The sequence below is a fragment of the Neopelma chrysocephalum genome, unplaced genomic scaffold (assembly GCF_003984885.1).
Source record: "Neopelma chrysocephalum unplaced genomic scaffold, ASM398488v2 Primary Assembly neopelma1_97390, whole genome shotgun sequence".
In the NCBI taxonomy this organism is placed as follows: Eukaryota; Metazoa; Chordata; class Aves; order Passeriformes; family Pipridae; genus Neopelma; species Neopelma chrysocephalum.
This window is the reverse complement of record NW_020926031.1, coordinates 6,791,466-6,903,779: the sequence shown is the minus strand read 5'-3', so window position 1 is coordinate 6,903,779 and position 112,314 is coordinate 6,791,466. Positions and strand designations below refer to the sequence as shown.

At 41.5% G+C, this 112,314-nt stretch overlaps 1 protein-coding gene across 5 annotated transcripts; it reads right to left on the bottom strand.

Annotated features, from left to right (window-relative positions):
* Positions 1–7,955: 7,955 nt before the first annotated feature.
* On the bottom strand, positions 7,956–104,587 carry MARCH8 (membrane associated ring-CH-type finger 8). Of its 5 annotated transcripts, XM_027672434.1 has the most exons (9): positions 102,465–102,501; positions 82,063–82,241; positions 61,850–61,982; positions 32,085–32,135; positions 22,120–22,199; positions 20,970–21,419; positions 19,043–19,223; positions 15,288–15,435; positions 7,956–12,880 (listed from the first exon to the last, which is right to left on the bottom strand). In XM_027672434.1, exons 2-9 carry the CDS (start codon positions 82,113–82,115, stop codon positions 12,576–12,578), a joined length of 1,401 nt encoding a protein of 466 aa, XP_027528235.1. In that variant the 5' UTR covers positions 82,116–82,241; positions 102,465–102,501; the 3' UTR covers positions 7,956–12,575. The 5 variants fall into 5 exon arrangements, with proteins under 5 accessions (XP_027528235.1, XP_027528232.1, XP_027528233.1 ...); XM_027672431.1 differs by lacking the exons at positions 61,850–61,982; positions 102,465–102,501 and adding an exon at positions 104,446–104,583 and having other exon boundaries at positions 20,970–21,815; XM_027672432.1 differs by lacking the exons at positions 61,850–61,982; positions 102,465–102,501 and adding an exon at positions 104,014–104,121 and having other exon boundaries at positions 20,970–21,815.
* Positions 104,588–112,314: the final 7,727 nt, after the last annotated feature.

The window sequence follows — 112,314 nt, the reverse complement described above, 5'->3', positions numbered from 1 at the left end:
GTGTGCCTCACCACCTCGACACGTACAGCATTTCATTCAAACTGCTCTGCACTCTGTAACCTCACCTCTGAACCACCCCAGTTTGCAGGCAAACCTGCTCTTCTACGTGCTTCTTACACGCATACTACACTGACCCAACACACTACACAGATCTACCCCCACAAGCACACTGTATACATCCCACTCTCTTCATCATCCAAAGTTATTCACTCTATCATAGAACCTTTAAGGTTGGAAATGACCTTTAAAATCACCAAGTTCAACCAAGTTCACCATTAAACCATGTCTGTAAGTGCCATATCCACGGGTTTTTTGATGGGACAGTGATTCACACCATACTGCACCCTCGTTATATACACTAAATCTGCAAATCTGTGTACAACTAATCCTTTCCTCAGGGCTAGACATCCATATGTACCCATGCTTTATCTTCTGTGTTGCTCTAAGCTTCTCAAACTCCCTGTTGTCTTTGCACTACTGTATGAACACCCACTGCCAGCATATCTACACATCAAAACTGTACATACGCAACCATACACAGCATACACTCTCCATTTGCACACAGCCCTCTACAAATCCCACAATTTCACAGTCCTACCTTGAATACACCAAGCACTTGCTATAATTAAGATGCCATCATTAGGAACAGAAGAGCTGTCTCTGCTTCTTCCAGACTCCAGCTTACCCCAGAGAAATAAACCCATAGCAGTGACACTGCACACTTGGCACTTCGACACCAAGACTACTAATACTGTTGTCTTGTATATTCATCAAGCAAACAAATATCACATGCTGTCACCCCTGTTACCTCACTGATAATCTTCCTTCATGCTGCTGCCAGCAGCAGCTGCATGATACCGTGCTAAGAGGAGCCAGGCTGGGGCTTTTGCAGATCGCAGTGTCCTTCCACCATTGCTCTGTGATCAAACCAAGCTCCTCATTGCCTTGCTGTCAGGCACTTCGTCTAGCTGGTCTCTGGGCTCTTGTGAATTTCTAGTGATAGATATGCAGAACAACCTAAATTAAAACCACCTCAGAAGTGCCTTACTCGTGGTACTTTTAGACCTGAGGTGCTGTGCTGGATTAATTGGTGTATGAGAGTAACTAGTCAAATCATACTTTGTTAGCACTTTCAGTATGAGGCCCTCTGCCCAGAGGGGAGACTATGTGGGCATTATGAGCCACCAACCTTAAAATACAGAGGAAGCAAGCAATAAAATCAACAGTTGGAAGTTATTGCTGCCTGTGCCCACTTGTGTTCTGGCAAGTCCAGCTGCAAAGTGCTTCGTGCCTCACCAGCATGGCTGCTGCATCTTGGACTGCTGAACAACATTGCAAAATATGCTTATGGATTCTTTGCTTCAGCTTCTAAAACTGCAGCTACCCAAGATGTGTTTTACTTGTAAGTTACTTACGTGTAGTGGCTACGCAGCAATGGGGACAGCCTGTGCTGCTCTTGAAAGGATCCTGTTCTTCTTTCACAGAAGCACAATGGTACTGGGCTATGCTCACCCAGACAAGTCAGAGAAGGTCTCCTACATCTCTTCTGGTCAAGTAGAAACTCAACCATTTGCTATATTGTGACTTAGATTTCAAGGCTCTCCCATGCTGAGGACATGCATTTACATATAGACATAGAAAAAAATCAGAACTACTCAGCATTAATTTCTAGTCTACTGCTACTTTCTAAATAACACCTAGAAGTGCAAAATTGCCAACTGTCACATGGCACACCTGAGGTAGCTGCAGAATCCCAGCCCAGATATCTGAGATTTAAGCAAGGGATCTTTGCTGCTGAACTGCAATCCTCTCCATGGACAATGTGATCACATCGAAGTGCACCATAAACTCACTAAGATCTTCTTTGTTTTCATCTTTCCTTTACATAAGATTTCAAAAAACTCTCACATCAGTTTCATTTTTGCACAAGTACTGTCAGCCCTAAAGTTCCTAAATTTAGGTTCACAGCCTTCATTGAAAGATATGTCTGAAACCCTTTTAACATGCCAAGTGCTTCAGAAACAGATTTGTCAGACACAAGGCTACCTTCTGGGCACCTTCATTTTCACTGCAAATATGGAGCAAAGTGGTGTTCGAACCTTCATAGGTGGGTTTCCACGTTTCATTTCAGCTCTGATGCAGCATTTGAACCCAGGTCCATTTCCCTGAGTCATGAGTTCTGTTTTCACACAGCTGGGGTCTCTTCTGTACAAAGATGTGACTGGGAGTCTCCCTATAGTGTTATATCTTCTCTTACAAACTCATTAAAAAATACTAGATGAACTCAGTCCTGTACATGAAGTTTGTAGGAATTCATTTGTTACCTCTCACCATCCTTTTCAGAGCTATGTCTCTTTTTAGTCTTTTAGCACCTCTTGCTTTTACCATGAGGTCCACCTTCAAAATGGTGGACTACCAAACATTTAGTTTTGGTAGAATTTCTAATGCTTCATGAAAATCCTGTCAGACGAAATGGCAAGATATGCAAAAACCAAACCCAACCATTTTATCCAGGAACTACATTACTTCACCACTGAGGAGACCCACGCTCTATGAGACTCCGGCATTGTTCTCGTCCTTGTTATATGTGATGTCTGTTTGATGTCCAGCAAGGAAACCACTCTTGGAAATGGCACTCTTGGATCCCATAGCTGGATCTGAGGCACGTGTCCTAAAGTTTAGTCTATGGGATCAGACATAGGCTTGCATTGCAGGGCTTCCCCTACTCTCCCAACATCACCCTGGATCCCTCTTGGCACGGTGGCTGAGATGCAGGGAGAAGATCGTGCTGCCTCCCTGCACATGTCACATCTCCAAGGGATGGAAAGGGGGCGCTTGAACTGCTCGAGCTAAGGCGGATCCTGACCCCGGGTTTCCAGCTTTCTTTTTGACACCACCAACCCACTTCAGGGCTGTGACCATCCTCACAACTTCTGGCTGTTCTTCCAGTTGGTGCATTTTAAAGCATACTATGGAGCCCTTTGGTGAGGGCACAGAACCCAGGGGGCTTCCTAGCCAAGGTTCCAGCCCATACCCCCGCTCCGGACACTGAGGACACGAGCCTGGGCACGGGCCAGGGGCTCGGTCACCACTGCCACACCCCTGGGGGCTTCGGGCCAGCGCGGGACTGGCCCCGTAGCTGCAGTTCCCTCTGACCTTCGGCCAGCTCAAAACCCCGTCGCGCCGGAGCCTGCACAGGATCTGTGAGTGCCGTGCCAGGACACCCCGGTCCCGCAGCGCGGGGCTCGCTTTGGGAGGAAAACATCCCGAAACAGGGAACGCGGGCGTGGCTGCGCGGCTCTGCCATGGGGATGGGGATGATCTTAGAGGTAGAGTGCAAAGTTACCGCCTTTGCTAGTGCGAGAATAGAATAAAAATAGATAAATTTTTACTGTTTTAAGCTGGGGCTGCTGTTGTTGGGGGGCGGTAGCACCTGCTCTGCCAGCGTGAGCAGAGGCGAAGGCGTCAGAGCAATCGCTCTGTAATGGCCCTCGGTCCCTGCTGCGGACCGGGCAGTGCCCGTGTGTTCGGGCACAGTGGCAGCGCCGGCTCCGGGCACCCGCTCACACCCGACAGCCCCGCCCGCCATCGGGCCGGGACCGGCACCCAACCCCGGCTTATTCCTCCCCAGGTCCCTTTCCTGGGGAGGCAGGAACCATTCCTACATCACACTGTGCACTCCAGCCCCCGTGAATCTCACTCACCTCGCTCCTCTCGTGAAGATGGTTTCACTAGGCAGTGGTGAGATCTGTGCACTCCCATGCAGGCAGCTAGGAAACTGGGCTCTTAAAATATGAGCAGCTGCTATTCCTGATCCGGCCGAGTGCTGGTGGGGGGCTAGGACAGCTCCCTGCCAGGGGCAACACCTACTCTGCCCTGGATTTTGCTGCTTGTTACTCGCAGCTCCCCTTCACCTGAGCATCCCTCAGATTGGAAACTCACAGCAATAGCCAGCTGCTTTTCTATCTTTGTGCAATGCCAGTGAAAAACAAGGTTGTTTTGTGAAGACGTCACATATCTTACAGCCCTCCTGAGGCTACAGGCATTTTGGGTGGGCAGATGGCCCTCCTGAAATATGCTAATATGGGAGCAGGGAGGAATGATACAACATGGTAATTAACAAATAACAGAGGAGAGCAGCAGAGCCTACAGAAATTTCCGATCTACATAACTAATCTAAGGGGCATGGGGTAATAGCTGAGAACATATGGGTTCTAATGCTAATTGCATATTGCTCCACCAGAACGGGGACAAAAACCCCTCAATGTTCATAGAATTGCCTCTGTCCCATCTCAGTGTCCAGAAATGTACTTTAGAACTGCAAAGCTCAGCACAGAGCGCCCTTGCTCTGCCATCCAGGAAGTGGCAATTCTGACACCAGCTAAATCTCTCACAGGGTTTCACAGGGTTATATAAGCACCTACTACAGTATCTTTATACCTTTTGTTCAAGGGATCATCCAGATCACAAGGGGCTGAGAGTCTCTCTATACCCTCTTTTTGAGGTGGTGTTCCTGGGATCCTTCATCCCATTTAACGTGATAGGATATTTTCCTCAGCCCTGAGGACCATGGGATCCGGGATTGCCTGACCTCATCACTTCCCCTAAATGTGCAGATCCTCTCACTGCCTCCGGAGGCGTAGCAGTGCTACTCTGGCACTTAAGGGGAGGAGGGAGATAGAGAGAAAGCAGCGTGCTTTCAGGCTTCCCCTCCCCAAATCATTGCTGGGAGGCTGCAAGAGAGGAGGGGAGAGCAGAGGCATGGGACATGTAAGCCACAAACAAGGCAAGCACAAGGAATACAGCTGCATTAGTGGCTACTCTTTTGGCATCATTTGGTTCTGCACACATTTGACAATTGCAAAACTAGAATAGCAGTGGGAGACTGAAGATTGCTGCAGAAGGCCTAAACCCCAGCAGCAAAGGCCTCCTGACAGAGGCTTGTGCAACATCAGGCAGGCCCAAATTCATCCCTGAAATAATACCTCTAACTTCTACCACAGCTTAGTTTGCTCAATGGAATAGTTTGATTTAATTTACATCTGATTTCTCTGGTGTGTATCAACTGCCTACATGTGACCAAGAATGTAATATGGTCCTTAAAATAAACCATCATCTTGCTGGCATGAGAAACACTGGTTTAGCTAATCCCATTATCAGAATCATTTCTCTTTTAACACAGTACTTTGAAAAGCAAGAAGGTAAACACAAGAGCAAGATAAGTGGCAAGCCAGGCTTTAGAGACCTCGGTTTATCCACAGGAAGGGAACAATGGTACTTGGTGAGTCATTTTGGGATGCTTAGGGGTAAAGCAGATATGAAGTACTACATAAACTCTCCAAGACAGCTGTGCTCTCTCAGCTGGGATCAAGTCATCAGCCTGACACATTTCCTATTCCCTCCCAACCCCAAGGATAACTGTTTCCTGTGACAAAGGAAGCTGCTGTCCCAGCATCAGACTCTACAGCTCTAATAGTGATGAATTCTCCTAAGCTGCTTGGCCAGCCTTGTTTGCAGGTGGCCTTTGAGACAGCGTCAGAACAAACCAGCACAGCAAGGCACTCCCAGCAAAAGTGACTGGGAGGTTAATTTTAGTGAAGTCTTAAAATGTTAGGAATTGCAAGCCTGATTCTGTGAAGCTTCAGGATTTAACAAGCACACCCTGAGTGGTGATCTCCACCCCCTCTGCTCTGTGCAGCCTTCTGGTGTTTTATTCAGTTATTTCAAACCCTCCTCTGATGTTAAAGCCTTTGAGACAACTTCATTTATCTCCCTCACTTTCAAGCAAGGTCTACTCTCTATTTTCAGATTTCAGATCCTCTGACACTTTTCCTAGAATACACTTTAAAAGAATATTCTTAAAGTTTACCATTGTTTGAACCTGACTGAGCAATATTACATGTTCAATTATTCCAGCCTGTGTAATGCATTGAACTTGCTCCCCATTTCCTTTGTCCAGGGCTCTTATGATTTCTGGTTTTTTGTTTGTTTGTTTGTTTTGGTTTTGTTTTTTTGTTGTTGTTGTTGTTTTTGTTTTTTGTTTTGTTTGGTTTGGTTTTTGTTTTGTTGTTTGTTTGTTTGTTGTTGGGTTTTTTGATTGGTTTTTTTTTTTAAAAAAAGCCGCCCCTGCCTCCTCTCTCCATTTAGCCAAGATCTTATTCTATAATGAGATATTCTTGCCTGGTTTTCCCACATCATACATCCATCTCAAGACTGTGAAAAAACATCCTCTTCTGTCAGTATTGTGGTAACACAATACAATGCCAACATGTCAGAGAGCATCTCATACATCAGAGACCAGAGCCTAGAGGATTGACAGGAAAAATGGGATCACAGGTGGACGTTCACCCTTAATTTGGATAGTGCCACTTTTGGGTGCTTCCATGGTCATTCCTATCAACCACACGACTGCTTCATCCTAGCACAACCCACTTGTCCAGAGGCAAGTTGAAAGACTGAGGAAGGGGGAAGAGGAAGGAAATTTGGGTTGCATGAGGAGACTGAAAGGAAAAGGACAAGCACATCATGATATGGGTAAACAGGCTGGGGATAGTGAAATCTGAAACAGAGGCGTGGGTGACAGGAGAGGGGTCCATAGGGTGGCTGTGGAAGTGGAACTGGAGGAGGATGAACAGTCCCTGCAGCAGTGGAGGAGGCTGAGCAGCAGTGCAGGCACAAGCATGGCTCTTGAGAGAGGGCTTGGTTTTCAGAGTCAGCAGCTGCAGTTGCATCTTTTGACACCTCCACAGCCTCCACAGGGCACTCATGGATCTTCCCAACTGCCTCCTTCTGTCCTGCTCTGAGAGGCGAGTCATGCTGGTCCTGCCAGCCAGACACCAGTAACTACTCACCGGACAGTTTGTTCCTCGGCACCAGCTAAAAAATCCTGTTCCTGGAGCTGCAGCCGTGCCATGTGCTGCTGAGCCAATGCTCTGCTCTGCCTCAGAGGGACACACTTCACACAGTGACAGCAATGCTCTTTCAGATGAAATAAGGTTTGCAAGAGGAAATAAGTTATTTTATAATTAACTTGAGATGCCTGAACCCAAGACAAGGAACACTTTTTAACCAGGAGCCAGATGGTTTCTGTTCCTTAAACCATTTATCAGCTTTTAATCTCAGAGACTGCCAGTCAAACAGCAGGCCCTGGAAATTATCCTGCCATCTCTCCAGAAAGGTATTTTTGTATAAAGGTCTTGTTGGGTTCCAAACTTTATATAAGTAGCTTCATTTACTAGAGCCAGACTTCCTTTACCAAGGGAATATAGGACAGAGACTTTTGTTTTGCATGGGGACACCTCTCTAGGGTTGCAGATTTAAGATTTCCTTTGTTACCTAAAAGAAAATGAAAAACTAATTATTAGTTAAAAAGAAACAGAAATGAAAAGCTTTTCTTTGAGCCCCCTTGTGTCTGTTACAGACACAATGCTCCAGATCTTCTTTGCTCTACGGCATGTATGCTTTTGTTATGAGCTCTCTCACAGCAATGCAGTTTCCTCGACCTACTGGGGTTAGAAATGTATTTTAGAGAAACTGCTGAGGACTTCCTCTTCTGTATACAAAACTATTTTTCTTCTTCTTTTCAGACATGAAGCATTTGTAGCATCACTCAGTGTTGATTCCAGAAGGTCTAGATTTTAAGGCCCATGGCAATCTTCTCTCCTCACCTCCTTCATGGCAGAAGTCAGAAAATTCTCCCCATGATTCCTGCATTTGAGGCCAAAGCACCTGCATTGAAGGAGTTGCCCAATTATTCTTGTGGTTACTACGCCTTTATCATTATGAGTCATTTAACATCAAGTTTTCATGGGATGCTAGTCTGTGTTGGTCTGCTACACTGAAGAGTCACCAAGTTCCATGTTTACTCCAGTGAAAGAACTCACTTTGATCATCTACTACTGCAGAGCTCAATTTTTCTCTCTATGCTTTTTCAAACAAAATGGATACTATAATGGTTTTGTTTTGTTCTGTTTTTTATAGAAACACTTTATTGCTGCAGTCAATAACCCTGTGTATCACACACCAATAACCAATTACAGTTTAAGAAACTAAAAATAACTCTGCAAGTGGCAATACTGAGAAAACAAACATACATGAAAGGGTACAAAACTATACATTTAAGTTACTAGAAATTTACTAACTAAAAAATTCTGCAGAAGTGTGAAGTGTCTTGTATAAACTATACAACACATGCCAGTGTAAAGTTGTTCAACATTATACAATTACCTATCTACAAATGTTTTACCTAAATACAAGATTAGCTGCAATTTTAAAACAGTTATCTTCTATACAAAGACAAGTGCTTTCAGTACTTCATTGGAATATACAGACACCGCAATATCTCAAAACTAAAAAAAAATCACAAAATAAAAGGTCCTGCTTAGAAGTTTTCTTTGCATATCTAATATAATGTTATGGAAATCCAGCCAGTAATATACTTGCTTTTTTATTTGCCCATTTTCATCCATATTTGAGACCCAACCCAGGGTCACCGACCTCCTTTTGATTACTGGCCACAATCTCCACAGCCGACTACACCAGAAATCTGTATCTTAACACACTTCAGCTTTAGAAGAAATTTGGACCTGGGTCCCACTTTGCAATAGATATTCACCCTGCCTCCCACAGGGCAGAAGCAACCAGCTCCTGTGCATGGCCACATCCATGCACCACTTCAGAGGTTTCTGATGAGTGGCACACCAAGCAGCCCCCTCCTTACAGCACCCCAAGTGGTACTGTTCTGATCAGTACAGGGGGTTGGCAGAGGTGGGCTTGGACAGAGAATTACTATTGTTTCTTAGGATTTCCCAGGTACAGCACAGATACCCAGTATTTCTCTAACCCCTTGCAGGCTCGTTCAACCTTCACTGAATGCCTCCTGCTGAAGCAAAGCCAATCTCAATGACCTTTAACCAGAGGAAGTCATTCCCAGGTCTGGCCATCTTTTCAGAACATGGGAACGTTTCAAATACCTGCTCTCTAAATACAGGCTTACAGTTGAAGAAAGTCCTGAGAATTCATAGGATTTTAACATCTCATGATCTCTTAAATGGGATCAACCTTCTGCAGCACACACCTGTATTTCTAACATAATGCATGTTCATAACCTGGTAGATAGATCAAATGTGACACAGTGGGGAAATTTACTCGACCCAGATGGTGCTTTTTTGGATAGGAGTTACACCAATAGAATGGGAGTCTGGTCAGATGTCTAGGGCAGTGGACATATCACCAAAGGCTCTGGCAACCTAGGGAAGGGATTGGGGTAGATGGTATTAAGCCTATTTTCCCTCCTACTTAAATTCTGGGCTCCGAAAAGTCCCAAGGTAACCCACATGAACTTTGGCCAAGGTGCAAGGACCAGACTTCTATTTCAGTCATTTCAAAAGCTACCAGAAGGAACTACTGGAAAGCCTGATCTGACAGAGGTTGGTTGTTCTCCTTATTAACACCTGGGCAGGAAGGACAGCGCTCACCTGAGCTAGCATCAGTGCCTCACAGCTGGGAGCTGAAAAAAAGTCAACGGTATCTTCTTGAGGAGAAAGAAGAAAAAAAGCACCATTCAGCCTTCTCAAACATTTGATGGCACCATGCAGAAGCAGAGAACTGCAGCTTCAGAAGCCCACCATTAACACCAAGCAAGAATCAGCATAGGAAATATGAACAGCATAAATGAACCCCCCTGAGAGATGGATCTCTTCTTCAGCCTTTCCTGGTATGAGCATTCCTAAGCAATATAAAGATTTTAAATATTAGGCCTTAATTTTCACTTAGAAAAGACCTGCTGGGAGAGGGAATGGTTAGCAGCAACACTGGCTAAAACACTTTCATTCGCAAATATTTTTCCCTAGATGATTTTGCCAGAGATGATTTTTCATTCCAAGTTAAGATACTCAAGGGCACAGCAAAAATCTTCAGTACCCTGAATACACTGAACACTACCTGGCATGTTCCACATGGAGCTTCCAAAACACCAAATGAGATTTCACAACGTTTCACCAAAAATCATGTATGACAGTGACAGCAACAGGACCAGCGAGTTACAGTCTGATATCAGCACTTGTCAGAACATCACTCTCACACCAGTGCCTCTTGGATGTGAGCTGGTGAACAACCAGGTTTCATACCAGAACTTGTCCATCTTCATTTCACCCACTGGTCACAGATGGGACGAGAATGCGCTGAGCATTGGTCGGCAGATGATTCCGTGCATCTTGCAGCTGTAACGTGAGTGTCTTGCAGACGGGTAAGTCTTGTGCACTTGGGCATTTCAGAAGAACTTGAGGAAGGTGTGCAAGACCTGATATTTAACCCACCTGAGTTTATTTAGTGAATCTTTCACAGAACAAAATAGAAAACAGAACAAGACAGTGCATTGTCTGGGTTCTCATAACAGAAGAGGATCACCCACAGCAGAGTTCAGGAAAGGGCCCGAGTAATTGCACTTTAAATTATGGCAGGCACAGGCAACAAACTTTACATGTGTATTGTCATGAAGACTGCTGCCCCGATACTAGCAGGGTATGCAGGGTTTGTCTGCCTGTATCACTTAAGCACGGGACATCCTGACACCTAGTACAGTACACAGACCCATGCCAGTGCAGCTTTACTAAGATTGCCCAGAGGTCTGGATGTTTTAACACATCTCAAGAACAAGGTACCATGTTGTTCAAGATCACAGACAGTAAGCTTCAAGCCTGAAGTGACAGAGGCACATGTGCACACATAATACTTTCCCTCTAACAGCTCTTAGAAATCAATGGTATGTGTTCTCTTACCATAGTCCCTTCTGCGTTCCATTAAAATATTGATTCAGAAATAAAGTAATATTAGATTTTAAGCAAAAAAAAATCACTGATATCTTACTGTCGTTGCTTGAGAAGTCTTAAAATAACTACTTTTACTATGAAAATAATGTATTCAAAGCTGTACTTGAAAAATACTAAGTGAAACTTGAACAAGCTCAGAATTTAGTTCAGTATCTCAACAAGTAAACAAAAACTTTTACCTGAGAAGTCCAGGCAACTCCTACTAAAACCAACCAGATTATTATCATTGACTTTACAGAGATTCAGATCAGGCTCAGGCAGGGAAGGTCAGCTTTCAAATGCAGAGACCTTGTGTGCTGACTTTTCATGGGGCTTCGTTTCTGCTCCAGTCACACTGAGACTTTGGTTAAATGAGGGCTTGGAGTTGGACAGTGGTGCAGTGAAGCAGACTGGACAAATGAATCAACAGCAGACACCCCAGGCTTTGAGTACCTCTGTCTAAAGCCAGGCAAACAGATTTTAAAGATGTCCCTCTCCTTGCATGAAAGCTGACTGATTAAAAAGCCAGTCTCAAATTCAAAAGCACAGACAAAACTATTCTCTGACCACATAGTGCATCACATCAGGACTAAAACCAGGCAGGTACTTTTAAATTCATCCACTTAATATGATATTCACTTCCTAAACTTTAATCTCAGCATCTCTTCTGACAACATCAAATTCTTGGGTAGTTCACACGTGACACAACACTAAAGAAGCAAAACCAGTTTCAGCTGTATTGACAAAGCTTCCTTTTTTCCATAACAGCTCACATTTTTACCAACAAAGCCTTTGCTAATGGTTTGGAATGAAAGTCACATCAGGTATATATGTGCAAGTGTGTTTATGGTCTGACCTGTTGGGGAAAAAAAAAAAGCAAAACCAATCCTCAAAACAGAGCACTGAAACCATCATGTATTGAAAATGAACACTAAACACGTCTACTACTCCCCATACACAAGTCACAAGTGCAATATCCTTTGAAGAAAATTGCTCCTCAAAGGAAACTCAAACAGGCAATGTTTTTTAGTGTTATGTTTAGTAAGATAATGTGGGCATGTGTTGGAAATCACAGGCTGGAATTTTTTAAATTTTTTTTTATAAGGCAAGAGGTTTATGTTCCAGAAAAATAGATGGGGTAAAGAACAAAGAAATGTTTCAAAAATGACACATTCTTTCAAGTTTCATTCTCATTTGACATACATATTACAAAATAAAGATTTTAAAAAGTGCTATATGCTTTGTAAGTCTCATCACAATATGTAAAGCAAAATTTTACACCTGCTGCCTACGACAAAATGTTAGTGGCAGTGTTAGTGGTAGATTAGACTCTAGCGCTCTCATTTCCCTCAGTGTCTGGGACAACCTCCTTCATCATGCATAAAGAACAGACAAACCAACCAACCAACCAAACCCACTCTACACATACTCCAGAATCAGTCATCTTTAAAGTAACAGACTCCATGAAGTTTATGACAGCTCACTAGCGGCTTGCTTGATACCAAACCCAAGGCTCACTCTACCCAATATCCTGTGACTCTCTGATCAGCCAGTACAAGACACAAAATGTTGAGAGGTATGCAACCATGATGACATTGACAGATATGCCTAAGGGATTTTAAAAAATTCCAACAAAAAAACAAATGTAAAAAAATTCATCCGCCAGCCCTCAGCTATTAGCTGATTTTAAAAAGGTAGAGCAGTTTGCAGTAAACAATGATATTCAAATCTTCAAGGACATACAGAAACACCCCTCCTACCCAGCAATCAGACATGAAGAATTTCTGCAGCACAGTCTTCTGGCTCTGTGTAATGTGAAGAGTTTGTGTCTGAATGGTGAACCCCAAACATTTCTTTACTTTCAAAGTTTGGCTCCATTAGTGCAGGTTTTTCAAAAATATTCTTTTTGCTAGTTTCTGGGCAGTTTTGTACATATATTACTCGGTTATAAGCTTTAAGTCTCTTCCACAGCTGTACGTACACTTTGCATTGTACATACATGAACAGAAGTCCTCCAGTGAAACCAATGGCCACAACTACCAGTTTAGTCCAAAATGGCCACTCTAGAATCCCTGGAAGAAAGAAAATAAAAACAAAGAATTAAAAACAGGACCTGGTCAATATTAGCTGGACTGCACTGGATGTCTCAAAAATGTCCTGTAATGAAACTGTCAGACTTTGGGTCATGCAAACTATTCTTGTGTTGCCATTTTTCTTGTTTGGGCTTTTTTTTAATTCCCCTTCAAGTCAAACACACACAGACTTCTACTTCACATATCACATTTATTCTCCCCCACCAGCGAAAAACAAAACAATTCCTTTTCTGTGTCAGCAATTGTGCAACACAATCACAGAGTCAAGGCAACCATCAGGAGTACATTTAGGTCCTTTTCCACCTGTTTTTAAACAAAAACTGAATCAAATTATGAAAGGGATTCTATGGCATGGTTTCCTCTTTATAGCAGGAGACTCAACTTAGTGACCCAACGAGTCTGTTCCACTCTGTGATCACATGGTATATGGATACATAAGGGAATAGCTTGACATGTTTGTTATGCAGATCAGACAATTTTATCTGCATCAGACCCAGTAACTTGTATCTGAACTACAGCATCTCTTCTGATACAAAACTGAAAGTGTTGGAGATGCTGAAGCATTCCAAGCTTATCCTCTGTCATAAAAACTACCACCACTGCTTTTCCTAAATTTGTCTATCTTGATCTTTTAGACATTTCTATCAACTACTTTTAAATGAAAGCCTATTTATTCATTTTATACATATTCTGCTTACATAGGTCCTGTATTCATCCAGTCTCTTTCCTCTTTAAAGATAAGCACCATCACAAGATGGATATGAAACCATGCTGAATCACACACTGTCAGGTTTTTCAGGGAGTAAAATCATGTCCTTCCAACTCCTTAAAGTTTTAACCAAGATACAGGCCAGTATTGTTTTGGAAATGTATGGTAGTGTGGGAAGAATGAAAATATTTTAGTCCCAAAATACGAAGGGCACTTCAGCCTTATTACTGATGAAATCCCACCCATGATTAATATCTGAGCCTCTGATTTGCAGGTGATCTGGTGCCATCTGTAGGCAGTGACAGTATATGCTTGGCCCTGTGTGGATATAAATCCACACACACTGCTCGGTACAGCACTCCCCAGATTTAGAATCCAAAGGAAGGGAGGAAAGAAGGCACTATAACGTACTAAATAATCACACTATTCCTCCTATTCATGTTCATCTAATATATTTACTGGTTAAAATAACCTGGAGATGATGAATCTTTGAAAGCATGTTATCCTTTTCATTACCAAACGGAAACCTTGCAATGAAAGGCCAATAATTTTCACTTTACATGGAAGAGATGGGGTTGGATGGAACAGATACTAAGAGGTTTCATTCAAAGCAACTTCCTGACTGAAGTAATGAACAATTAAACTATAGCCCAAATGAGAAATGAGAGGAAAACTTTTTAATTTCAATTGATTCTGTTCTGGAACTGCTCCATGGATCTGCAGGTTTATTAATGCTCACCTACCTCCTCGGATGACCCTGTTCAATCACCAGCAAAATATTTTCCACCTCCATGTCTAGTTGGCATCAGTGCTCTGTAAGCAAGGACAGCTTGCCTTCTAGCAGCTCCCAGCCTTGGTAGGTACCCTGTCCCTTCTGTATCAACCTTTGGGCACAGCTCAGTTGCCTTGAGAAACAGTTCTGGGACAGCTTCAAATCCACACCCCAGCATACCCAGGTAAACACATTTCAGTGTGGTAAGTTTACTGCTGACATGCTAAAGAAAACCTACTATACAAGAACTTAAGACATCCATGCAATGGGGTGGCAGCCACTACAGGAACTGCAGTGCACCTCCTCTCAGTTGCGTGAACTGGAGTCTTAAGAATTAACCTGAATTTCTTCTGCTTCAGAAGAAGTTTTTATCACTCATAAAAATTTCTCCAGTCTAACAGGGCTTTCATTGGAAACTTGTGCTAACCCACCTCACAGATGACTGAATAGAAAGAAAACCCTGTTGATTTACCTCAAAGATTTGGATTTAGATTCCTCTTACTTCTTCTCTTTTTTAAAACTGTTCTGGTTTTGCCCAGTTTAAAGGTAGCCATAGCAGCAAACAAATGCTTACATGCTTATCTGCTCAGTAAGTGTTCCAATTTAAGCCTAAATTTACTGAGGCAGGGCAACTTTGTATCTGGCTACACTGGATTAGCTCTCATATCTGTGCATTTCACAAGTGCAAACTAAATTGATCTGAAATAGATTTTAAAAGCATCCACAGATTAATTTATACTGATTTAATCAAGTCACTTTAGAACTGTGCTTTTAAACCAACCCAACCTCAGGGTAAACCTGACAAGTATAAACATTACTGGCACACTTATGTTCTGCATCTTCTCTGAATTCAGGATAAATAATTATTCCAAAAGAATAAGTGGGAAGATAAGGAAGTAACATACCAGTAGTTTGTCCCTGTTTAATCTCTTCAGCAGTCCTGTCTATCAGGACGTAGAGGGACCACACAACGCAGGTGATGGCAATGATATGGAATGTTACAGAGCACATGATCTTCCTCCTTTCGCTGGCTGTCATCTGCAGCTTCTCCCACTGGCAAGAAACCCGGAACCAGAGCAAGAAATTAGGTGTTTATTGTAGTTACTAGAGAGTATGAAAAGAGAACATTGATAAGAATGAAAACCAGGCAGGAGACCAGTTTCCTCCTAACAAGGATTTTAGAAGTCAGATGGCATTACTGCTCTGGCCCCAGCACTGGTGTGACGGCTGGCAGCTTAGCCCGCTGTGACGGGAGCCATCCTGGTGTTGGAGGGGACCTACAGCACTCAGCTCCCATCTGGAGCCTCAGCACAATGTTATCACTCTGTGGTGACCCACAAGGGGCAGCTCCAGCACACAGGGACCCTCATGTGAGGCCTTGCACAGCACAAGCAATGCTGCTCCTTCCTCTGTTCTCCACTCAAGGCTGTTTAGCTCTCACCTCCTGCCTCGGGGGGTTTCATTCAATCTTCACGTATATTTAACATCACTCAACAGCAGTGACGCTCTCGTAGTTTATTTTCAGTGTTTCAAGTGCACTTAAATACATATGCCCTAAGAATATACAGTAGAACTGGGATGACAGCTTTAGAAGTGAGAGGACACAGCAATTTAAATCCCCAGACCTGCCTCTATCAATAATGCTTATATAGCCCAAAACAAAACCACAAAATCAGGTCAGTGTCATTTAGGAAAGATGGAAAGAAACTTGACAGCTATTATAGATGCTTCTAATATTCAAGACATAGACCCAAGACACCCAGAAGCTGTGTTTTTAAATTTTTTTTTTTTCAATTTCCCCTATGTATATGATGAAAGTTTTTGTATGTGGGATACACATCCCTCCGCATATCTGCTTGGAACAGATTGTTATGATGGGCTTTTCTCACACTTTCACAAAATATATGCTGGGGCACATAAACTTCTCGTGCACAGAGATGCGCATTTGATGTCTCCAAAAATAATTTGCAAAAAAAAGAGGACTTTGAAAAGTAGGAATAATGTGGAAGAGGGTGAGGATGACCTGAATGGTATGATTGAAATCACCCATTATGCTGAATTATTGTTTCCACTGCTACAAATACAAGAATGGTTGAACGATGAGACAGAGACTTTGTGATCCTCTCTGTGTTGCCAACAAACAATCTCTTTGGCCAGTCCGAGACACATTTCCAGTTGTGTGGGCATCCAAACCTCATCATGGCACAAGAATTGAATACTTCCAGCAGTGACATGCTAGACTCATGTCATACTAGAAACCTATATTCTTTCAATCTTCTTAGAAAAAGATTGGACAAACATTTCCTTTTCATGTTGTATTTTAAACAGAAAATTGCTTTTGCATCTAAACAAAGGTGTTGACTTTTGATAGAAAGTATAAATTAATCAAGTTATTTTGCCAAAAAGTAACCATGTTAAATCTATTTGCAAATGCTTTTACAGAGTCCTGAGGACCTGTGTTTTGAATAATTTATAGTTCTCTTTTCTGTTCCACAGCTTGAGCTCCTCTGCTGGACAATACCTCCTGTGAACTGCTGGCTTTAGAGCCACCAAAACAACTTGCACTGCCTCACCTCTTCAAGAGAAATGACTGCAAAGCAAAAGAGAAGGTATCCTGCAAACCGCCCACTAGCCCAGAGAGGAAACTCACATCTGTAGGTCACTGCTGCATTATTCCGACGACACAGCACGTGGCATTTCCTACTTAAAATAGTCAGCAGTTCTGGATTTTTGAAGTGGTGTTTAAACAAAAAAAAAATCAGCAGAAAATTTAGATTTAATGTTTTTGAAATTTTAAAATGGCGCATCTCTCTTTTGTCTCCCCTCGTCTTCATTTGAGACATGACACATTTTGTTTCTCATCCTCTTCCCTTAGTAACTTAGTGTTTAAACAGCCCAATGCTGCAAAATAACTTTAAGATGCCAAGGAAGTTTAATTCCATTTCTACTCTACAGAAAAGCACAAGCCCAATTACTTGTCCCATCCCGTTCATAATCACCAGTTCCAGATTGTTTGATCCTGACTGAAAGGACACCATAAAGGTTGAGTTGAAGCTACAGAGGCACCTTATCTTCTTTCTGCAGCTGAACTTCTAAAAGGGCTCTTTAGATGTATTTGAGAGGTGAACTCCTGTTTATGGCTCTGTCCCTACCTTCTGGCATCTTGTCTGTTTCCCATAGATGACCCGTTCAGATATAACTAATGATGCTGAGTGACTCATTTCTGAAAGTGCCCCACATTTTTTTCTCACAGGGCACAAATATTGAGTAAATGTTTCCCACCCACTTCAGACAGAGTGAACACAGAAAAAACAGCAGTCAACTGAGAACTATAGCAACTCTTCTTACTTTGGATTCTCTAGAATAATTTCTTTACTGTCCTAGGGTTGGACTGTGCAAAGTGTTGCCTGCACAGACAACAGAGCCTATGATGGTCAGTACTGCAGCTCAATAGAACCTCAGCAGGAGGTTCTATACTCTGTGCCAACGGGCTACCAAGGAAAAAACTGTGGTTCTTAGAAGGCAATGATCCACCACAGTCATAAGCAGAGGACATCCTCTTGGCCAGACACACTCAGCTTTGCAGACTGTACATCTCTCTAAAAAAATAAGAGGTGTTTGAAATCTGCTCTATTTTCTGTTAGGAGTCACTTTTAGGAATTGGACAAGTTCTCGTAACAGTTTTTAGATGGCTGCAGTCCAGAATTTCCACCCTTATGATTTAAGCCCATCATAACTGAATCTAATGTTTCTCATTTATTCTAGTTCCAGACTGAGGTTATTGTTATTAACCTCATCCACTTTGGTAGATACGGCAAGATTTCTCTGTGCTAAGAATAGCAGTGACTTCCATCTCAGAATCCTGATGGTAAGGACAACTGAAATTGAAAGCTCAGAGGATGTGGGAGAACCAAAAAAGGATACAAGCACAAAACTAGCTTTATAATAAAAGGACATTTAAGTACCTCTACTTTAGGTCACCACATTTATGAAAGGTAATTTTCTATAAAACAAAAATACAGGTTCTAGCAACCTGAAGTACTAAAACGTGGTTATTCACAGCCTAAGAAAAGGTAAAAATGACAACACATTCACCAGGGAACCCTCTTCTAGTTACAATTAATATTTTCACTAAATAAGTTGGATCCTTTAAAAAGAAAAAAAAAAGCTACAAATTTTAACTAAATTACACTCAGAAAGTGTGATTTAAAGTAAGTTTAATGTGAAATACTCATATCTTCAAGAGAACAGGTGGATCTTGGAGCTGCATACTAAAGCAGGTAAGAGTAATACAAAACTCCATATTAAAAAAAAATGTGGATAACTGTAAATACTTTTGTGCTCTAAAATCTGACCGTAAAGAAAAAAATAAGGTTGCTGCATGCATACATATAGGTATGTGTGTGTATGTATGCACATTTACACACAGAGAGATGCTGGGCTATAATAGCTAACTATCAGAGCTGGATTCCACTGATGTTGAGTTTGCCAGGCTGAGGGTTAATTTAAATCCTTTTGTACCAATACAGCTGACCAGTCTTACTAAAGAGCCACAAAAACTAATTAACATGTAGGGAGTACTGCAGGCTCATGGGCAAGGACAGTCTCCTTCCAGAGTGGATCTGTGTTTAATAAAGCATATCCTTGGTCTTGTGCCTACCTTTCGCAAAGGTTTCAGTTTTGTCTCCATGATGAACTCGTACTTGCACAGTTCACAGCATCGTGTATCTGAGCTCTTGATCCATTGCTGCAGGCAGGCTTGGTGCACAAAATGAAGACTTCCCGTACAGTGACAGGGGGTAATCAAAGGGCTCTCATCATCTCCTTCACAGTGACATATCCTGAATCAGAAGCAAAGCTGCTCATTAAGGAGAAGAGAAAGCAGAAAGGATGTGGAAGGGGCATGTAATATCTGTGATCACACATGGTTGTTCACTGAGGATCCTGAGACATATATATCAAAGGAATGTGTTCCGTAAAGGAGCTAAAACTAAAGAACTCCATTGCTGGGCAAGCACATACACAGGCACAAAATAATTGAGCACAGACACGGCTAACTAGACAGCTGCTTTCTAACAGATGAGGCAGACACACAGAGCCTGACAGAAATGCAGCATCAAAAAGAAAAAACAAGAAATGACAGCATTTCATCCAGACCAATAGCACTTAACTGAAAATAGCATTTAAACAGATCAGATAGCACTTTTCAAGACAAAATATGCACAGAGAGGTACAGCTACACATGTATTATGGTCCAAAACAGAAGATAAAGCAAAATACCCAAACCAATAGTGAAACAGCCCACCCCAGTATCATAGCCCAGATTTTGCACAAGTGATTAATTCCAGTGCAAATTTGCTAAGAGACAGATTAACACTGCTGAACTGCAGCACTGAATCTGAACCTCAAAACACACCTACTCTAAATGGACTAACGGTTTTGCTTCTCCAATTCTTACTTTGCAAGAGCTGCTAAAGAAGCATCAGCTCTGCAAATTCCCCATTTTCCTCACAGCCTAGCTGCGGAAACAGCAAGGACATCCAATATAGTGTTACTACCAGCTGCTGACATTTGATTTCCAGATTCAATTTATACACAACCCTTGGGTTGCATCAAGCATTGTGAAGTCCTTCTAACCATGTGGAAGAGGTCATGAATCGAAAGGGGAATGGTGGGGAGCTCAGGGACTGAATACAAGTTACTAAGCATATGTGAAGTACGTCCTGGCATGCTGCCATCCCTGTCTCATTACTGAAATCTCTTACTGATGTGTAGCATCTTGCCTCTCGCAACCTTGCTGATAGCTGGCAAGTAGAAATGAAGCAGTGAGTGGATTACAACAGCATCTTGTTGATGACAAGCCAGTACGGAACTAGATTTTGGTGGTAATGAGGGGGAAAATCAGATTAATATTGGCAAGTACTAACAAAGCCAGCTTTAGAAAGTGCTGTCAGGGAGGAAAAAGACTAGGATAGTAAAATGCCAGGTAGAGGGATTGGACATTTGCTCCTGTACTTGATGACTCCTGCTCTCAGCCAGCACTCAGATGCCCCTTTTGACCAAGACATCCAGAAAGCCCTTTACAAATATAAAAGTATTGTGGGATAGAAACTGAAGGGAAAAAAATTTAAGCTATATTGACCTGATCTCAGAAGCAATTTTCAAGCAGTCTGTTTTCCTTCCAACTCCCACCCTCTGACCAACCCAGTAGTGCTGTCAGGACAACACATTGCTCATTCAAATCTAAGACATGTTCAACTTGGCCTTTATTATGCATAGTTGAGTCTCTCATAATATTCTCAGCTTGGGCACTGATAAGAGAAGAACACCACCTCAGAACCTCAAACCTGAAACAAATTGTAAGAGAATTTATTTGACTCCAAAAGAAATTATTTTGCTTAGTAGTCTTGTTAAGTGCATCAGAGGAGTGCAAGACAGCAGATAGAAGGCTGCATGCTTCAAATCACACATATTATAGCAAGGTGACAGGGTGAAGAGACAGAAACAGCACAAAGGCAGGGGAAAGCAGAACGGTCACCACCGCACATGGGAGGGTTCAAAGGTAGGTGGTTCTCTGGTAAACCAACCTGCAGGTATCCCCCGATGTGGACACAGGGGAGAGAGGGGGGAACTTTTCTGAGAGGGGGGAAGGGCAGTCAAGGTCACTGTCCTTCTCAACTGAACAGAGTGGTGCCCGCTGCTCTTTTGTTTTCAGTTTCACTGAGGTGCTGTCTTCAAAGACGTCATCGTCTCCCATATCGTCTGAGCAGAAGTCCGTGCTTTCCACCAGCATGCTGGAGGATTTCTCTGCTTGGAAGTGACTGGAATAGCTCTCCAGTTCATGAAATTTATGCAGGCTGCTGATGCTGGACGTGTGGGAGAAGGAAAAAAGGTAACGCAACAGTTTTTTGCTCCTTGAGGTGTCATGGTCCACTTTGTCCTCCAGCAAGGGGATATGTACAGCGCTGTGGTTCTCTGTTCCTCCTGATGCACTCGAGTAGTTGGAAAGGGAAGGGATATAGGAGTGCTTAGAATTGCTAAAAGAAAGAGGCCTGAGATTCAGTGGTTTCCTCTCTTTAAGATGAAATTTGTTAATCCTTAAACACTGCTCTTGAGTTGGGGTCAATTTGCCTTCTGACCGTGTTCGCTCCACATAGTCAAAGCACTCGCTGGTGCTCTGTGCCTTCTGGTCCACGTCATTGAGGGACTTGGAGAATTTCAGAGTGCGGGTGGGCTTTACATTCTTAGCAGATCTGAGTGCCTGGCCCCGATCCTGCCCATGGGAGTTTCTCTTTGCTGCATGTAACGTGTCCTGACAGATTACTGTCACAGTGACCCCTTGTGTCAGAGGGCTCTGGCAGTGCGGATTTTTCAAGACAACAGCAGACTGCACTGGACTGTGATGACAACACTCAGAAAACACTGCACTGGAACTGCATGCAGAACAGTGGAATAAAAGCACAGAAAGTAAAAAACAATTACAAAAGAGAACACATATAATTAAAAGTGAAGAAATGAGAATTACGGCTAGTGTGGCAATGGCAAACATAGCAGGGCCAAACAGTCAGTAAGATTCAACGAAGCAGTGTTAGACAGCAGTCGAGTCAAACAAATGGGATGCTTCGTGTGGGAACCCCACATTGCTTACTTCCCTGTAAACGTGCTTTTTCAGTTTTTTTTTCCTTAATTTGAACCTTGCATGAGCCTCGCTGTAGCCACGCAAACGACACACTTTACCTGCAGATGTCCTGGTTGGATGGTGTAACAGAAGTCCGAGAGAAGCTATGAGGGGCAGAGATAGACGTTGGACTTCCAGCCTGCAGTGAAATTAAAACAAACAAACAAACAAAAAAACCCCAAGTCACAAGTCAGTATGCACAGCAATCACCTTCAGGGTGAAACACAGCAGATGGAGTCAGATATCCTCTACATCAGATATTCAAGGGCTAGTTGCAAGAAAGTAGCTTCATTATTGAATGTGAGAAGGAGAGGTCACACAGCTTCATCCTTGGAGAAGTAGGATCATAACATAAATGTTTTACCCCAAAGTCAAATGCAGACATCTCTGGAGTGGAACCTGCCAGCTGTCAAACGTTGCACAGGACAATAGCTCAGGAAATGAGCAATGCTATAGTAATTAGAATAATTAGATGAAAGTGTGTATATAGACTAGTTGGAATTTAGCTACCATGTAATAGCTAATCCTTCCTCTTATAATGATTACAACAGATTAGAGGCTTGGGGTTTTCCTCATAAGACAGAATTGTCAGTAGTTCAGTATCTCAAACACTACTTGGGGACTTATATTCTGTACTAGCATATGCACACAAGCACCATCTGCCAACCCAGACCATTCCCTGAAGTACTTTTTGTACTTTGTGAGGCCTTTCATCCTGCTCTTACTCAAAAAGGGTCTTCTATCTACCTGGAGGTGTGGCAGCAGTCATGTTTATAAGTTGCAACAAGAGCACAGTGAGAACAGAGTAACTGAAGAATTCAGAATTCAGCTGAACTAACTCAAAAAACTAAAGCTAAGCTCTTGGCATATTTTACACTTAATAGACAAGCCTCTAAAATCAATATGGTAAGAATAAGCATTGTCTCAGAGCTGGGACTCCATTGGCTATTATTTAAGACCTTTTCTGCTGCTGTGTTCTGTGAGTCACTTCAACAAACTTCTCAACTCTTCCAAGAGGTTTTGGTGAGGAGGAGACCTGGGTTAATAACTTTGTAACAGAGAATCTTTAAACCTGGTTCTCCCATGTTTCACAGCTGCTGGATAGGCTGTGCTGCTCACCCACCACTGCAAAACATTGCTTGCATTTCAAATTCAAACAAAGGTTTACAGTTCTTTTGATCAGCAAAGCAAAGCCTGAAACCCAGGAAGGAACAATGCAATTAGGAGAACAACAGAAGTGTCATCACCACGCTGGGCTTCACAGAAACCAGCACAGACAGCAGAGACCTGGGCCAAGCAAGTGCACTAAGCCAGACCACAGGAGACCTCAGGTGGCAAAAGCTGTGTTGCCACAGAAGCACCTTGGGCCCAGCCCTGTGCTTCAGCTTCAGACACCAGATTAGCTCAGTCATCAATGAGCTCTGGTCGCAGTGCAACACACAGACACTATATGTCTCAGAACTCTTCAATTTTACACTTAATTTATTAAAAGCCCTTATTGTATATTTAAACAAGGCTGCTGCAGGCTTTTACACCCTTGCAGCAAAAGCAAGGTTCCTTGTCACACATTATACTCTTCTTTCTTTGCGAGAGAAGATACAAGGATACACATGCTAGTTTATAAATACAGATACAACCATGATCTTCCATGTCACAGAACTCATCTGTTGGGGTTTTATTTCTCTAGCCAACAGTACTACAGACAGCAATGTACCTGCCCTCACATTGGGATGCCTCAGGTTCACTGAGACTGAAAAAACAGATATCCATTTACAGCTAGGTCTGCAGGAACTGAAAGCAAGACTCAACCAAGCCTCAAACACACACCTCCTGACCCTTAGTAAGATGCTGTAACTTATTTCCCATCCTACCCAGCTACGTTCATGTATAGAATAAAACCCAAGAGAATAACCTTGGGCCAGAAAGCTGTGACAAAACAAATTAAAGACAAATATCAATTATTGGCTTCATCCTGGAAACTATGATTCTTTACATTTTACACTACTTACACATACATGCACTGTATGATCAGGATCCTGATCATACGGTGAGGGGAATTCAGGTATTACTTGGAAAATTGGTCTCTATTTGATGCTTAACCTCTCCTAAAAGCAGGTACATCTCTGACTTCAAACCCTATCTTTTAAAAAGTGTTTGTGCAGTAATTACTTTTGTTCAACTGAAAGTCTGACAATGTAGTGAAGGATGTGACACTATAATCTCTTTCATTATGCGAATGAAAATTAACAAAACTTAAATAACAGATTAGTTAAAAAGACATAATTAGCAATCTTCTAAAAACAAAACATTAAACCAGTAAAACAGCATGTTGCATTCTACCATGGAAACAGAGCCATATATTGTTGGAAACGAAGTCGCAAATCAATTAATAAATCAGTCTCAGGTTTTATGTTATGATCAAATCACAGAAGGTAACCTGCTGAGAATGAATCCAGTCTCTCAACTCGTTTTCCAAAAAAAGACAGCAGAATATATGATGTAACAGTCTAAAGGCAGATGATTAGATTCATAGATCCAAAATTTCCCTTCCCAAACGATGTTTACTGGTTTTGTCATCCAATTGTCTGGTACCAAGACAGTGTCAAAGTTTTGTCACTTGGGAAATCGAAAGGCTGTGACAAACAAGAAATTGTGGAATTTCATTTGCATTTCAAGCTTATTATTCTGTTTCTAGACGCCAGCACTGTTCAGGACGGCTTGCAAACTCCCCCCCACATCTTAGGCACATTTCCTTTCCCCTCTACCTTTCTGCTTCAGAACAAAAGGTCTTTTTCTCAATTTTCATACAAAATGAAAATGCAACCAAAATATGGACAGAAATTAACACACTTGGATAGGCACCACAAAGAGGAACAACAAAACATTGGAGGAAGTTATGCCCCACCCTTGGTGTAAGCTAATGCAAGCTGTGGCTGCCACCAAAAGCCATGGTTCAACGAGCCTCCAGTCAGTCTGTCCTCCTTTCATCCCATGCTTTTTGCTCATAAAACTATTTACACAGCTGCACTGCAACTCAGAGTAGGATAGCGAGGTGAGGTAAAACTAATCATTGCTTTAATGCCAGTCACTTCCTTAGCTACAGCTGCCAGAGGAACATCAGTCAGTGAGAGCACCGAGTAACGGTAAGGCACAACTCCCTGACAAGAGCATAGTAAAATGCAAGCTGCTGCCAAAAGCCTAAGTAGTAAGTTCTGCCAGTTCTAGAAGCAGGGCTACATGCAGCTGATGCTGGCCAGTCCACTCAGCTCACCTGGGTTTACTAACTCAGACACAGGTGCCACAGAAAAGACGAAGCATGGGCAAAGAGGAGGCAGTGATGGGTGAATGAAACAGTGAGGTGGATCCAGCTAGCCTGGAGCTCTGATGTTGCTCCCACATAGGGCTCAGCTCTGAAGAGGCTGGGAAAACAAGCAATCAAAGCCCTCTCCACTCTGTAGTTTCTGGCACACACACCACCCTTACTGCCCCAGCAGCACCCGCCCAAGTAGCAGCACTTTTGTCCAAACTGGCTACCTGTGATGATGACAGCAGCAGTAGGTTTTAAAGCACTCCTTCTCATAGGAGGTTTCTGCCATGCTCATATATGTCAGGTAGCTTAAGCCTTGAGAGCCTGAATTTGACCCCTCTAACTCCATAATTGCTTGCTGAATCTCTGTGGACTTCCATGTTCTCCACGTGGTGGAATATCACCTCCAACGACGACCTATGTACTAGTGAGTTACTCCACACAGACCAACTGGTTGCCTAAAATAGCTCAGGACTAAAGGTCAATAGTTAGTTAATTGTGTATATTGACATTCCCATCTAATGCAATTCAGTGAGGTCACAGCATGGCCTTCTGCACTGCTGTTTGGACAACCACAGCAATTCTGAAGGTAACAATTCCTGGAAGCCTGTAGCTCTCTGGAGGGTTGCCAGCAGGAACACATACATTTTTTATATACATATACGTGTGTGTGCGTGCATATATACAATACATACACGTATAATGTGTGTGCTGCCATAGCTGGTTGTTCTCACTGTGCCCCCATTTCATGAACAGTGTTATCTGTTGGTGACAGAACTCAGCCAAGATTACCTATTTGTGATTACATGCTGCACACCAAAAATCAACACCCCCCCCCGCCTAAGAAAATAAAGTCATCTTTGCAGTGAGCCATAGTGAGCATGCCAACAGCTTGGGAATATTTCAAGATAACCTGCTTATCTGAGGTGGCACTGTTGCTGTTGTCCCACTCTGGGCTGCACTTCAGTACTAGCAGTTATATCTAATTTTAAAGAACAGAGCCTGTCACATTCTAAAAAAGGTAAAAAGGTAAAAAATTAGAAACAACTTAACTCTAGTAGAATTCCTCAAGTGACTGGAAGTCTAAAGGAAGCAAAGAAAGGCTTTCCCCCGCACCTGCGATTTGTCATTTCTAGGTGCCACATGAATAGGAACAATACTGTGACCCTACTATTTGTGCTACAAAAACATCTAGAAGTCTCAGCTAAGGATCTGGAACTAACATTGTAAGAACTATGCACATTTAATAACAGAGCACACTTCTCCTTTGGACAGACAAAGAGTTGGAAAATAGAAGCACAATTTAAGTCTTTTACTCAGGAGGAACTGCAGCACAAGGAGCTTCAGGCAGATATAAATTTAGCAATAGAGTAAGAAGCCAAACACTCTGCAACCCAAATTTCAATCTGGCGTTTTGATTACGGGCTTGCCTTTATTTTACACTCTCCTGACAGAGAGTTATTTTCTGTTTATCATATAGACCCTACTCAAACACGTAGTAAGAAAGTAAAGCTGCTGCTGGACATGGCACTTTACTTGCATGCGACATCTCCAGAGGCAGCAAAAGCCCCAGGCTCTGCTCCTCTCTTAGTTTACACTTAGAGAAACCAAGACCATCTATGAAGAGACCCAGGGAATCTGACTCTGTCTATGCTACCACTGCCCCCATTCACCTCCCCTCCCTTTGGCAAAGGCAGCTCCAACCCTGTCTCATCCACAGCAGAGCCAACTGTATTAACCTGACACTTGAGAGGCAGAACAGGCCACCTATGGACAGAGTGGATGTTGTGACAGGCAGACAGCCCTGCTGACAGGCTGGTTTTGAAAGCTTTTACTAAATACCAACATGGCAGGATCAAGCATCAACATCAGCAACTTCTGATCTTCTCCAGTAAGTTCTCTCTACCACACTCATGTCATTTTGACTTCCAGTGCATATTAAAATCAAATGTCTTTAAGTGGGATAAGATGAATTATTAGAATGAAGAGTCATTAAAAAATCAGGGGGAGGGAGGGAGCCAGTGGGAGAGATATTGTAAAGAGGCATCTGGAAATTTCAGGATGATCAACTCTACCATTTTGGCAACAATTTGATAGGAACCAGGAGTCAGCTATTGGGAGAACGTCCATATTTTATATATGACTGTAATTAAAATTATGTCTAGCAGCTAGGAGGAAAGCTGAAGTCAGCTTTTCTTTGTTGTTCCTAAAGAAATCTGAAGGAGGATTCTGGCAGGAACTTTCTCTAGAGATTCTGGGCTAAAGAAACTAGAAAAAGAAGGCTATCTATCCCTTCAAAGTCTCCACAAGTGTAATACAACCTGGCTATAGCTCAGGATTAATGTTGACTAAAACCAGTAACAACTGCACAGGTTATGAAGGGAGAAGAAGAAATAAAAAATATATATGACCCTTGTCTTTAAAATCTTCCTCAAAATACTTTGAATGGACTGAGGGAACAAAAGAGGAAAGGAAACTCCTGTGGATTCCTCCTTCATGGAGGGCCTTTATACATGAAGTATATATATGAAGTAAGAATCCAGCCCCAGGAGAGAGGATTTATCACAGCACAGGGAGGCTATCACACTCCTTATGAACATGACTGCACTGTGCCCCAGCATAATATTACTTGCTCTTATGCTTGGGGAAAAGAGCATACCTTCACCTCCACAGTAAACAATTTTTCCTGTCTTCCTTTCCCCAATAGTTCAGTGGAAGGATTTAAAAAAAAATTTTTAAAGCAACTTCTCTTTCCCTTTCCTCCAGGCTCACATACCTGAACAGAGCACCTCTGAGCAGCAGTTCTTTTCAGTAAGCCTTGGTCATCTGATAGACTACAGGATAGTGAAGCTCTGACTGAAAACCCTAGACTGGTTTTCTACAGACAAATGCTCACTGAATCCATCAAAGCTTCAGGCAATAGTGGACGTGTGTATTCATATGCTTTTCTAAATCTGTTCCAAGCTGATGAACAGCCGAAATGGATTTTAAATTTCATAGCAAGCTTAGGCTACCACTTTGTGTCTGCACTCACTGCTATTCAGCCTAAGAATAATCTAATACTTTACAGTGTGCTTCTGCTCAAAAGATAAAACTATACAGGCCTTCAGAAAAGACAAAGCATTTACATTTTTTAAAGGAGTGCACTTTTGATTCCTTTACTGTGATCCGAGTATTAGCATTTTCAAAGTTTACCCCTTAAAGGGCCATGAAAAAATAAGCCTACAAGGTGCTTCCCCATTACAGTAAAATCAGCCTTCCAGAGCAATCAGATGACAGGAACAGCACACAGATGACCTGAAGATATTTCCATACATCACGTTATCAATTCCAGGATATATCAGACACTTTGACGCTAAACAGTACCACTAATTTGAGGGTAACTCTTTACAGACCAGCTTTTTTAGTGACCTCATTTCATCTGCTTGTAAGCACAATTCCTTTCTCTATAAGCAGAGGGCATGAATTACCACCACTGTGAAAATCCTTTTTTTAGCTGCTCCCAGTGACTAGCTGTGTTTTAGGGTCAATTTCTTCTATATTTAGAGGACAAAGCTTCTATAAAGTTTAATTATTTCTCTGTGTGGCTTGTATGATGAAGGCACTTTGCAGCAATCAGTGGCTTCTTGGCAAAAATGCTGGCTTAGGGAAACAGCAGAGATGTGGATCTGGGCTGTATTCCCCTGTGTCAATTGGGGCCATTTCAGTCAGCATCACTGTGCTTGAACAGGGCTAGTGGGGAATCCGGCTGTGTTTAAGTCCCCTGACTAAATAAATTCAAGCTTCCTTCAACAACATTTTTTTAAATTTCAAAACAAACATAAAAGACCCCAGAAATTCAAACATTTCACGTGGAGCAGATTTAAAAGGAGCATTTGAAATATATGCACCAAAAAAAGCAAAGAAGGGCCTGGAGGAATGCCACATCCCCCAGCGTGCAACATACTGCACAAAACCTAATGGCACCATATGAAGATCCTCCTACATCTTATTCCCTGCTCCTTTTTCTGCTGTTTCTGGCCTCCATCCCTAGCCAAGTATCCAGGTGATTGCTTTTTCTTGGCCTGGCCACATGTACTAGCATCTCTTCTGCCTCTCCTAGCATCTGCCTCTTGGAGAACTGCCTTTTTGCCCCTTTCTCCTGAGAGACAGCTCCACCTGGCCCTGACACTGGGGGTCTATATTCAGAGAGGTCCTGCTACCTCTACCAGCTGATTTCATTTTCAGTGGCACCATCTGTCTGCCTCACTCCTTGATCACGTTTAGCCCTAGGGCATTGCTTTCCTTGGTCACATCAAGTAACACAGCATCCTTTCTTGGCTAAAGGCTGAGTTCTGACTCAATCTTTTCCACTCAAATTGCACTGTGCAAGTGAGAGCAGTGGAAAGATACACAGTAATAATCACAGCAGGTTTGTAATGACATATCAGCACCAGAAAAGCTTTGAATCAAGTGTCAGTGCCAAGCATTTGTAGCAGATTTGCTAGGTTGCTGTGCTGTAAGCTAGATTTGGGTGGCAAAACAATGGCTGAAACAGTCATTCGCAGGAAGCACGATTATTTCTGTACGCACACACGCACATCAACGTATCTGGAAATGCAGCATGTAAGATTTAACTCAATTTTGGTTAAAAAGCTCCTCTTAAAATGGTATAGTATCAACAAGTTCTGGGGATTTCAGAAAAGGCTATACAGGTAGCCAAGCATTTCCATACTTATTCCTTTACATGTATTCAGTCTGCCTTATTGGCCAGGTTGCTATTCTAAACAATAAAAAAAAGCACTTTCCTATTAAACCTCAGAACTGAAGAAAAATTTTCCACGTACTTAACCTTCCATGCAGCATCCCACTACTATACTCTTACCTGATTTGTAATATAAATTGCTTGCAACAGACAAACCACCTGTAGACCACAAAATAATTGTTGCAGCTTAGCACTGAACTGTCTGGATGCACAAGGCAGTGTTCAGATGTAGAAGGCAAATCAGGGAGTGGGACTTCTACCCTCTGCCCTTGTTCAAATTTCTCTCCAGAGTGGAGCAGGTGCACTGAACAGATCAGACACAGAGGTGACAGAGGAGAAGAACATCAACACCTCTGGGAAGCTCATTTTGCAATCAAAAACTCTCCCCCATTACACTGGCAAAGCTGACTTTTGATCCCCTTGAGAACTTTAGCTTTTGCAATACACAGCAATCATGTTGGATGTTTCAGTGCTTCAAGATGAATGTAAATATTGATGTCTCACTTGCCAGCACTCCCAGGGAGAGCTTTGCCAGAGTGCAAGGTCCTTTCCACTGCACTGCCACACTACCAGTCTTTGATGAATTAAGAATGAACTGTGCAGATTTGTATGGATACCAAACTGCCGGTGCCAAAAGGCTTGTGCTGATTTCAGACACTCTGGGAAAAGTACGACAACACTTAATGGCAAAACTACTATCTCTGCTGAATAAAACCTGACAATCCAATTAAGGATCCCTTAGAAGATAAGAGCCAGGGAAAGAAGGAACAGGCATAGTCCCATTTTAGAAAAGCTCAGATGAGAAGTTATAGTCACACAGTATTTATTGCAGAACCCTTTATGTGAATGCACGTTTTCTAATGCCAAATGAAAAACACAATCCCGCATCAATCCATAACAACACTTTCAGCTTGGTCAATACCTTGTGCACTGGACAGCTGCCCTGCTCATTATTTAGGACATCCAGTAATTCTGTCTTTAGGCTCAAAAGTTAAAGTTGTTTGTGCCCATATAAACCGTGAATTAATGCAGACACTGTTTCCTCTGCTGGAGATAGTTGTGAATAGCTCCCTAGATCCAGAAGCACCCAGAACAGAAAAAAGGCACTTGAGCTTGTCACAGCCATGATGACTCATTCTTTCATTAGAAGTCACTACCATCAGTGACATAAACTGTGGCAATGAAGGGTTGAAGCTTATGCATGCCATGAAAAATACTGGTCAACCAGCACAGCCTTGCTTTCATGAAGGCTTTAAGCAATTGTACTTGTTTAAGCAATAAGTTGTCAGGCTTACAGATAATTAGAAGTCTTATCTGCAATGCAGAAGTAGGAGTAGGGTACGTCTTGCAATAATTATCTTGGACAGAAGATACTTTTTTCCTAATGGCATAATAAAACAATTGTGGGTTTGATGTGTCCATTGGCTATACTGGAGTGTGACTAGAAAGGGTGGAGCATCTTCTCTTATACGATCGAGGTCTGTAAAAGCAAACATTTTAAAATACTTACATAGTCATGCCCTGATAAGAATGTCATGGTGCTGAAAATAATTCAGTGTGGAAGTAACAATAAAATAATGTTTAATCACATATCCTATTCATATTATGGGATGCACAGCTATACATACCTTATGTAACTTTATCTCATAAAACAACATACTTGAGCGATGTTTTTGGAGCCATTTTCCCTCCAAGGTAAGATCTCAGGCATCTGTCATCTATCTTGCTCCTACCAAGCTAAGGAGGCTGACAGTGTGAAAGAGAAAACCCACTGTAGCTTCCATTTCATTTGACCTGTAAAGACAGTCTGCAAAACACCAGAGTTCTAATGTTCCAGGAGTGACTATCAATGACAGACAGGCATAAAAAGAATTTTCTACTGGTCACATTGTCACATACATCACCCCAGTTTGAAATGAGAGAAACCCCAGTATTCCCAAGTTTAGCAAAGACAGTTATATCGAGGAACATACCTTTGAGATGTTACTAGAGCGGCTCACGGAATGCCCCAAAGCCTTCTCATTCTGAAAGAAGAACAGGATCATTGCAGCAACAAGTCACAGTTATGAAAATATTTTAAAGCTGGCATTAGAAACCAAATTCCATGAAGAAAGTCTTACAGCTGTGGCTTTTAAGGATGTTCCTTCTATTGACATCAGCCTGATTTATGATAATCACTAAATTGCTTTGTTTGCTAACAAGATATTACCTTGCAGAAAATCACACAGGCAAGACAAATACAAACATGAGAAATACTAAAAGAATTATTTCTTCTCTTTGTCAATACTGTAAAGCTCTTTACTCAGATGGCATCTATTTTGGAAAGGATACTTCTCAGTATCATGAAGACCTGCTTCATCTACATTTAAAGGCAAACATCCAACCACTTAAACTGAAAGCTCTTGCGAGTATCACAGTGTTGACTGGAAACAATTGTGAATAAACATATGCATGTCACTGCAGGAGACAAAACAGAATTATTGAGGAACTTCCTATCTACTACAGAACTCAGAATTAAACTGGAAATATCATACAAGATGGTAACACAGAAGCTGCAATTCTAAAAACTGAAATCAGTGATGACTGTATCTGTTACTCACTTTTCAGCGTGCAGACCCTGACTGATACGCTTGACAACCTTATCTCCTATGACAATAAACTGTAGGCTTCACCAAGGTATTTCATCCTTTAAGGATACCCAGTTTCTGAACATCAATTCAGTATAACTGGACAAAATTGCTCCACTGGGAAGAGCCTAGAAATTGCTGTAAAAAATCCTTTCTGAATAAAATCCAATAAAAAATATTTTTCGCCTAAACAAATACTACAAACAGGGCAAGTCATAACATTTGGTTACAGATCAGTACCTATGTTCCTCTAAGTCTGTGAAGTTGGGATGTATAGTATGGCCAGTCTTCGCGAACAAAGATTTTGGGAAAGGTCTTTTACCTTTCAAGCCTGCGCAATGGATTTTTTAGGTGAGACACAGCATGTGCTGAACTGAGCCCACCCTTTAATCCTAAGATTCATCTGCCGGGGCCAAGCGAGCTTGGACAATGGCAGTGAGGTCCTCAGGACGTAGGTTTTGTTTAGAGTGACCTTCTCTTAGATGGATGGCCTTATAGGGTTGACGAGCTCCATCTGCCCGGGGGAGTATCCTTGACCGGGAATCAAACCCGGGCCACGGCGGTAAGAGCGCTGGGATGTAACTGGTTTGAGATTTAAACTCTCTGAAAAAAGAGTGAATTTACTACTTTCTCCTATGGGCTCTATGCTAGGTAAGAGTTTCTAGGAGTGCATCTTTTTGTCTGGGATTTTAAGAAACAAACTCTTTCACCTTTATTCCTGAAGATAATTTAACCTAACAGAGACACTTTGATTGAGAGCACTCTCTTCCAGTTCTTCTTGGCACTGACAGATCAGACAGAGATTGAGATCAGAAGTCCTGCCTATATAATGAACAGAGATATAAAAAATTCCCCACCAAACAGTCAACTGCTGTTATTCCTAGATCAGTTTGGGTATAGCACACTAGTCTCAGACCTCGTGCCTATGGTTTGCTACAATTCAAGTGACTCTTCAGTGATTAAAGCCCATACGAAGCCAGCCTGGTTGGCTTGGGCACTCAGATGCTCAGACTTATACTTTGAGATCCCTGTGCTCCCAGATATTTCTTCCTACAGCACATCCACAGAGCAAATTCAAAACTTTGTGACGAGAAAAGAGAAGGCAAGGCATAAAATATCAGCATATGCTTACAAAAGTAGGGTGCCCCTTCCTTACAGCACCAGTTGCCTCTCAACAGCCCTGGGCACTGCATCAGTTGACAGATAAGAGTTGCATTTCCTTCCTTAGAAACATGAGTAAGCAAATACAGTGTTCTGAAATCCTCTGTATGTCCAAGTATCCAGAAGACAGTAAAACAATGTTTCAAAAGAACAGGGGGAAAGTGACCAGGGAACACCACATGCCGGATTTGACTGATGGCCAAAATAAAAACCGCAAGGATCAGTTTAAGGTCTGGAATAGTTTTGGACCAAATTTGAATGCCAGATTTGTATGCTGCAAGGCTGAGTTTGCTTTTCAAGATGACTATGAACTTCTGTTACATAGATAACAGTATTCCTGGAACAGAAACAAACACATAAAGACTCCCAAAAACATGGACATAATGCTTATGTGAAGACTAACATTGGATGGGATTACTGCCAGAACCCATACAGCTAAGAATTGCCTCCAATCATAAGGGAAAGACCTGGCTGATTTCTATAGAAACAGAAAAAAAAAAAGTTCATTCAAGCTACAGAAGACAGGAGAAAGAAAAAAGGGGGCAGGAACATGTTCTCAAGCTATGATGAAAAGAGACTTACACAAGCTGGCAAACACAAATACTTGTCACTGCATTTGTGCGAGGCGTGGGGGAAGCAGGCTGTGCTTGGCGGCCTTCTAGGGATGTGTGGGAGGTAAACAGAGCAAGGCTACGTGGGACAAGAGAAAATTATAGTGAAGAGCAGGATTCATGGGCAAGAAGTCTCCTTGAAGCAACACATACAGCTGCACACCGATGACAGTCTCAAATCCAGCTCTAGGTGTCAAAGACTTCTGGGTGAATTTCCTAAGGACAAAATTATACAGAACAGAGGTTTCTTCACATTAACTCAACGGCTCCCCAATACTGCTCTCTAGCTGAAGAAGATGCCTGCAAGGGACCATGACTGAACTTACACAGGCACCTGTGTTGAAAAGGATGTGCTAAAATTCAATGAGCACGAACAAGTAGGAGGACAAGACCTGTATCTGCACAACATGGCAGGTGATGCAAAATCAACAGACTTTTAGCCATTGCCACAGAAACTAGTCTTTCTACCTCTGCTCCCAGAACTGATTTTATGTGACAGACGCCAGGAGCCTCTAAGACACAGATGTGCATACTTATCTTTATTCATCTACTGTTGGAAGCACACCTATCAGAGATTTCAGTCAGTAGATGACTGCAAACAGTTGTTTTTTATTGAAAGAGTGACTATTTTAAAACAAAAAAGCAGTGTTGAAAAAATATTTGCTTAGGGGCTACAGAGTGCCTGCACACATATATTTAGGTATCTGTGATATCCCTAATGGACTCCTAGGCACCTAAGTGCTTTTTAACATCTCCGTTTCTTTACCACACAAAGCTGGTACATCCACATAACACCAACAGGAAATTCACTACAGTCTTAGCCCAGGCTGGCTAAAACCTGTACTCAGTAAGAGCTACTTATCCCGACATGGAGGAAAAGCACCAACTCATCTGTATTTTTGAGGAGTGACAACTGCTCCAATAGCCACTACCAGATCCAACACAGACTTGCAAATAATATGCACATTTTTCAGTCTGGTTGACCTGTCAACTACCAAGCAGCCTCATTACCCAGATAAAACTGCATCAGCCTTTGGACACCAACTGACCCTGCCTTAGCCTGTCATCTAATCAGGCATAGTTTTTGAAGTGTCTCATAGTTTACATACACACAGACTTTAAAATGTGTTGGGCTGAAAAACTGAGATAAACAACTGAGTTTTGCTGGGCAACAGCAATTTCCAGTTCACTGTGACCACTCAAGTAGCACTCCTGCTGAAGGAACGTGTTGTGCTTTCTTGTCAGCTTCTACGAAGGACCAAAACCATTTATTTTTATTTTTTTAAATCATTAAACAGCAACAGAAACACCTCTAAGTAATACAGTTGATGAAGCATAGCTGTGCTGTTTAATTCTCTCCTAGAAATAAAATAATAAACATCTACCCTTCAGGATGAAGCACTGCAGAAGCCATTAAATAGAGCCAGAACTTGATGGTGTTCCCCACGCTGCAATACATTAATACATCATATGTTTTCCAGTCATTAAGACAGAAAAGAGCTGTAAAGCCATGGAAGGAGTTCCTGGAACAGGTAGATTTTAATAGCAGGCACAACTACTAAGTGAGTAATAGAAATGTTAAACAGGTAAAAATTATTTTAAAGGCAAACACACAAAAGCTCACTTTTCACACTATATCTTACATTCATCCTGGGATCTTTTACCAATTACTCACAAACTAACACTGACATGGGAGTGGCAAGGCTAAGCTTCTATTATGGTACTATCACTGTCCAACAAATAAAAATCTTCTATTTCTAGTATGTTCCCACTGCACAGTGAGACATACTCTGGTCTGGTAATTACAGTTCCAAACAAGCTCTCCTTCCCTCTTGCAAAAGCATTAGTCTCTGCACTTGAATGAAAGGTCAAGACAAATGCAACATCTGCCAGCATGGACCATACAATTATGACCAATTAAAGCAAGCGTCACTCTACTTGGGCAGTTCAGTCTTTCTGTATGGCATAATGGAAATCCTGCCTTTCAAAATCATCCTACTCAACTAGAACCACCTTGCAGGCATTAAAAAACCCCAAACACAAAACAATAAAAAAACCACCTCGATAGGAAAAAATTACCAGTGCAACTTGTCACTTCTCCCGAGCCATTCACTGCCAGTTACTGTTATGAGGTCCCCATCAGAGCCTGGCTCTAGGGAAATGACTGAAAACCAGAAAAATTGCTACCCATTCCTACAGTGACATGATACTCCAACATCTTAATGCACTTGTTTGCAATTGCCAGAATCCCCCTCCCAACTTTCCTTTCTTTTTCTGTCTTCCCCTTGAATTTGCTCCGGACTGTGAGTGACAGAGCTGCTTCCTTCCTTCAGCAGTTGTTTCAGCTCACCTCTGCTTTCCTGCAGGGCTCTTCACCTTGCCTTCTCCATCTTGCTGGCTCATTTTCCCTTCTGCCACCATTCCTTGGTTACTCTTGCATGACACCTCTCCCTTTTCAGTTCAGAGATCCAGAAGCTGATAACTCCCCTTCCATCCTTCCTTTTACCTCAGTCTTGCATATATTCAGCACTTCAAGTTATTTTACCCTTGCTTCCCTACCATAACATACTTACTTTCCACTAATAACATCAGCTACATAACTCACACAGCCAAACCCAGAAGCCTTGTGAGTGCCAGCACACCAGTTCCTACCACCTGAGCCAGAGCAGCCACAGCTGCTCTTGTGCACTTACAATACCAATGTAACATGCTGACCTTTCTCCAAACTTAGCTGTAGACTTAATGCAGCCTCAGCAAGGGGGCACCCTAAAGAAATACAACTTAGATGTCCTTGTCAGGATGGAAGGTAAAAAATGTATCGGTAAAATAATTTGGTTTTGTGTTTCCAGCACTTTGGTTTCCAGTCATTAAGGCAGGTAAACAAAGGACGACAGTGGAAGCAGTTTCATAGCTTGTGCAGCCTTCTTGCTACATCCCTGACTACCTAAGTTTAGTCCTAAATACAGTTAATGCTAAACCCATCTTCATCTCTGCTCATAGACCTGAGGAACAAACTGCAAGCCAGAAGCCAATGAGTTAGCAAGATGGCTTTTACTCTCTTTCCATCTGGGAAAGGAGAACAGAGGGCACCAGAAAAGGGTACTCCTCTACAATCAAGGCACCAATGGCTATGTGTGAACCCAACATATGCTTGCTTCCTGAAGTCTTAGTTATTTAGCACATCAGTGACCTGACAGGGCACTATATTCTCCATGTTGCAATACAACTTCTATATTACGCTATATTACGTGACAGCATGGGTTAAGAGCCTCATCTAATGATAGGCATTCTCCAACTAAAATCTCAGTAACAAAGAGCAGAGACCTTGTTTTGAGGATGGTGTTACTGCAGTGCCCCAGACACAGATCCCCACAAGGCAAGTACCAATGTCTCAGCCCAATAGGAGACACAGTTAAACACGCCAGGTCTGACTGGCTAGAGCACTGCCAACTTGTGGTTTTCTAGGTGGACCCTGAAAGGCATTTTAATCTCATTTTGTGCATTACAATTGCATTTTACAATGACAGATTATGCACAAGATCGGTATCTAGCAAAATCACTTATCAGTGAGTGTCATGGGCACTACTTCCAACAGAGTCTTCTGGATAAACAACTGCTTTCCTTAATAAAAAACTTTGTAGGAGAGAATGAATAAGTAATAAATGCTTCCATTCATACAGCAATTCTCATTCTTAGATCTGATGAAAATTACAGAATGGGACACAGAATGTCATTGCTTGAAATGATGAGGTCCTGAAGAACTGAGTAGCTGAACAATCCTTGCATGGCAAAGCAGCAAGTCAGAAGTGAAACTTAGTTCTTCCATCTAATCCTATGACCTGAGCACAAATGCATTGTTGTTCTACAAACACACAGTCGTACACACCCAGGTATTGTTTCAGGTTTCATCACTGTGTCACACTTCCTAACAACTTCTTCCCAGAATTCCTGCAAATCTTGCACTGCAACCCTATACCTGAACAGTAGATATTAAAAAGAATGTACACTTTTAGTCTGGGGAGAGGAGTCATTGCTGAAAATATTGACAAGTGCACTTAATTGTCTCAAGTGGATAGAATGAGAGGAAAGAAATGGGAGAACACTTTGTAATTATTTCTTTCATTTGTCAAAACCAATGAATTGTTGAATTACAAAAGCTTTGTCTGCACTAGATCTTGTGACTGACAGAACTCGACATTTAATTACTCGTGTAGGAATCAGTATTTTGCATTGTATCAACTAAACATGGCCTTTATTTCATTGGCGGTCACCAGGTCATTGTGGAAGAGCAAAAAATATCATCAAGGTTCATCAATGATTTCTGCGTGCAGCTAGAAGAGCAATGAAAGGAAGAATAATGCTATCTAATCAAATTAATTAATGGCATTAATGGCATCTGTGCTTTGCATCTCTGCTCTTGTGCAGTATTTATTCCTGGACACTTGAAACCAAGCAGGGTGATGGAAATCACACCACTCTTTCTTTTTTTGCCTTTCTGAAGACACAGTATAAATACTGAAATAGGAACCCAAACCATGCCCCTTTCATCTAGTCTAGTATCTTCTATTCTTGGATAATTCCTCTTGATTCTCTGGGACCAGCAATCCATGAATAAGTGCAGAAAACCAATATAAGATTTCAGATCTATCATAGTGGAAAATCTATAGGAAGTTCACTGTGGATTTCTCAGACAGCTTTCTAACTTGTTTATTCACATTCACATCAAGCCACTTCACACATAGTGGGAGACAAACTCGTAAAAACAACCTCAAAGCAAAAATAAGGCTGACAGTAAAACAGGAGAATTAACAAGCTGTATTCCAGGTGTTGAACTTACAGCTGTGCCTGAAAACATCAGCACCAGATATAAAATAATGAGATCATATGGCTTTGACAGAAAAGACTGACCGACAAAAGGAAAAGACAACAAGACCAAATGGCTTCAATGGCAAGGCTCAAGAACTTAGGAATTCAAAGAACAGGCCAGGCCCTTGGGGACTTGGGAAGGCAAATCAAGGAGGCTAACAGATCACAAACAAGAAATATAACTGAGAGGAAATTCAAAGGTGAAGGCAAACAACACAGCAGAATGCTGAAGTTAAATAAGATTCTCTTGCCAAAGTCTGCACCACAGTGTGGTCAGAAACACAACGTGCTCCATCTCGTCTGCCCTGTGAACAGCTCTTAAAACTCAGATGGATGTGCCCGATACTGCACAAATTGACAGGCACTGCATGTTCCAGATTTGGTCCACCTGTGTATAGACCTGTACTCATTGTGCATTGCTCTGTGCTCAGCCTTGCCTGTTTAGTCCTAGGACTACATGAGATACAATGCTTGGATCCTTTCTTGAATCCAGCCATACACTGCATAAGGTAAGGAGCACATTCTCTTCAAGAAGGCCCTTTTCTCCATGGCTTTGTTCTCCACACTTTATTCAACACACCATTTTGCTGGTTCTTTGCACTGCTTTGCTTTTCTTCCAAAGCCTGCACAAAGTGCATCTGATTATGGACAATCTGCATCCCCAGCTGCCATTTCGAAATGGACATCTGATCTCCATCTTCCTTCTTTATGAGCTAGAAGACGATATAAAAGCTTTCCTCTTGATGACCTAAGGCTGCCTCACCTTGAAGAGCAAATTTTTATTTATGTATCAAATCTGGTACACTTCACCAAAATTATATTCATTTGCACACTTCCTACATTCACATGCCATGTGCCCAGTTTCTAACAAAGAAAGTAGACTGCAAAGTTTGGCACCCAACATGTTTTACGGTTGTTCTTATCTTGCTGTTGCCAGACAACCTGCCTAAAATGGATGCACATCTTCATGTGATGCAACACATAAAAATTAATCCTTCCCTCAGGGAACAAATTATATGAACTACAAAAGACATGATCCAAAAATATACACCTTTCTTGATAATGGAAGCAGTATGCATTAAGCTTACAGTGAAAATGCCATTTCAAACAATTTTGTGTATTTAAGAGCAGAAATAGAGAGACAAATGCTGAGGAAGACTGCAATTATAAACACATTAAAAGGAATAACATGCTATCTTTTGTGAAGTAATTGCATTTAATGCAACTGCTGGAATTCTCATGGCACACTAAACATATCAATATGCCAAAGCAATTGACTATTTTAAACATTCACAGATTAAAAAGCCTCTAGGCAACTGGCAATGTGGAATTTCTCCAGCTGCCAGCAGACACAGGAAGCCTGCAGCCTAGAGGACTTCTGTGAAGAGCTGGCCTTCCTCAGTGTCTGCAGGACTTTGCAGGTGCAGTCACTTGCTGCAGGAGCAGGTCGTGTTCCAGCCCCTGCTCCTGGGGCAGGGTGGTGGCTGCTGCGCGGTCTGCACGTCGTGTGCAACTCAGACACAACACGTGCCTGGATCACTGCCTCTGCTCATCCAAGGTGGCCCACAAAGCCACTCTCACTTTCAACTCATATCATCAAATTATACTGCTAGAACAGTGAATTACCAATTCATCTCCTAGCGGAGTTACAAAGCCCTCCTGAATCTAAAACCAGATTCAGAACAAAACTAGAAAACTGGGTATTTCCCAAAGCCCCCTTGATGCTTCAAGTAGCTTCTATTTTGCTCAAAGATTTGACTTCTTTTCCTCCTTTTACATTTTAAGATATGAAGGCTTATTAACCTATTTCTGACGGCATGGACCATAAGGGCAAACAATGTTCCCTACAGAAAATGGAGAACTCACCTCCCAAACGATGCTAGGAAGGTGTTCAGGATATTTTTGTAAACATTTAACATGATATGGCCAAAAGCACATGACAAAAGAACTCTCGAAAGAGCACTTTTAGATATCAGACCTGTTTAGCAATACCTAGTCAGTACAGAGCAGCTTGCTTTTGCCTGAAATTTTATCTTCACATTTTTATCAGTACAGTTTGCAAAATATTTGACCCTGCAACATTCCAAACTCAATGTTAAAGGATCACAGAAATTTAGGTAAATGATGAACTGGGGCCTACAGATGCCATTAAAGTTACTGAACCAAACACTGGCTGGAGTGAGATCCTTGTGAGAATCTAACCTGTGGTGTTCCAGAGAGCTGTAAGCATGTTACATTTCTAACAGCATTTGTTGGTAAGGTCAGGGAACTCACAAAGAACAGTGACTATGAAAAACAACACATTCAGCTATCCTTAAAGAAAACACTGCTCTTGGAAAAAAGATGATTCACAGCTAAGAGAAAAGGTACTATTCTTTTAAAAGGTAGTGAATTTAAACTGCAGAATGAGAATCTTTTAAAGATTAAATGTGTTAATAAAAAATTATATTAAATGACTGTTCAGAGTTCCTGACTAATTATCTAGGAAATTCAGGTGTCGACTGACTGTCGCCCAAATTATTTAAATAACATGCCTGTGTGAATGCCAACATTTACATTCTTTAAGTTTTTTAAATTAACCCCACACCCCCACCCCTACCCCCAAACTACCGAAAGCACATACACAGCCAACTATGCTCTCTTTTCCCAAAACTCAAACTCTAATACCAGAAACAAAGGCAAAAAACTGTTTAGATGTAGCAGGCTACTCTAGCCAGTAACCCAAGAACATGTTATGCCATTTTGTCTGAAAAGCACAGCTGGTCTCACATGGGGCCTCACCTGATGCTATGGGATGCAGCCAACCAGTGTGAGTCCAGAGAGGGCTACATGGGACGAGGCAGAAGATCACTGCTGGGCACAACGTCCTTCATGGGCACGCACTGGTGCTATCCCTGTTCTGCACTGTCTGGTGATGTGAACATTTAGAGTCATTACACCATTACAGTACCAGTGCATGGCAAGAACCTGGTAAGGCAGTGATTTGAAACACCTGGCTACATCCCCAGCCTCCTATGCCATTGCTAACCACTCCCTCCTGCAGCGTGGCCCAGCCAGGACAGTTTTTGCAATTGCATATTTCAGGGCTTCCTGCAAAATGCAGAGCCCAAGAAGCCAAAGTATCATGTCTCCTGCTTTCACACATCTGTCTGTCATGCTCACAGTTTGCCATTTGCTCACAGTTCTCTGTGAACAACAGTGATTCAAGATGGCCAATTCTCACTGACCAAGAAATTCCATGATTTGCACAGTGCTAGAAGCTGCAAAAGCCTCTTCTCTTAAACACACAGGATTTAACACATTCTAAATGTACTTCTTTTTTTACCCTAAAAACCTGAAGTCATTAACTTCATTTCCACATTTGGGGTGCTGCACTTGAAATGTCAAGGTATTCAGTAATGGTAAAGGAACTTAGGGTGCAGGTTCCCAAGAGCCACAGATAAACAAGTTTCAGAAACCAGCACACAAAGGGTATGCTGAGAAATACCACATTTTTCAGTCATAAGCAGATACTCCGGCCCTCTCTCAGAGGATGTTTAGAATCTGTTACTCATAGGAGAAAATTCTGCTGGTTCTGGTTCCCTTCCAACCATACAGCAGGAATAGAGAAAGCAAAGCAAAGCACCCTACCTCACAGATATCATGGGAAGAAAAATGAAAATGCAGGGAAAGTGAAGGACAGAAGCAGAATTTTAATGTGCTCCATTAGTCTTTCCTGTATATCACTCATTAATTGGTCCCTGATACAGGCATAGGATAAGAATTCAGCATCTATCTGCAAGGCAGTTACCACCACCTAAATCCATGCCTGCAGAAATGCAAAGAGTTCAGAAGCAGACAGATGGGGTGATCAATAATAAGACAAGCCATAGAATGGTCTTTACAGGAATGCACCTGAAGCAACGAATTATTAAAACAGGAAGTAAATAAGATGAAAAAAAAAGACAGCTAAATATCAAGACTTCACAGTTGTCCTCCACACCTTCACAACACCAGGAAGCAGGTGACTCAAACCAGCTATTGCAGGCTAAGACACGTACAATTAGATGAATTATTTCCTGGAGGAAGCAAAAAAACAGCACTCCATGAGAACATAGTGGTCCCACCAAAACCAAGAAGAAAAGCCTGTCGTCTCAGGAATCACAGAAGCAATTAGGTTGGAAAAGACCTCTGAGATCGAGTCCAACCTGTGACCGAACACCACCATGTCAGCTAGACCACTGCACTAAGTGCCACGTCCAGTCTTTCCTTACAGACCTCCTGGGACAGTGACTCCACCACCTCCCTGGGCAGTTCACTCCAATATCCAATTGTCCTTTCTGTGAAAAATTTCTTTCTCATGTCCAACCAAACTTCCTTTGGCACAGCTTAAGAATATGTCCTCTTTCTTGTCCTACTGCTGGTTGCCTGTGAGAAGAGACTGACCCCCACCTGGCTACAGCGTTCTTTCAGGTAGCTGTAGAGTGTGATGAGGTCACCCCTGAGGCTCCTCTTCTCCAGGCTAAACACCCCCAGCTCCCTCAGCCACTCTGCATAGGACTCGTGCTCCAGCCCTTTCACCAGCTTCATTGCCCTTCTCTGGACACCCTCCAGCACTTCAATGTCCTTTTTAAAGCAAAGGGGCCCAAAACCAAACACAGAACTCGAGGTGCAGCCTCACCAGTGCTGAATACAGGGGAAGAATCACTGCCCTGGTCCTGCTGGCCACACTATTCCTGATACACGCTAGGATGCCATCGGCCTTCTTGGCCACCTGGGCACACTGCTGGCTCAAAGATCCTGACTGAGCCGCTATCAACATCCTGATCTGAACAAAGTATTTCAGTAACTACAACTGGTAGTAGGTACACTTTAGCAGACCTAATGATGTAATGTAGTTTTAAAAATACTGAATTACCTTAAAGCACCATAAGAAGCAAAGATGAAAAAATTGCACCAGGAGTCAGCTAGGAAAACATGTGTTTGCCTTTGCACATGGAAATCTACATATACTTTATGTTCAGCTGGGAGAAGCAGGAGCACATCTTCAAGAACTCTGTGCAGTCCTTACACTGAGCAACACTGAAGCCAATGAAGTTGTGCTGGCTAAATTAAACAGGGATCACCCAGCACAGCAGGGCAGTCAACCTGAAGGCCAACATACGGTAAAAGAAAAAAATAAAGTGTTTTTTTGAGCAGGTAGTGTGAATAGAGAATATGGTGCTCAGAGCACTCCTAACTACCAGTCCTGGTCAGGACATCAGTCGCTGAAAAGGGGATACTCCGTGTGGGCAGACTCATTTCCCATCACTGAAAACCTAAAAACCTAAAAGACAGCAGAAAATTGTCTGAGGCAATCAGATGGGAGACTTAACAAAACTTACCAGGTGAAGAGAAGAAGCCTTCTAGAAGAGCACTGCTCTTCACCTAGATGGGAAACTTCAGCATGCACGCTGTCTAATAAGGAGTGTCGAGGTTTTTGTGCGTCTGAATGAGCTGAATGCCAGCAGCTGCGTAAGAACTAAATTTACCACCGCAGTCCCAGGAACGCCTGCATTTTCTGCTAAAATAAAATCTCTGGGCCATTAGCCTATTGGAATAGAAGTTTTTCCACTTAACTGAAGACATTTACTCATTCTCTTTCTGCAACTCTCATGCTCCAGTTCCAGTAAAATCCTGCTTGGCCTCTGAATTATTCTATGGAAACACATGCATCTGCTCAAAAGTACTGATATTATGCAAATAGTATTAAGCAATTCACTTCTCTGGGTTCCTCTGCCTCACTCTTTTATTCCTAGGAAAATGAAGCGCAGCTGTGAAGTGTGCTGGCTGACCTACTAGGGACAGTGCTGCATTCCTGCATTCACGCTGACATAGCATTTTGTAAAGTTTATTTCCCAAGGGGAAAGGGTTATAAATAAGTCTCATATTCACAGTAAATCTCCTGCCCTTCATTCCCTAAAGCTTTCAGTGAGGGTGTTTTTTTGTCACAGGAAATTGCATCAAAGTTTTCAGGAAAAGTATATTAGCTTATACAATTTGACTTCTGTCAAATTGCCTTTAAATTGACCCCCACCAAAGATAGATTTTAAAAGCTCAATTTCAATCTTTTCTATGCTCACTGCTCTACACTCTCATTATCTGCAGAAATCAGACTGGATATCTGTAAAACCTGCAGCTGTTTTAGAAGATAATGGATATTATTAAAATACATAATTGTGTGGTTTTTAAGTAACTTTTAAAACACCACAAAGTGTGCCTTTTTTAAAGGCATTTCTGCATACCTCCTGAAAATATATACAGTCAGACCTCTAGGGAGATCATTTTCTCTTAAGGTATACACCTGTAATTGAGTGAAAAACTGAAGAAATAAAAGAAGGGCTTCACCACCATGTCTAGAATCCAGTAGAGAAGATTCACTTAGGGGGTAGGATCCTCAGTTTGCAAGCATTTACACCTGGAGCATCACACTGACCATATGCTTGCAGATCTCTTTACAACATGGTTCTGGATCCAGAACTGAAACTTCCCAGTCCACACACCCCCTCCTCCAAATCTATTTCTGATTCCTCTTAGTTTTGAAAATACAAAAGACAAAATTATCCCCAAACCTAAGTACCATACTTCCCGTTTGAAATGACCACTGAAGTACTTTCCTAGAGATTGAAGAAAAGTAACTACTGCTTTGGAAATCCATTTTCCTTAAAAGCCAAAACCCAGGCAAGCAATATTGCTTATCTGAACATTACAAAACGTCAAAAAGTTTTAAAGGGGCTCTTCAGAAGGTATCCAGAAAAAAAACCCAAAAAACCCAGATAATGTGCAAAGCATTCTCTAAAAGATGAAACAGATGATTTGGCACGATAAGCACTCTGGGGAAAGGCGGGAGTACAGGGGGAAGGATTAGATGCTGCTGAGCTGCATCTTGCAGTGCAGGCAGTGGGACTGATCAAAGAGTACCATGGGATAAGGATGCAACCTGCATGAACAACTGGACTGTGCTCTGAAACAGACTTAAAAGCATGAAGACTCAAACCAGAACATCATGGTCCACATTCAGAGATCATATTTTTGGGTTTCAATACAGACATTTACCAAAGATGAGAGAGATCGATGCATATTTGCCAGGAAAATCTAAGGTTTAGATATAGTTTACATGTCTTTTGCATTTTAACCCTTTGCTTCCCTGTCACCATTCCATACATAAATACTTTGCTTTAAGGAAATCACAAATGTCACTGTGTTTCCACAGGCATCCAGAAGGAAATTCATTGATGGGATTAAATAATTTCTTAGGTCAGGCAAGACCTGAGGCTGGTGAACAGGGATTCCTGCAACAAAACAAGCATCATGAACAATGGGAATCGACCCAGAGAAAAATACATGAAGAACTGGTGCTCAGAAAGGGTAAGCACTTATAACATCAAAAGAAGGACATAAAATTGGCAGAAGCTCTCTTAATACAAACATGCATTTAGGTAACACTCAAATTGTCACTGAAAATTAGGCTGTGCTACAGGATTGAAACTTTGGTGCACAATGCGTGTGTTTCTTGTGTAGCACCTTTCCTCCAAAACAGTATTCCCTTTCCAAAGGGAAATACTGAAGTTGTTCAGTGCTGAACAGCAGTAGGAGCAGCTCAAAATAAGAGCTGAACAAGATGATACCTGTAAAAGAGACATGATGAGGCCAGTTTGCAAAATACACACTTGGAGTTTGACATCAGTGTTCTAAAGTAGGCAAATGTGGCTGTCACTTGGCAGAGGAGAAACCTGAGGCACGTGGAAATTAAGCTTCCCTGAGTGAAATTCACCCCTGCTTGTACTACTCTTGTATGCAGTGTTGTTTTGTGTCACAGCCAGCAGCTGTGTCCTGTTACAGATACACAGCTGAACAGTGTTTGCACAGAACGAATTTCATGTACAGCAAAGCCAGGTCAAAGCCAGGAGAATATGACTGAGAGCTCTCCCTTCCATTCTTCCTCATTGCAGAATGTAAATCTACAGCCTGGATCTTGTCAGGGCATTGATTTTCACATAGACTATCAGACTTTGATATCTGGTTTAAGAGCTGCCTCACGGAGCCCACCACCTGGCAAAGCACTAACCACTCCTTAGGAACTGCTTCCTCCAAGGCAGGAGAACAATCTAATTCACTCCACACTTGAAACTGTTCTATTTGTCACCACCACTGTAAATGTGATCCCAAATTGTCCTTGCACTTCCTTGGCTGTATAATGACCTTTAGTTCTCTGAGCATCTAGGTCCATTAGCATGCACAACATGCTCCACAATGTCCTCATTCCCGTGCAGGTAGGCAAGCAAACAGAGGACAATAGAAACAACTGATTAATGTTCAAAGATGCCTCACTTTTTGTTTGTTTGGGTTTGGTTGTTTTTTTTTATTACAAGTGAGACACCACAGCATAAGGAATACACAGGCTTTTCCAAGAAGTTAGGATTTGGGATTTTGGGAGGTGTTGGGATTTGGGGATGCAAGATTGAGAAATACTACTTTGGACAACAGTTGTGTAGGGACTCCTTATCTAGGTACTTGGATATTTAAATTTTTCCAACCTTTGGCACACTCAGAAACCCTGCTGCCTGTGCTCCCAAGCACATGGGCATAACTGGAGCATGGCAGTGTAACTAAAGTAAGAGGATTACATTTCAGGAGGGACATGTTTTGGTGCAAGACTAGAGGCTTATGGGGATTAAAAGATAGGAGCTGCTTCCCAGAGAGACAGAGTGAAAACCAGCAAAGCCCACACATAACCAGTGCTTCATATCCTTCAGCAGCAGAGAGATACAGTGAGCAGAACAGGAAATGAGCCAGTGATGACATCAATTACATCTTCAGTCGCTGCCACTGTCCCCAGCACCATCTTAGCTCGCATCACACCTGCATTTTCTGTCTCCTTCTACCTTTTATCACCCTTGATTCTTCTTAGATACTGCTCTTCCCACATGAACCAGCCCTTTTCTCCTGCCTTTCTGCTGGTATCTATATTGTCTTTCTTTGTATCCTTCACCATCAAGGCAACAATTTGAAAATACTTTTTAATTCAACACAAGAAATAGAATTTGGGATGCTACACAAAGGAGGGTGACTTTCATATGAAGAAGCTAGATTGGATAGAAATATAGCCATCTTCATAAGATCTAATCCTGGGTACAAAGGGGAACTCCTGTAAGCTTTAGAAAAAAGGATTGCAATCATTTTTCAATCCAAAAGGATTTTATTTCTCTGCTAGCTAACACTCCTCAAAGGTGGAGCATTACTTCTGGCTTCCAGCTCAATATACCCTTCTAACAAATACTTATAGAAATGGTGGTTTTATTCTCTGAAAGAGATTGAGTTAAACTCACTATACAAGAATTACGAATGCTGAAGGGCCTAGCATGACTGGAACATCCTGTCTGGATGTAACTCAGAAATCAGAAAACTGCCAAATTCAATGCATGCTTTCAAGAAGAAGAGAATTCAGGAGCAGGACTGTGTATGCTAAGCATTACAACATGTGGCAAAAGGCTGGAATTGCTTCAGAAATCTTATAACCCAATTCAAGAAAATTTAAAGATGACTAGAGCATAACAGACACTAGGAGGGATGGATACTGGCATAAACACTGGAGTTTTTACTGGAGTAAAATCTGCCAGTTATATTTATGTCAAATGTATTAAAATACAAACATACATATATATATATATATGTATATATAAACCCCTAAAACTACATTTTGCTTTCATTTAATAGCAAGACTCTGCACCAGACAGGGCCAAATCAAAGGCTACAGTAAACTAAGACAAAGAAACTCTCTCAATAGAGAAATCCTGCAAGTGTCACCTCAGTTTTAATGACAAGGTAGTTGATTTCATTAGTATCACAGACAACAGCAAAGAAGAAGAACAAAGGTTAGGATGACCACTGAGCAAGGGCTGGGGAACTAGGAAGTCCACCTTCTGTAGTGAGACCTTTATGGCCTTAGACACTAAACCTTCCCAAAGCTCAGTTGAAAAGAATGGGAGAGGAAGTCAGAGATCACCTCTGAAAAGCACTGACAGGTAAAACTGGTTCACATCTATAAATGGTAAAGAATAAGACAACTTGCAAAAACGCTCACATTACAATGAGCATACTCAGATTGTCTTCCCACTGCTGATCAGGAGCTCATGTTTCCTCCTTGTTAAATTTACACTTCTTGTTATTGCAGATGCTCTGTCTTCATTTCAAATATATCTGTGTACACCCTTCTTTTCCTTTCAGTGAAAAGCATGTTAACATCTTCCCTGGAGTCAGACATGTGACAAGGCTTCTACTTATGCTTCCACAAATCAAATGCAGCTGCTACACGGTATAGCACAAAAGAAGTGAAAACTCTTTTAAATAAAAAGCAGAAGAGCAAAAAGGGGAAAGAAGGATAGACCAAGTAGTAAGCAATATAATCTGCAATACAACTGAGGAAGAGAAACACAAATAATCCTCCTCTACTCTTGGAAAAAGTTTTTTTTTAATGGCAGGACGACTCTTACATCTCTTTGTTGAATTTGGGATGAGAAATGTAGGTCTTCTGATAAGAGACAATTTGCAGAAACCATTAATGGTTTGAAGTGTCAAGAAAAAGTAGACTGAAGAGCCTGATCCACATGCTTCTTCATGGGCTAGGGGAAAACTAATGGCAAAGGAGAATGCAGAATTCCCTTTCCAACTGTATCTACCCAAGGAATGTCCTTGACTCTGATGTACCTTACCCAATTATAAGATAATGGGCTGCAGAAATGATACTTTAAACATCCATCCTACAACTGTTTCATTTCAGAAATCCTTTCACAGAAGAATCTCAGCTGACACTAGTAAGTGTCTTCGAGTTGTCATCTGCCACAATATTACAGAGAATTTGTAGAATACACAGTTTCTTGATCAAAAGACTAAAATAAGAGCCAAAAATCTGCTTTTGGGTCAGATTACACCAGCATTTACCTAGCTTTTCAATGGCGTTATATGAATTTGGTCTTTGTTCTGTTTGTTTTTTAAAAAGGCTACCTTTCTTGAATTATCACATACATTGCTCTGTGTTCCTCTCCCCACTGGACAGCTAGTGACACTGTATGCTAGGTAACCTGGAGATAGTATCAATCTTATCTCTAAAAGGGCTTTGCTCTAGTATAGCTGAGGGAAACAGAGAAGAAAAAGAAAGGTTTATAGAAATGGTTTATTCTGCATGTATTGAGCTACATTTCTCATCCATAACACTGGTGCTTACAGTTTATTAGGAGAAGTGATGTCCTCTTATTTTTAAACCACATTGTGTGGGTTAAGGAGACCTTACTTAGAAATTGGCCTGGTCCTGGTACCATTCTTCAACTCCCTTTTACATTTAACTCAGTAGCTCAGATAGGGTTGTAATTTGTTTGAATGTCACAGGTATGTAGTGAAAAACCATGATGCAAAAGCAACTCATACCCACACAAAACTCCCTGCTTTGCAAAGCCAGTGCTAGTTTACCAATCAAAATAAGCTTTATGGACAGATCTTTTTTTATTTTTTCTTTTGCCTGTCTACAGTGTATTTGCCATTTGAGTACAGGCATTGTGGTAAATTGTGAGCCTTCAAAGTACAGCTCAGGGTTTTAGCTCTCCTACCCTTGCTGCCATTAAGAAAAAAAGTGAGAAAATGTCTTTTCAGCATGAAAATGCCTTCAGTTAAATACACGGCAGCCTGAAACAGCTGGTCAAGTGGGGGCATGCCATTCAGTTGAAACGCTGATGTGGCAATGATGAAGTGTAGTCACAACAGCTTGTCACCCAAGTTCATTACTTTAAGGTTGATGAAAAACAACAGGGACAGCTATAAACCATTGCTCCTTAGAAACCAGCAGCTCTCAAGCTCTCCCATACACAAATCCATTTCATGCTGACTGGAGCCAAGCTCACCATTTCTTAATTTAAGAGCTTCTGTCTGAACTGTAATAACTATAACAGACTACGGCACAGATGATCACTTAAGTCAACTCCTACTCTGATCCTCGCTTGTAACCTGGGAAATGGGAAGGCAACAGAAGTCAGGAGACTAACTCGACTTGAAACAAGGGATATTTTTAGGAAGAACAACGCACAGTCAGTACTCTCATGAAGACCAGAGGGGTGCAGGCCCATAATTATGGGAGAGGAAAGTACTAAAAAAAAAAAAAATAGCAGAAGCATAGTTCCTGAATAATGCAGACAGAAAACACAGGGATTATTACTCTAACCAGGATGGCCCAGCCTGGATTTGAAAGAAGAGCTGGTGCCTCAAATAGCCTAAGGTATTACATCTGGTTCTTTAAACTAATCTGACCCCTCTGAGACAGACAAATACTTCCTTGGGGAAGAGTGTTGTTACATTTCAAAGTCCTAATGTTAACCACTGACTGTCAATTGAGATAAAATAAGCACCCCAACGAGTCATAAAACACTAATTCTCCATTAGACAGCAAGAGAGAAACTGATGACAAGTAACAACAACAAAATTAGCTGTTAACAGAAACCAGATGGAATGGTAAAAACTGTTCAACTATTAACTTTGATATCAAGAGAAAAAAATAACAGTGTGTTGTAGTAACCACAAAATGTCTCAATATAGAGACCAACCAACCATCACGGTCAACATAAGGGAGCATAAATTGATTGGTTTTGAGATTGCTTCCTGTTACACTAGGCTAAGCTGGGAACTTGACATTAAACTAGAAAAAAGGAAAAAAAGATCCCCAGACAAGAGAAACACAAACAGCCATGCTGACAGTAATTCAGCTGCCCATTAGAAGGTGCAAAAACCAGTCTCTGGAAGAATTCAGATTCCCTTTCAACAACAACAGCAAAAAAAAAAGGTTCATGCGTCTCCACAGTCTTTGCTAGGACCTTTTATAAGGACAGTCTAGAAATGTGCCAATTCAAGTCAGCAAATTAATTGCCACTGAAGCATTACTGGCTCTAATATTCAGAACCCAAACTGTTCACCATCTTTTAAACAACTAAAATTCAATTTCATCTATCTCTGATACACAAAAACACCCATGACTCAAGTTTCAAGATCATGAAAATAGCTTAAAATTCATAAAACAAGCGCACACATCCCCAGTCACAGAGGCTGAGTACACCAAAATACACATGATAAAAATAAGTCAGCAACACAGCCTGGTAACTGCAAAAGAGAGGAAGCAAATCTTAAAAATACATGTTTCGAGCATTACTTTAAAAAAAATGAATAAGATTAAAAAAACGAGGAACTTTTATCTTCATAACCTCTCAGTTATGTGCAGGACAGATGCATGGGTATTTTGCTTCCATGCTCAATTAAGAGATGACAAAATTACCATTTCTTTTAACATACTCATCTCACTATTTCAGTACTGCTGTTAACATTTTGCTTTTGAAAGTGTTTCATCTCAGAAAGAATGAAGAGCATTTTTTTAGCTGGAGGGTGGGGACAATGATTTTGGTATGAGGGGTTTTTTTTGTTTGCTTGTTTTGTTTTGTGGTTTTTGTTTTGTTCTGTGGGGGCTTTTTGTGGGTTTGGTTTTTTTTTAGTTTTTTTCTTAACTGTGACTGAAATTTAAGGTTGCCATTCACAGAGGCAAGGCTGTCTGAGGTTATCACCTAGCCAATAGTTTGAAGTCATTGTGTCCTTTGCCAGAAGGCAAAATAGATAAACAAGGAATGACTCTAGGGGAAGGGGGGGGAAATAATCTACCTAGTCATTCAGCCCTGAATTGCTTAACTGAAGAAATGGGAAAATCACCTTCTTGCAATGCTTTTCTACATTACCTCACCTTCCCCAAGCCAATAAGCTCTTTGGAGCACATCCTATGTCTTTAGGCACTTCTGGACACCTTTACAGGACCCTTCTGGTGTCTGCAGATAACCTTAAAATAAGACAACTTGGAAGAAACATCAGCAGTGGATATACTTTGTCCAGCCATAAGATGAAAGGCTTGAGTTGAGCCCTTCTGATGTCCTCACAGTCTCATAAAGAAAGCACTCAAACAAATGAAAAATTCCTGCCAAGTTTGAGACAGAGTTCAGGGCAAGGGTATTTTAATTCATTTCAAGAAGGGCAGCTCCCAATCAGACTTCACAAAGCCTGTGAAGTGATATCGGCAGAGACAACTGTTACTTCCTTCAAGCCCATTGTGGAACTACTCTTGTGAGAAGCTAAATCACTTCAGTGAGTGTAAAAGGTAACATGAACCTCACAGGTTTTGCTCCTAAGGAAGATACAGGAACTTTACAACATACAGGTCTTCAGAGACCTACTTTTCTTCAGCCAACCTGACTTGTTAAAGCCTAGTTTCTGAGATGACTGGCAGAGGCACTGATTGCTTGGCTGTTCTTGATCATCTTGGTTTAAGCCACAGAAGGTTCCCACACACCATGTAACAGCCACCAAGCAAATACTTTAGCAGCCCTAGTTACTGGGTGAGCTTGAAGTCAAGATAATAGAGTAGCACCAGGAAAGCCCCAAATCATTGCCTTTGTCTCTCATCCACATATGACAGACAGATCTTAGAATTACAGAATCATCAAGGTTGGAAAATCATCCACCTAGCACTTCCACTGTAACTCCTAAACCACTAAATCACACCACTCAGCGCCAGATCCAGACTCCTCTTGAACACCTCCAGGGATGGTGACTCCACCTCCTCCCTGGGCAACCTATTCCAGTGCCTGACCACCCTAACAGTGAAAAAATTTTCTAATATCTGATTGGAATCTCTCCTGACTCAGCTTTAGGTCATTTTCTCTAATCCTTTCACTGCAGGCACAGTAGAAGAGACCAGTCCCCACCTCACTACAACCTCCTTTCCGATAGCTGTAGAGTGATGACGTCCCCGCTGAGCTTCCTCTTCTTGAGACTAAACAAACCCAGCTCCCTCAGCCATTCATCACAAGACACATTTTCCAGTCCTTTCAGGAGCCTTGTTGCTCTTTGCTGGACATACTTCAGCAGCTCAATGTCCTTTTCAAAGTGAGGGCCCAGCAGGGAATGCAGTACTTGAGGTGTGGCCTCACCAGGGCTGAGTACAGGGGGATGATCACTTCCCTAGTCCTGCTGGCCACACTATTCTTGATACAGACCAATATGCCATTGGCCTTCTTGGCCACATGGGCCCACTGCTGGCTCATACTGAGTCAGCTGTCAACCAGCACCCCAAGTCCCTTTCTGCCAAACAGCTCTCAAGGTACTCCTCCCCAAGCCTGTAGCATTACATGGGAAAGGGGCATTACTAACAAAGAAATATGGATTCCAAGACGCATTACAAAAGAGTATTTTTAGGAAATGCAACCATAAGAAACACATAGCTTTAGCAACACGTGAAAAGAATCTGTAAGCAAAAACAACATACCCAGATCAAGTGATGTTTAAAAAAATTAAATCCCAATGTCAAAAACATATCAAGAAGAGACATGAAAGGGAAGGAGATCAAGTCACAAAAAGACATCAAAAAGCAGAGGAGGTGGGAAGAACAGCAAAATGTGAAATTCTCTCTGTTCTTTACAGATTTATGAATGTTAAAAGATGCAGACAGAAAAGATTGCTTTTTTTTTTAATGCACGTCTTGTTTTTCTCAGTAAGTCAATGCAATAGTAACTTAGCACAGTTTAGCTCTGCTTTATAGGTTTGACTGAATCGTCTATCGACAGTTGCCTGTTTCTGCCCTTCTCCAAATGCTCTTCTAACGTGGTTGTGCAGGGGCAGGGTTTCCCCACTGAGGCTGACTCATTGCTATTGCAGATGACAGGACTCCTGCCCCTCCAAAACCTTTGTAGTCCTTTGACATGGCTCAGAGTGAAGGAGTCCATGTGGCATGCAAAGCTTTACTAACAAATACAAAAGATATCAAATCACTCTTAATACAAAAGCTTTATCTATTTGCACCATCACACCAAAAATTTACCACAATCATATTAGGGAGATTTTCTATTCTCCTTTTTGGAGATAAGTGAACTAATTCTAAAATAACTGTCAGACATGTAATTTTAGCCCTAAGTGAATACAAGATTGTAATATCTATCTTCACATGGATGTCTGGTCAAGAAGATATTTCTAAAATCAATAGTATCTGGTTTTGAAATCCTAAATTCTATTACATTCTGAAAGTAGTCTGGTCACAAAGATAAGGATTGATGGAATATAGTTCAGTTAATCACATGGAGCACCTCTTGCTTAGAGCTGCTTTAGTAACAGGGGGCTGGAAGATGAGTAATGAAACAGCAGTTTCTAGCAAAGGTGCCAGGAAATATTAATGAAACTACATAGCTGGAATGCCAGCCTCTATACTGGGCAAGTTTAATGAATCGTTCATTAACAGACTAGTGAATAAATCTTTATATTGCAGCTTTTGTAAAGGAAAGGTATTTCGCAAATTAAAGAGTTTGGGATTTTTTTCTCCTCTTCACTTGAAAGCATCAAAAAGAGCACAGACTCTAAGATATTTTTGGATGGGATTTTGTCAAATTCTTTCTGTAGGGTGACTGGTTCTGTTTCCCAAGCTACCATACACGAAGAGAAGGAAAGGCTATCTGATTCATGACTAGGAGAGGAAGGTTTGGGGTGTTTCGTTTTTGTTTAAGTATTTAAATAAAACCAGTTTTCACAGCAGAAGAAGTCTGACACCATTGGGGTGTCACAGGGAGAGAGTTAATACAAAACAGCCTGAAAAGCAAGATTAATAACAAGGTAACAGAGTCTACTTCCTGTACAGCTTCCTGTTATTAGCCAAGGCAAGGTGCAGAACTACCTACCTGTACCAGCAGTAAAATAGTAAAAAAAAAAAAAAAAAAAGTAAAATAGCAGATGACATATGCAGGCTGCATAAATGTCAAACAGTCTCAATTTTACATATTCAAAGCTGAGGTCCAGGTACTTAAGCATACAGTCTTCAGATTATAATTTTACAGAAACATCAGCTCAGTGCCTGATAGTGGAATATCAAGTGTTTGCAATTATTAAAGAAAACAAACCAGCAAACCACTATCTTCTACAAATCCAGAAATGCTATTTGCAGTTCTCATCACATAGAAATCAAACAAGAGTTAGTAAGACTGAAAAAGATACAAGAAAGGGTAATGGGGTAACTGAATGAATGAGTGGTCTCCATACAAGAAGTGACTAAAGAGGCTGAGGCTCTTCAACTTGGGAAGAGATCACGAAATCACAATGGTTACAAAAAAAGTAACTAGGAAACAATATCCCACCTCTCCAGTAAAAGAAACACGAAACATTCAATGAAACAAGCATTTCAGAACAAAAAAAGACACTATTTTTTGAACAGTCCAGAGTCATGGTGGGATTCTCTGCTTCAGGTGGTTTGGGATGCTCAAAGTTTTTTCTGGATTCAGAGAAAACTATTGGAGAGATTAGTGGAAAAGGAATCTATTGAGAACTATTAAATACAAACACAGAAGAGTCCTTGAGCTATAAATCAGTGAGGGCTGGGAAAGCTTTTTGGGGAGGCACCACTGTGTGGTTGATGACGTGCTACTTTTGACATATTACATAATTACATGCCTGTTTTTTCACTAGTCCCTAAGCATCTCCTGTTGCACACTGCCACAAAGTGCTTTGGTCCATCCTGGTACAGCAGTTCTTATGTTCTCAATTCCATCTATGCTCTTGACTTCATTGACAACTTCAGCATTCCTGTTAGCATGAGCATGAGGGGCTGTTTGGGTCTCTGTGTCAGTTCTCTGGAATAATCAACATTCATGAGATATGCATTTAGTGCTGAAAGATTCAAGAAACCATTGTTTCCTATTCCTGTAGAGGAGATGATTTGCTCCAGAAATTGAATTTAGACCATAATAAAAAATAAGTAAATCAGAGAAACAATATATGACAGGAAGGGAGAATTAAAAAAAAAAAAAAGATGTCATTAATGCCACAAATAGTGCAGAGATGCAGTCATACAAAAGTACCCTAGGATGACACTATAAAGATGACAAAACAAAAACGAATTTCCCAAATCCCAGGCTGCAATTGTTGCTGTCGGTTCTTTCCTGTCCTCCATTTTCTCAATGCTTTTAGGGTGCCAGCCTTCACTACCTTTACACAAACTCCTCCAGAAGCACAGGAAAGACAATGGCTAAAGCTCTGTGCAGAGTCCAACATACAGGTGGTCTGACTTGGGAGAGGCCTAACTGGCGTATCCGTATTCATGATTTTGTATCTCAGCCCAAGGTCACAAACATCTGTACACCAACATTTACAAACTGTGTTGAAATGTCTTTCTGTTAGCTTTAAGCTCGGATGTTGTTTGTGTCTGCAATCATCTCACTTCAAGACTGTTCTCTAAACATTGCTGAAAGGCAAATACACAAATAGTGAGCTCCAAAGCACACCTGCAATGCCTATCATTTATTGTACACAAAACCTTGCAAAACATCAAAACGATACTTTACCTCCAATCTGTTCATTTGCTGTTACTTCAATATGAATGTACAAATAAACCAGACCAAACCTGAGCTGTATAGCCAAGGACAGAACATCACTGAGCCCTTTGCCCAAGAGTTGCTGAGAGAAGCAGTGTGCACGTTGGCACAACTCTGCACTAATGTGCTCACACAGCTTTTGGACTGGCCTTGTCTGTATCAACAATCAAGTCCTGACTCACTTGAGTTGCAGTCAAATCATGGAGATGCACATGGGTGCCTAATATCCCTCTGTCTCCACCAAATCTTACACAGGGTCACATCCCTACTGGAAGCTTTGTGTTTCTGCCTGTCATGCAGTCATTCCCAGGAGGGAGGAAACAATGAACAACACCATTTCAGTCATTTCTGCTCAGATGTCAGCACATCCTGTGCCTTTTGGACAATGAGACACTGAGGTATGGGGAGGTGTGGTTGGGGGAAACAGTCTCTGTCCCTCCTCCTCACTTGTCACGAGAGGCCAAAACATGCTCATGATGATGTAGTCAAATTCATCACAGTGTTGAGGCTGAAGCACAAGGAGGTGATGGCACCCCTTTGCCCTCCTCCACCAGACCCAGGTGCAGAGGTCTCCAGCCTCAATGCTGCCCTTCCTCAAGGAGGTGCAGAGGATCCTCCCTCCTGCAGCCCCACTATTGTTTCTCCTCCCAGCTACATCCATGGCAGGAAGGCAGTCACTGTCCTCCCTTCTGCTGGCAAAGGAGGGAGGCAGAGGGTCACCAGCCCCAGGGGAAAGAAACAGTGGCAAAACCATAAGGAAGCTGGCTGACACTGAGAAAAGGCTAGCTGGCCTAAGGGCAGGCTACAAAACTGATGTCATGAATGCACAGCAATATATGCTCCAAATCAATTGTACATCACTTGTCATCACAAGCAATTTGATTGCGGCCCCACCGTGGCACCAGAACACTGCCCACCGTTTTACTTCCTGGGAAGCAGCCCAGTGGCAGAAGGCCACAGAGTGAAAATATGTTTGTTCTGCACTACTGAAAAATTGATTTTCAACCAAAATTTATTCCTTGGCTATTTTTTTTAAATTAAAAAAAAAAAAACACGAATGCAAACTTACATCTGTTCTCACCACAGACCCACCTTTAGAATTCCTCGTTAGCTGAGAAACAAAAAGCCCCAAAGTTTCTCCACTGCTTGACAGGTCCTACAAAGAGGCCACTATGCTCAGTCTTCCCTGTTTTTTACTACTTTTCCCACAGATATCAGAGATGCAACTACTTAAACGTTGTTGCAATATGCTGGCTTTATATCACAGAACTAGTTAATAACTCCTCTTCCAATCACTTCTTTAATATAAGCATACTCTTCAGTTTGTGACATTTCTTGTTGCTACTAAATAGGCAATATTTTAATTGTATTTCTGACTCTGCCATTGGAAACCTTTATATTCCATTATAAAGGGACACTGAAATAGGAGATAAAACTGGTAAGGAGTCCCAGTCCTGCTCCCCACCACAATCTGAACACAGAGTATGTTTCCTTTTCTGGTTTGATTCCAGCTCTTCACAGTGATCTACAGAAAAATAACAAAAAATTGGACTTCTGCCCTTTTCTTCCTTATTCGTTAGCTGGTTTTTTTATGTTCAGTATAAGCTCTCACCTTCCTGGATCTGTAAGTAATGCTGAGGTGTTCTGTTCAGTCCAAATATTTTTCTCACTCTTAGCTGATGGAGCAAATCTTTGGCAACTTTTGTAGACATTTTGATCTAGAACATTTCCCAGATGTGAAAGTTCATTATCATCATAACAATGTCCGAATTTCAAAAAATTGTAAAAATCAGAACAAAACTCCTCTCTCCAAGACTGAGATTTTATAATCAACAGTGTCATAGTCCATCCAGGTCCCTCAAGCTTCAGCTGCTTGAGGATTTTGAGGAATTTCTGAAGCCTAGGCATAAACCCGAGCACTTTCATATGACACATCAAATATGACACTCTTATCTGGTTTAAGCTGGGGGTGAACATGTTTGCATCCTCTCTATGCAAATAAGGCTGTAACTGCTGTTTTGTGCTACAGTGATAGTATTAAATCGTATTTGACTAATTAAAAAACTAATAAAATCAGCTGAGTCAGTGGCAGGGGGCTGAGTACAGACAAAATCTGCATGTAGTTGAAAAAGAAAAACATGGAGATGCTTTTAGAAAACTTCATTTCAAACTATCAACACATCTACTCAGTACATTAAACATGCAAGTGAGAGAAATAACTCTTCCTTCCCTATTCCCTGATGACTAGACAACACAACTCTGGATTCCATGTGTAACTGAGTAGTAGAGAAGTAAAATACATTTTAATGTTTAAAAAAGAAAACCTTAAAGTTTAAATCACATAATCCCAAATATGTCTCTTAATTCCACTGACTTCAATCAAGCAACTGAATGCACAGGACCTCTCAAGTCTAGTAAAATCAGGTAAAGAATCCTGCTAGTGAGTTTCCATGAAAAAAGGATCTTATGCATTGAAAGGTCATACATTCAATTCTAAGAGAATATTAGATTGTCAGCTCTCTATCTCATGGCGAATATTGAAGCATCTGCAAAATTCAAATAGAAGATCAATTCTCAATGTATGCACAGCATACAAATTTCAAGAACTTTAACACATAAAGTCGAAAGGGGCTTTTAAAGTTTTAAAGTCAACATTTCAAGTTATTTAGGACTACCAAAACTATTCCTGTGCCTTCCCTCCAAAACCACAGACCGACAATGTGTGGAACAAAATCTTGTCACTCACAACTGTTAACAAGAGGCGAAAAAGAAATTTCATTAAATATCATATTCGTGTGTACATGCAAATTCTATTTGGGTGATCAAGTCATCTTGGACAACAACATATTGGCAGGCATCATACATTTAAGCTCCACTAAAATCATAAGAGCATTAATGTGCTCCTGGAGGATTTCACATAAAGCTGACAATTTCTGCTTCCACCAGAAATGCTTATTTAGTAAACCCTGGACTGTACTTCAAGCTATCGTTTTGAAAAAGAAAACAACTTGTCTGCACATCAAAGCACTGTTCTGTCCTGGTTGTCTAGCAGGGACTCTTGGTTTTTGCACTTCTGAGTTCGGAGGTTTTAGCAGCCCAAAAAAATAAATAAATAAATAACCAAACGCCATCTGCCCCAAACCGCAACAAGACCCCACCGGGGCGGGCAGGACACGCACAAGCACCGACATCTGCAGCCAGAAGCGGCGCGCGCGCACACACACACACACACACACACACACACACACACACACACACACACTCTTCAGACACACAAAGCAAATAACATTTGAATATTCTTGCCAAATGAGATTACGTTTTTGTGTACCTCCCTCTCACACACGCACAAACCCACACATTACACAGCAAATATTGCTCACAGAACAGAACAAAGATCCTTTGTTACTGTTCCATAAGGTTTTGCAACATCCCCTTTGTCTAAAACTGAATTAATAGTATTGCTGGAGCCCTGATGATCTAAACACACAAAGCTTGCAGAAACAGAATATAGATTTCTTTTAGAGCAACTGATAACATTAGAAAATACAGACATGCTTTTGAGAACAGAAGCCCCAGTTTGCAAGCATCTTTATTCAGCAAATTTAAAAAAAGGAGGAAATATTGCAGCCATTCAAATGCAGACACTCTGAAAAAACACAATTGGAGCTTAAGGCTTATCACACCCAGCTGTGTTTTAACAGAATCTCTTATGGTTACCTTCCCCCTAAATAAAAGTGCTAATACCAATACAATTAAAAAGCCAGCTTAAATAAAAACAAGTGAAAAAATCTCCAAAAACCAGCAAGTTGTCTCCCTGCTTTAGAAGAATGTCAGCATGAATGAAGGAAACATGCTAAAAGAAAAAAAAAAGGCATCTTCACGATTAGAACTGAGCAAAGTAACATAGTAAAAGGGATCTTCCTCTAATGAGGAGCCTCTATAGCATCCTCTCTTGACAGGCTGCCCTGACACATATTTATTTTACAGGGCTCAACAGCATCCCTCTGCTGACAAGACATTCTCCTACCTGAAGCTTCATTTTCCAGCATGAATGCATGAGTGTTTCCTCAGTGTGGCTTTCCCTGGTTGCATGACTCCTGTTATCCAGACTAAAGAGGCAGAGCTGTGTGTGAGCAGAGCTGCTGCCTGTCCTACATTTGGCTGCAGATGAAGAGAAAGAGTTGGTGCAGTACTTGCCTGGGCTTGTTTAAGTCCCCTAAATATAAATACTAGTGTAGCTCAAACTAGACTAACTACTTCCTCCAGCTGATTCCAGTGAAAAGAGCTTGTGATGAATAATGCATGAGAGTTCCTATGAACACGCTCCATTCCTTGCGGCAGCTGATGTCCACCTCTCCCCGCTTCCTGAAAGCAATCCCTAGCAATTTTTGTGCTATGAAGCATAAAAATTCTCCAAATGTCCAAAGAACAAGGAGGATCACACTCCCAGATCCATTTTCTTTCCTCATTAGTCAAACCAATAGAGCTAGTGATTTTCTTTTTCTTTCTCTCTCCTTTTTCTTTTTAAATAAAAATGTATGCAGCTAGAAGTCAAAGAAAGCTCGATAAGCACAGAACCATATCTATGGGACTACACAACACTAGTAAATTCAGTTGCTTAACAATTAATTGTTCTTAAGGGCTGTGATGCAAGAGAAGCTGTATAAAGATGAACACTGAAGACACAGAAAGAATGTGACAGACCAGAAAATAATACAGCATAAAGAAGGTGGAAAAAAATCTTACTGCAGCTGGCAAGTTCAGTTGACTGTTTACAGAGAAAAATATTGTTCAGGAGAACTTAGCGGGTGGATCATTACGGGGGATAAATTCACATGCTGCTTCTCTTAAGCAATAAATTCTGCGATGTCAGTACAACTTTTCAACCTAACTACAAAAATCACTTACTTTCAGGTATTCTTCCCAAGAGTGAATGAACACAGGACTAATTTGCAAGTAATTTATTTTCAAGTGCAATTACTGCAATAGGCAAATGTCAATACATGTCACTTATGGATTCAGGTCTATTTCTCAGAATTGTTTTGCTTTTTGTTGTTAGATATACATCAAGTTATTTGGCATCTCTGTATCAGTTACCTGCTGCAATCCAATTGACACTGCCATCCAAGCACAACCGACAAGGCTCTCAAAAGCCATTAGTTTCCCGTAAAGGAAATGTGGCTTGTCAGTCTCATCTCCTGAGCAACAAGAGTTAGGACCAGAGGAAATGGCCTCAAATTGCACCGCAGAAGGTTTAGATTGGCTATTAGGAAAAATTTCTTCACCAAAAGGGTTGTCCAGGTTGGAACAGGCTGCCCAGGGATTGAGTTCCCATCCCTGGAAGTATTTAAAAGATCCAGTTGTGGTGCTTACGGTTTAGTGGTAGACTTGGCAGGGTTAGGTGAATGGCTAGACTCAATGATACTAAGGTCTTTTCCAACCTAAATGATTCTATGATTTACAGTGTGAGAGGTCATGCAGCTTCCTAAATCCTGAACTGTGACTTCAGTTTGACATAACTTAACTCTGCAGACATCTCTGAAATCACATTTCTCAGGTCACATCAAAACTCAAGAGACAGCTCCTGCTTTCTATCTCTGATTCATACAGAAGATGAGAGATAAAAGGTGAAGATACCAGAGAGATCAAAGAGAAAGAGATATTAAACATACTGTATTAGCATATATCTAATGCTCAGTTATGACTGGTTGCTCCTTTGCAAGGACTTCTCCTTCACGTTTGCTAAAGGGTGATCCTCCTCCAAGGATCAAAGCTAACCTTAGGATAAATTAGGATAATTAGATAAAATTATCCAGACAGTTGCATTTATTGTCATGCTTTCCCTGTGATACCCTTTGACCTTGGGAATGTGATACACACAACACAAAGCAGAGAAGAGGATTTCCTTTCCCATCAACTGCACCCTTTTTCCAGACCAACTCCATCTTTTCACCCTCATCAGTTCCTTGTCACATCCACTTTTAAACTGAGATTTTCAGATAAATGCACCACAGTCAAAATTCAGTTTTACCGCAAAGTTACATGGTATGAATCTGGTGGCAAGAATCACTCTGTACTTACTGTGTTTCTCATATTCTCTCTCTCACTCAAGGTCAAGGACAATAACCTGAGCTACAGAGACTTCTAGTCTCATCCAACACAGCTGGTACCATATCCTGTGTACTCTGAATATCTCAGTGTTTCTCCCTCACCCACCGAATGCTCCTTTTAAAAAAGAAAAACTCCAATGCAAAATCAAATTCACACAAGCATTATCAGAGCCATAACAAAGCCTACGGAAATACTTCACTTATCAATATCCTGTGAATAAACCTCAAGGAGGTGAAGGTCCTTAACATTTAAAAAATTAGGCCTTAATGTCTTCCTTCAGGCACCTCCATCCTGATTTTAAAAATGGGAACCAAGAAGCTTCCAGAAAATTAGCAGGGCTGCCCACAGTGAGAAGGCAGGGGCTCTGCATAAATTCAGCCTTGTACACCATGAACTCCAAGGTAAGCAATCAGGCTGAACATGACAGATGCAGGAGAACTACTTTACAGGGAGAGCTTCTGTTTCTGCAAAGGAAGCCAAAACAACTGAACCTTGTTAGAGGATGCATACTCATAGGGCACACTCAGATTTTGCAGTAGGAACAAACGCAACACATAACAGTTTTGAAACAAGGTATGTTCATTTATATACAATTGACCTTACTTCAGAAACCCCAGGAAACAGTAAATAATAAGCGGCAAGATTAGCTCTCTTAATGGCAGGATTCAAAATTCATATCAGTATTTTCATACCAGATGAGCTTCAGTTAAACAACAGAATACTCCTCCCTCTCAGTGTCATCCTTGCCAGCTCTTGTGCACCCTGAGAGTGGTGCAGGGTTTTCATCCATACCAGGCTACTGCAAACAAGCACTTTGCAAACAAAATTTCTGCCTTAGCTCAACTTGGGCTGCCATGGAGTCCCCAGATGGTTTCTTTTATATGTGGAAGATAGTGCTGAATTCTGAGATTTTTTTCCTTCCAGAGGCTATAACTCTGAGGCTAATGGAGATGAATCGCTGGAGGGGAATAATATGGCACAGACAAACATTTCTAAGGTTTTATATACAGGGAAGTATGTTATCTAAGCTCAGTTAAAAATTTCACATAGCCCTTTGGATATTTACCCCCTTCCTCTTAGTACTTCAGGAGGTTGAGTCAAAGGTTATGAAGGTTGGTTTCTAAATTCAATGGGTGTATTACTACCATTACAAAGAATTATGCAAACACTGCAAGTTGGAAGAGAAATCCAGTTTAATTACACTCTGCATCAGTGTTACGCCAATGAACTCTCAGCAGAACTATGTGTGCACGTGGCCCAGGGTACTACCCCCGTGACACCAGGTGTTATGAGTAAGTTTCTGGGAGAAGCAAACCAGAAAACAAACAGATGAGCATGACAATAATTAAACACATTTTATTATTTCAGATCGTTTCTCAGACCATTCTCTCCATTGCATATTCAACTTAAAACATAACAAGAGAGAATTAAAGCCTATCTGCCTTCTAAAAAGGGTGCTTCACAAGGATTTAACTAAAAAAAAAAAATAGTGTTTTCCTAACTTTTTAAAGAATGATGAGCTCAATTGCTTTTTGAATCCATCCATTCATTTGAAATAATGGGATTTGCAATAAAAAACTGCTTGTCCACTTAAAAACACCTACTCATATATAGATCCTCCAATTTCTGTGTATCATAGCATCAGAAAATAACCCCACATTGGAAATGTGGATATTAAAAGTCTAAAGCCACGAGGCAAACAACTCTGAAGTGACTTGAGTTCACAGATTTTTTAAAGGGATATGTGACATTTGACTGTTTCACAGTTAACATAATCTTCAGTCTTGCATCCCCAAAATAAAGCAATTTGCTGCTTGGGTGTTTTTCCCCCTCAAATATTGAATATTTGAATATTTAATAAAATACTGCAATTTAACCAATCTATTAAATCTTATGTTTGTGAAGCTAAAAGGAGCAGTTTAAAAATTAAAGGCATTCAGCTGAATAGTTTTATATTTCATTTAAAATGAGCAGCATTCTGTAGCATTCTCCTGCATGCCTGAACAATCCTGTTGCCACTGTGAAAGGAAGAGATGCAGGAGAGGGTTCAACATGGCAGGAATGGTGCTTAACAAAACCATCTTTCATTCATGTCCACTTACTAGGTGAAAACTGAAATAGTGTGTGTGGAGTCAATTCATAGACACATCATTTCATTACATGCTTCTGCTAGGGGCCAAGCTGAATCATTTTGGTTAAGTATTTAGCTACTGGCTGGCCAGTTAATTTTACAGTCAAATTTTGTACAGTCTATTTAGTTTCTCCCATTTCTAAATAACTGCAACCTCCCGGGGAAATTCTCTAGTAGACCATCTGCTCGTTTCCTACAAATCCTCCTTTCAGACCTTACGCAAATTTCTGAGCTGCCACTCAGAACTTCTTTGATGTCTGGGTGAACAAAACCCCAACTATTCTGAACTAAAACCTGCAGTACAAATAGATTAGTTAACCCCTGATCAGTAAAATAACAACAGCAACGAGGCTCGTTTCTCTGCAGCGCATCTCAAGCTACAGATACACTCTCAGTGGGATGAGCACTTAACGGTCCTTCCCTGGTCACAGGATGGTCACAAGCCAGGGACAATTTACTTCACAATTTTAGCTTGTTATTCTCTTTGAAGTTTCTGCATGTCCAAGCATCTTGTTTGCAACCATCTCAGTTGGTGTGCCCTGGGAACAGCCGATAGACGTTTCCCAGGTCTAAGCCCAAAGGAAGGTTGAGGGAAAGAAGAACCAATTTGAATAGCAAAAGTGTAATGGGGAAAGATGGCATAAGGAGATGTCAAATACCAAGCAGTGTTTCCTATCTGTGAATTCACATAATCAGGCTTGTGCAAGCGCTGAACTGTTCTCTGGCTTGTGAAACGCTGCAGGCTGTGCAGATCCAATGACACAACAGACTTTTTCCAAACAAACAAGGTTGGAGGGAGTTTCAGCAATCAGGAACACACTGAATGAGCTAACGGACTTTGATCCAGCAGATGTTTCTCCGAGCCTATGTGAACTTCACAGTGGAAAAGAGAAGTGAAGATTTTATAATCTATTTTTAATGAAATTAGCACCAGTATCCAAATTCTGCACCAAGTGTTAACAAACACCACATAACCCATGCTTTAGAGAACAGGCAAAAAGCAGTACTTGTGGGTAGGAGCTCACACAGTTGATGCCTGTGTCTAATTCAAATACTTGTCGTGGAACAGTCAATCCACAATGATGCAATGCAATATAAAGGTGCTTACCCAAGTCACTAATGCACCTATAAAACAAGAGTGGGGTATAACAATACGGCCTGAAGAATTTTTCCAAAAAGCATTAGAGGAATGATTGCAGAAAAAACCAAAATCCATCAACAACCCAAATCCACAGAAACCAATTCAGACTGTTGAAAATTGGGTGACTAAATAAGAAACGAAATGGCCACGCAACTAAGGGGCATATGGAGCTTTGCAATGTTTTTATTTCCCCTCACATCTACGTTTTTGGCTCTTTGTTTTGCTTTCTGGTCTCAGAAAATAGAGCTGAGTTCAGAATAGCAGATTGCATACTAGTTTTTCCCAAAGAAAACTGCACAGGCAGAAACTAGTTAAGACACTTTCATAAACATTTGAGAAATCTAAGAGAAAAAAAGCAAAAAACAGAACTTTGTTATAAAGAGGAACTGTAAGAGCTTCCTCAGAAGTCTATCCAAAAAAACAACCCCAAAACAACCAACCAAATAAAGAAAAAAACCCCAACCCCCAAAAAACCAAAAAGCAACACATCGGATTCAAAACTCACAACAGCTAAAACCCACCTAAATACTGTGCAGAATTCACCAGAAGGGATGCAATGGCATAGAGTCAGGGGGGTGCATTAAACACCCCCAAAATTCTGGTTATAAACCAGAACTACAAATTTAGTTATTTCTGTCCTAATGGCTGCACTGAAAAACAGCAGGGCTACAAAAATGGGTTGATCTCATCTGCCTTCCTTCACTCTGCAGTCCAGAGACTTGGGTGTGCCTCAGTTAGGTTTATTACAGGTAGCCAGACAGAAGTCAGTGTTAAAGAAGGTCTTTAACAATCTACTTCTTGTGTTCCAGTTGGGTACCCCCACATCGTTCCTGGGAACAGATGGCATGGGAGCACCAGAGCCTGCCACTGAGTTGCCAGTGGCGGATGTGTGAGCAGTGAGACCACAGAGGACATTTTCTCGAAGAGGATAAACCATGGGAATATATGTCAGAAGGTGCCAGAGAAAAGACACCTTGGTTTTACTGAATGAGGTGCTGGGGGACAGCACTTTTAAGGTAGTTCCCTTAAATGAGTAGCAGTAGCACCAGCAGCAGAGAGAGGTCAAAGAGAAGCTTTTAAGGAATTGCTGGGCTCTAGTAGTTATTATTTATCTGCTAGATGCTTTACAGGTGGGCTTGTGTTGCAAAGGTCTGACTGAAACTAATCAACCTGCTAAAACATTTAGACCCAGATATCAGAAGTCCTGAAAGCAAATATTTGGATCTGGAGATGATGTCTAGCACAATCTATACCTGTCCCCAGTCTCTCCTGGGGGCACTGTGGCAGTTTGGAGACAGAGCAGCAGGGCTGGGCAGAGGCTAAAACTAGGAACGCTTTCAGGAGATAAGCAGCTGCCACCAGTCGTACTCAGTATGAGATTGGGTGAACTGGGGGGAGTTCAAAATGCTCATAAATCTAGGAACAACAGCAGTGCTCTCTGTTTTATCTACATCCAAAAAGAAACAGAGGTTTACAGATGATAAGGAGGAAAAAAGAACAGAACGAAACAGCATGTAGTGAACACAATACAACTGGAACTGAAGCTCTGAAGGGACAACACAGCTTAGCCACACAGGTTGTCTCTCTCTCCCTAGCTGCATTCATGGAAAAGGCTGGGTTTCCCATGGAAACTGCAAGCTGCTATACTTCAGTCAGTTCATTCTAGTAATCATTTTTAAAAAGCATCTTTCAGAACGGCATTATTTATTCAGGCTCCAAAACACAGAGAACAAACACTGTAAATGTGAGCCCTCATACCAGGGTGTGTTACCCACTCCTGAAATTCTCCCTACTAACTCTTGCAGAAGAAACATCCCTCACAGCAGCTGTGCTCTGGATTCAACTGCGAAAAAGTGGTGTCTTGCTGCAATCATGCTCACCCCATTTTTTGGGTGGGGCTTTTTTGCCAGTCTATTGTCTCCTGTTAACATTTCCCTGGTAGTCTGTTTTAGCTCACTAAAACTCCCACCTTTACTATGTCTGATATAGTGGAGTGTTTCCCTTTATTTCTTTTCCCAAATATTTCTATCTAAAAATGGAACAAACGATAGCAATATAAAACACATTCCATGGTGAAGATCTGACTCCTGACAGATCTGATGTTGGCCTTGTCAACAGTGAATAAAAGATGTTACTGCTAGTTTCACAAGATCAGTGCTAAGCCAGGCATTAGTCAATATTTTCAATAATAATCTGGAAATTAATTTAAAACACATAGGAAAGCCTCTGACAGTTACATTTACAGGTGACACAAAGCTTAGCAGGCTGACCAGGCTCACAGACACTTCACAGATACTGAGCATCTGCAATGGACTTGGGGAAAAAAAAAATCACAGTACTAAAACTGTGTTTTATTTTCACCAAAGTGACACGGGTTGTAACTGCAAGTTACACAGGTTTCAGCTTATAAAGCAGGAGTACAGTAAAGGATTAGATTTAGAACTTTCACTGCAGTGAAGTGACAATTGGAGGTGAGAACCTGAATGGGGATTGAGGACAGGATCAATGCCATTCACCCCTACATTACAGCTAACAGAGTTTTCAGTTTTCCCTCTGAACTGCCAAGGTACTGTGGGAGAACTGAGGAAGGACAACAGCTGGAAATCCACCCAGACCCTGCCAGTAAGAGAAGCACAGCTTGCCTTGTAATTAAGACATTTGCACCTCCAGTGTCCCAACCTTTCAATTCAAATAGGATGAGAGAGGCCTGAAAAGGATGTCTTTCCATCCCTCATTCCACCCTTCTGCATTTTCAAGGCTGAAGGAAACACCCTATTGGGAGAGATTCCAGAATTTTATCTGTAAGTTTATTTAAAAAGTGAATGACCTTGCTTGTTTGTAACACACTGATAGGTCCAAAAGCACAATTTAAGAGCCTGTTTCAATTAATCAAGGGTCACCAGCAACTAGCAGCTCAAGCCAGAAAAAAAAAATCAAAATTTAAAAAAACAAAAACAAAGTTACATGTGGTTTTCCATGCATTGTGATGGTGGCTGGCACGGAAACAAACCATCAAGTAAAACAGAAGCTTTACTCTTCACCTTCAAGTCAAGGCTGGAAGCTGAAGTGTCTTTTCCAAATACCATGAGTTATGGGTTCAATGCACATACAACGTAACACAGGTCATTACAAGTCAGATGTGGCAATCCCTGCTGGCCTTCAGCATCACAAACTTCAAAAGAGTCACTAAAATTAAACAAGCCATTTTCAACCAGACTGATAGGAAAGGGTTTTGGGGGGGGGAGGTGCTACTTTTTTAACTGCTGACTTCAGTTAGGAATCAAGACAATTGGCCCCTTATTACCAGTGTCTAGAAGTACTTTAATATATATATATATATATATATTTAGATAGGTACATTCTTGCATATTAAAAACATACAAAATAGCTGCTTTTTCTAAAACTTAAATCTGTATTCCAACATGCCTGTCCCGTTTCTGCATGAACTTCATCACTGTACAGTGATACCAATTTTTTTGCTTGGCAATTTGAAGCAATTGTAAGTCCAGTAGTGAAGGTTTTCTTATTGATGACAGAAAAGAACCAGCTCAGTTCTATTTCTAGCTGTAAGGGGAGAGAGTATCTTGTATGATATTAAGCACAAATTAACACTGGCAGTACCCAGTGGCCCTAATTTGCTAATGTTTCCCTTAAGTACCCTAGTGCTTCCCTTTTTACTGCTTAAAATAGCTATGGTTTAAAGTTTTACAGGTAATCAGTAGCTGTGCTTCCCTTTTCCCAAACATCCCAACCTTGGTGTCTGAAAACAGCAACATCCTATTTAGAGGTCACTTCCACATTTCTGCCTGTGGATTTTTCAGTAACTCCAGTATCTCTGGAGTACCTGATGCTCGTCAGAAGCCAAAGAGGAAGTCACACTCCAGTATTTCATGTGGAATGAAGCTGCTTAACTGTTGTTACATTAACCAGCTCAGAGAAATTAGGATGCAAAAATTAGCAAATGTTTCACTTTATTGCATACAAGCAATAAAAAGCATTATTTTTACCCAAATAATATGCCTTCAGCCACCTGAATAGCAGTAAACATATTTAAAGAGGACTGCAGGGCAAAAAAAGCTCAAACAACTCCTTCCCATTCCCTGGGATCAATCAAATGTTTTCACTGTTGTTATGCACAAAAACTGAAGCAAAAAAGTACGACACAAGCCACTTGCTGAGGCAAATGCACGTCGTTTCGACCTGAACAATCCAGAAATCACTTCCTCTTGCATTTACTGCTTGGGATGAATTACTAGAAATAGGCAGGCAGATGATAGCCAAGAAAAATTTTACAACTGACGTGGGGTTCGTGCATCTCGTCAGAGCTGACAAATATTTCCTGTTCTGCAATTTTCCATTCAGGAAAAGCTACTGATATGCATTACAAGGCTGTTCCTTGACCACTTTACAGGAAAAATAAGTCAATTGATTAGTTGATATTAGCCAAGAGCAGCCTCTACAACTTCAAACCATCTTTTTTAGGCTCCTCTCTCTAAATCCTAGGAAAAGAATAATCTCATTCTTCTTTTAAGAATTTGATGCTAATCCACGATTCTGATCCACATATTGTAGTGGGATTTAAATACAGTATAGGAAAAGAAAAGATAAGAAGAACAAAAAAAAATTTGTATACTTGTGCCTTTAATGGGCTGTATAGTAAAGTCTGGCATCAACACACACCGCAGAGGTGACAGGACACAACTGCTCTAGTGTGACATGTATCTCTGGAGAGCTGCAGAGGACTTACAGACATGCCTGCTTTTATCTACCCTGGAAGGACAGTATTGAACTATGGAACTACAGTTTTCCATTACAAGAAAGAGAGGTTAACATGCCACACACAGGGAAGCACAAATACAGCATAGGAGATGCTTCACAGCAACTCAAACTTGATAGTCACCTCTGAGATGAATCCTGGTACTGGCTGAAAAGCTATCCTGAAACAGCATGAAAATAAGAACAGACAGCATGGGATGCCATTCTTCTAACTCAATTATTGTCCCCCTCATGACAAAGTAAAGAAGAAAACCCTTGTTCAAAGAATAACCTGCCTTCTGCACATATGTGCAATATAACATGGGCAACCTTTTAATGTCCACTTTTCACTGCTCTCTAGAAACTAATCAATTAATTAAATGGCTAATATAAAACTCCACTAGCAGAAGATGATCTACTTTGTTGCAAAAGATTTCCATGACAAACATCAGTTCAAGGAATAAAGTCCATGCCTGACTATCAGTGTAGATGCTTCTACCACACACATGCTGCTCCTTTCCGCCCTCATTTCTTCACCAGCCTCATGAATCAGGTCTGCTTTAATCACACTTAGAGAATTACAGCCAACTAATCAACACCCTCAGCAACTGTGACCTCAGGTGTGCTGGGGTGTTGCTTATAATTATTCCAGGTTCTCACTTCCCTGTACCCTCAAGCCTCCTACATCTGTTGCTGAAATGGCTGCTAGACTGTCCTTGCTGGTTGAGGTCACCTCTCTCGATGTACTGTCACAGATGTGCATCATTCACAACTGAGCCCTCAACATCTTCCAGTTCACCACTGTAACTGTGAGACTATACATTTAAAAGTGCACCTGAACTAAGATGTCATCTCAAGGACTTCCTCCACCTCATCTGTTCTGCAAGTTTCCTATCCACCAATGTCACCCAGGGCTCTCTGTATGTTTGTCTGTGAATCTCGAGCCCGTTACACATACTAGTTAAAGTGAACAACTGATACAACTGCGTACACAAAGGAACTGAAGCGTGAAGTAGTTAAAGTGGTGAAAAAAATTCGACTTTTTAGATAAAAAGAGCCATAAATACTTCTATGTCTGTGAAACCTACAGCAGTGATTTTCCAAGGTGTAAGTAATTAAGAGAAGGAAAGACAATTATCCTTCAAGGCAGTAAGGCACAGTGGAAATCTGTGACTCCAAATCAAGCTTTGATATAGACCTCAGTAGGTTACACAAAAATTTAGATGTACATCCCATTTTATTACTTTAAGATGTCTGAAAAACTTAAGCATAAGACGCAAGCTTATTACTGAAAACATTATGTTAAAAATAAACCAAAAATTGTTTCCGTACTCATAGAATCTGAGCATATGAATATCTGTGCTAAATACACCCCCTTTCAGTTATGCTGACAGATGTATAATGTGTGTACAAAGCAGTTAGTGACATGGTCCCAGACTCTTGCCTCCAGGAACACCACAGATGCTTCACCCTTAAGGAACACGGTGGAAACATGCAGCATTCACTTAGCACAGGGTGAAGTGAAATGCTACAGACTTGAGAACAATCCTCTCTCTTACACAAACTGCCACCTGTAGCTAAGGTCCACAAGGAATCAGATGCAGTCCACATTCAAGCAAATGAAAAAATTATAAAAGGGTCACTTTTACTCATTTTCATCAACATCAAAGTAGCACTTTGAGAGAAGAGAAAATTGGGCTGTAAATAAACTTAAACCTCCAAACATAGGTGATTCTGCTCTTCCCTTTGTATTTGAAGGTGTCAAAATTCAGTTCTCAACTCCTAAAAAACGAAATTCTGAATTTCAGCCACTGACATAATGGAATACACATATGGGCTTGCTCAGTAATAAAAGTGTGCTTTGACTTGTAGTTGTCATGAAAAACTCTCCATAAGAAATTCCCTAAAACCGGAGCTATGTTCACTGCCAAACAGAAACATGTTTAATAGCAGATAAGAGATCATCAATTCTGGGACCAAGAGAAACTAAATGAATCCCAAAGGTGGATTTTTTTTCTAGATGTGAGGATTATTGACTCAGAAGGCTGTACTCTTCAGAGCTTAGATTTCAGCAAAGCAGGGAGGAGCAATTTCAAAAGAATAACTTGCCCCCACCCCCATCAAGAATTCTTCATAAATAGCATAAACACCAAGTAGAATTACCTAAGTCAAAGTGCAGATCTAAGCCTATATATAACTTCATAAAAGTTTTACCTTTAAACCACCGAGGTGCAGGGTTTAAGGGGTAATCAGCAACCTAAAGCTAGATAAAGTTTTAAATCCACTGAAGTTCAACTATTTTAAGGGTATCACACCACAGCATGCATCCCTGGCAGAACTGTTAGTCATTGTTCTTCTCTCAAAAAACCAAAAAACAGAACACCCACCCTAAAAAACAACTCAAACCCCAACACCCTTTATTTCAACAGGTAAAGAAACACATCTGTCTGAAAGAGCAAATCAATGAAGTCACTCATGCATTAATGCATGAGGCAAAACATCCTACAGGAGGAAAAAACCCTGTACTTCTGGGGCGTTGTACTTACAGAAATTACATTCAATAAACACAGAACTTTAAAAATCAGTTTGCAGGAACCTGACAGCATCACTTTAAAGAAGCAGTATAGCCACTGGATGATGAAAATCACTGCAAAGTACGATCAAGTATTGACTGATGTCTTTGTGGACCTGTGATGATTTCAGTGGCACTCTGCACCAACGCAGATATTTATACCCACATACAGTTCACTGTGGGATCATGACTGACACACACTTCTCATTAGAAGGCAAACAAACAAGCATGCTTTTGCCAGGGAAGAAAAAACAAACTCTAAAGTTACGAGCTCAGATCCAGGGCTCCCTTTATGAAAAGCTGTTGCACATTAACATACATGAGAAACATTAACAGACCTGCAAAACACCACCACCAAAACATACTTGGCTATCACATAATTAAACAGCATCAGCACTTCTTTTAGAAAATCATATTTTTCAAAGAATGACTCTCAGTTTGTTCAAGTGAGCTGCTAATGAAAGCCAGATGGAGATTGTGTTAATATCAGAGAGGTGGTTTAAAAATTCAGGTTAATCCAACAGCTACAGGTAGTAATAATTAACTTTAAGTTGTTTCTGGTCTTAAGACATCAAAGCAAGGAGTTCACATGCAATAAGCAAAGTCAAAACAGAGATTGTATATAAATGAGTGATTATAAACAAACAGCAAAACCTGAAACTTCCAAAGTTTCTTCTCTGAAGGTTCACTACCTAAAACTCTGCTGCTGTATCAACTGCTGTTGGTTTTTCTAATGTTTATTAAATTTTTAAAAGAAAGAGTTTTCTCCTCTTTCAGAAACCACTTCCCACAGTTTGCCTTTTGTAATTCCTCTCCACTCAGAAGCCATCTGCTCCTTTCCTCACACACACATGCTGTACACACTCCAAAACAAACACAATGTAGAATCAAATGGCATGATCTGACTTTTTGTTAGGAATGCTCAAGTGGGAGCAGCTCCCTCCCATCCTGTCCCCTCCCTCCCATTTCCTGCCTCCTCTCTTCCTCCTTCACCAGGGTTTGCTGGGAAGCAGCATGTGCTAGCTTCCAAGAACAGGGCTTGAGAGGACCAGCTCCTCATCCTGCACTCAAGCACAGTAAGAGCAGAACAGATTCAGGAAAGTCACAACATTTTGCACGTTCACCACAACTGAGATTAAGCAATGCCTTTAGGAGGAAGACCACTCTGCTCTCCACATATCCCATGCTCACCATGTTCTGCAGTACATCTTTGGGCCAGCTCAGCAGAACTGTCTGCAGACTGGGACTCTGGCAAAGCAGACATCTAGTGACAAACGCTTCCTGCTGATCAGCTTTTATCCAAACCCCTGAAGTCCTCTACAAGGCTAATTAGCGGTGCTAGCCCTTCTTCACAGATAGGAGGAAGGATAGCAGAGGAATCCAAGGGATTTGCCCAACACCATCTAGCAGGGCAGGAAGAGAAAAGCAAATCCCAAATTAGAGATCACTGGTTTATTCAGGTCTGGCTGCGCTCCATGTGCTTCTTGAGTTTTCCAGGTACCACATCAAAGAGGAGGTTAGCGGTGCTCTTGCCAGGAACACATGGGAGAGAAGAAGAAAGCCCTTACACTGGCAAAGGACAGAACAGAGGCAACTGCCCATGGGGAGAAAGGCAGGCAGGCAAGGGCAGAAGGACCACCTCAGGCACTCACACCAGTGCCAGATGCCAAGATGTTTACAGGAGTAAAGAAATAGGCAATGCCCCGAGAGAGGACATTCACAGAGACACCTGAGAGCAACTGCAAAGTGCTGTGCCCAGGAAGGGTTTGATGCAAGTAATTGAACTGTCTTGAAGAGCACAACAACTCGCCTGATAACAAAAAGGAGAGATCACAAGCAGGGTGGAGTTCCAGTGTATACAAATGTTCCCATGGAGAAAGAGAGGCATTTGGTGTGCAGCAGTTTTTTTTTTTTCAAGCAATTTTCCTATTTACTTAGTGCTCCTCACTAGACTGTTTGTGTGCTAAAGGTAATCAGAGTGAGAGTGTGCTCTGCTCCAACACAGGCATGTACTAAAATGTCTGTTTTAGCATAGAAATTGAGACCCCTGGTGGCCTAGTGGTTAGCGTGCAGGACTTTCACTGCTGCGACCACGGGTTCAAATCCCGGTCTCCTGGCCTGATGGAGGTCGTTAGCCCTGTGTGGCCATCCATCTATGAGAAGGACACTCTAAACAAACCTACGTCCTGAGGACCTCACTGCCATTGTCCAAGCTTGCTTGGCCCCGGCAGATGAACCTTAGGATTAAAGGGTGGGCTCAGTTCAGCGCAGGCTGTGTCTCACCTAAAAAATCCATTGCGCAGGCTGGAAAGGTAAAAGACCTTTCCCCAAATCTTCGTTCGCGAAGATGGGCCATTATTATTATTAGCATAGAAATCAGTCATGGAAATACCACACTCCCCGCACAGGGATACCATGTGGAAGGATGCTGTTACAATCATCTCAGTCATCTGGCATATTGTCAAAGGACTAGGTCTAGGAAACCTTCCTACCTGCTCCCAGACTGCAGAAACGGAAGCACTTTCACTGCAGCTCTTCAAGGGGTGCTTCTGTCACAGGTCATCTGCTCTGTCAAAAAATTTCCTGATTGCTATGTTTCAGGAAGTGGAAAGTATGACAACTTTTTCTGAGGAACACTTTATGATCCATTGAAAAACATGTCCAGTAAAAGCCAAACCGTTGTTAGGAATGGACTTTGCAATTCCCACTTTGAGCCTAGGCCTGTAAGCAGTACAGCAAGAGACACATTCTGGTTCTCATAGGAGAGTTAAAGGATACTCAGACAAAAATTCTTCCATAGTTAGCCAGTTTCTATACAAAACAAATTTAATAAAGGAAAAATGCCAGGCCCAGTGTTAATATATGACATAGTTACACATAAACACACAAATCACAGTATAAAAATAATAAGGGGTAAAATTCTCAAAGGATTTGCAGCCTGGCTGCTTAATTAATTATTTGGTTCAATGGGCAAGCAAAACCAAACACACACACAGAGAGCCTTACAAATGCCTGAGTATTTGGACTGAGTTCAGCTACTCAGAGATCTCATTCAGAGCTCAAAGTCCAAAAAGTGAATGGAAAAGATCATAGGGTGCTTCTGTACCTTAAAAAAAACATAATAGCTCTCTGTCACTCTGGATTCAACAACATAAAACATGTGCCTTTACCTTGAGGTACTGATCTGTGACTACACACTCTTGCAAATGCATCTATTGGTTTTTTTTTTCCTTCAAGTAACTCCTGCTTTTCCAGTAAGATGTGGCTTATTTGAATCAATAGGCCACAGTGCCTTTCCTGTTACAGGATGCAAGAGATCGTTAAGAAGGCAGAAGAAATTTATGAAGATGCATCATCGCGTACTTCTCTCAGCATAATTTCATTTAGAAAAATTAGGTAGTCAGTATCTTCAAGATGACATCTTTGAGAAGTACCTGGAAATGTCAGAGATGATCACAGCATCTCTGCTGAGCCCACAACAGCCAGCAATACTACACAACACATAGAAGACAAGAGAAGTGAGCAGAAGGGAGTTTCAGTTGATCAAGTGGAATTAGCACGTTTAAATCTAATTAGAACATTCTGTGATAAATGCTGTGTGATCTTTGATGACAAGTCAGTATTGATTCCCAGTTTCAGGCCATTGAGAAGAAAGAGTACTGTGCACCAAAATGACTTGGACCAACATCTCATGATCTCTCATTCAAACACTGATCGCACCCATCCCTGATCCACTTAGGAGATCTGCAGAGATCACAGCACAGGAGGTCACAGTTGACACACATTTTCAGAAGAGCAGTGAAAAGCTACTGCTCAGGGAGTTTCACTCACTGAAGTAATTAATCAATAATTACTAACAACGTGTGGCAGACATCAGTCCACCTCAGTGAGAAAGGCACAAAGCCCTGAAAAAGACAATGCTATAACAAAACAAACCCAGAACACCTCAACCACATGCCAGCATCGGTTCCTCATTTCCTGTCTAAATCCTGAGAGCTGTTAGCTTTTGCACACATTAGGAAACACTGCAGCCAGCATATTGCCCACTAAAGAGGGGCAAGCGGGGGCTGTTGTTCCTCAAAAATAATAGAGTGACTCTCCCTTAAATCAGGTACGTATGAAGCTATTCCTAGTGAAGGATAAGTAAGAAGCTAATGATGCTTATTAATAGCCCTTAAAGCTATCAGTTCATCTGAGTTAAATGCAGCAGTAATAATCCCTTTACGACCTTCCTCATTTTTACTGGGGAAATGGACAAAGTTTTATGAAATACTGCTGTTAACCTCAGATTTCAACTATTCTAAACATTGAAGATTACACTAACCTGAATCAGAATCTACCAGGCTCTGTTATGTATACATATCACTGAGGACCTGGACCAGAAATGGTAGGCAGCAGCTCTTCCTCTTAACACTTCTTCAAATTCAACAGGATTTTTGCCACAGACTTCCACAGATATTGAATGTACATGTTAATCTGCCATGAGGCATGCCTAGATACTATAGATCACCCAAATTTGAGAAATTGCATTATAATGATAAAGGTGGTAAGGATTTCTTGCTGTTTCTTCACTGTTAGTCACATATCACTAGTCCAGAAAACTTGCTCTTGTAACAAGGAAATACTTAATAAAACCAAGCCTTAATCTGAAATACACAAGCTACATCTTGACCAGAAATATGGAAGAGAAGAAATAGTAAGAGACATGTACTGTTCAGACTGAGAATTTTCCCTCTGCACTTCTACTACAAATGTGGATAATTATAATCAGAAAAGAGAATAGAACAGAACATAAAGTATGTTCTGGGGAATAGGAAAAACACTGATTTTTCAGAGAGACTGGTGGAAGTTCTCTCTCTAGGCACATTGGTCCTTCAGTTTCTGCTGCTGTGCTTCTTGAGCCTTTCCTCCAAAGGACTTATTACAATGCAGGATGTAGGGACAGACAAGCCAAAGGTCTGGTTTGAAATAGCAAGAATGAAAGCCATACAAAATCTCATCTGCTAGATGACACTCTATTCACCTTGGCTTTTGCCAGAGCTTGTTAATAAAGGGGAGAAACGTACATGAGTCTGCTCAACCTACAAAATGCACACCTGGCAATGCACTTGTTCTAAGAAGTTTGGTATTACAAAGCAAACCTACATATTTATCTTTGAAGTAGCACTATTGGTTTTGATTGTGGTTTGTGGTTTGTTTGATTTTGTTCAGATTGGCAAGTGGCTTTGTAAAACTCAAAACATTTTAAGACTCCAGTGTACACATTTGTTTGAGTTGCTTATTGTTCCTGCAAAGAAAAGGTAAGGAATTTACTATTTGGGTCCTGATTGCACCCAAGAGTTGACAGGGACTCTGACTATAAAGTAGCCTTGAACGTCCTAACTGATGGAAAATGAAAATTTTACCAGATTGGTTAAAGTCAGCACATTAATAACTTGACTGCTGTCCAGCTCATTTGTTAGATCCAGAATTAAAGGTTAACACCAGAAGCAATGCAGTTTACAAGAGTAGGGAAGAGCGTACAAGAGCCGGGCTGTGGCTCATGTGCACAGGAGCAGCCGCAGTGTCAGTACAGCTGTGCACCAAGGACAGCAGCCAGTTCACCCAGAGCTTCAGCTGTTCCAGCTGTGGTTTTGACAGAATGCAGGACACTTGGGGATGAATGAATATGCTGACGGAGACAGGAAGGATAAGACTTGGGAAACATGAAATGTTTCCAGGTTAACCTAATCTACTGCTTGTATGGTCCCACTTCCCCTTCAACACTGCACATATTTAAACAAGTATTCTGCTCTGTTTCTAACATCCTAAGGCATGAAAATATAACAGCAACTTGGCAAGGGGAACAATAATCAGCATTTGAACTAGTTATCGTGAAGGAAACACAGGGGAGATTTGTTAACATTGAAGTTGCTCTGTCAGAAATGAAAAACGTGGTTAGAAGGAGAGTTGGAATTCCCACTTCTAGGCTCACTGCATGGTTAGACGTACCACAGGTTGTTCTGATCTGCCTCCAAATCTCCATTACCCAGGGCAGGGTAGTACATTTGTAGCACTGACCTGCATTTGGCAAAGGAGCTTTTTCACCCTCTCAGCACATACCGTTTCTATATGGGAGGGTACCAAAGAGAAGAAACAGAAAATCCCTCATATCTAGAGAGCTGCCCAGACGGTGACTATATGTGACAGGTGGGAAGTGAGAGATTCCAGCAGACTCCTGAGACAAGGTGCTTCACAGATTTAGAGCACCTCCTCTGTGAAGATAACTTCCTGCCTAGGCCTGGCAATCAAAAGCAGCAGTGTGCCAGCCTTATTAATTACTGGTTTAGGAATCTGAAAGGCTAGAATCCGTTTAAGATGTTACTAAAGAGAAGACTCAAAGAATGTCCCCCAATGGGACAATTTATTTCTACTGACTCACTGGTGACTTTGGTAGGTGCAATCTGGACAGCCAACAGGTGAGACAGGTAGTTAGGGAAAACGATATCAACACATCAGAAACAACTGTTTTACCCTATTCAAAGTTAGTCTTAGTAAATTCCTTTCTGTAACACGACAGTGTCTTTTTAGTCCCTTACATGTAAGCTATGCCCTATCTCTAATCAGCATCACTCTAGATCTCCTCAGAATTAACCACTGCTGTGCAGTCCACAAAGCAAGCCCTGAAGTTCTACCATAAAGTGAATGTCTTCTTGATCTAATTTTATGTCAGGGCAAAGCTAAAAAAACACAAAGAGGTTTCTGTGGAACTGACAGATAATATAAGATGCAGTGCAGTACAGTTGTACACTAAAGCACAATGCACATTGAGGTCTTTGGCCTGATCAGAGACACAGTTCAGGGATAAATAAGGTTGACATGTGAAGACTAGACACAGCATGCTATAAAACCTGTTAAGTAGCATATTAATTGGATTCTATTGGACTTATAATCAGTAGATACTTCAGATATTTTTGCATGCCGGTCCTCATTAGCACCACAACAAGACCTCAAAAGGATTCCATTCACACACGTGCTACCAAATTAAGAATACAGATCATATTCCATAAAACAGCACAGTATGTACACATGTGGGTGTATATATCCTTCCTTGTGATACTGCAGTCACTATGAAACACAACACAGCTACTACATGCTACCAAGAGCAAAGCAAAACAGGATATATGGCTACATACAGGTGTTCACACCCCACACAATTTTTCTTTAAATACACTTGTAACAGGTTCCATGACAATGGTACTAGAGCCATCATCCAAATTCCTATATGCCTTAAATTCTTATGCAAAGTAGAAGGTTGTAGCTTGCATTTTGCACAAGTTACTCAACAACAACCTCCAGGACTTTGCAGCCAGCTGCTTTAAAATAGCAGACATGAGATTAAAGAGATAATTTGGTAGCATTCATCCTCACTAAAAGCAGAAGTCATGCAAGGAGTTGAGGATTTGGAACAGAATCAGGTCTGATTTGATAACCCCTATTGTTTTATACTTAGATAACTTGCTGTGGAAAATCAAGCATATCTGGCAGTACCTGTTCCTCCTTTTCTTTGGTCTTGCTCCTGGAGACTCTGGAAGAGGTAACATCCTGAGCTGGAATGACAGAGATTTGATGCAGTGGCATGTTCATCACACCGCCTCGTTTGGTCCTAATATTTACAGGAAGGAGGCTTGAAGGCAGTGCTCATTCCGTGCCATTGTCAGGCCTTGCAACTAAAAAATAAAAATATTAGATGATGTTAAAGTAGCTTGAAATGCAATTATTTCTAAACCAAAGCTAAGTCATTCACTAGACCAAAACACATCTCTTATTTCCTCTCTGGATTCTAAACAGGAGAGAGTTTGGTGCACTGGGTGAGTGTGGAAAGACATAGAAGTTTTCAAGAACTTTAACTAGACAGGTCAGAGCACAATTTATGCAAAACGAATAAATAAATTATCAATCAGTTCTGAAAGTGTTCTGAGAGCAGAGCTAGAGGGCAGGGATCATGCTCGAGTCTGCTTGGATAGGGAGAAAGAGGAAGAGCAGCTCTCCCAGCTGAGCAGTGGGAGCCTGCTACCTGAGGATGCAGAGAGCAAACGTCGTGAAGGTAGTTTCCTAAACTGCCAGTCCCATCATACTGGATCAAACTGCCTCAAGAATCCTCCTAAATCAGATTGAATGCTGTAGTTTTGGCTAAAACCAGGAAATATCCTGCATTTAGCTCTTGTTGTTTATGTACCAGCTGGCAATAGAAAGACATATCACGTGAGCTGTTCTTTTCTTAAAGGCTATTAGAGATTAATATAAACAAAATCCCTCACTAGGGATTGTGAATTCACTGAACTACACAAACTTCATCCTTCCCTTACTAATACAACAGGGAAGCATCACACACAGGAAAGATAGTGATAGACACAAATTAGCCAAAATTGGCAACGCTAATCTGAAAGGCAGGCATAATTAACCGTACCTTTTATTAGATTAGTGAAGTTACATTAAATAAAAAGCTTTTTAAAACACGTAGGATCATGGAGTGTTTATTTGGAACATAACTTGCCGCAAATGAGACACAACTGTGTTTAAAGAAAGGATTACAGGGGAATTAACACAGCAGGGACTATATTAAACAGGGCAACTGAATGATGCACTGTTCTTCTGTTTTCCATAACATACCAACTTTTTGGTTGGTTAGTTTTGAATCCGTGAAAGCAGAAAACAGAGACGAGATAGATGCCCTATATATTATGTTGCTTAACAATTTGGAAGTAGTGTAGCTTAGCACTTAGTGCATACCCTAAACTTATGTTGCCCACAATTTTTATTGAATATTTAATTGGAAGTTTTAAAGAGAGGCCAAGCTTTCTAGGTTTTTGATTCTGCAAAAGACAGAATGGTTCTATTTCCATTAGACTCCATAGGAGCTGTGTAAAATGAAAACAGGACCAAATATTTTGACTGCTTTTGATGAAACAACAGAAAAAAATTACATATTCCAAGCACTTTATACAGAGAATGATAGTTCACTATCCTCTTTGCACTATGGGGGAATGAGTTATCACAGGTCATAGAGCAAGTCATGAGCAAAACCAGAAATGTGTGCAATGCCTACTGCATCCCAATCACACACTGCATTTGCTGGATGATGCTCAGCCAAATTCAAAAGCTTCACTGACACGTGGTCAGGATTTATATTGCTTCTATAGACACCAAGACAGCACATCATAAAGTATGCATGAAAGCTTTGAAGGTAATGCCTCCGTAACTTTCAGGCATCACTTATTTTAAAAATAAAATATATCAGTATGCATAAGCAAGCAACAACAAGGGCACTTCCTTACTGGAGGACAAAGGGAAACATGGGACTTACCAGCATTATTGAATCTCAGCATAAAAAGAAAACACAGAACCTCCTCAGGTCCTCCACACACCTGCTTAGTTACATCCTCTAAAGCAGCCAAACCAGAGAGGATATAAACGTGGGCTGAGATGGGAATATCAAACCACAATAAACAAGGCAGGAAGGGAAGGTATTTTCCCAAGAAAACATAAGGAAATGAAATCCAGAGAACGTTAAGCTTCAATGAAAATATGCCAGCTAATATGTTCTGTGCTATTGCCAGCAATAACTGAGCTCTGTGTCCCCTCTCAAAAAGGGTTCTGGCCTTGCAGGCAAGGACATGTTGCCATGACTGTAAAGAGAACAAGGAAAATTATTAGAAAACACAGTTTACCCCCTCTGATGATGGCAAACAAGTCAAACCAGTTTTTCTGCAGGTACTTCGAGGACAGCATGTGTTAGAATTCTTTGAAAGAGCTCAAGCAGCAGATATAATCCAACTGGATATTCAAAGATGATGTGAAACAGCCCTCCTCTGGTAAAGAAGCCTGGTAGACGTTCTAATAAAGCCTGCCTTTGTTCAAGGGTGGCTTAGAGAAAGCTGCAAACTAAACCCAGATGCCCCACTGTAGCATCCCCAATCTGCAAGGTCCCTAATAATGCACACACTGTATCAACCTAAAGTTAACTCCACAGTGCTAATTAAAGGATAAAGTTACATGAATGAACAGACCATCTGCAGCACCGAGGACAGACAGACAAGGATGCCAGGAAAGCAATGCCACTCAACACAAAGCAAGTTGTGACAAGCTCCACAGGACATATTCCACAGCTAAATTAATTCCACGTGCTACCTGATTCAGAGGTGAGGAGGTGGGCACCTGCCAATTGGGACCCAAATTTCAATCACATAAAATTGGGAGCCTGCCAAAAATGAAGAAATGCTAAGGCAAGGGGACTGCTCCTACATATTCTCTTCTCTTTAGGATTCCAGGCCATACCTGGATGTTCAGGCCATACCTCACACAAAACAAGACTTCCTCATTACTACAGCACCTGCACCCAACAGCAGAGTACACTTGCCCCCAGGAGGTGGCAAAGGGCTCAGCTTTCTCCTCCATTGTGTTTTATTTGGTTCATAAACCACACATGTAAGGGAAGTCCCATGACCACTGCTGTGGATGATGTTCTATTCACAAGGGAAGGACTTTTCAGATTCTTTTTGCCTGGAAAGCTGAAGCAATCATAGGGTGCCAGGAGAGGGATAAAGAGGGTACATACACCTACTAGGTCCCATAGGCAGGGCAGTCATCTGCCTGCAAAGGGATCTTATTCTCCTCCTGTCCCCATGGTTGTTAACGTATCATTCACTGGGGTAAAATACTTAAAGAAAACCTCTCTTAGGAATTTGGGAATTCAGCAAATTATAATAAAGGTTAAGCCTTTTTTCATAGCTGGACTCTGTAGAGATTTCTTTACTCATGCTGCCAACAGCCAATAAGCCACAATTCAAATTACTGTTCTTGTCCAGAGAGACTTCCTGCAAAACTGGCTGCGGCACACAGGAATGCCAAGACAGAGGACAGCTTGAAGCTCAACTGTTCCCCCTATCTATAGCCCCACTGGTTCCAGCCAAAAATGGATTCCAGCCATACTGCCATTGCAGAGAGCCTTCACAAACGAATACGATTCCGAAAGACAAAAAAGGTCAAAATCCTGGCCGCAGAGCCCAGAGGAGATCTTAGCCTAGTGAAGCTAAGATTTCACCCACCCAGGTAGTCCAGTTTTGCTTTCTGCAGGGCAGGCAAACAGTAACTAAAAATGCCACCTGGAACCACATCAGCTGGGTCTTCATTACATTGCCAGAACCACAAAGCTGCAACAAGAACAGTCGGATTCAGAGGAAATGAGACAGTCTTCTGAAGGCAGTTGAGCAGCACAAAAGGAAGGAAAAGCATGCACATGACTGGGGCCTGGTGGCCGGAGCCTTCCCCTGAACAGTATATCTGACAGCAACAGAAGCAGAAAATTAGATTCTTCTGGGTTATCAGCATTAAGTACATGATGTTAAGGAAACTTCCCAATCTGACCATTCACGAGACTCTCTGGCAGTCACACTCCCAATGCCAGAGACTTTCACTGCTAGGACCGAAGCCCCTTCATAGCAAGCGGCTCCAATGACCCAACAGGAGCTGCACTTGACTCCCCACTCAAACAATCAGACCAGGTTTCCTTACTGGCTTGACCTCAGGTTTCCCACGGCAGAATCTCAGATGTCTCATTCCACAAAGCAATTTATTCATAGTGCAGTAACACAGAAACAGCCCATGATGCTTCCAAAGAGGACCCTTAACAAAGGACCCCCTGGGCTTTTACACCCTCACAGTCTACCCACATGCAAGTGTCACTCTTCCTCCTGAGTCCTCCACCCCTGCTGTGTCTCCCAGTGTCCATTCACCTGGTTGGTGCCACCCATCTTTGTGCCCCTTGTTATCCAAAAGGTTTGCAGTTTGTGGCCTCTTGTCAGGATCCCACCCAGAGCTCAATCTGCAGCTTGCAAAGGGAGTTACCTGTACCAGATGTATTCCTCAACCATGACAAGGGACAACCAACAACAAAAGGTAACCTCACTGTAAGAGAAGTAGGTGGGAAACCACTTGAAATCCCATTTTCATCATCCACCCCATCAGGATCTCTTTCCTAAGTGACAGGAAAAACATAAATCAGACATCAGGTGAACCTAATGGTCCATAAATTATTGGACTGCTACACTGAGAAGTGTCACTGGAAGAACCCAGGTGGAAGTCCTCCTTCATTTGCCACCTACTGCCGTTTCTCTGCCCATTACACATTCAAAAATAAAAGCTAAACTGCTCTTTGCCAAAGATTCCCAGCTAGACTGGTGCAAGTAAGCACAAATCATGATCTTCTGTCTATGGCTTCATATCTACCAGAATCTAAAAGCATACAGTATGAACAGCAGATTAGGTCATTTACACTTTAGAAAGTCCACCTTACTCCCTCGCTACATGGCATATGCTGGAGAACTTCAACAGAAGCTCTGGAGCTGTAGTGGCACTCGCTGCTGACGTCCACAGGCCTTACCAAAGAAATGCATACTAAGGATGCATGAAGGTGTGTGTACATATGCTTTGTATTACTCACAGAAGGGTAAAAAATATAGCAGTCAAATAGGTCAGTTGTTTTCCTATTTAAAGTACAACAGATATTCTGGATTATAAAAGAATCTGTCTTTATGGGCATGAAAGATGTGCCCTGGAAACTGTGGCAGAAGGAAGATGGTAGTCACTAACAGAAGAGAATTGGAAGGAATTCCACCTATCAATTGTTCTGGTCTGCCCCAAAGTTTCTTACTCTTTTCTTCAACTACCCTAGTCCCCAGTAACGACAGTGAGCTGCAGCACGTAGGTCATCAGTCTGATAATCTGTTGCGGGGTGGGCAGATCAAAAATAAAACAACAGATCGCTGATGTCCAGATAATCCAGACACTGAAGTACCATCCATGGCTGTGACAATCTTGCAACGGACTAGATCAGCCTGAAGACTTCAGGGGACCTTCCAGATGCAGGATGAAAAGTGCTGTTCCGAGTCTTTGTGGATCACTGCCGTGCAATCCAGTCTTCTGAAACTTCCCCTCTATGCAGCACAAAACCGGATCCAAACAGGAATGGAAACCCTCTGAAGAAACCTCTGACTGCTGCTAGATGGTGTAACATCTTCATCAGCTGGCTTACTTTTTCCTAGTAAGACTTGAAATAATTATTAATGCAGATTTGGAATCTGTTTTTCTGTTGGAGGTCTTGATGTGAAATCTCAAAGCCTCATTAAAAAGAAAATCCTTTGGTTTTGGGTTTTTATTGCTGTTGTTCTGAAGGTAACAGTTCACTGACTTTGGCAAATTTCTATGTGCATCTTAACTTTCCCTAGCTACTCTGATATTTCAGATGGATATAGCTTATGTCTACTTTCTGTACACTACATTTTCCATATTTGCAAATATTTCCAATCCTATTAGCTTGTGTTGGCTCCAGTTTGAAGCTTTTATTATTTCATTTTGAGCTTGTTCGGACTCTTCCCCTACTAATGTAGCTTACGTAATCCTCTTCTAGAGATGACAGATGTGCATTTTCAAAAAGAGGATCCTGCATCTGCGTTTCATTTTGGTTTACTGTGGCTTAATCAGTACTTTGTTAACAGCATTATTTAAGAGATGTTATCGAGTCTCATGCACTTCACATGCATTTGTTAACTTGACAAACAAATGTAATCAAGAAAGCCTAAGGGAGAGGAACTAACACTTCCTTCTCTGCAGTCTTTCACATTTCACTTCTAATGTTGTACTAACCCTGAAAAGAAACCTTTTATTCAGACCAGGCAGATATAATTCTGGATTATTGCTATTTACAGCTATGCATCTGCCCATATATCTTGCACTGTTTACTAGCTCAGCTGTAACTTCTCCCTTTATTATCTCAGTTCCTCCTTTCCTCCACCTGCTACTGTCCTAAAAATAATCAGCTTCAAGCCTTAAAAACATTTTTCTTCTAATATTTTTTTAAATCATGTTATTAAGCAGTTGAAATCAAAAGAAAGGCTAAGAAAGGGGACAAGAGATTCTTCTGCAAGTTACCTGTGTTCCATTTGAAAGCTTCTCAATATACAGGAATATATAGGTGTAGACTATGCACAACACATAGAAAACCAAAAGTATCTGCCAGCTCTAGCTGACTCCTCTCAAAATGAGAACATGATTACTTCTACAAATATAATATAACTAGAAAAGCAAGCTGTTAAACTACATTTTCAATAAATAATGGTCCCAGAGCTCTTAGCATCCCCTTTCCTTGATTTCAACAGAAGCTAAGGAGGATCTGCATCTCTAAAAAACAGGTTCCTTAAAAACTGACCCCTTCAAATCAAATGATCTGATAAATGCAATTATGAACTAGCTTAGCATTCAGGAAAATAAATGTCAGTTCCCTCTGTTTCAATAACACAATAATACAGTATTTACAGTCCCCTGAGAAACAAAGAAATTACTTCTGTCTGCTTCTGCTATTAATAGCAACTTACCTGCATCAAAAGCATCAATGATCATTTCTAATGTCCTGTGGAAAGAACAAAGCACCAGATGCTTCACACACACCTGGGCAGTAAGCTCCTGCTGCAGAGGCAAAAATTCTTTAACTGCATCAGTGGTCTGCTAGGTAGAACACATTTTTAAGTAACTCCCCTTGTATATTTGTTGATGAACAGTTCATAATAACATTAGCATTAATCCCTGGAACAGTCTCTATAACAAGCAAAAAGAAAGAGAGGTAAAGCAAGACTTTCATCCTCTGCACTGGGAAGCCCTAACAGTGGAGGCCTGGGAGAAGTCAACAGCCAGGGTTGGTGTTTTCTCAGCCGGCAAGTTGCTCTACCTGCTCCACTGAATTCCCAAACCCATTTGCATAAGGGGGTGCCATTTGCTCTTTTGAGTTGATAATCACCATTTCACCTCACCCCTTCACATTAAACACATCTTCCTGTCCCAACGTGCTTCTGAACTGAGCAGGTGTGTGAATCACAATGCAAGCTGTGAGTCTTTACAGCTTTGCTGCAAGCAGGATGTAACATCACATCATGTTTGGGACTTGCCTTATCACTCTTAGTCATGATCTCATCAGCTCCCAGAATGAGACTGGCTTCCTGAGAAATTAATGCCCCTCTCCAGAAGAGGCATTCTTCCCTCCAATTTGGCACCAAAGCCATCCCGCAAAGCAAAAATTACATTGTCTTAATCACACAATTCCAAACTCTTCTTAAAGACATGGATGACGACTTGTTTCTTCATAATACTCATTGTCAGAGAACACACCACAGTACCATGCCTACTGCTACAGTTTCTGAGAAGAGCTGTCTTTCCTCCTTCGTTGGCTGTCCAAAAGCAATGCACAGCAGTAACCTATGTGGATTCCATCACAGTGATGCAATGGTGAGCACATCTTTTCCTTACTAACCCAGAGAAACAGCTTGAGAGAGTAGTGGTGAAGTTTCATACAGCTCAAAACTCTTAAACTAACGGAAAGGAAGCAAGGTCATATTATTGTGAACACAGGTTTGGGAATGGCTCGCTAAGATTGTTGCAGCTGGTCGACTGCAATTGCAGATCACTGTACAACCAACAAAGAAGGGTCCATAGTACACTACTGGATACAAAAACCACTCCCCTCACCCCTAATCACGGGCAAAACTCAAACCCCACAAAACTATGACATGCCAGGGAAAGACAGCAAGTGATGTCTGTCAAGGAAAAGGTAAAACCCCCAGACCTCCAGAATAACAGCAAATCTATTGGAAAAACGTGCACATGATCATTACAATTTGGCAAAGTGCTCCATATGACAATTGATATTTTTTAGAAGAAAATGTTAGGTGAAGATTATAATCAAATGGAAAAAGAGACATATTAATACATGTATAGACCAGGAAGAGAAATTTGCACCAACATATATTTGCAGGCAAATTTCTAGTCTAGTATACAAGTCCACATGATATAATGTAACACCTATGGATAATTTATGATCACTTCCCATTCTCCGTTATAATCCTTTCAGGGCTCACAAAACTCTAAATCAGTTCTGAAATCCAGTGAAAAATGGCTCTGCATTTTTATCTTCAAAATTAATAAGGGCTATTAAAAATGCATAAATTTACATTGAAGACAATGAAAGCCTGGGTTTCTCAAACACTGTAAATATTTACAATACAAGATAGTGATGAAACAGAACAATCTCACCATTGTTCAGTGAGGACATTGCTCACATTCTGTATTGTACAGAGATAACAACGATGCATTTTTAGGAAAATTCTGTGCTATATCACTTATTTTCCATTACATCAGAGGCTAACAGTTGTAAAAGCCATTTATGAACAACAGGTGCCTAAGCAACATTCCTCGCTATTGTTGAACTGCTACTAGGCAAAACATTCCTCTTGAGGCAGAGTAAAAAGAATATACTATTGACTAAATGGTTCTGTGTTTTGAAGAAATATGACATCATTCCTCCTCTGTCTTTGGGTGAATAAGAAATTTCCAAAGCAGAGCACATAAGAATGTATTTCTTTTGCATGATTTACAAGTTAAATGTCAGATATCTCTTTATTTACAGGTTTAAGTTACAACATGTCTTAGCTGTGGAAGTCTTAGTAAAAATCTAGATTTCTTTTCTGGATCTTTATGAAAAACCTTTAAACTCTGAGGAAATAGCTACAAACCACATTCTTTAGGACTTGCATGATGCAACTGGAGAGCTTAAAACCAGTGTCTTCAAAAGTTCAAATGTAGAGTAAAAAGAGCAATGCACCAAGCATCCTGTAGATGATTCTTCCACTAACCTGTATTACATCAGTGACTTTCTTTTCAACTATAATTTCCCACATTTTAAGGCAACCTGAATTTATGATGCAAAATTCGCTACCAGAAGTCATTGGCTATCACCCAAATTTAAAACTTCGAAATACATTTTAAATACAGGGAAATACCATGACTCATTAAAGTATAACAGACTTTGGTGAGAACTTTTTATTGGGGTATATACTCATAGTATGTCTCCTTTATGGCTTTATGTTTCCATCTTTTTCCATGCTCATACCTTCTCTATACATTTGCTAACATCCAACAAGAATCCCCTGTCCAGAGGGCAATGTGGGAAGTACCAGTACTGTGAGCTGCATGAGTACTTGTTCTCCAGGCAGAATAAAATGCTGGGGGAGTCTACAGCCCCACTGACATCACTGCCCATCTTTAACTTTATTTCAAGTATCACCAATACAGAGTTGTGCTCACTGGGTATAGTTCAGGAAGGCAAATCATTTGAGTTCTTCAGTTTAGTCACTTCTGTGCAATGGAAGGATAACAGTACTTCCACTTCCCACCTCTGGGCTGCTTGACAGACAGCTTCTGTGGGGGTGGTATTGTTCCTTACCATGGCAAAGTACAGTACCTGGCACAACCAAGAGCACAGACTGAAGTGCTACAGTAATATAAGCAATAACAGCAGTACACATCTGAGTCACTCCTCCAGATTCACACCTGCATCGTCACCAAAAATTGCCAGATCTTGATTTGAGACAGTTGCTAGTCAGACAAACATGGTATTTATCATCAACTTCAACATGAAAATTATGCTATGAAGAGTTTAAGAACCTCTGTGTCACAGTATTATCATTAAGTAGTAAACCTGTATAAAACCTATAGACAGAGTCCAGGACTGTGAACAGAACTGATTCTGCTCCAGTGCCAGAATAAGACAGCCGCTTCCAGTTGCAACCTTACTGTGGCATATGCTGGGTGGTTAAAAAGGCTGCATGTGCCTGTCTTGCTGTAAGTGTCCCTGCTGTAGTTTAAAGGCCAGGCAACTGATTTCAGAAGGCTGAAAAACAGCACTGATTCCCTCACCCCAGCTCCCCACACCAGCGCTGACACTGACATGCACTGGCAGTGAAAAGCATCGGCACAGTTTCCCTTCATTAGGGTGTTATTTCATAGGAGCGTGCTGGCACGTGTATGTTGGTTCTGCCCATCTTTCCCCCACAACAGTGCTCTGTGCCACCCAAAAAGAAGAGACTGGCATTACTGAAACCCACAGACAAGGGATTCCTTACCACAGTCTATAAAGGGCCAGTCATCCCCACTGTACCTAAAATAGCCACTGGATGCAATCATGAGATGAATACATGACTGTGGATTCCTTCAAATCACTGCCTTCTTACACGGACAAGAAACCAGTGTCCAGCAGTTGCATCCTCACCCATTGTCCTTATTCTCAATTCAGCAATCAAGTGTTGAGCCTTTCTGTCCCATCCGGTATTAGTCCCTTCACTTCTAAAAGTATTTAGAAGTTTAGAGATTTTATAAAAAATTTGGAGAAACAGCACAAAACTCCACCAATCCATTCCTATGCACTTGCAAGACCTGTATAGAATCTATTTAGTCATAGCCATGACAACTTTCTATCACCAGAACTACAGCAGTATTTCTGAAGTCTAGTTGTCATCCATGAGTTGCTCAGTGCCAGTAAAACACAGCCAGCTACAGAAGGCTACTAAGACAGAGAGAAGTATCCAGATACAGAAAAAATGTGCTTACTAATGAGAAATATTGAGAATTGCACAGGTCTGTTTCTTGCTGCTGGAGAAGAGGTTGACTTGCAGTGCCCTGTTGCCCTGATCTTAAATGACTACCAGCTTTTCCTCCAGCAGATGCTTCAAAGTGATCTTCAAGTGTCTAGCAAGGGTGAGGGGAGGCCCAGGACACTAGACAGCAACATGCTGTGACACAAAAGCTGGTTTCAAAGGAAGCTGGTGATAGCTGGAGCAATACAATGGAATGGGATGCTGTTGCAAGTACAGGGCAAGTAAAAAAAGTTGCTACATGAAGTTCTCCAAACACGGAAATAGAATTCAGGATCATGGCCACATCACTGACACCAATTGACATGTCACATTTTTTAACCCAATCACACCTAGAAGTGGCTTTTTTGTCTTTTCCCCAAACAGATACTCTTTGCTTTAAATTAGTTTAGACAGAAGCCAGTGAGATGAGTCAAGTGTGCTAAACAAAGCCCATGCAACTCTTGTGCACACAAGCACTAGTGTAAAACCTGAAATATTCACGAAGACAAAACCTGGAAGAAACAGTAGTTTTTATCAGGTGTCTGCTGAAATTGAAAGCAGAAGAAAAACTTGATTTATTTATTTATCAAACTAAAATCTCATCAGTCCTGGAGAAAAATGTACTGTTGTAGAAAGAGGCAAGCACCAAAACTGTTGAGGACCCATCAGAATTTTACATCAGTTGCATCCTGAGCTGCAGAGAAAGAAACCCATACAACTTTAGCCTACTCTCCTCCATATTTTCCAGGACCCATACCTGCTGACTACGTAGTCTCCTTCTCTAAGTAGTTACAATTACAATAATATTCAGGGACATTTGTTCTTCCAAAGAGTAGAAGAAAAAATATTACACACAAATAATTTGAATGTCTACTGAATTAGGCTAATGGAGAGATAAGGACATATTTTTTAATTAATAATTTTAAATGTCAAATGTGAGAGGTTTTTTTTTTCCTAACTGAAAAAAAAGAAAACTACCCCCTATTCCAAATGCAACAGATGTTAGAAAGTCAAGATAGAAATCTCCTCAGTTTTCTGCTCACTTAAAACAGTTGGCTGGTTCAATTCCAGACAGTCCCATCTTTGGCACAGGCTCCCACACATGGACTGTACAGCAGCATCAAGATGGTCATAATGTATCTAAAGACTAAAGATGACTTCTGCTGGTTTTGAAGTCACAGGAATCCAAAAGTAACCAAAACACTGCTGGTTTCATCTGGTAGGACCCAATCATTCCATTTAGCCTATGAGTGCAGCACTGTGCTTAGGAACAGGCACGGTCCCCTCTGCGTCACAAGTGACCTTGTGCCTGACACGGTCCTTCTCCATTAGCTGTGTTCTTTCTGAATGAGGCATAAAGCCTTGGGCTTGGAGAAGTTACACTTCTTGTTTTACAGGGACACATAATATTCAGTGAGTGGTACTAGCTGGCAACATTACCATTATCTTTCAAAGAAATAATCTGGTACAATCTCACATCAGCTACATTTTTCACAGTTAACAGAAGTTTCACATCTCAGCAAGGCCACCTGATCTCTCTCTGCCTCATTACAGAGGACAGAAATCATCTAACTTAAGAAACAAAACCAACAAAAGGCTAAAAAGTATTCAGATCCCTATCTTCAGAAATGTTAAATACCTCAGCTGAAAAGGCTCCCTCTTCTTTGCTGTGCTGCTTCTCCAGCAAAGCCAGGCAACTGTCCTGCAATGCTCAACCAATGCCACCTAATAGCTTCAAACAGGAAACAACAATGTAACACACATATAAATGTTCGTTTCTGTGCTCTTGGATTGAGTCTTTGGGGGTGGGTATGTTTTTTTAAAGAAAAAAAAAATATCCAGGAAGCAGATACCCACCAAGGAGGGCATCTCTTCTCTGCCTGAAAAAGAAGACATTGCTGGCAAAACTGCACCCTACAGCATTTAGCTGGGGCAAAGACTCAGCATGAATCCAGTGCAAAGTCAGTACCACCACCTGGTCTTCCCCTGAAATTCCCTACCCAAATACTGATTCTGTCTAGACTTTCCTCACTGGCAAAACAGAGATATCAGTTCAGTCCTAACTGCAGGTTATTAATTAGAATACTTCTCTGATTAGAGATCACCAGTGGTACTACAAAGTAGATTATTTTTAGCAATTGTCTGATTGAGCCAGAGCTACAGTCAGTTGTAAATTAGTCACTGCTTCTTCTAAGACTACATTTTAAACACCAATTTCCAATATTTAGTATCTCTTCAAAAGCCATCATCTATCAATCATCTTTGCAGAGAAAAGAGCAAAGAGGAAGCAGCTATCATATACCCAAGAAGGGACTTAACATTTTCAAGTTTCCTGCTCAAAGCCTAGAAAGAATGGTAACAGGAGATGAAGACATATGGAAAGGCACAGTGCCTTCAGACACCAGTGGTGAGGGCATTTACAAGCTCAAGTAACCCATCCTCTGACAGTTGTCGTGTTGGAGTGGCACCTTTTATAGAAGGAGTTGTAGAAGGTCCAAAGACAGCATAACGTGCTGTTTTATTGCTCACTGGGTTAAAGTATGACTTAGCCTGCTAGTGATTTTCTTGGGTTTTTTGGCACATTACGATAAAGGAACAAAAACAGGCCCACAGAAGAAAGGCTTGGCTCAGAAACTGGTCAGCTCTCCTTGACTCAGAGGGGATGCTAGAGACGGGATAAACAGCATTTCAGAAAACCAGGCCTGTCACTGGTCTTGGTGGGATACACTGTGTACAATCAAGCTGCTTTCCACTCCCATCCCCTGCTGACATGAATTACTTTCAGACTTGAAACCCAACAGTTTCATCATCTTATTAAATTCCCTATTCCTGGCTCAGATGTCTCTCACATGCATTAGTCAGATTACATCAACTACAGAGACCTGTCCATGAGCCACACAGGATATAGCTCAAAGGCGGTCAGACAGAGGTTGGATCATCAGCTCTCTCGAGTTCTCCTCCCTTATTCACAGAAGAAGCAATGCCAACTGTGTGACAAGGGATAAGTATATGTTTTGTGGTGTCATGTGGAAAGGGAGATAATATCAGAGCATCAAGATGCAACTGGCAAACATACCTTCCTTGAGCAGAGCATCCACCCTGAAGCAGAACCATCCCTGCGGCTTCCTCCCACAACCGCTGCACGAGGCATGGACAGTAAAGACAGGTTAAGCCAAACCCAGAGACCAGAGAGTCTTAATACGGCAGCTAAGGAGGACTTGAAAAGGCAGCTGACAAACAGCCAACCAGCAGGATGCCTGCAGGGCATCACAGCCCTACCAAGTCTGTGCAAAGCACCTGTAGTACTGCACAGTGTGAACATGCCAACTAAAAAACTTCCCAGGAGGTGATCAAAGATGGATGAGACAGACTGAACACGTGTCCCAGATGACAAGCAGAGCTCAAGTAAACAGAGAAAGCAAACAACCGTAACAAATGTCTAACAGACACAATGGAAGATCACAGCCAAGAATAAAATGCATGATGTATCCAATTCCCTTTCTATATAAGGAACTGATCCTGAGTCAGAGCTTCTTTGCTCTCAGGCAGCTGGACCACACGATGCTATGCTTGCCAGGGTATCACTAACAAAGGAAAGTGAGTGAGAAGCCTTATCTTGAATCACACGTGTTCAACAGCAACTGAGCTGGGATCCTTGCCTTGTGGTTGGAGAAGTTGATATCAACACCACTAGCGAATAAAAGCCTAGGCCTCCTGCAGATACAAGTGCCTCAGGGTCCCCAAAACACCAAACACTGACCACAGGAGATCCTGGAAAGACAAACACTACCAAAAGACTGCAAAGCATATGTCAGACCTACCCTGCTGCAACTGGCATGTACATATATAGAGGAGATTCTTCCACACTTCACTACAAGCATCTCAAATGAAGTCTTATGGAGTAGGGATAAAATGCAAAGAGCACTTGGGCAACCCTGGCAGGAGGCACAGAGCTCTGTTAGGGCCACCTCCTGCTGCTTTGAAGTTGCAGTTTTAATATATCACTTGCATGTTGCCTCACTAGAAACAAAGTCACACATATAATTTAAGTGATCAGATGGATCAGGTAGGGTCAAAGAGGAATAATTTTGAACTTTGTGTGGTTTGGAAAACACAACAGAGTTGCAGGTTCTCACTGATTTGCCTGGAAAACACCACAGTGCAGTTTTCTTACACTTCTAGGATGGCACATAAAAAGAATCTCGTCTCTAAAAGGCCTTGGGAGCTGCAGAGTTCCACAGGTGTACTACAGCAGGACTCTTTTTCACACACCTGCCAAAGCATGTAGCAGCTCGTACAGAACAACATGGAGACCTTTCAAGCCTTGGAATTTTGTGATGAAAGGAAGCTGGTGAATATTTCTGCAACATCAGAAAGACTTAACTCTAGCAGTCTCAGCCAGAAGTTATCTATCCTTCCCTGTCAGGTTTTACCCTAAGATTAAGGGTACAAAATAGCAGAACATCTCTGTCACAAGAATCACAGAAACGACATACAAGGTTCACACAAAGGAACTGCTAAAAGGCAATATACAGTTTTCATGCCCAAAAGCAACAAATATATTTCAAGGCTACAGTAGCAAAACACTGCATAAGAACAGTAATGCATTTAGAAGGCTAAAATCTGATCTCATTTTATTGGCTTCTGCTTTATTATGCCAAGAGCAAAGTTAAAACTCCCTTCCGATATTTTAATCAAACCTGCTGCTGTTTTTGACTAATTCCCAAGATCAAGCTAGCCTGACAAGAATCCTGTAATTTTACAATGATATCTCTCCTCCCTCCACCCCCTTAAGTTATCAAACATTAATTTTGTGAAGAGTCTGCTGCATCGTGCCACCTCTAATTTAGTAGCAATACTTAAACTTTTCTCCTAGGCTTTCAGAAGGCCTTGCAGTGGAAGAAGGCCATTCCATAGCAGAAGGATTAGCACAGTCTGATATTCTGCAGTTTGGTATCCTGTGGTTGCAGGTTTCACCCACGTGACCTATCTTGTGTCTAAAAAAGTGCTATCTCCACGGGCTTTGGCACAGGGTGAGGGTGCAGCTCTCAGTTGTGATATTGCAATTTATATTCCCTTCTTCCTGCAACATTAAAAGTTCCAGCAAATACGTGACATTTAGCCAACAGATTCAGAAGTTACTGGCAGTGTGATTGCATAAGCCCACTTCCCCTTAGAGAGAAGGTTAAAAAATTTTTAAAAAAATCCAAGAACCTTACAAAAACCTTGATGCAGGTGACAACTGAGTTGCAGGAAACTAAGGTATGCATAGGTGAAGTAGTTTAAGCCAGAAAATTGAGGCCAGAAGCAGGAAAAAGACTCAGATTTCCTGTCTCTTTCAAAAAAGCCTTTAGCTGCAAGTGAACTTCCTCTTCATTTTGAAGCTAAGCAGATTTTTTTTTCTTCTCTTTGACACAACACAGCATTTAGTTCAGTATGCATTTATACTGTTTGGTATAAAAACCCCCTTTCATCTAGAAATCACTTGCAATGTCAAAGAGTAGCAGCTCCTCTGCAAATCTGCAGTCTACCTGCTTGTTATGTATTATATTCATGCACATATACACACAATTTATAGAAGCAGTTTCAATGCAAATGAATGGTCACAGATTGTGCTAGAGAAAAAACACTGACAACAACTGTCCTTCCTAGTCCTGGCACTCCCAGCTCAGATTTGGCAGGCAAGCTCAAGATGAAAAATACTCTAAAAGTCATAACGATAATCACATTGAAAAGGACAAGATTTTGGACGCAGAACTACAAGGAGAACTCACTTCATTTACCAGAAAGGAAGGAAAAACCAAAGCCTACTGTTAACTTCAGAAAGAGCCAGACTGCTCCTATGTGTGTTTTCCTCTCTGTCATCACCTATGGTAAACTATTACCTAATGCTCTTCACATTCCTCTGGTATGTCAGACTTCACCAGGCTTATGATGAACTGAAAAGCCACTGCCAGCTTTCACTTTCTATTGTAGCAGAATTCATCATACTAGTAAGTGCAAGTCCCTTAAGAGTGGTTTGCTGAAGGAGGCCATGGGAAACATGCAAGAAGGAGACAAAACTACACTCAGATAAGGCAAGCAGAGGCATTTGCAAGAATTTCTTGCTGTAATATGGTCCGTGTTATGAAACAATGGCAGAGCCCTGTATTGCATCACTTCTTGTACTCCAATCCCATCTTCCCATAAATATATATACACGGAAAAAACCCAAACATTCACGCCACATCTTTCTATGAGCCTTCCTCTTCTGACTGATGCCTTCATAGTTACAAGAGATTATAACAAGGATTGGCCTAGTAGTGAATCACCCTCAATAGCACACTGTGCTTTTACAACTAGAAATAGAGGGATCAGAGAGATTAATCCCCTGTCCTGGATGACACGAGGAGCCAGTGACAGTGAAAGCAAATATAAATAGGCAGAGAAGACTTTTTCTTGCTACAGCCCCTGATGGTTTTGAAGGAGGCTCTTCCACAAAGAAATGCTTTCAGAGACCATTACGAATGAGATTAAACAAAGGCACCCTTTTTGTAAATCCTGCAGTAATTGGGAGGGGAGGGGTTTCCACTAATAACCCCCATGACACCACCTTCCCTCTCCCAGGAAAGTAAAGGCCAGGTTCAGCCCTGCTGCCAAGAGCAGCACTTATGGTAGCAAGGTTTGACGGAATACTTCCTCAGTATTTAACTGGTGCTCTAGGGCAGGTTGTACACAGCCAGTCTGTTGCTTCCTTTTCAGTTAAAGCTACTCAAATGATCCTCTACAGGCAAAATCACACAAATACCATGTCTAGAAGGCAGTAACCTTTGGTGCTAGGAGTCATGGCTATGTGTGGATCCTCACTGCTGTCCCCGTGCAAAGTCTTGCATAACAATAAAGCAGAACTCAAACCCCTCCATCTCCCCTCCTCAAGCTGCACAATGGCACAGCGTTATTAGCAGTAAGTAAGTCTGAGTGACAAATTATTCTGGTCATTAGAATCAGCAGATCAGACCCAGGGGAAGCCTAGCTGTTTATTAAGAAACACTGAGGTTTTTTTTCCTACAGACACTCTTCCTTGCAGACTCAATACACACACTAAAGAGGAACCAAGAGGCTTTTAAAAAATAAAGTACATTTTAGAGGAAGGTAGGCACAAAGAAATTGTATACTTTTTTAAAAATTAGCAACTTTGTGTGTAACCTTGATCTCTATTCTTTTTTTCTTCTTTTTTGGTTTGTCACCCTAGATCCTTCTATCTTTCTTTCCTTCCCCTCTGTATCATCCAACTGACCCTTTGATTCAAGGAGAAATGTTTCTCATCCTGTGTCCAGGACATGACAGAAGTCAAGGTACCTGCTCAGGGAAGAACAGTTGAGAACATTTTTACTCCTTGTAATGAACCTCTTATCCTGGATGGTGTGTAAACACATGATCTTACTGAAGCCATGACCAAACTGGCAGACAAACTCAGCCTTAGGGTTTTCAGTGGCCTGTTGAATGACATGCTTAAATCCAAAGCCTGTTTTCCCAAGGAGAAACTCTGGTGCAGTTGTTAATGACCAGCCTCACCTGCAGATTGGACTGGTGACATGTATTCTGTCCTGATGCCTTCTGAAAGACACACAAAAACTTTAAGGGGGAGATATCAAAGCATACCTAACTGATATACAGGATTTACCTACCCCCAAAAGATACAATATTTATATTCTATGTAAATTTTGGCTATATATTTTGCAGGGTTTACAACTGGGATCTTTAAATGAGTCTCCAGGGATAAAGTACTCATCTACTAGTTGTCTTTACTTCACCTAACTATGGAAAATCTCAGCCCCAATTTCTAGAACCTTTTAGTATTTTTCACCTATTACACATACAGGTAATATATGTGTATTTCCTCAAAAATTTCTAACACTGTTTTCAGTCGACTTCAATCCACCATGACATTTCTGCCAGGTCTCTGATTAAAGTCAAGATTTGCTACCAAGCTCCCCTACTTGCCTGCAGGTACCCAATCTGAGCTCCAGAGAGGCACTCACTTTAAAGACAGAGAAGTTTAACAGTCATTTACATACACCTTTGATCTAGACCAGCCCAAACATGATAACCAGCTGGGCACATAATAAAGGCCAGCCTTCCTCCAGGGTCCCTGGGGAAAAGAAATTGCAAGCACCAGAAATTGCTGATGGTTGAGATATCTCTTGCTGTTTGTGAACTATCTGTCTGTCCAATGAGGAGTTAAATTTAAGAATAACACAGCTACACCTTTAACTGCAAAAAGACCAGGCTTCCAAGGGCTCTTGTCCATTTACCTACCCCAGAATCAGTAAACACAACATAATCAGTTATTTGGTTTTCCAATGCTTCACATGACTGTGGATACCTCCATAAAAGACCCACAAAAATATTGTGGGAAGCAGTGAAAGATAATTTTAGAAATTAGGAGTTTTTTTGTCAAGTGGTGTTTTCAGTAAAAGCAGACAACAGAACTAGTAAAACTGACCCTAACTCAGTGATGAGTATTTCAACAACCTGGAGCTGTGAAAATTCACAGTGAACAAAGCCCATCCAGCAAGTTTAATGCCAGCTCTGCTATGCTAAAGCAAGCTGCCACCAGATCTTTGCAGTCAATCCACAAGTCAGCAAAACAGAAGTTCCAGTAAACCCTGCACGAGTTCTGTCCCACTGTGGAAATTAATACAGTGAATGAGACGTGTGGTTTACACGGTTCACTCTGTTCCTGCAGCAGCTAACACTAGATGCTCCAAAGAAAGAACTGGAACAGTCAGTAACTGGATAACTTGCTCCCCAAGAAGATTTCCCCTCTAATACCTATGGCCTAGAAGTTAAGTTTTTCCCTGGACTTGAAGTTTTCTATTCCTTATGGCCTTCTACTGCTTTGCTATTCACTGTTTGTCTGCCACATGCAGATACAATCCAAGCACAAGGGTGTTCAGGGTTCCTGCAAGCTCCTTCCTTCAAAGCCTGTTGATTTTTTGTAGTCCTGCTATAGGCTCTTACAGAATGCTAGCCACTTTTACAGGATCAAGAGTTCCTTATATTTTTGGAGGAAGGAGGAAGGGCAGAATAAAAAAAAAATTAGAAAAAAAAAGAAGACACTTCATTCCTGTTTTCCTTTTTCCTAGCAGATAGCCATGCACACTATTATTTTGTTATTCACTACTTCTGAAGCTAGGTACCAATCAGTCACACCAGGACTGACAGAAGTAAAAGGCAGAAAAGACCCATAGCAGCAGATTGCTTTTTTCTTAGGCAGTTGGATCAATTCAGAGCTTGTAAGAACCACTTACAACTCTTTCCTTGAGGAGCTTTGCTACTGGAAGCTGTCACACTCCTGCAGTGGCCTGCCTTCCCCACTAATGTCAGTGTTTGGAAGAGCAGTAAGGAAATCAGGCTGGCAGAGAAGACACTTTGCTATGTTGCCCAAAGTACCTGCGATAGCCTCAGCAGCTGGGAAGATCGAGTCCTTCCACCCTTGAACACAGGACAGCTGCTTGTCCAAAGTGTTAAACCTAAAATAACAAAAGTTTAAAAAAAACCTCTAATCTTAAAAATATAGGAAGTTCATCCAGCATGCTGAATTAATCCAGCCTTACAACACTTCAGGCTGCACAAAAGCAGCCAGGGAACAGGTGTATTTTCTGGCACTGAAATCATAACTGCCTCATCTGGACACCTCCACAATTCTGCCCACACATCCACACAATGAGGCATAAAAAGGGCTGCAGCCTGTCATCCAATGTGACACCCCAAAACAGAAAACAGCTTCTTTTCAACTAGTTTACCTCTATAAGCAAAACTGCTGGCTAGGGCTAGCTAAAAGCCAAGCTGAAAAAAACCACAAAAACAACCCAACACCATAGCAACAAATATTCAGTGAATCGTTAATTTTTTAAGTTCACATTAGACTGTAACCTAAGTCACACAAAGTTCCTAGCAAAAGGGCAGTAGTTTAGACTTCAGCTGTCCTACCATTTTCAGCAACCACAGCAGAATCAAATCCCGGGGAATGTCTCACTTTCTCTGAGCAGCTACAGGGTCACTCAGAGGAGTCTGGCACCAAATGGTTTGGGCTACAGCTGAGCAATAATACTTAGCAGGTATTATTCTGGGTGCTGGGGCACACCCTTGAGATAGGAACATTGATGTTTCCAGCAACCCTGGTCCAGAGACTCTGCATCAGTAGAAATTCACCAGTGTTGATAGGTTTCACATAAAACACGTTAGTTCTAATAAATGTTTTTCAAAGAAAATTTTTCTCTGAAAATTTCTGATTAGGGATCAATCTGCATTAATCTCAGCCTCAGCTGACACTACTCCAAACTAATTTCAGAAGCACAAATTCATAAAGATTGCTGCTGCTCCAGCTGAAGAGTTACTGTCAGACAGCTCTCTCCTCTTCCACTCCTATCTTCCTCCCAAGATCTCTTTCCATCTCCACTCAAGCTCTACCTATGGTGCTGGATTACTTCACGAATTTGCTGCATTCAGAAGTATGCCCATCATTTTCCAACAGCAGAGCCCGAGGTGCGTGCCCTCTTGCACTGCAGTTTGAGACTAACTGATCTCACATTGGCACACAGTAATTCTCGCCTTGCTGGCACTTTTAGCATACTAAAATAAGGAAAAGTTAAAGTGTTACAGTTTGGAACAACTCGAGCATTACTCTGCTTGCCAACTAGTTCCAGGAATTCTGATTATTTTTCGGTCTGCCGTGAAACTTCACGATTCCTTAAGAACACGTTGTGACCAGCACATCTCGTGTACTGTTTTCTCACCACCGTATCTCTGTTACACGTCGCAAACCGAATGTGAACCCACGTCCTCCTCCAAACCTGACACCTGGTGCAAGCACAGTCCCTTTCCCACAGCTGATCCGCTCCCCGTTTCCCCCCAGCAACACTAATGCTCCCAGTGCCAGCAGCAGCAGACGCTCTGAGCCTGAGCAGACAAAGACGGCGGAGGTGGGAAAGCCTCTTACCAGGGAATTAGGTGCCGCTTCCTCGGCTCCGACAGAGGAACAGCCCTGAACTCTACGAGCGGAGCCTCCGCCCCGGTCAGTGCCGGGAGGCTCCGCCGCACCCCCGCCCCTCGGGCTGGCGGTGACCCCGCGGGGGTCCCGCTGCCCCGGCCGACACCCCGCGACACGGCGGCGGGTCCCGGGGGCAGCCGGGTCGGGCCGGGCCGCGCCGCCTGTTGCTCGCCGCCGGCACCCACCGCCTCCAGGAGCCGCCTCACCTGCCCGGCTCGGCGGGGCCGGGGCGAGCGGCGTCCCCGGGGCAGGCGGCCCCGCACCCGCCTGCCCTGCGCCCCGCCAGGCCCGGCCTCCCCGCGCCGGAGGGGCGGCGGACCCGGCTCGGCCGCCGCGGAGGAAGCGGCGGCTGCCCACGGCCAGGGCGGCGGCCGAGCCTACCTTGGTGCCCCGCACAGGGCCCGGGCCGGCGGCTCCTCCTCCGGCTGCGGCGGCTGCTGCTGCCCATGCCCGGGGCCGGGAGGCGGCTGGCCGTGGCGCTGGGAGGCTCCTGCGAGGCCGGTCACTCCCGGCTCTCACCCGGCTCCTGTTTACCGCGGCTCCCCGGGCCGGGCTGCCCGTCAGAGCTGCGCCCCGCCCCGGCCCGCCCCCGCCGCCATGGCCCGGAGCAGCACGGGCAGGCGAGGCGGCTTCCGAGCACCCTGATCGCCTCCCGCTGGAACCTTCCCCCCGGGCGGGATCGGGGCAGCGGGGCTGCATCCCCCGCCCGTGCTCCGGCACCTCCCAACAGGAACACGCTCCTGGATCCTGCGGGAGCGGGGGGGCCGGGCGGGGGCGGTGACTGACCGGGGAGCGGGAGGCGACGACCAGCAGCGGAGCGAGCGGTGTCCGGCTGTCCTGGGCTGTGCTGTGGCCCTCGCCTCCCGCAGTCACGGGCAGCGATGCCATTGTCATCTCCCGGGGTAAAACGCCTCGCGCTTTAGTAGGTCAGAAGAAAACATCTAAACCTTACACAGTACCATTTAACATTTTTTTAATTTATGTATGCTGTAAACCTGAAGATGGCTTACAGACACCTTCATAAGGTGTTTTGTATTAGTTGTTCACCCTCATGTATCGATTTATCAACAAAAAATTATGTAAAGAGAAAGAGTACTAGAAGTTTGCCCTGCCCCTATATCGGGGTGCCATGCTCTCTGTTGCCATTTTACACTTTGGTTATGCAAGTAGGATACTTTAGTCGTTTCTCCTCAAAGGAGCATCTCCTGAGATATGCTGGAACAGGCAAACTATATCATCAAGGTGAATTTTACAGGGGGGAAAAAGCAATGTGAGAATTTTCCTGTGTTTAGACATGATGTACAGATATCTTAAGTAGTTATATCAAAAAATAGAATTGTAATTGGTTGATTTTTCCTCATTTCATTTTTGTTATGGAAAAGTTCTCATATAGTTTTCTTATATTACACTGTAAAAGGAGTTTTCCCTTTAAATAGAGAATTGCAAATGTGAAGACCCCTTTGGATGGGTGTCTATCCCACTTGGAAATAAGTGAAAAAGGACAGGAAAACAAGCAGCCTCACTAAACAGTTTCTGTCAGTGCAGCATAGACAAGAAAGAAGATACTATTAAGAGAAAAAACAGAAAACAAGGAAAGCTCCTGACTTAACATGCAAATTTATTCACTAAACCTAGTTGAAATTTTCATCTTCTGAGTCTGCACTTTTTCACTTCAATAATTTACAGGACTCCAGGGAGATTATATTTACCCATAGAGAACAGTGCTAAAGGCATAAAATGAATAAGGTAACCCCTTTTCATGGAGAACACAACCACCTCCTACAGAAAAATTACATGTTACAACAGGTTTTCAGAGCACAGAGAAGCTGGGCTGAAATACTGTCATTACATCGCTGAGGTAGGACCCAACACACTCATGCAGTGAAGGTGGGAGAAGCACCACCCAGGGAGTACACTGTGTCTTCCTGGGAAGAGGAGAGTGTATTTACAGCTCCAATTTAGTCCTATCTAGACTGAAGTTAGATTGTATCTCCATATAAGATAAAGTATGGAAACATGCATATGTGATGATAACCATTGTCCTCTTAATAGGCAGTATAAGTTTGTAAAGAGAATCAGTTTCCATCATGAGCTGTACTGCTGGCTTACCTTGGGGCCACAGGGATTTCTCAAGGGAGGCTCATTTTTCCCTTCTTCCTCTCAATACATTTTGTTGTGTTGGGTTTGGCTTTTTGTTTGTTTGTTTGTTTTTTTAAATTATTTTTCAGGCTATGATTGTATCCCACTTTGGGAACAGCACAGCTCACCACTCAGTGCTCTGTGCCAGACTAGGAAATGAGCCTGTAGACACAACTGGAATAGAAGTAGAAATTATACAGAAAAACAGTCACACAGAGGGAAGATTTTCCAGGCAAACTAGAATAACTAAGGATTAGGCTTGAAATGAAAGAAGTCACAATAAACCACTTTGCAGATCTAAGCCTTCCCTGTGTCTTGCAACAGGGTCTCGGTTTCCCCTGAAAGCTTGTGTAGTATTTAACACATTGCTGTTCTTGACTTAAAATCTCAGCAATAACCTCCTGAACCCAGGACTGCAGGGCTAGGACTAAAGCCTCAACACTGAAGAGCAAACTTTACTGTGGAACATCCTTCCTGCATGCCTCACAGCCCTCAGTAAAAAATGTAAAACTAAGCTTTTGCAAATGTTCCCCCCTCAAATTTGCAGCTAATTTAAAAAATGGGGAAGAAAGAATAAATTTAAGCCAAAGGCCATTAGTCAAATGGAAATCTTAAATTCTTCCAGCTAGTGTTGCTGTTCAAAACCTGAGTAGGAGATAAAAGGTTTTAAAAAATTATGGGAACAGAACAGAACATCTCCACTTTGCTAATTGGATACCTCTGGCTCAGATTTAGGGAAAAACCATAGTTTGGGAATATGTGCCTAGAAATGCATATCACACTTAGCTAAGATACTGATGGGTCTGCAGAAAGAGCTGCCCCAATGCCCCGCACACAAGATCTGGACTGTGACTGCACACATATGGCCTTTCTAAATACTTGCCATCAACAATAAACTCAATTTGATTGAATTTATTTCAAAAGACACAATTAAAGTACCTCTGTGCCCAGGAGACTCTAATCCTCCCTAGAAGTAGCACAAATCTAGCATATGGTTATTAAGCCTATGCTTTTTAAAAATATTTTTACTCCTTTTTAGCACAAGGATCTGGAAAGTGGTGCGGGGCAGAAACCCCAAAGAGTAACAACTGTTGTATAACGGTGCCCTTTTTTCATCTCTAGTTGTGACAATACATACAGTAGTCACGTGGAAAAGCTTAATTCATTTTTTTCCAGATAATTATAAATTATCTTTTTAGTCTACCATGTTGGTCTGAGCACCTGCATGTTTCCATAGCAACTCCACAATACTTTAGGGATTACTTTAGAATTCCATTGTCGTTTGGGTCTCCAAAGTTATTTAGATTTTCAGGGAAAAATGCTTCCAAATGGAAATTAAAACTACTACTACTGCATATTTAATGAGCCACAGCAGTGTACTGTGTTATCACCTTAAGAAACTGCAACACTTCCTCGCAGCTTTTTGTACAAAACCATGCAATATGACATCATTTGTATATCTGTAATCAGAATAGCCATTATGGACTCAGGGCTGGAAGTATCCCGAGTCTTGCAGGGGATCACACTTATGTGATAGGAGACTGTAAATTCCCAAAATCCACATCTCCAAAAGACCCTTTGCAAAGAGGAGGCAGGTGTAAGAGCTTCACGTGTTGAAGTATCTACATGCTCATTCATTTCTCGTGCATGTATGTGAATCTGTGCCTAATATTTTAAACTGTAGAGACATATCCATTAGACTGGAAAACAACTATAAAAAAAAAATAAATTAAGTCTCATGACTAGTAAGCTTTAAATCCAGACACAGGCATATCTACGCTCACATGCAAACATGACATGCATGCAGACAGGCCAGGATGTGCTCCTAAGGCTTTTTCTTTGCTAGTTTTTCTCCAAGTCAGCTCAGTTCCTTTACTTCCTTCAACTTGCGTATCCTGAGCTGTGTCGTTCCCCATCTTTTCACTCTCTTGTATGCACACTACTGGCCAAAATTCCTCCAAAAGTTCTCTGATGACCCTATGTTTTACTGAAGGTGAGTCCAGGGTTCATTCCTTCCTGCACTGTTGCTCTGCTGTTTTCTGCTTGTGAATAAAACAGATTCTGGTAGGAGAAGAAAAAAGAGGAGTATTAGGGAAGGTGAAAGGAACTGATGTGAATTTGAGTAGAAAAATGAAAGGAAATACAAATAAAGTTTATGTCCTTCATGACTGCTTTTCATTCATACAAAGACAATTTCAAGTTCTGAAAGGAAAAGGAAAGAAAACAGCCTACCTCTAATATCTGGAATTCCTTATAACCTGTTATCTAATGTGCTTCACACAGCATTGTTTCAAAGTCTGCTGTACAGGACAGGTGCTCTACAGATGAGAGCACTTTTTGCTATTCTCTCCCTTGGAACATCAGAAAACTAGCTGCATCTGTCTTGCCAATTTTAGGAGAAAATATTATTTGCTAAGTTTGTATTATTAGTACAGAAAGTTAAGTGGTCTTCTTGATTCTCTTGAGCATAAGAAGGAGCAACTACCCTTCCCTTTCTTTGCCAGACCAGATCATCCGTGTTACTACCAGCAATGTTCAGACACGATGATAAAGATGCTCACTGACTGAAAACTGTACTCTGCTGGAGCAAATGGCAACAGCTTAGAACTCAGTGAAAGAAGAAATTAGATGATACATGAGAATTGCACAGCAAGTACCCAAAAAATGTTATAACACTGAACAAGCACCAAACAGTGTTGAAGCACTGACACTGAGTTGAGAAGGAATTATTTCTAGAAGTGAGGCTACTCATCAAATATGTACATGTAACATATCTAAAGAGCTGCAGTCACGGCAAAATAAACAATTTTTCTTTCTCAGATAATTTATCTCTGTGAACCCAATTTTTGGTGACTTGCAAGCACTGACCCAGCAGAATGCACTGTTCAAAGTCTGATGAAAGAATCAGCTTTTACCAGAAAAGCACCAGATTTCAAAGCTTATATCACCTTTAATAAAAACACCACCAGAGTTCCAAGAAGGTAATTTGGAGACATCTTAACATATGTTTTTCCAAAGTACCTGAAACTTACCAAACTTTCTTCAGTCTCAGATGCAGGATATAAATTAACACTGCAGTAAATACGTTTTACTAAAACCTGGGCTTGGAAAATCACTAGGATGAGATCATTTGAAACCCATCTCTAGGACAGAGTGGGATTGGCCATTAAAGTCTCACTTGGAAAGCAATAGGTGAAAAGAGCATTCCTGCCTGCAAACCAAACTGTAACCTTTCTCCCAGTACAGTGCTGTAAGATCCTTGTGGATTCAGCAGACAATGGCTGTAGCCAGCCCTACATGCAGCAGGTTTAATCTGGCATAGTGTGTGACAAACAGGCATATAACTTCACACCCCAGCAGACCAGCAACTCTTCAGCAATAGTCACGTGAGGGTGCCTTTGAAGACTGACAAGATTGGATACAGCTTTGAATCTGTACCAGAGCAGATAAGCTCTTGTGGTAATAAAGCCTAACCCAGGCCTCAAAACAGTATCCTCTGTAGAAGCATTCATAGGTATTTTCTCTTTTCTGAACCTCAAAACTAAAGAAAATGTTGGCAAATACCACAAACTGACTTTTTAAGGTAATTTCTCTAGATAAAACTAGTTATCTAGGTATGGGTGAACTGGCTCTAGAGAAATCCAATCAACAATTTTAAGGTGTCACACTTGATTAAAGCTTATAGCACTGCAAGTCATTTAGTATCCAAATGAAAGAAAGGAAAAAGTACTTCAGCCCTTTCTTTGTACCCCAGTGAATTTAATGCTTATTCAAGGCATTGAATAAGAAGACTAGAAAAGAACAAGACTAGAAAAAAAGTGAAGCTCAGAGGCAAGTGATGCTTCTCCAGAAATCAGGTGGTACTGCAGCTGGGACTACAGCTCACCATTTCCTTCCCCTACTTTGGAAAAGGAGAGAAAAACAGTTTCCTCTTCTACTGATCAAAACTTGGAAAAAGGATCTGGCTGGTTTTCTTCACTTCCACATTGTTACTTAGACCATTGAGGTGTGTGTGGAAAGTAACTTGCTCATCCCAAACCCAGATATGCAGAGAAATGACATTTTCTGAGCCTACCTTTTAGCAGCTGATATTTCAGCTTTGACTCAACCCACTGCAATAAATAGACTGCATGCATCCAACATGCAGATGTGGTGAAGGCATAAAAATAGGCATTCTGGTTCTGGGTAACAAACCACACACATCATCTTCCTCATAAGCACAGCTATTGTGCTGAACTCAGCTACATGTTCCCATTGCAGAGCTTTCCTACATTTTCTCCTCATACTCTAATGCTATTTTCATCCTGTCCAGACTACAGAGATTAATAATACTAAGCATTTCTACAGTACCTCATTGGAAGAACCCTGGGCATATTTTACCAGGTACTATTTTAATCACAATTTTAGAGGCTTCCATTGTAACAGTACCTTATAGCTAAATATACAGTACAGGAAAATGAGAACCAGGGAGATGAGGAAGACTGAAAAGTATAATGCAAAATTAGAGGAGATTTGGAGGGCAGCAAGCATAATTAAGGATCTGTAAAGACAGTGAATTACTACCATAAAAAAGATGAGTAAGAGGAGATGCGATACAAAGACAGAACATACTGAATATTCAGGGGACACTGTTCTTCCTTTCTCATTACACTAGACCAAACGAATTTCAATTTAAAAATGGTAGGAAATTCAAAACTGCAGTGAAAGAAAATGCTTTTCACATTACCCATAAATATAAATGAGCAAAACTATCAGTCAAGATTCAAAAATAGTTTTAGATCTTTTTGGACCTCCAAATTAATATCATACTGTACACTGAGATAGGAAGTTCTTCACAATTCAGACTAGTCATTAGCACAGGATGTAAGTTCCAGTGTCCTGTTCCTAAATACTTGGTTAGAGAATTCTTGCACCTTCTGAAGTGTCTGTTACCTTCTATTTCCGGAGATAGATGGTGGACTGGATGGATCTCAAGCTAATCCAATCTATTTTGATGAGTCCTAAGTGTCCCCTAAAACGAACTACCTATGATCACTGCCAAGACAGGTGATTGCTAAGAAGAAATCCTGTCATTCAACTCTCAGTCTCAAGACCACATTTAAAAACAAAGGTATTTCATCATATATCCATGTTGCCACTTTGCACTGGCCATATCCCAAATATGCCCCATTATGGGCAACAGTTCCAGTTAACTTGTACTTAACATTCAGTACAAATTAGATTCAGGCAAAATAAATCCAAGTCTACCGTTCAAATAACATCAGTTCAAGTAAAATAAAATGACTGTCTGCACATTGAGTTTAGGGATAGAAGGGAGAGAAAAAAAGAGTTTTGTTCCCCCCCTTGTTTTTTTAAACATATGCATTTGCTAAAAAGGCCACAAAGAGAAAGATAAGAGGGTATTTTGAAACCCCAGGTTTTTCCTTTTAGAAAACTTCAGTGGTTTTATTTCCAGCTCATTAACCCTCTCAATCACAAACCATGTAAATCATACTATTTTTGTGATTAGGTACTGTTTTGAATTTCTGGTGCTGGGCAGAACACCTAATTTCAGCAGTAATTCACCAACCGGATGTGATTAGAATACATAATCCTTATGTAGCTATATATACACATACTATATGTATGGTACATAGTAATCAGTCTTTCTGAAGAATGGATTAAAAAGGATTGAAACATCCTTAAAGTGTGGTTTAGAAATAAATTTATGTCGCTGATGGCCTGTAAAGCTGCTTGAATTGGAAGGCCAGAAAAGACAAGTAGTAAGGAGTGGTCACTTTAGCAGTTACTGGCATACACTCCTCACATCCCATTGAATTTACCCTTACATATCCTCACCCTGTATCCATAAGAAAGAGACAGCAATATTTGTCATTCTAAAGTAAGAAATTATGGGGACAAGGTAGTATTTCTAACAGACAAATCTACCACCCAGCATAGCTTGGCAAGCAGACACCTCTGAAATTCATATTTGCAGGGCTAGTGGGAAGGAAGAGAGGAGGGCTGTTTATTCTACAATATGTTAAGACTACCCAACAAATTACCTCATAAAACCCAGCATGGAAACATGCTTTTTGAGGTACTCTTCCATTCAGATTTTTTTAAAAAACT

Bases quoted from the DNA above. Each gene is read 5' to 3' on its own strand.
- MARCH8 (XM_027672431.1), bottom strand. From the start codon at position 82,158: ATGAACATGCCACTGCATCAAATCTCTGTCATTCCAGCTCAGGATGTT. The intron at 32,136-82,062 runs GTACTGCCAGAT...TTCTTCTTTCAG, and splicing joins CCAAAGAAAAGGAGGAACAG to AATGAGAAGGCTTTGGGGCA. The intron at 19,224-20,969 runs GTTGGTTTACCA...CTTCTGATTCAG, and splicing joins ACATCGGGGGATACCTGCAG to GATATGTCACTGTGAAGGAG.